Genomic DNA, 144,179 nt, shown 5'->3' with positions numbered 1-144,179 from the left:
GAAGACAAGCTACAACACAAGCTGGAAGACTGGGTGAAGTTAACACACGTTGATTTTATGTTCAAAGTAAACTGTCATTCATTAGCTACCATTCCGGCTCTATGTCTTAAGTATTTTCTATTGCACGTGACCGCTGAGTGGAGCCAAAATGGCGGACGTTTCTTCAACTGCGTGTGGAAATGGAAGAAACCATTTTGGGGAGGAAGAGGGGTGACGAAAGTAAAATACAAAATAAAGGCAACCGTGCACATACACGTTCTTACCTAACATTTAAGAACATATATGATTTAAAGAATTGAAATAAAGAACATATAAAAAATATATTTAAACAATATTAAAATACCCATGCAAACGCATGCAATAGTACATTTAATAGACCTACATTTAATAGTCCTGAAAAAGATAACACTAGATATACATAGAACATATAAAGCTTTAAGTGTGTGTATTTTTATAATAATATCATTTAAAGAATCTCAGAACTTAGGAGTTCGTGGGAAAATTATTTCCCAAGAAGTCGTTTTTTTCCAATTGTTGAAATAAATTTACGTATATTTCAGATTTTGTATTAACAGTAAAGAAAGAAAAACAGTATATTTATATGTTCATTTTAACAAACAAACTAAAAAAACTTTAGAGACTATGGGAGAAGTTTCGGGCCATTTCCGTGTTCTTCCTGACGTCACCATGACGACGCTTTACGTAATCCGGAAGTACATGCGCACCGTTACAAAACATTTCCAACTCCGGATTATTTGTGCGAGTTTCGCATTGTGTTTGAAGGACCAACACAAGAGAGAACAGCGGAAATAAAATGGCTTTAAACCAGAATCATTCGGAGGCAGGAGGAGTGATCATCAACAACAGTGAGAGGTAAATAATACGCAGTGTTGGGCATCTGGAAAGGGGGAAAATAAGCAACGCAAACGTTTGTTTAACGTAACTAGATATCTCGAACGGTTTCCATGGAAACTATCTTATCAAACGGACTAAATTGTGTTTTGTGTGTGTGTGTGTGTGTGTGTGTGTGTGTGTGTGTGTGTGTGTGTGTGTGTGTGTGTAACATTGATATAGTCGTGGAGGCCGTATAAGATGATCTCTTATTAAATCTAATAGTGCAACAAGCACACAGATGTTGGTCTGTAATAGGGCCAAGGTCCAAAAAACCCGTTAATTGAACAGATTAATGTGAATACACAGCTATTACAGGTGAATACTGGGTAAAGTTCAGGTCTTTTCTCACTTGGTCACGCGGTCCATAAAGCCTCGTCACCCCTTTAAGCACCATGGACAGCGTCAATATTTCACATGACTTCGTCACCTAATGGTAGAGCAGCATGGATCTATGGGTTATCTTCTTTATTAGAAGAAGATAATCTATCTTCCCTGCCTGCTACTTATGGAGCAGTGCATGGACCCCTGAACACCCCACCCTTCTACTCTTAAACCAGTGCATAGGCATTTAAACTCCTCACCTGCTACACATGGAGCAGTGCATGGACCCCTTGCCTGCACCAGCACTGAAGTCCATCTTCTTTTAACAAGCTCTGTCTCAGTGACCAACAATGAGTCTTGACCTATTTTAGTACTGTGTGTTTTTTTTATTATTATTTTTTATCAAACCTATTTGTAAAAATGGAAGTTTTTTAAGCAATCAGCACACTCAGTATGACTGTGTCTTTATCAGTGTTTTTTAGCTTATAAAACTCCAGTTAAAATCCTGATTTTCTAAATTTCTGGATGTATTTCAGATTCTTGGACTTTTCCATTCATTGGCTTTTGTTGTATCTATTGTGTAAGTTTGTGTGTGTGACAGTGTTGAGTAATGGCCTATTTATTCATAGAGTGCCCTAGTGGCCAGACACAATGAGGGCATATCCAGTAGGCTTGTTCAGTAATCTATCCCTGCTGGAACACTTTAATTTATCTAAATATGCCACAAGTTCCCAGTATTTGAAACTGTATCATGTTTATAGATGAGTCAGATTCACAAAACTGCTTCATGGCCCCAGCAGTGGATGTAAACCCTGTCTGAAAAGTCACCTTTAAATGAAACTGGACACTGAAACACACTAGTGTGCTAAAGAGAATTTAGAATTTAAAATCCACCAATATGTACAATGTCACTTAAGAATTTGAACAGATGCTGTTTATAGAAACGTGGTTTAAAAATGCGATAAATTTACACATCTAAATCTAAAAGCAGTATTAAATATCCAGTTATTCAGTAATATGTGGGAGAACATGCTTCAAGAACCAATCAACAGATAGAAAAAATAGAAATGCTAAACAGTAATAATTTATAAGTAGTATTGAATGTCAAGTGATGAGGAGTGTTTTTTCTACAGTATTGTTTTGGTATCAGGTATTACACTGATGCAGTGCTTGGTATCTAAACCAGAGTTCCATTAGGAAAACACTACCTTTAGGAGAGCACTCAAAAAAGCACATCTGTTCTAATTTCTTGTCTCTTTAGTGTTTTGATGTCCTATAAGAACGTCGAGCTGGCGTTCAGCGATGCAGACAGCTTGCCTGACCTGTTTAGGAGGAGCAGGAAAGGGAGTGTCTTTCTCACACCATACAGGGTACGTATGATAAATCCTTTAGAGCTGACTTTTCTGATCAACACTTAAGTTTTAGATGCAGTACATGAACATAAGCAAACTATTTTACCAGTAGGTGTAGGAGATCACTCACAAATCTAAAAAGTTGCACTTTTGTATTTGATGTGAAAAACAGGGCATGAAATTTCATGGTTTACATGGTGTTTTTCTCCATCTTGTTGTGAGTTTGTCTCAACCCTGTCAAAGGCTCATATAAACCCCATCCAGTCAACTACTTACATATTTAAAGAGTGTTGGCTATTCTTATTGGAAGCACAATTCAGAAGGGTGTAGATCAGAGTTTAAATCTTAATTCTGACTCTGCAACAATCCTAATTCTGGCACTGAAATTCGATTAGGGAGTTAGATTAAAGGTCCCTGACAAAATAGTTAATAACATAGACTTGTTATTACTCTGCATTCTTATTTTTTGTTTTAAATTGAAGCACAGAGGAACTTCTTATTATTGCCTGGAAAAAACAAAACAAACATGATGCAGCAGTTGTTTTCTACTTGTATTTATTGTCATTACAAGGATTTTTCTGTTTGTTTTGTATCTTTCTTTTTTTAATCAGGTGATCTTTGTAACAAAGGGGAAAGATGCTTTGCAGTCATTTATGATGCCATTCTACCTGATGAAGGGCTGTGACGTGAAACAACCTGTGCTCGGAGCTAACTACATCAAGGGCACCGTCAGTGCGGAACCGGAAGGTACCAACTTAAGTCTGTTTCTGAATGAGCAAAATCAGCATGTAGAATGTCATAAATGCCTGTCTTATAAGATTTATACACTAGAGGTGTTCGTTGTTGCAAGGTGTTTTAGAATTTCTCCAGGAAACCTTAAAATCCCTGTGTAAAGTTCTGAGGGTTTGGCAACCCTGCTACACACACACACACACACACACACACACACAAACACGTGAGTTTTCCCAGCCTCACTTACTGCTGTCTGTATATCAGGAAGCTGGTGATCCATTGACATATGGAGGTGGGTACAGAGAGCTGTGTCTATTTATTCAGGAGGGTTCCTGTATTGATGGGGTTAAATGTGGAGCTGAAGTCCATAAAGAGGATCCTTGCATCAGTCTCTGATTTATCCAGTTGTTGGAGGATGTAGTGCAGGATGTGAAGGATGTAAGATGTATTTAGTAAATAACTAAAGGAACCGTCAGATATAAATAAACAATAGTTCAAGAGCTAAGGTGGGGAACAATTGAGCAGTGTCATGTTCTATAATCGTTAACCAGGAGTCATCAGTAAGGAAATATAAAACCAACATTGAAAGTAATATTGAATACAAAATCGGTCAGTGTTTATTAAGCACCAGACTTGGCATGTAGTTCTGGAACCCTATTAAAATGTTTTGGATGTCTTTTGCTTTCTAGGTGGTTGGGAGGGTTCTGCAACCTTCAAGCTGATCTTTGCCGCTGGTGGAGCTATTTCGTTTGGACAGCACATGTTGCAGGTGGCTTCACAGGGTAAATATATCTACTGTTTCCAGTTTGTACAGGTCTGTTGTTTTCTTAGAATACACCTCAATCACAATAAGTCAAAAATAGTACCATGCAAGTTATTTAGATGCTATTGCAGTCCAAAAACTTATTTTTCCGTTTACAAAAAAAGCAAATAAAGGCTTAGGAGTGCCTTAATAAATAATACTTAAAAATTATACAAACTTATAATGCCACTACAGTATGAATGCTCCACCTCTATTACATTACTTGACAGTACTGCGATTTCTGATTACTTGTACTCCCTTTAGATTCGTGGTCGGCTTTTACATATTGTATTACATTATGCCTGCTGTGTGTTTAACCCTATATTTCTTAATCCTCATCATCTCTATTATTTGCTCTTTGACCAGAGTGTGTGCTCAATTGAAAGGAGACAATCATATTTTGTTTATTTTTTTCTTTTAACAATAAAACATAAAGCTAACAAAATTTGTACAACTTGTATTTCTGATTTCTCTGTCAAGCCTGCAGAGGGCAGCCCGTGAACCCTGATCTTGTGTGTCCATACATGTCTAATGGTGCGTATGCCTACCCACCTCCCCCTCCATCTAACAGCATCTACTCCACTGGGCCACCTCCTCCTGGCTATTCATACCCTGTACCTCCAGGTAACGTATGACCATTATAACGTATACCATTATGCAGGTCCCTCAAGTTTGGACATGCATGTTGATTCCAAAAAGCAGGCAAACAGAAATGCCAGCCAGAAGAGCCACTGTTTGAATAGATTATGTCTGATAGTAGTAGGTCTGTAAATCTGAAAAGATGAACTTTAAAATTTTGTTAATTCCTTATACGAGGAAATGGATGATTTGTGCTGTTTGTCTATTTTCCTGAATGCTTTATTTTGTTTCCAGGTGCATTTTATTCCAATTTTCAGGATTTTGATGGTGCTGCAGCCTCTGTTCCTCCTCCATCTTACTCCGAAACAATGGCACAAACCCCTCCAGATCCCGACCAACCACGTACACCTGCAGGTCCAGAGCACAGCCACAGCCCATCAGAAATGTCACGGCCAAAATAATAATCAATTTCCTGATAAACGTGAATTACATGGATAGGATGGAGATGACCCAAGATGAGCACTTACAGCCTGAGTGGAGAATAAAATATTAGCAACATCAAGATGTGGGGATGTGGTAACCTAGTGGTTTAGGTGTTGGGCTACCAATCGGAAGGTTGTGAGTTCGATTCCCACGTCCACCAAGCTGCCACAGTTGGGCCCCCGAGCAGGGCACTTAACCCTCAATTGCTCAGTTGAGATAAAATGAGATCAAATGTAAGTCTCTCTGGATTAAGGGCGTCTGCTAAATGCCGGAAATGTAAATTTAAAGATGTTCAGAGTATATCATATTTAAAGTGATATCCCATTTAAACTATAAAGAGGAAAAACAGTATAAAATGCTTGAGCAGGATTTGTCCTGGGTTCTTCTTGACTCCGATGAACCCAAAGTACTTCACGTGTTTTGCCACTGCTACAATGGTATAAACTACTTTATATTAAGATCTTCGTGCTCATCATTTTATTTTCTTATGATATCTAGCTTGCTCTCCTAGACTTAAATCAGACAGAAATCAGGATTTTTTTCCCCATCATCTAATCTAGTTTATTCATGTCACATTATTATTAGTGATTTCTCAATTAAGTAATTCTAAAACAACAACACTAATCAAATTAATAATCAGATTTTTTTTCTTGGCTGTTCGGCTGATGTGTAAACAAACAATGTGGTGTAAATAATTATTAGATGTAAACTGAATGAATTTAATCTCATCCTTTCTTTCAGCGGAGGCTAAAGCAGCCGAGGCAGCAGCCAGCGCAAACACCGCTCCTCTTGCTCGTACTCACGTATACCTGCCAGATGTAAGTTTACCTCTGATATCGACCCCATTCATACATGTACATCCATCATGTCACTATCTGACACACAATTACAGCTCAACATCCTGTGTAAGAGTGTTATGTAAAAGTATTCACCCCCTCCCTCGAGCCTTTTCCACATTTTGTAGTGTTTGTAGAAATTAGAATCGAAATGGAATTAATTAGAACATTTACCATTTTCTTTACAGACTATGCCTAATGTTTGAAGGAGTTGAATATATTTATTAAGGTTAATTAACAATAAAAGACAGAAATATCTTGCTGCATAAGTATTCACATCAGTTTTCTGTCTATTTTTCTCTGTTATTCCAGCAAACTTTAAGAATACTGCCAAAGAAACTCCGATCTCAGTCTATACAGAAACTGCATCATAACATAAAATGCTTGTCCTGTTCAAAGCTAAACCTCCACCCTCGTCTCAGGTCTCTTGCAGATTTCCTTTTAGGCTGTCAATACTGACCAGTTTCTCAGGCTCTGCTGCTGAAAAGCATTCCAATAGCATAGTACCACCACCAAGCGTTATTGTAAGGATTGTGTTCTCAGCGTGATGAGCAGTGTTGTGTTTCCACCAAACCTAGGCTAAGGCATTAACATCAGGCTTATAGCAAACTCCAAATGGGATGTCTTATGCCTTTGAAGCTTTTTCTACGCTCTATTCAATTATAATTTTTCGTATAAAGCAAAATGCAATCCCTCCATTTCCTACAAGATGACAGTATAGTGAACGTCTCTCCATACTACTTGTTTATTAGCCATATTTGTTTTGTTGTCTGTCTCTTTAACAGGACAAGCCGCCACCTTACTCACCACCTGAAGACAAGAAGAACCAGTGAATGCCACCAGCAATCCCAAAGCACTCCTCACTCAATGGTCTCTCTCTCTCTCTCTCTCTCTCTCTCTCTCTCTCTCTCTCTCTCTCTCTCTCTATCTATCTATCTCTGACACACAAATACACACTTTCTGAGCAGCATTTCATTTAATTAAGTCTAATACCAGGAGTCTATTCTAATGAGCAGTAAACTGTTGCGTGGTATTGCAGAAAAAGCTTAAAAGATGAATGTCACGAGTGAGAGAATAAAATGTGCAGTGCTTATCTAGAGTCACAACAGATAATTCCTAATATATTTTGCATATGTAAAGAGCTAAATGTATATTGGACTTTTTTTATTTTTTTGGACCTGGCTTAGTTTCATAGGATACAGGACCGACACGTTTGGATAGACTGTGAGGTGAAAAACACTAATCATTGCTGTGTATTAATTTAGGCATTAGTACTTTACATCTTTCCCTGTATGTTGAATGTGTTCAACCCAAAGGCACCATGGTGTAAATGTGGACCTGTGTATCTGTGTGCGTCTCTGCACTAATGCTGCACATTAAACCCCCCCCCCCCCCCATTGTCATGCAATCCAAATCACTCCGTTATGAAGAAAATCCCATCCACAGACACTTCTTGCTGTTCAACAATTCTGACAATTTATTTTGGATAATAAAATGTAACCATCCAAGCATGCGCTCCGCTATGATGTCTAACATAATGGTTGTATTTTATTAAAGTAATATGTACAAGTTTAAAGGTCTGGTTTTCAAGGTTGTCTTTTTTTTTTTTTTTTAACTGCAAACATTTTAAAATACACTTTTCAGGGTAAAGACAGATTCTGTTTCTCTTGGATGACACTTTGTCCATTTAATGTTTTTTCCTCCTCTGTTAGAAGTGATGTATCTTCTTGCTGAAGAAAAAAAAAACCCGAAATGTTTCTGGATTAGATTGAAAAACAGTGTTGAATTAGGATGAAAGTCTCAGATGGGTTTCACATCAGGACACATCACTTATAACTGGAGTGTATTGATCATTTGTCCCTGTTTCCTCGAAGCAGACGCTGTTTGCAGTTCAAAGCCCATCTGAATTGTAACAGTCACAATAAAAAGACTATTTAATATAGTAAATAATCGAGAAAAAAAAATTCCCTTCACAGAAGGACAGTAATGTAAATATGCTGGCATGAATTAAAACACTATTTCTTGATACTGCACAAACAGACGATCCAAACTAGGCAGCAATGTGACAAGCAAGGACAGACACAAAAACCATCACCGTATTAAATCTGGTTACTGGCTGAGTGTAGACCATATCTAGAAAATACAGACTGTGCTTAAGTTACTTAAAACAAAGAAAAAAAGACACGTAATACATTTTGTGTACTAATTTTGGGATACATAACCACAAATTATTTACAAACCTCACTCAATGCTATGAAGTTTGAACAATCTAATTAATAAATAAATGAAGTGTCTATGAAGCAATATTCATTTTTAAACTAATACTAGAAATATGTGCTTCAGTGTTATCCCCTTTTAAAATGGCTAAACAAAGTTAAAGGGCTACTGAAACGACAGACTTTGAAGTAAAGCAAGGTAAGATCAAGAGAACAAGAAAAGTGACAAAATGTAATTCATAGTACCTTAAACCTAAAAAGCTCAAAGCCGTTTACGTTTTATATATTGTACAGCTAATAATATTTTGGAGTGGTTCTACACACACACACACACACACACACACACACACACACACACACACAAATAAAATCCCAATTCATGTCTCACTGCAAATCACTACTCCTCCTTATTCACTGTGACCGACGTGTAGACATGTGTCGCATGACCACATTCACTCACCCGAAGAACAGAGAATCTACAGATGATGAAAAAAAGGTGATACTACATTGAAAGACAAAACTCCTGAATAGTGTTAGATGTACAGAATAATAAATTGCAAAAAAAAAAAAGATGTTTCCCGTGTAGCTTGCCTTGCTCTCAGCAGGAGAAAACAAATAATGACTAATTATTAAACCTTAAATTAATAAAGTCGTGAGCAGACACTGAGCTCATTGCTCATTAATAATTATTAAAAGTTTTATCTCTGTTCAGGAATTTGTAAATTACACTACTAATATGCTGTAAATCAGTAACTTACTGAATGCATACAATCAATCAGGCATGAGTCCTGTTTCCTCAGGAACTGGGAAGCTCTATTAAATAGAGCCTTAGACGTGTAACGATTGATATTAACCGCATGGTCCACTTTTCTGCCCCGTGTAAAGATAAATATGCCTTATTGTGAGGCCATGGCTTATTTTAGTAGTACCGAAAATGTTCACCATGCCAAAAAGTGCATGATGTGCAACACGATGTTTAACTTAAAAACAAATGGAACATCAGAAAATAAGTGATAGTAGTTAAGTAATAAGGATGTTCATATTATATTAAATACAAAACTTGTGCTCTAGCATCTTTCTATAATGTCTTTGAGCAAAGTGCCTCAGTTTGTTTTTCTAATAAAAGTCCAGTTTTCAGGAAGTGGCTTTTGCTAGAAGCTCGCGTTAGTGGTGACGATCTCCACAACAGTTGTTGGAGGCCTGGAACTACTTCCCTACACCAGTGAACATAAGTGACCTTATGGTGTGCTTGTTCATTTGCTGCAGAGGAAAAAGATGTTCACATTGGGCAGAGAGTGACGCTGACCCCCTCCCCGATCCAGCAGGCAGGATAGAGCTCATGGGAAAAGATGCAGTGGAAGGCGTGCAGCCTCACCTGGTTCTCACCATAATAAGCCAGAGTGCCTTCGTCGTAGTCCAGCAGCATTCCGATGCGCAGAGGCCGCTTGCTTAACTGCAGCTCACCTGATACAGGGTCTCCGTGGCTGCCATGCCAAGCAGTGAGCTGGCGTTCGTTCAGCTCCAGGCTCCATGAGAGATCATTCATTCCCAGCATGGATGTCCTGCCTTTCTCCTTGCGTGGGATGCCTGGGTATGTCACACCTACATATGCCCAAGGCTTAGACACCTCCAGCTCCCAGTAGTGGCGGCCATGTGTGAAATTCTCTGAGCACAAAACCTGCCAGGTGTAATCAAAGCGCGCCTCGTCGGTTGGCACTGTATGTGGTCCTGAGCTCAGGTGCTCTGCCCGTCGGTTGTTCTGAGAAAGCACGAGGTGAGCGTTGGCCGTACAAGGGTTAAAGGTCAATGAACAACGGTCTGTAACAAGAAAGTATTAACATACATTATTTTTATTTATTTAAATGACTACTTTAATGCTGGTGTTACAGTTAAAATGAACTCTTGTGAACTAAATGAAATTCCAGCACCTTTTACATACTTCTGTATTTTTTTCCTTAATTTTATTTAAAAATATTACCCACGAATCATTACCTAAGATCATAAAGGACGAAATAAACCCTATAACTAATATTGTATGTAAGTTGCTTCTAACTAGTTTAGTCTCAGGCCAAATACAATTAACGTAACAAGCCTGAGTACAGTTAAAAACATCATGAAGTGCTTAAAGTTTTAGACCCCTCGTGAAGGACAGGTGGGAGTCCCTTTGTTATATAAATGTAAATCTGTAAAAGTAATGATGTGTAAAAGGACATGAGAGGTTTGTTTTGTTGTTGTTTTTTTACATTGAATGAGGCCTTCCTTTCCTGCTGGGTAAGGTGGAGTGGCTGGACTTGGTACTACAGCAAGCATTGGTCTCTTGTCTTGAGGAGAGCCTGTGAAAAATTAAGATGTCAGTACATCTAAAAAAAAAAAAAAAATTTTATATACCTATATACATATACACAGTACAGACCAAATGTTTGGACACACCTTCTAATTCAAAGAGTTTTCTTTATTTTCATGACAATTAAAATTGTAGATTCACACTGAAGGCATCAAAACTATGAATTAACACATGTGGAATTATATACATAACAAAAAAGTGTGAAAAAAAATGACCCCAAACACACCTCCAGGCTGGGTAAGGGCTATTTGACCATGAAGGAGAGTGATGGGGTGCTGCACCAGATGACCTGGGCTCCACAGTCACCGGACCTGAACCCGATCGAGATAGTTTGGGGTGAGCTGGACCGCAGAGTGAAGGCAAAAGGGCCAACAAGTGCTAAGCATCTCTGGGAACTCCTTCAAGACTGTTGGAAGACCATTTCAGGTGACTACCTCTTGAAGCTCATCAAGAGAATGCCGAGAGTGTGCAAAGCAGTAATCAAAGCAAAAGGTGGCTATTTGAAGAACCTAGAATATGACATAATTTCAGTTGTTTCACACTTTTTTGTTATGAACTAAATGTTCTCTTTGAATGAGAAGGTGTGTCCAAACTTTGTCTGTACTGTATATACATGCACAATATAAGGCATGTTTGTTTATTGTACACATACAAGAAAAAAATGCTATTTGCACATTTCCTAACCTTCTTTGTTGTGGCTCACAGCTGCATACACAGCTTTATCCAGGTCCTCACACACCATCTTTGAGATGCGAGACAGAATGTCCGTGACCGGATTCAGCTTCTCCTGAAGGTTTACAGTGACATCTACAGGAACGGAACCCACCTGAGGAACCTCAACCAGCCTGGAGACCTGTTATATCACACACCACCACATCATAATCAAGCCAATACACCACCTAAAGAGGTTTAATGTCATCTGTGTCCTGCCTGATTGACTGCTGGTCCACTGCATTCACACAAGTCATCATGAAGTGCTTTAAGTGTCTAGTCATGAAACACTTCCCTCCTCACTGGACCCATCCTAGGACGCCTGACCCTCCTAACTGCTCAACAGACATCATACCTGCGGCAATTCACTTTCACAGGAAAATGATGTATGGATGCTGTTCATAGACTTCGGTTCAGGACAATCATCTTACAATAACTGATTGAAAAACTGAACACTTTTTGTTGCCATTATTGCTGCAATATTTATTGCACTAAACAACAGTATGTAGTCTGTTTTTGAATTAGTCTTTCCGTACAACACCGTCCTGCTTTTTTTTGGGGTAACAGCTTAGTGTTAATTTCATTTTTAGAGAGTTTCTATAAAACTACAATGTCATATCAAGGACAGCCATAAAAAGCATTTAACTACAGATTGTACTTTGTATAATATGTATGTGGCAAAATAAAATTAGAATTTTTATCTGTTGCCCTGTATGTTTATTGTCCTTTAAATTTATTCTCCTACACTCGTCTCACACTGTTATGTAGTCTTGTGTACTGTAAAACTATACAATCTATATAGAGAAGTGACAAAAAATCTAAACCTAATTATTGACTAATTAAATCAAAACGTCTAATGTACACGGCTTTCAAGGAACACTGCACTCTTTTATAAACCTAGACGCAAAGACACACCGATGAATTCATGAACCTTTGAAACTTTGTGCTATGCTACAGTATGTGAGTTGTTTCAACCTGAATAAACTGGCAGTCTGGGAGGGAACAGAGGCTGCTGATCTGCTCCTGTAGCCCTCTGAGCTGCTCGAGTTTCTCCTGCAGGTTGCTGAGCTGAGTCTCAGCCTGAGCCACAGTGCTGGCCTGCTGCTGCTCCAAGAAACTCTGCGTCACTTCCTGTTTCTCAGTCAGCACCTTTAGCAGCTGGGAGAACTTGGCGCTCACCCACTGAGACGTCTGCTGCAGGGACACCTGTAAGTTACATAAGCGCTGAGAAACAGGAACGCTTCAGCTTATCGTGTTACTCCTAAAAATTACCTTAAGGTTCTATTTTGCTCAAACAATCCAGTTAAAATACCTGGAATTCAATACAGTAATATTCGTGGTAGATGACAGATGTTATGCATGGTAGGTTGATGCAATCTGTGGTAGATTTCTTAAATATCTGTACAATTTTAAGACAATGATACTCAGATAAAGCTGACACAAAAATAACGTGTAAAATTATAACACCTGTGATCAGAACTATCATTAAGCATGTGGCACTTTTGTGAATCTATCTTTGAGTATTAAAAATTCCGTATAGAGTGAAAATTGATGATTATTCATTCTGCTAATCATGTGGATTCATGACTGATATATCAGAATAAATGTCTAATGATTTCACACCATTTTTATATCATACAATAGTAAGTTGCTGTCTAAGGAGCCTAAGTTGCACAAATCGCATGGAAATATTCCTCCTGTGATCTGTTCCAGTTACAGGACCAGTAAAATCTTTAATTAATCAGTTGATATACTGCATGATAGTACTGCTAAGAATAATTATCCTAACATAATTATATGACCAAACCTTTGTGTACACCTGATCATCACAACCATGTGTTTTCCCCCAACCTACTGCAACAAGGTCAGAAGTGCAGAATAGAATTTAGAAAATGTTTTTGGAGCTGTAGCACTGAAATTTCAGCACAGAACCATCACTGGTTCTAAGAGACCCAAAGCAACAAAACAATGCTCCTGTGCACAATGCAAGCTCCATGAAGACATGGTTTGAAAGTTTGGAGTGGAAGAACTCAGATGTCTGGAACTCAGCTTCAAACTAATTTCATTATCTGATCTCATTAATGCTTTTGTGGCTGAAAAAACACAATTCCCCACAGCCAAACTCCAACATCTAGTGGAAAGCATTTGAAGAAGAGTGGATTTAATTATGATCATGTACGGATGAGCAACAATCGAATACGGGTGACATCGGTCAGGTATAAACACTACTTTAAATTTTAGTAAATAGTATCTTTGTACAATACCGTAACATCTCATAGGGCTGAGTTCTTTCTTACTTTAGCTTCAGTGATATTTTCAGAAAGTGCCTGAATGTTGTTCTCTGTATCCTCCATGCATTTTCCAATCTCTATGGACTTCTTCTTCAGTCCCTCCTGTCAATAAACATAACATTGTGAGAAATTATTATATTGTATACTAAACAATAAAACATTCTGATGTAGCATAAAAATATATTAGTTACATATTACAGCTAGGGGGCTTTCTAATACGGCTCTTCTTTTGTTGCTCAGCAATGTTCAACTTCCAAAAACAGTATTAAATAAATAAATTAATTAAATAACACCGGCACATTTATGCATTACTACATAAAAAACAGTTGTTACTAGAAGAAAAATTTCTTACCTCTCTGTTACTCCTTTCTTCTTCCACCAACACCTTGTCATGGTCTTTGCATTCTTTCACAGAGCACACAGAGCACACACACATATGATCGCTCCTGCAGTAGAAGATAAGAGGCTTTTGATGGCAAGGACAGAGCTCTTCATAGCCATCTTCGACACGGTCTGTCCTGCACGCCACACCGGCAGCTCTCTCTGCTTTGCTGTTGGCTGCCACTTCGCTCAAAACGGACAGGGACACATTTCGGTTCAGAGTGGGTCTTTCAGTGAAAGTCTTTTTGCAAACTGGGCAGTTGAATGATGTGTTCTGATGTCCACCTCGCTCTATCTGATCCCAGTGTTTGGATATGCATACCTTGCAGAATGTGTGGCCACAAGGGATAGTCACTGGGTATTTGTAACGCTCCAAGCAGATAATGCAGGTCAGACTATGCTCCTCCATGACCAGACCTCTCTATCAGGATAAAATGAAATGAAAATATGAAAATGAGGTTGCAAGATTCGGTAAACGCACACGATTACTCTGATGTTTCGCAGAAAGGTGTGTGATAAGTTATATAATAAAGACAAGAGTTATGGTTATGACTTTTTTATGTTTATGTATATTAACCTGCAAAGAAAATCCCCTTTTTGAAGGTGGGGTGCACGATGTTTGAGAAATGCTTCGGAAAACCGAGTCAGGCCCACAAACAAAACAAACATGTTGCCAATGATCAGAAAGGGGCGTGTCTTGTCAATATGCGGAGGAGAGAGAGTGTTCAGTGTGCATGTCTGACATTAGCAGAAAGCGATTGTAACATTGTGGATACCTGCCGTTACCTCTGCCTCGGGATTCTAGGTGTTGAACCTTGTCTTCCGCGTGAAACCGAGCTAAACCTTTCACGTTACAACCCACAGCACTACAAATACACATTTGACCTGTATTACCATAGTATTACTCATTGTGTTCATTTGTCCATAAAAATGTCCCCTCGGCCACCTTCCCCAGCAGGTTCCGCCATAATAGTTACATATTATGGGTTATGTATGTGTGGGCGGAGCTATCAAAACAGGGGTGACACCCATTTGGGTTAGGAGCGTGTTTGTTTTGGTGATTTCAAATGTCAATTTTAGTTTTCAAACATTGTGCACCCCATCTTTAAGGATTTGATAGCAAGATATTTATTTATTTACAAACATTATAACATTTCCAGACCCCCTTCTCCAGAGTGTCTTACATTATCTAATGTTTTTTTTTAATACAACTGAGTACAACTGAGTTGATAATTGTCTTGCTCAGGGGCCCAACAGTGACAGCTTGGTGTACGTGGGATTCGAACCAATGATCTTCTCTGTTTGATTAGTAGCCCAACACTTAAACTACTGAGCTAAAACATCACCAGCTCTACATTATAGTATTATAGTGATTAAAAGTGATGTATATGACAAATCAATCACTTGTTACATCCATAAAACAAAATATCAGTGAAAACCATTTCCCAGTACGAATGTTAATGAAATGTTTCACTAAACGTATTATTTATTTATGTATTAATTACAAACCCAGGCATATCATTAGCACATCAGCGTTTCGACAGTTAACAAGAAAACAACCTAAATGTTAATATACTGATTTGTCATTTAAACTGAATGCTATATAACGCACAATGTCTCATCTAGTGATCTGTATTACTGTGTTTTTATTAAGCTAACAAAACAAACACATACATACCGGGTTTTGCTAACGGCGACGTGACGCTAGCAATACGATGGTTTGCTATGCAGAACCTTACAAATGATCTGTGACGTAGTACGCAGAAATATCCTGCTTGTTGCTGTACATGTCACCCTTTTCAGCGTATTCCAAGATGGCGCTGCAGAGGACGGTAGCACGGCTGCTGCGTTTCGGGACAGATTTAGGGGTCAAAAATAACGCGAGACATTTTAAAACAGCAGGTAAGTGATGATTTTTGTCTTTACTCTTAGCCATGTTTATTTTGTGATCTTTATGCACGTATGTATTGTCTAATCAGGGCCTCTTTAGCCTGATGCTAATGTCACACCTAGCTAATGATGAAGGGTTGACTCAGTGCACATAAGATGTATGTTAATATTGGTCTATGTTTGTTTTGTGATTATTATTTTTTATTTTTACTTCAATGCCAGAAGCCATAAATAAAGTTCATATTTACGCTTCGTACATTTTCCTGCATTATTTATATTCAGAGACAGTTTGAATCCAGACATGCTGCATGATATATTGTTTTGTACAGGGTTAATGCTCACAGCAATGAACCTATTACTGTCAAGGTCAAGTAGCCACAAGGTGCTGTGTAAAAAAGAAATATCTCTTTGGAAAACTTTCACTCTCTCAGGGCTCTGAGGTTTTGAAGACAGGCAAGAGTGACATATTTTAAATATGTCTAGCCCCCCCCCCCTAGAATAAAAAATAAAATTATGACAAAACATTCCAAAACTTGATATTTGACTAAAAAAACATATTACATTATACAATGTAGTGCTGGTGGTTAGTAGCCTTATTTTTCTGAGATTTAATTACACAGAATTTATGATAAATTCATTATTTTATAAAATGTCCCCAGTTTGAGAACCAATGGCCTAGACTTGTTCTGAGCAGGTGTTGTCAGTGAACCGGCTGTAAAACTGTTGGCTAAGTTACAGACACTCATGAAAAACTGATGCTGATGATCTGGGAAACATCTCTAACAGCAGTCAAAATGTCATTGTTTGTGTCAAAGGTAGATCATGACTTACTCTGTGCTCAAAGTGATGCTCACAGCTCCAGTGTTTTTTTTTCTGTGGATGAAAGAGGATGATGCTGAACAATTCCAGGATATGGGATTTTTCACGATTTAAATCTTACCGAGACACAATAGTGCTATTTTCTGATTGGCTATTGTGTAGCTTCTTTTTTTGATTGGCTGATAAGTGTCCGGCTCGACTAAGAGCTCCAGGGGAGACATGCTTGATTTCTGCCCGGTTCCATAGAGACAGCGGTGTCGACAGATACATTTTGGGTGCTTATTAAATATATGATAAATAGTAAAAAATATATATATATTCTGCGTGAGAAATAAAATGTATGTCGGGAGAGCGTGACAAAAGAATTGACCAAATGAGTGACTGTCACTCTCAATGCGTGATACTTTAGCGCCCTGCTCTCTATCTGGTATCTGTTCTGGAAATGCTGGGTATAAGAAAGGTCAATTGTCTGTATTAGTGCTGCACGATTAATCATATCGCAATCGCGATATCAAGCCTGTGCGATTATATGACGCAAAATGCTGCGATTTTATGAAATAAATAAATAATAAATACATGCGTGTGGACATGACAACCCATTCTCTCTGAAAGCTGTTTGCCTATTTCATATGCTACACCACTATTCGCTAATAAAAAAATAAAAAAAAGACCAGTGAGTTTCAGTTTAGGCAGTGGCACGTGTGGCGCGTATGGTCATGTCGTGACTTTTTCCGGTGTGTAGCGCGGAACGGGTGAAGATGGATGCCGAGCAGATGGACATTGAACTGGTGGCCAGAAAAAATGCTACCTCTGTTATATGTAGTGTTAATTTCGTCAGACGAGATGAAATATGTTCAACAACCTTTTTTTTCATGACTAAGACGAGACAATGACAAGACTGCACCACTGTCCAAAAACGCTGACTAAGACTAAATTTACATGCATTAATGTTGACGAAAAAAACGATAAAATCTCTCTTCATTTTCGTCTACAATTGTCTCTGCTTTTTCATCAGCTGTTACGCCTTTAAAATATTCAGAACGAGTTTGCGGCTTCGCGCTGTTGCTCGTTACAGGTCTCATACGCCTGTGGCTGCAACACGAAACTGCTGAACAATTGTATTGCTTCCACTAAAGAAAATAGTGAGCTCCGTCTCTACGGTTAGAATCCTGTGTGTCCATGGCAACGGTGTGTTATAGTTAGCAGCGGTCTGTTATCAAGAAATAAAATTGTGTGTGCGTAGAAGAAATTCGTCCACACACCGCTCAAAAAAAAAAAATAGTCCTGAGCGCAAGTCCACTGTCTAGATTGAAACCCTGCAGCAGTGCTACGCACAGATAACCTTCACTTCACTAGGTTATGTTCTTTCATACTTGTGTGTATTTATTTGTTTGTTTGTTTATACTATTTTAGCCATAATAAGGACTGACACTTGTGCAATGATAATAATGTATGTCTGTCTGTCTTTAGAGCATAAACCTTAGATATCAAATGATATTATGTCACAGTTGGACAAAGCAAACGTGAAGAATATTACAAGTGCATGATATTGTAAAGTCACATGAAGCTTTTACTGTAATTTCAACCATATATAGATGATGCACTACATAGTAAAATGAAATAATGTTCCTCCAGGACCATGGTGCTATATAAAACTATACAGAATTACATAAAAACAACACTGAGCTAATAAAAAGTACTTATAAATGTAAGTTGTTCTAGCTACCTAGTGTGCAAATGCTGTAAGACAAAAAGTGCAGACAGACATTGCAATGTGCTACAGGACAAACACATAAAATAGTTGTTTTATTGTGTTTTATATTGTGTTTTCTCTGTTTATTTATTATACTAAAATAAACTACGTGGTTTTGGACACCACTGTCAGTATAAAAGGCTGACCGATGTTTTATGTTGCATGTTTAACCATGTTACTGCTTGCTTCTCCTTTGCAGCTGTACTATGTCGCCGGACTGCACCACTTGGTCCGATGCCAAATGAAGACATAGACTGGAAGAACCTGGAGGCTCTCGAGAAATATTGCAGCTATACACGCTACCTTCAAGCTGCAGAGGAAGCCAGTAATAAAGAAGTCTGGTGGAAGACCTACAGGAAACATGTGGAACAGAAACAAGAGAGCGGTAAATTTTAAAATTTTGGAACTTTTTTGGTTGTTGTAAACTAAAACACATGGAAAAAAAAACAGGACTTTTCCCAGATACTATTTTGCAGTGCATTTTAATTATGAGAGCTTTGTCATCTGGACTTATGGAAAATAATTTGCTTGGATGAACTAAGTGGTTTTTGTGGTTAATGCCATGAAAATCTCACTCACTTTTTTTTTTTGCTTGGAGTGAAATTTAATTTATCTAATCAATAGAATTTAAGCCAGTGGACATCGGCTTGCCTCACTGCCGACCCTCCAGGTTAAAGGAACTTCGGGAAAGAAGAAAGGTGATGAAGGAAAACAAAATGAACCCAGAGCTGGAGAGAGCCACTCGTCTTCGCACGTGTATGTAATACCTATTTCTTATTAAAAAGTTACTTATGATAGAATTGAAGATTATTACTTGATTTTGAATAATGTCAGTTAATACTGATGGATTTTTATTAGTTTTTATTATTATTATTATTAATTACATGCTCAGAAAGATCTTGAGTTTTTCCTCCCCTTTTGAATTCTAGTTCGCATTCCTCTGGACGAAGTAAAGCAGGAATGGGAGAAAACTAATGGTCCCTACCATATACAGAGGCTGGCAGAGCATTATGGGATATACAGAGACCTTTTCCCCATGGCTTATTTTGTTCCAAGGGTAATGCTGCGCGTGGCATATGGTGATGACAGCAATGCCATGGTGCATTATGGCAATCATTTATCACCTAGTCAGGTGAGGCTACCTAAAAAAGGCTCTGTGTGTCAGAAATTGCATACTTATGCACTATTATGTACCATTTTGTAGCATAAATACTGTGAGTAGTCTATAAATTCAACAGCCGCAGCTTTGCTTGCGTAGAGGAAGAAAGGCAGGGCTAACAGGTGCTCATGGTACATGAGAAAAAAAATCTTACAAATGTATATTTAAAAATAAATTATTAGTGTTAATTGTTATGTTAGTGTTCTTTTGAGATTTTATTTCACAAGATGCCACGGTGCTTGTTGTTATAACTGTGTAATTGCCATTTGCGACACAGCTTCTGTTTCTCTCATGTAATAATCAAGTTTTTGCTGGTGCAGTTTTAAAATAGAATAAAAAAGCCATCGATTTGATGCTTTGTGTTCCAGGCTTCATCAGCACCTCACGTTAGCTTTGAGGCAGAGGAAAATTCTCTTTGGACGTTGCTGCTAACAAGCCCAGGTAAAATTAAACAAAACTTTGTAAACTATTACTTTGTAATATCCATACTAAAGCTTTGGACAGTTTCTTCTATACTGGTATGTTGTTAAGGGAGGAGAGGGAATTAGGTTGTCTGTGTTCAAGTGATTTTTTATTTTTTTTTCATTGAATCCAAACCACAAATCTGTACAGAATTGCAATAATTCATTATTTAAACTAATATGGTGTAAATAAATTTAAAATATGCTGTTCACATGTGCAATAACTCAGCTGTTTAATACATCAATTAAATAGTATTTTATTGGATCTTATTTATATTCTTTTATTTTTGTGTATATTTTATATATATTTTTTTTTACTTTTTACCATTTTATTCACCATAAGGGCCGACACTTAATTTCGTTGTCACCTGCGCATTGACAATAAAGAATGTCTGTCTGTCTGTCTGTCTGTCTGTGGACACTTGTTGTCATTTTCAAGTTGCACCACAAGATGGCGACATCAGTGGATTTACTTGGTTGGTAAAATGGTGATGTTTGAACAATCGCATTATTTGTCTCTGTATTTTCCTAGATGAACATTTGCAGGATGGTGAGAGAGAATATGTGCACTGGCTGGTGTAAGTATTTAAATTCCATTTCATCCTTTCCTTCCCACCACAAATGCTAGATAGCTCGTGACGCTCACAGTCAAACTACATTGATGCCTTTGAGAGCCATTGATGATGCCTGAAGAGAAAATGAGCTTTGTAATATAAAGTGAGTTTCTAAACTAAGGATTAATAACTATGATAAATATTTAATATTATGTTAAGTCCGTCTAGGGGTCATTCGTAACAAAGTGGGTAAATTAATGTCTTTACACAGAGATGTTATAATTCACAGTCTTTTATTCAAGATTTGACTTTACGCTTCAGGGGAGGACAAGGCCAAAATAATAAACAGAACAATCTTCAAGAAACACCTCTCTCTTACTAAACCGAAAACAAAAACAATATACTAAAAGGTTTCCAAAATAACTGGCGTCGCTCCCCTTACCATACCATGTCAACATGTCATGGGCAAAGGTGTATAATTAAATCGTCTGGCTAGCAAGTCAAAAACAGAGTCCGTAATCGTAGTCGTATATCAGGCATGGGTCAAGCACAAACAAATCCACCAGATGAAATAATAAACCAAAACAAAACTCACAGGCTCACACACTGAACACAAACTTTCCCTCCAAGATGGGACAATCAAACATTACAGAAATGGGTTAACATTCAGAGAATATAGCATACAAAAAGACAATGCAACACAAACAAAGCAACCACAATTGCACGAAAGGCAAAGAGCAAAAGCAAAAGCATCCATTGATCAGGGCTCCAGGCAGTCCTTTTATCTGGAACAGGTGGAGATGACCAATCGGAGCCTTTCTCCTATTAACTCCGGAACTGCCTTCCTGAAACACCAGAGGGCAGCACAGAAATAAAACAAAAATAAAACAGGTAAATAAAACAGGTAATAAATAAAACAGAAATAAAACAGCGTTAACAGCGTCAATAGCGTTAACCCGCTAAGAATGTTGCTTAATGATGCGCCATTAACATTGATATCGTGTTGCAACACGGTAGTTTGAGATGGAACATCTCCGAATAAAGAAGGAAAATCAGTAATAACCCCTACAATGTCTTGTCTCTGATCTTCAGGTAAATGAGAGAGATGTGTCGACAAACTTTTTTTAAAATCTCAGAATTGTCCAACTTGGCACACTGTTGAAAAGTATCACGTAAGATTATGTCATCTGCACCAACCTCATCCTCCAGATTTTATTGGACTTCACAAGTCAGAGCCACAGAAGATTCCATGGGCCCTATGGTCACCTCAGTAGAACTGTTCTGTGAATTATCTCTGGTGTGATAAGCCTTGAGCATATTGATATGACAGACACGCGACTTACACTTTCTATCAGGAGTTCGGTTCACATAATCAGTCTCGATGATTTCTCAACATGCTGATAAGGCAGAACCCTGAATCGGCAGCGACACTAATACTTCATCTCCAGGTTGAAAAGAACGATACACAGATTTGACTTCATAGCGTTTCTTCATTTTAGACTGAGCAGTGGCTAATGACTTCTGTGCAAAACTGCATGCATAATGCAATCGTTCACGAAAACAACTAACATAATCCAGAACATGCATTTCTGAATTCGAATCAACTTCCAGCATTTTCTCTTTGAGAACTTTTAATGGTCCTCTCACAGTGTGGTCAAACACTAATTGAGCTGGACTGAATCCCAAGGATTCTTGCACAGTTTCTCGGATTGCGAATAACACTAGAGGAGCACCCTCATCCCAATCATTTCCAGTTTCCAAGCAATATTTTCTCAACATAGATTTTAATGTCTGATAAAATCTTTCAATAGCTCCTTGGCTTTCAGGATGGTAAGCACTGGATACTTGGTGTTGTACAGATAGTGACTTTAAAACTTGTGCAAAAAGTTGTGATAGAAAATTTGTTCCCTGGTCAGTCTGTATAACCTTAGGGAGACCAAACATGGAATAGAATTTAAGCACCGTTCCCAGATGATTTAGACAGTAAATATTCATGTGCCAAAGATAGGACATTTTTCAGATAATCACTAGGAACGACAATTTGATAGACTGCATTCCAGTTTAGGTCTGTATCAACCACTGAACTCCATTTACGCGTTAACATTCCACTTTATAAAAATAAGCACTGTTTCTTTATAAGCACTGGGACTTTAAATATGCCCATCTCAATGCCCCGGACATAGACACTTGAGCCACAATATGAGTCGGGTGTTAATGATAAAACATCAGCTAAAACAAAAGATTGATTTGCTCTGGTATCTCTTAATATCTCTAGTTCTTTTTGATCACTTGCATCGTCAGATAAGGAAATTAACCCCTTCGTCACGAAAAGTTTATAACCAACATCAGGAGCATCCTCCATCCCTTCGGACCTAAAACGTTCTACATGACACATAGCATTCAGTGAGCCAATGCTTTTAGGCTGCTGTGTTTGTTGTTTGTGTTTTAAAGCATTTCTGTCTGCGATTAAATGGCCCTGTTTATGACAATAAAAACACTCCCGAACGTGTTTAGATGACGGGGCAACCTTTGCCCGAGAAGACTGATCGGTTACAGGAAGAAAAGGGCAAACTGCGCGCTTATCTGTGCGTGAAGAAAACACCGTCTTATGTGTAAGGACAAATTCATCTGCTAAAATGGCAGCATGTGACACCGATGATACCTTTTGCTCATTCAAATAAACCATGACACGTTCCGGTAGACAACTTTTTTAAAATCTTCAAGCAAAATTAGTTCTCTCAATGAAGCAAAGTCATCCACTTTACTGGCATTACACCATTTATCCAGCAAAGCACTTTTCTCACGAGCGAACTCTACAAAAGTAGAAATTTTTTATGGTTACAGAACCTCTGCCTATAGGCTTCGGGAACCAATTCATACGCACGGAGAATGGCTAACTTTACGGTGTCTTATTGTAAACTCTCCTCCAAAGGTAAAGTCGAGAAAACCCCACTAATTTGCACTGAAGTAAAATTGTCCATGCTTCTCATGCCAACAAAGTGAAGTCACGCTACGTTCAAAAGCATTAAAATAGGAGTCAACCTCGGTTTCCCTAAAATGAGGTACTAACATAATATTTTTACCAACATCAAACGTACCCGTTACTGAGTTTGCATCTGCAAACCATAGCGGAGAGACCATAGCGACTCGAGAGGGAACAGGTGCAGAAGGAGCTGGCATAACTTGAGGAGGAGGAACTGAGTGCATGGCTGCTGCACCACCAACAATTTTCATGGCATCTAACTCCAACTGTCGCATCTTAACTTGTTTTTCAGCCTCAATCTCAAATGTGTGTAACTTAAGACGCAAATCTAATTCAGCCTGTCGTATATCCACTTTTTCTTGAGCTTCCATTTGAAAAACAAGCTATCTGAACTTTTAATCTCAAATCCCCCTTGGAACAAGAGGAAACCGGTGAGAACGGATCAAATGGCGCTAGGCCGGTCCTAACCACATCGTCTGTCAGTTCCGGAGAACAGCTCACTTCGCCTTCCGCCCCAACTAACAGAGAGTCTGAATCCGACGCAACCAGAATTTTTAATTCTAGCAAACGATTCCGCACATTTTTAATCTCTTTCTTAAGCAATTGTCTCGCTACAGGAATTTGGAAATGACTCGCGATGGTCAATAAATCATTCTTTCTACATTTGTCAAATAACTCCACAGTAGGGTTATCAATAAAGGTTTTTAAATAAACGAAGTCATGAATATTTCTCCTATCCAACAAGCAACAACCCACAACTTAAACTTTTTTCTCCGACCTACCAACCCTTCCTAACCTGTACCACCACTTGATTTCCAGTACATGGAAATCAATACATTAAACGAAAAGAAAAGTCTTCAGCGTCCAAGATGCCCTGAATACACTACACTTACTAGAAACAAAAATACAAAGGGGGCATGTGTCACTAACCTAGTGTCCTATACAGCAATTAATGGCTCAGTGTTGCACATGTATATCACGTGATGTCTGACCTGGTCTTTGTCTCTTACCCTGTTTATTACTGTCATTTGATCAACCAGATAACAGATGGTAGGAAACGCCAGAGGGACAAGACCAAAATGAGCCACGAAACACTGACACACCAAAGAACACAGACTTAACTAACAAATACAAGGATGGTACAAGGCAAACAGACACGCAAGTCAACCAAACAACAATATAATGTGCATGCCAGAGAGCCTCCGCCTCATGCACAGGTGCGCCTTTTAATTACCAGTAGGGTGCCATCATTGGTGAATACGCGTGTTGTTGTCACCACGCGCCATGGTGATCGGCAGACACAAATTGACCTGTTAAAGCAAAAGTTAAGACAAAAAGAGAAGGGAAGAAAACAAAAACAAAACACCATTCCAAAAAAAAAACCACAATAATATGGGGACGTAACAATATACACACATTATATACAATAAATATAATGACCTCATGATTATTGCTTCCACAAAATTACAAAAACGAAGAAAAACATTAGTAACAAAATTATTTTTTTTTTAAAAAAGCGAATAACAAACTGAATCCCCAGGTTCTGCTGCAATGATTGTGCTTTGAGAGGAACCTCGTTTCTGATGAGAAACTAGTGTTAGGATCGTGGCAGCATCGTGTTTACAGTGGACTGAAGAGTCTGAGACCTCCATTGAAAATGCTTGTTCGTTCTTTTCTAATATAATGCAATCTTTGTAATTATTAAGTATATAATTAATGACAGTGTTCCTGTGTTTCACTGCTTTACAATGTTAAATTGTCCTTCAGCATGTATTTGGTGTGCAGAATATTTGCAGACCACTGGGCATTTTAGTAAGTGGGACAAATTAGGGGCAACTTTCAGATTTCCACTGTTGTCCCTGTAGTTTTCCAATTTTTTTTTTGTGCAGATACATTTACAAATGGTAACTTTTTTTTATTATCTTTAATTACTTAATTAATTTTATCCCAGACATTTGCACCACATTATAGTTTTCCATTGTTGTTGTTGTTTTGTGCAGTTACATTTACAAATTTTTTATAATTTTTTTTTTTTTTAATAACCAGGGATGTTTATACAGTGATGACTGATGATGTTAACCTCTTTGATTTATGCAGTGGGAATATTCGTGGAAGTGCTGTATTGTCTGGGGAAGAGATCTCTCATTATGTGCCTCCATTTCCTGCCAAGGGAACAGGATACCACAGATACGTTCTTATAATCTTCAAGCAGGCAGATGTTGTTGACTTTAGCAGTGACATCAGACCAAAGCCCTGGTAAGCTTGGAAACTTTGGGATAAAGAATTCACAGCCTTTATTTCTCAATATCTCTGTGTGTGGTGTGTGTGGGTGTCTGGAGAAAAATGTTTTCCCCCAAATAAGGTGCCTCAGCATGCAATTCAAGTCTTATCTTACAGTCCTATGATTTTAGCATTTTTATTTTCAGAATTTATGTGATCTGAGATAGGACCAAAGGGGGAGTGCTAAAAAAATCCTAGAAAATCTTCAGTCACAATCTTCACAGATACATCATGATTATTATATACACTGAACGTGTACTGGAAAAATAATAATTAGAAATAGGAGTCAACAGAAATAATTAGAATTTAAATTATAATTAATTTTTAATAATAATTAGAAATAGGAGTCAATATTACTGACCAAAATTTTCTTCATTAGTGTAATGACTGTTGTTCATGACAAAAGCCATTTGTTTCCCAGTGACGTCTATTATATAAGTTTTTTTTATTGTTATTATTTCCTCACTCAGTGGACCCTCCCTTCCTTCCTTCTTTCCTTAATTATCTTGTGTTTATATATCCATAAATTAACTAGAACAGCTCTTGTAAGACTTCCCGTTACCTTTAAATAGAGTTCAATCAAAGGGACAGTGTGACGGAACTGAATGTCTGAACCACTCTGCTGTCATCTACAGTCGTATGCAAAAGTTTAGGACCCCCTGACAATTTCCATGATTTTTATTTATAAATATTTGGGTGTTTGGATCAGCAATTTCATTTTGATCTATCAAGTAGCTGAAGGACACAGTAATATTTCAGGAGTGAAATGAGGTTTATTGGATTAACAGGTGCATAAATTTGGGCATGACATGTGCATAAATTTGGGCACCCTTGCCATTTGGTTGATTTGAATACCTGTAACTACTTAGCACTGATTAACTGGAACACACAATTGGTTTGGTGGCTCATTAAGCCTTGAACTTCATAGACAGGTGCATCCAATCATGAGAAAAGGTATTAAAGTATTTAATTGCAAGTTGTTGTTCTCTTTGAACAGAGATTGTTCAACATTATGGTTTAGGGGAAGGCTACAAAAGGTTAGTGCAGATATGTAAGCTGTCAGTGTCCACTATGAGGAACATAGTGAGGAAATGGAAGACCACAGGCACAGTTCTTGTTAAGGCCAGAAGTGGCAGGCCACGTACAATATTGGAGAGGCAATGGCGAAGGATGGTGAGAGCGGTCAAAAACAGCCCACAGACCACCTCCAAAGACCTACAACATCAACTTGCTGCAGATGGTGTCACTGTGCATCATTCAACAATTCAGCACACTTTGCACAAGCTGTACAGGAGATTGATGCGAAAGAAGCCTTTTCTGCACACAGGCCACAAATGGAGTCGCTTGAGGTATGCAAAGGCACATTTGGACAAGCCAGCTTTGTTTTGGAATAAGGTGCTGTGGAGGGATGAAACTAAGATTAAGTTATTTGGTTATAATAAGGAGTGTTATGCATGGTGGCAAAAGAACACAGCATTCCAAGAAAAACACTTGCTACCCACAGTAAAATTTGGTGGAGGTTCCATCATGCTGTGTGGCCAGAGTCGGTACTGGGAATCTGGTTAACATGGATTCCACTCACATGGGTCACATGGATTCCACTCATAATCAGCAGATTCTTGAGCATAATGTTGAGGAATCCGTCACAAAGTTGCAGTTATGCCGGGGCTGGATATTTCAAACAAGACAACGACCCAAAACACTGCTCAAAATCTACTCGGGCATTTATGCAGAGGAACAAGTACAATGTTCTAGAATGGACCCCCCTCCACATCTGTGGGGTGATTTGAAGCGAGCTGTCCATGCTCGGCAACCATCATACCTAACTGAACTGGAGATGTTTTGTAGGGAGGAATGGTCCAAAATACATTCATCCAGAATCCAGACACTCATTACAAGCTATAGGAAGTGTCTAGAGGCTGTCATTACTGCTAATGGAGGCTCTACTTAATATTGATGTGATTTTTTTTTGTTGGGGTGCCCAAATTTATGCACATCTAATTTCGTTTTGAGCCATATTGAGCATTTTCTGTTAATCCAGTAAACCTCATTTGAACCTCATACTGCAATATTACTGTGTCCTTCAGTTATTTGATAGGTCAAAATGAAATTGCTGATCCAAACACCCAAATATTTATACATAAATCTTTTGCATACAACTATGTCTCATTCATAAATCTATCTATCTATCTATCTATCTATCTATCTATCTATCTATCTATCTATCTATCTATCTATCTATCTATCTATCTATCTATCTATCTATCTAAATTTTCTTTAATTTAGTGTGGTAAATTTTTACAAACTCACTGTGTCTCACACTGAATAAGATCAAAGGAATTCTTTGTGGTTGCATTATAAGCTGGGGCAGTTCTAGACCCCTGATTATAAAGCGTCCCTGATTATATGTATGAAATTTAATGACACGTTGTTACCACAGAGCACATGTTCCACAGTTCCAGAGAATAAACTCCAGTGAAAGGAAAATGTTCCTATTACACCATATAAAGGATCTTTCATGTAAATGATTACATCACATACCTTTGTGTTATTCCCCCATACTACAAACATCCTTTAATACACATTAGGTATATCTAATAATGTGGGCACAAATTAAGATTCCTATAAGTCACCTAATACCGGTATTTTATTTCTGAATAATACATCATAGGGGAACAAGAGCTTGCGTCACTAGGACACTAGACTCTATTGAACATTTTAGTCAATAGCGGCTTTGGTCTGAATCTTTTAAAAGAATCTGTTATCTGTGAATCATCTACTATTGCAAATTTAAATTCATCAGAATCCTGTACATGCTCTGTCATGAAGTTGGATAATTTGTGTGTGTGTGTGTGTGTGTTGTTGTTGTTGTTAGTTACAGTCTACAGCAGCTGAGTTTTAGGACATTGGACTTCTACAGGAAATATGAAGACCAAATTACTCCTGCTGGACTGGCTTTCTTTCAGAGTCAGTGGGACAAATCTGTCACCACTACCTTCCACTCGTTGTTCAGTAAGTGTTGGTTTTTGTTCTGCTTTTATATTTTTTTAAATAAATGGACTTCTTATGAATTAGGTTTGTAATTTCTTCTTGTTGCCCAGAAGGTCATGTCTGGAAACAGTCGAAGATCACAATTGAGACCAATCAGTTATCCATTAAAGAGGTGTAACCATGTGTGGGTAATTTGTATGAGTTACAGGATGGTGAAGTACAGTTGAATTACACAATGAAGTCATATTTTAGGTCAATTCCTATGCGCTCACCTGTAACTCAATACACAGTAACTGAATAAAATAATAACTCTCAAGTTTTAAAACCATACCAGTCCTCCCAAGACATTGTTCTGGCCATACAATACTCTACATCTTTGCTTGCTAACATAACCGACAAAGATTAAAGCTTAGCAGACTTTATTGCATTTACTGCAAATATTTTCCCATGATAATCAGTCACATGCACATTCTCATGGCTTATTGCTGTATTATACAAAATGTTATAATATATACAGAGAGACAGACAAGTTGAAAATTGCAGGATTTAATGAAACTATGTGCCTGATGCGAATGCCTGTGTGGTTTCTAAGTCAGTGTGAGCACATTCCTCAGCACATTTTTGTTTGGTCTTGTTCTGAATGTTGTTGCTAATTATTAACCTCCGTACAGATATGCGAGAGCCAGTGTTCGAGTATGACAGACCACCAGTGTATCACCCACCCCAGAAGAAATATCCTCACGGACAGCCGCTGCGATACATGGACCGTTACAGAGGGAAAAAAGAACACACTTATGGCATTTACTAAAAAGACATGCTGTGATTTTGTTACTGTAGAAGTTTCTAATAAACCTATGTACAGCCAAGAAAATTGTTTATATCCACAACGCAGATATGTTTGCCAGCCATGAAATATAATGAAATAAGCCACAATTAATGAATAAATAAGTATACTGAAATAACAGAAGCCTTTGAACTTGATGCATTTTAAGAAGAGTTTCACTTTCGCTTAAAAAACAATGAAACTTGTCCATTCATCAAAATGAACAATTGTATTCTTTATTAAGCAACAGCACAATAGTTAGTCTGAATAAGACCAGTCATCTAACAACTATTAATATTAGCCCATTAATATTAACCTGCCATATGAGCCTGACCCATTTACGGCATTTAGCAGACACCCTTATCCAAAGTGACTTACAACTGAGCAACTGAAGGGCCTTGCTCAGGGGCCCAGCAGTGGCAGCTTGGTGGACCTGGGGTTCGAACCCATGACCTTCCGATCAGTAGCCCAACACCTTAACCACTGAGCTACCACTTCCCGTATAACCCCCAGTCTAAGCTAATTTACTAAGCTAATTTTATAATTAATCAAAGCAATTAGATGTATAACATCATAGAATAATATATAAGATGTAGCTGGATCACATGACTACTGCACATGCTTGGCCTATTTAGAAATTAAACATTGTTATAATTAATTCCTTTAAGAATTTATGATTCAGAACCTGGAATTGAACAGAGTCATTGTTCTCATGTCTGTCTAAATATGTATATTTAAAAAAAAAAAGGCATGGTTTGGACCGCTTTTTTTTTGTTTTTTGTTTGTTTATTTATTTTTTTAAATAAACCTGCCACTTCTAGGAAAACCCAAACTCTTGCATGCCAGGTCAGGGCATGTTGCATTGCAGGAAGAACTAGATTAGTCAAGTTTGTTGTGATGTTGTTTTGTCAGAGCAAGTATTCCCAAAGGCCGGTATGCTAGGGTGCCTATACTTTTGGAGGAGAGTGGACATGAGCGTGTGACTGCACCTCAAGTCAAGAAGCTTTTGTCATTTCAACCATATATAGCTGTTGCAGTACACAGTGAAATGAGACGATGTTTCTCCAGGACCACCGTGCTACATAAAACAAAGACAGAGGTAAGGACTTGGTAAGTCAGTGCAGGACAAAAGACAGAAACAGCACCAACCAGTGTAAATACTGTATGTTCAAACAATATCATGTGTCCGGAAATACTGGATTGAACAGAGTATTATAGCAGCAGTTACATAAGCTATTGTAAAGTATTGTGCAACTAAAATACATGTGACAATTTCCCAAATTGTGCAGAGTATTTTGATACATCGCATGTCCATTTTGTGGTCGGGCTGCACGTTATGTCATGTGATCCAAATATGTCGTCCAAATATCCACTGTTCTGAGTGTTTTGATATGTCACATGTCAATGTCAATGTGGGAAGCATTTTGATGTTGCATAATGGGGTGAGGCTGCGGGAAAACCGGAAGGCCAGTCTGTACCTTTGTCCAGAGTATCACCCTAAAGAAGCTGGCCATGTTTGTTGTAGATAGCTCAAAAGCTTGCCTCTAAAATTTATAATGGGTGTCTAAGGCAAAAAAGGCCATTTTGAGACCCAGTACTGTGAGTACCAGATCTCAGATCGCTTAGAAAAGTAATAACAACAAATTTCAGACCAGATTTTTGTGAATGTGGCTCGTACAGACCCACACAAAACACACACACTGACACATCAAACTGTTTACGTGCTGCTTACAATCCATCAAACTGTTTACATGATGTTTTGCACACTTTTTTGCTCTTTTGCACAAACTGTCCAACGTTTCAGCCGTTTTTGCTCATATTGTACAATATCTCAGTCGTTTTGCACCTACTATACAATATTTCACTCATTTGCACAATTCTATATATTATCCCAAGGACCTGCTGCTAAGAAACTGTGTTCATTCTAGTATTAGTGCACGAAATTTTGTTTGAACATTTAGTATTCACATATGGTATTTACACTGGTCGGTCGGTGCTGTCTCTGTTTACTGTTTATTGTCTTTTGTGTATTGTATTTTTTGTATTGTCTTGTAACTTTTTGTCTGCACTGTCTTTTATCCTGCACTGTCTTGTCTGTCTTGTCCTGTACTGTTTGCATCGGGTTGCACAGTTGCACTTTATGTGGCTAGGACTACTTACTAAGTCCTCAGCTCTGTCTTTGTTTTATGTAGCATCATGATCCTGGAGAAACATTGTCTCATATCGCTATGTATTGCAACAGCTATATATGGTTGAAATGACAATAAAAGTGACTTGACTTGACTTAAAAGCTCTAGGAGGAATAGCAATTAATAAATTTTTTTGTACAAGAAGAATAAGCAAAACAGAATGATGGCCTTTACAATCAGCATAATTCTAAGGATTTCAAACATTAAGTAACATTTAAGAAATATTTATTTACATTTTCAACATTTGACAGAGCCAACTTACATTTATTTCTTTTTCTTTTATACAACAGAGCATTTAAGGTTTTACTGACAACCTTCTAATCAGTTGTCCAACACTTTTTTTACCACGTTTAGGTTCAAGAATATAAAGTTCAAAATGTCCAATTTCTCCCCCCAAGGATTTGTGAAATCCCTCTATAACCTGATCCCAGGACAGATCATGAATGCAATTACATCATCTTCGGACAATTTAAATAGCAAAAACACAGCAGACTTCCTGGAAATCACATCCCTCAGTAAAATGAAATGAGTGGAAAAACCCCAGTGTGAAATAATACCTAATTTTAGAGTGTAGGAACAGTGAAGAACAGAGTGGGGATTTAGAGTGTAGTCTATAAAAATGATGTATTTCAGCAGTGAGTTTAACAGAATTAAATGTGATCCTTCAATGTGCTAATTCTGTTGTTTAAAAGGAAACAACTGAAAATCAGTTCAGTTTTGTTATTGCTTATTTAGGTCTACTGGTGTATGTAAGTTGTTTAAGGCTTCAACTTGAGGATTAATTGCAGAAATCCTCTGAGGTTTCACAGTTAATTCAGCACAAAGTGAAAGTGTAAGATCATAAGTATATAATTTATTACATGTTTTCATTAAAATCCTATACCTATTGTGCCAATTCACAGTACAAAGGCAATACATTTCACCAGGGGCGGTTCTAGGCCTTTTTTAAGGTGGCTTCAGCCCCCCTGTGTGTGATCTCAGCCACATAAAAACTATAAGTATAATTTTTACTTTCATAAATAAACAATAAAAATTACAGGACATGTCGTCGATGGGAAAGAAAATTATTTATCAGTTTGATCCAAGAGCGATTTTTTTTACTTTGCTTTTAGGCACGTGCATTGTAGTCTTTCAAAAGTGCGTCTTCAGCTGTCTGCTTTATTTGAACGGAAAAACACAGGTACGCGCAGCGTGCATGCACAGACAGAGCTGGAGGCGTTTATCTATCACGTTAATCGGCGGAAATACGCAAGGACGGCAACCAAAAGCAGTGAAATTTCACTATTCTTATTACCAGATAAATCCTACAACCGCCCCTGCATTTCACAGTGAAACCAGAGCAGGAAGCTGAATGCTTGGACATGTTTAGGTGAACAAAACGATTTGTAAGAGAAAGTATATTTGGTTTGTCATCAACAAGCTGTTGCCTTGTTTGTTTGGTTTTTTGTTTTGTTTTTTTGTACTGCTTTTTCAGGCTTGTAGCTCAGCTTTCAGTTTTCTTTCTTCTAACAGTTTGCTCTTAAGAAATTTTCCACAGTCTTGTGGTTTTTGTGTGCTTTGGGGTCAATGTCTTGTTGCATGAAGAAGTTCCTAGAAGTAGACTAGATATAATTCTCTCTGAAAATACTTTTTTGAGTTGATCATCATCACCAATAAAGTTTATTAAGTATGTTCCAGAAGTAATCTAGCCATGGGGGTCACAGTCCAGTGACTTCTGTGCCGGTCCCAAGCCCGGATAAATAGAGAGGGTTGCGTCTGGAAGGGCATCCGGCGTAAAACATTAATGGCAAAGTTAACCGTGCAAATCGTCAAAACGAATTTCATACCGGATCGGTGAAGGCCTGGGTTAACAACGACCGCCATTGGCACCGTTGACCTACAGGGCGCCGGTGAAAATTGGGCTACTGTTGGTCGAAGAAGTAGAGGAGGGAGGAGAGTGCACAGACAGAGAGAGAAGAGGAAAGGTAAGAGTGTAGGACTGAGAATAGGAACTTTGAATGTTGGTACTATGACAGGGACGGAGCTGCCAGGCAGGAGGCAAAGAGGAAGGCCAAAGAGGAGGTATATGGATGTAATTAATGAAGATTTGAAGCTAGTGGGTGCAAGCGTTGGGAATGCAGAAGATAGGGATAGGTGGAGAGAGATGATTCGCTGTGGTGACCCCTGAAGGGAAAAGCCGAAAGAAGAAGAAGAAGAAGTATGTTCCAGAAGCAGCCATGCAAACATGACACCATGTCCAACCTGCTTGACTGATGAACTTTTCTTTCTCAAAACTTTGGCCTTTCCCTCACTTTGATTGAAGTTAATCTTGGTTCCAGAACCTTCGGACACATCAACCATAGATTTTATGTTAATTACATTTAACTAAAGGTAAGATAAACAGAAGCACTAACATAATCCATGATGTTAAATGACAGGTCACGGTCCCAGTCCTAGTGTTCAGTGGCTCTTTAATCAAGGTTCAGAGGACAATCGAACATGTTTTTGCCCAGTGGGAGGCCTGTAAAATCTCTAAATATTTTCTATATGATGTTATTGTTTACACAGTGTTTGATTAACTGCGTCAGTGACTTTTCAGCCTGATAAGGAGTTAAAAGAATAACTCAGCAGTTCTGCATCCTGACACTGAGCAAATAAATTGCCTCACAGCTGAACATGTACCCAGGGAGGGGACTTTTCAAACTTCTCAGAGTGTGACGAGGTGGGATCTGATTCAGTGCATTTTTTTCAGACTGGATCAGGACAAAGCTATTCCTAACATCTGTTTTACGTCCAGTACTTTCTCTCTGGGTTTTCCCAGAACTTCCCCTCTCCGAATCTCCTCAGAGTTGATCTTCTCCCACTCAGAAAATGACACTGGTCTTACACCTGAAAATAATTAGACACATCAAGACAATGAACATAAGGGACATGACTGTGCAAAAACTAGCATGAATACCCACAAGTTAATGGATCATTTAATGAATGAAAGTGTCATACTTTATCTACACTACAAAATTCATGGGGGCCAAATGATAGGTATTGGATTTGCCTTGATCTCCACGGTGTGTTTACTGAGTGTTGTCTCAGTTACTTTACAGAAATTATTTGAGTTAGTTAATTTTTTTTATTTTATTGTTTAAAATATTTTTAGCTCATTTCTATTCAACATTGTTATTATTTTCACTTTGTCTTATTCCATTGTCATATTATTCCATTTTGCTTATTTCAAGCCTTTATGTTCATTTAATGAAATGATCTGTTAAGCTTGAAGTTAGTAAATATGTCTAGAAATAAGATTTATGGTCAAATGTCTTACATGTTAATGAGATTATAATTAATTTAAGTTACTTACTAAAATACATGGTTAATGCATGCTTCATGTGAAAAAAATCTTGCAATGATAAATTTTATATGGAAAAAATGCTAATAATTTGATTAGATTCCCTGAAATTATACTGTGAACTGGTTGATAATATCATTTAGTGCAACTGCTCACATGTTCAGTTCAATTCAGTTCAGATTTATTTGTATAGTGCTTTTGTTCCTGTGGTACAAAAAACTCCCTTAGATGGAAGAGGAAGAACCCTTGAGAGGAACCAGACATTTTCAAATATTATAAATGGTCCCATTTATGAGTCAGACTTGCTCTTGACCACTGAGAATCATCTAGGTTTTTTGTATTAACTTATCAGGAAGACTGGAGGCAATACCAGCACTTAACAGATATTTAAGAGTTTGTTTGGAGGAAGACTTTAATTAAAAGCAGAATGTTGACTTCTGGCACCTTTCCAGTCAGGCAGGGTTATCTGAATCAGGAGACAGGAGATCGGTCAATCTGACTGACTATTCATTATTGGGTCATAATCAATTATGGCCATATTGAGTATATTAAAAGTGAATAGACTCAATTCAGATCTACGAGGTCTCATACAGTGCCATCTGTGTGTCCTCTCAACCACCACTTTCTTACAAGTTGAGACCAGAAAATCAAGTTCAAGCTGTATTGTGTGGGAATTTCCATTGCCCTTAGAAAGCATTATGCAATAAGCAATTGTAGTGATGACATACACACACCTACAATCATTTCAATTTTCCTAAACAACATGTCATCATGACAACCATGACAGTTACACATTGATAATTTTTAGGTTATTTAATGACAAAAGAAAAGAACCTGTTCTGTTCTATACACATAAATACCTGCCACAGAACTGCTGACACAGGTTATGTTTATTTAGAAACATCATAAACTATTTATTTTGTTAGATTGTGTATCTTGTAGACACAGATAAGAAAATATGTTTATACAATAGGTATAAATGATATTTTTGTTTGGATTTTTATTACCTCGAGTCTGCAGTAAGCTTGTAATCTCCTGAGCACCAGCTTTATTAACGGATAGATCCAGCTTTCCCGTTTCCACATCTTTCAGGAGAATTTGTGCAGTTTCAAAGCTGTCATTCATAGTTGTTGCAATCACACCAGTTGGCCCACGCTTCACCCATCCACTGCAGTACAGCCCTGGAGGCACAAGCCCACACACACACACACAAATACACAAACACACACTTTGTAAGCTATGTTAACTCCAGAAAGATGCAATCATAAACCATGATCTTTTTAACTTCGCTACTTCGCTAACATCTTTAAAGTATAAAAGATTTTTTAAACTCCAAAAATATACGTCATTTTAGAAACCTTAAATTTCCTTATAGAATATAGTTCAGCAATATGCAAATTCAATAAAATACAATGGTGTGAATCCAGGTCACAAGTTCACATGACGTATCATGTTTGTACTTAAACATATTTTAATCATTCCAAATATAATGTTATATAAAATGGCATGTGAATTCACACAAGACCAAACAACGTCCTCATAAAGTAGCATCTGTCACTCCTCAAACTATCCAAATACTCGGAGGGAGAATCTACCTGGAGTGAGAAGTGCTTATGGTCATAAACCATGTGGTTTATAAGTTGGATAACATCTTGGACAACAAAGTATGGACGTTAACGGCCACAGTGATGTCACAACATACACGTCATTTTAGAACCCATAAATTTCCTTCTAGAAAGATAGTTCAGCTACATTCAATCTATGTACAGTGTTGCTTGAATGTTAGTGAACCCTATATTTCTGCATAAATATGACCCAAATCATCATCAGACTTTTACACAAGTCCCAAAAGCAGACAAAGTGAACCCAATCAAACTGATCAGACAAATATATTATACTTAGTAATTTGTTCATAAAAATGTTATATCGCTGTGAGAAACAAAAGTATGTGAACCTCTAGGTTTAGTACTCGATTTTAAAGGTCAAATTAGAGTCCATCTGATTTCAGTCAATGAGATGATGATCAGGTCTCCATGAGTGTCCTATTTTCAAGGATCAGAGATGCTTCAAAGTCTGATGTTCAGGACGTGCGTTTGTGGAAGGGGACCTTTGCAAAAACAGGGGGGAGATTTCTGAGGACTTCAGAAAAGAGTTAATGTTGCTCATCAGTTTGAAAAAGTCACAAAATCCTTTCTTATCAGTTTGGACTCATAGTTATATAGATTCTGTACAAATGGAGGAAAGGTTAAGACCATTAGTACGTTCCCAGAATCGGGACATTTTCCCAGAAGAAAAAAATGCGTCATACTTCTAGACTTTCACCAAGGAATGACGAAAGAGGAACAAATTTACAGTAATGTTTTAAAATGGCCATGTTGACAAACTAATTTTAACCCCAAAGCAAGCAAGCACTTTGTGTGAGGACCCACTAACATCCGAGTGTTGAAATTGTTCTTTGCTGAGAAATAGAATAAACTTCTTCTAAGCTGTTATGCAGGATTGATCAAACGGAAACGGAAACTTTACTTGCAGTTATTGCTGTGCAAGGTCTGAAAGCAATGATTCACATACTTCTGCAAGTCACATATGTAGTGCTGGAACTTTTTTCTCAATAATTAAATGAAGTAGTATAATATTGTTGGGTCATTTGTTTGATTGTGTTCACTTTGTTTACTTTTAGGACTTGTTTGAAAATCTGATGTTTTGGGTCATATTTATGCAGAAATATAGGAATTTTTAAAGGGTTCACAAACTTTCAAGTGACACTGTATATATATACAGTAGTGGATTGAATCTAGGGGATAATGGAAGGTGTCAGGAAAGGCATGCAGTGTTAAACCTGTGCCAGCACATTACAATATTTTAGTGTAACTACTATGTGGACATTTGGACAATGCACAGCTCTAAATGAACATTTCTACAGATTATGAAAAGTAAGCAAATAATCAATAAGTCCTTGAGTCAAAACTGAAATTAAAAAAACTGCAAATATATGCACTTTTTTCATATGGGAAAATTAAACAGAATGTCATGCAACAAGCAGCAGGATACCAGGTACAGAGAGACACACTAAAGGTCACCCTATTAAACACTGAACACCCACACTGACCTTCCGCTTACCTGCTGTATGAGACACTCTGCCCATGTTGTTCGGCACTGTGGAAGTGTGAGGGTCAAAGGGCACTGAGGAGTCAATAGGTAGGCTCTTATATCCAATACTGCTGATGAGCAGACCACACTCAAGATCTTGGGTTTGTCCTGTGGGCCGAGCTCGTGCCTTCTCCCCTGAACCCTGAGTAAAGATACAGGACAAACAACTTAAACCTTTACTACCACATGTAGAAGTCATACAAACCTAACCATCAACTTAAAGCCTACTGAATGGCTCGATCAGTCTTTGTGATCTCCAAAAAAACCACATAGGAGCAGCAGGAATACTTCTATACAGACTAGATTGTGTAATGAAGCTAATGAACAGTACGGTTGATGAACAATTCGTGTGTACTAAAATGTGCAGAAACCCTCACCTCAAGTTTGTTCACAGCCAAACGAATCCCTGCTACTTTTTTCCCATCAGCACTTGGGAGCACTTTCACGGGACTGAGTAGAAAACGGAAACCCCATTGTTTATTTGCTTCCTGACTTCTTTCATCCACTTTCAAGGACTTCAGCATTAGCTCAGTCAGTCTCTTCCTAGGTCTGGGAAGATCTACACAAACAAAAAACCTACTCATGGAGTGAGTGAGTGAGAGTGTGTGTGTGTGTGTGTGCGCGTGTGTGTGTGTGTGCACACATATTTATCTGGTGGTGGTCTAAATAAAATACTTATATTCTGCATTCATTTCTATATAATACAACAAAACGGCATTCATAGCTCAAGTGGTCAAGGGTCTGGGTTGTTGATAAAAAGGTTGGAGTTCAAGCTCTGGCACTAACAAAGTGCCACTGTTTGGGAGGTGGGGGAATCGAGCAAAGCCATCTTTGAAAACCGCTATTCAACTGAGATTTTTTATTTTTAAATTCAATTCTTTTTATTGCTTATTTTCATATTCAGTATTTCATATTCAGTATTTATATTATTTTCATATTCAGTATTATTACTTGTTCTCCTGTCATGATTATGCCATGGAGACATATTCAATGTCACACAGAGACAATTCACTTTCTTTTAAATAATGTGCCTAGAGCTATACAGTAAAAGTGGAGTAAGATTCATTTTTATTAGCCACGAACCTATGGATCACAGGATATGAGTAACAATGTATTTCCTGGTTTGTAGCTCAGGGTGAAAACTGGACTTTGAGCCATGTTTCTTAGATAAGGGGAAATTATTGAACAAGCATCAAGATTGCCTCCTGTCTCAACTATAACTGGTTATAAACAAAACACGTATACTGCTATCATGCATTAATCAGATTGTTGGTTTATTTCAAGGTAATCTAGGTCCATAATCATTGTCCCCATGTATGTAGAATTTATTACATAATAAAGAATTGCTAGACTCTTGGACACTGACACTAACACTCATTACTCTAGTGCTGCTATTATGCGATTGATAAACTCCAACATTACATACAACTCTGTGTTGTTCTGCATTTGTGGTTGTTTCTGTCTATTGTTTTCCTTTTTAAACCAGTGTAACCGGATATGTTTTCTTTCCAGAATGTGATGCAATCTTGTATTTTGTACTTTACTAATGCTCTATATTCTGCTGCAGGTTTATGCATGACTAGAATGAAATGTGACATTTCAGCATTTGTAATTCGATGGGTTTTAGTTCAAGTTTACATTCTATTCCTGAGCTGCGGCACATCGGGACTTTCGGAAAATGTTACCACATGTTTTTCCATGATACAAACAATACTGGCCTTTTAAATCAACAAGCAGTAAACAACATTCTATTCAATAAATACTCCTTATGAAAGCCTATAAGCTCTAAGGGTGGGAAAGATTTATGTGCTAGATGCCTTTTTCTTTACTTCAGTTAGTCACCGTTCAAGTCGGCATAAAGTATTAATGTGTACATTTTCAAAACTTTCACAAACTTCATATCTAAAGTATCTGGTCTGTGTATACAGTACACACACAAACATATGTTTACAGCTGAGGAAATATACGTTCTTGTTTTCTATTTGAAACACGTCAGATATAAAACATGCACATCAGTTAATAAGTGTGTATGGGCTTGACTGAGGTGTGTGACTGTATTTAATCCTTGATAAAATGCTTTTGAAAAGCATGCAAACCTGGAGTAAAATTACAGCTGCCCAAATGATAAATCAGTGATAAATCCAATTCTCCAAACTGTAGACATTCTTAATAAAGCCTGAAAACTATAGATTACATTTTTTTTTTCGTTTCCATTCAATGTTATTTGTAGAGCGCTTTTGGCAACAGACTACTTATAATGTAACTAGTCCAAAAAAGTTTATGAGCTAATGAGCAAGCCAGAGTCAGTTCTGGCAAGAAAGAGCAGATGCCAACTCCATGTGGTCTTTGAGGACAGCAATTTATTAATTGTTATTACATTTATTCAGACTGTATATTTATAATCACACCCTCCAGTGTCACCCAAATGAGGATGAGGTTCCCCTTTGAGTCTGGTTCCTCTCAAGGTTTCTTCCTTTACCGTTCAAGGGAGTTTTTCCTCACCACAGTCACCTCAGATTTGCTCAATGGGGACAAATACAAACACATTTAAATATATCTAATATCAATCTTGAATTTTGTATTATATTATTGTTTATAATAACCTTTTGTTCTATGTTCTGTAAGATGATGTCAATTGTATAAAAATACATTTGAATTGAATTGAAGGAACAACTCCCTGAGACAATATGAAGAAGAAACCTCAAGAGGAACCAGACTAAAAGGAAACTTTTCAACCTATCAACTCCAAGATGATTGTAGAAAGGACATTATTTATTATCAAACTCTTCAATGTTTATAATAATTTTGATTCACACTCTCAGGTGTCACCTAAATGAGGATGAGGTTCACTTTTGAGTCTAGCTCCTCCAGCTTTCTTCCTCATACCATCTAAGGGAGTTTTTCCTCACCAGTGTCACCTCAGGCTTGCTCATTAGGGATGAAAATGGGATAATGCAAATAAGTCTACATAAAGTTTCCATGTTCTGTGAAGCTGCTTTGAGAAAAAATCCATTGTTAAAAGCGCTATTCAAATAAAATTTAATTGTAAATGCACACTATGTAGTCAAGTGCAGTTGTGTCACTTCTGAATTCATTACAGTTTTAAGATAAATTCCTTTCTTCTGAAACTTCCCAAGCACAAAACTGAGCAGTTTGTCCAAAACCACCTTCATGGTCTCCATGTCACAATATGCAAAGCAATATGTTAAACAGAGTACACCAGTGTTCATTTTAGATCAATTTAAATCACCAGCAAGCTTCCTAGGAGCATTGTTAAATCTATTATAACAAAGTAGAAAAAATATAGTACAACTTTTGTAATACTACTAAGTTTCTGTTTTTGGACAGACTTAAGTCCCATAGAAAATCTGTGGAATGACCATAACATTGTGGTCCATCAAATTTCTTCATCAAATTTTGGCAGAGCTGAAGAAAATTGAGAGTATGTAATGAAAGAAAAAACAAAATCTAAATGTGTAAAGCTCAGAAAAAATCTGTAATTGCTTCAACAGGAGAAATAATGCTGATCAAATTTTTTTTTTTTAAATTAAAGAAAAATGAGATATCTATTAAAATAATTTACATTTTGATTAAACATTTACGTACTTTGTTGTACTTGCTTACTTTTTTTTGTACAGACTTTAAAAAGGAGAAGTTAAAGGATCTCATTCTGAAAATGCTTACATTTGATATTACAATAAAGCAAAAAGAGGAAAATAAAAAGGAAATCTGGGGTTGAAGTGACTATACAAAGATATGTGAAAAGCTTTCCAAATTCTAAAATGATTCCACAAAATGTATATTTTTAAACTTATGTTTACTTCAGTAACAACTCTATGATTCCTGTCTAGACTTTGTAGACTTTCTTGTCTGCTTCAGTACAGAACTTGGGTCCAGATGAAAAAACGGGTCCAGACGCTCATTACGCAACGTAGATGAATCACGTCTGTCTTAAAGCATTTGATCGATAAACAGTGTTAGATTTCAGCAATGCATCCAAAGAGATGTCAGATTCTACATCTGCTTTTACCACCCCTAAACTCCCCGCAAGGCTTTCCATTACAAAGTGTGGGAATCAAACTCCGGTATGTAGGTCTGCTGATCTCAGCATGCACAGGTTTTTTTCCCAGACATCAATCAAGATTTAGTGTAACTTTTTAGTGTTGTGAGAATCATTTAATGTAGCATGTGATGCTTTTGTCAAGTAAATGACATTAGAACATGTAAATGTACAAAAAAAACCTTACTCGATAAAATGTTACCTTTTCAAATCTGTTTCTGATTCAATCGACGACATTAATAATGAGGATTGATTATAAACACCACCCACTGAGACACGTGTAGTGTTTATCGTGGCTGTGTTTAATGGCCAAACCTTTCAGAGCTTCAGCTATGCCCTCAAAGTCAGCAGGGAGCATGTCTGCTCTAGTCTCAGGCAGGTTCATCATTTCTCTCACCTCCTGAACAGAAAAAAATAACCGATGTAAAATTTTAAAGAGCATGGGATAATATCCGAGTGAGCTAAATGGAAAACCTTCACTGTGATTCTGTGCCCATTTACTGAACTCTGTGCCTTGCAGCCAAATTCAACAGTGCTTGTTTGTCTAGTTTTTTATGCCTCAAAACATTCAGAGATTTCTATCATGGCACATGTCTGGTTTCGACAAGTACATGTTCCTTGCAGAAGCTCGTGACAACATAAGATCAATTGAAATGCCGTTAAATACAGCGTATGAGAAAATGACAAACCAAAAAAATATGTTCAGCAACTAAAATCCGGAAGCTTTACCAGAAGCCAAAAAAATGGCAATCATTTTCCTAACAGTTAATGAAAAAGATGAGTTAATGCTGAGGTATGAATATAGCATTCGGTCAAATATAAAAGCACATACTATAATAAAGGAGAACAAGATGTACTAGATGTGACAATATGGGGAACTACAAATGCATGAACTGAAACAGCAACAAAAAAAAAAGAAAAAACAACAAGTGAAAGAACAAGAGAGAAGGAATGAACACTGATATGAACAAGCAGAAATTTTTTTTATACCTTAATGGTGCAGGCAATTTGCAGAGGCCCCCGTCTTCCCACAATCAGAACCCTACGCACTTGACTGGCCCTAAGAGACTCCAAGGCCTGTTGGGTAATGTCTGTTGTCTGCATTAAAAAAAAAAGACATTTATTCACATTTGGCAACACACAAGGCTATAACTTGCTCAGTTTCTTGCCAGAAGAAATCTGGCAGCAAAAGCTGTGAAAATCATGCAGCTGTATCTAAGGTAAAAGTTACACAGTTACACAGTACATGAATTAGGACAGAGTAAGAAACCTATTTAATACATTACAGTTTTTGTTTTATAATATGTAGTGCAGAAAAACCTTTAAAAGGTCTGGGGGAGACAAGAGGATTCTGGCTACATCCAGTGCCACGTTGCCTTGTCCCATAACCACAGCAGTGTCGCAACTTAGATCAGGACAGAGCTGAAAGAGAAAACAGAAAGGCTAAACTGAAACACATGTATTCCTCTTACAGTACATAAGTAGTCCCATTCACGCACAAAGCGCACAGGCACACACAAAGCGCACAGGCACACAGGCACGCACACACAGGCGCGCACACGCACACACAGGCGCGCACACGCACACACAGGCGCGCACACGCACACACAGGCGCGCACACGCACACACAGGCGCGCACACGCACACACAGGGGCGCACACGCACACACAGGGGCGCACACAGGGGCGCACACAGGGGCGCACACAGGGGCGCACACAGGGGCGCACACAGGGGCGCACACACGGGCGCGCACACACGGGCGCACACACGGGCGCACACACGGGCGCACACACGGGCGCACACACGGGCGCACACACGGGCGCACACACGGGCGCACACACAGGCGCACACACAGGCGCACACACAGGCGCGCACACAGGCGCGCACACACAGGCGCACACACAGGCGCACACACAGGCGCACACATATAGATAAAAACGCACACGCACACACACACACACACAGGCGCACACGCACACGCACACACACACAGGCGCACACACACACATACAGATAAAAATGTAAGGCACTGGATAAGGGCTTCTGCCAAATGCCATAAATGTAAACAGCAGTTGAAATGATAATTAAATATTACCTCTTTGTTGCTAGGGAGCCCATTATACCATCCCACAAAGTCTCTGGCTGAGAACACACCAGCTAGGTTTTCCCCAGGCACTCCCATTAAGCGTTTTCCTTCTGCTCCATAACTCTGACCAACAAACAATACGATAAAGTGAGCAGGTTTGAATACAGAAATGAACGCGGCAAAGCCTAAGAACGCATGATGAATAAAACAGTGAAAGAAACCTCACAAGCACAACAGCGTGATAGGCTTTCTTCAGCTCCTCCACACTGACATCCGTACCTATGCTGACATTGCCAAAGAACGAGCAGCGTTCATGCTGAGCCGTCTGCGTGAACGTGTTTATAACGTTCTATTGGGATTAAAGAAAAGATAAAAGGAATTAGTAACAGTATGTGTGATATTATTCATAACTCCTTACCTTGTTATCAATAGATAGATAGATGGATAGATAACTGCAAAGGAAGTCCTCATGGAAAATTATATTTTTTATATATTTTTTTTATTTTTAGATTTTATAAATATTATTCTATTTATAATTTTTTCAAAATCCAGCTGCTCCCATTAACTCCCATAAACTTGCATAATTGGTTCTAAAGAAAAGAAAAGGTATCAATCTACTAAATGAAATGCTCTAAAAAGAAAGTTGGATTAATTTATTTTTAGGGTTGAAATAAATCATAATTCTATTCTTTATATTTACATATATTTTGTCAAGACAGCCTGTTGGTGATACACAACCATTGCGATACTATTAGATAAGAACTCTAACTGAAAATCTGAAAACAATAACCTAGACAGAATTATAAAAAATATGTATCAGTTGTCAAGCTTCATCTACCTGAGGCTTTAATAGTAATTAATCTGCAGTAAGTCATACAACACCCAGATGTGTGTTCAGATAATACTCAGCCATATCAGTTGTTTTTTTTTGTTTTTTTTTTATCAGGATTACACCCACACAGTAATACTTCCAGTGAAGGTGCTGTAGACCTGTACAACTCAACCAAAATCTGAAACCTGTAGTTGCATCTAATGTAATAATGCAAAAATGTAGCATTATTGCGCTGCTTCATGTGCTTCTTTTCTACCAAAATCAAGAATAAGAACTCACCTTAACCTCGGGGTGATCCGGAGCCACCCCAAACCGTACCAGGCCAAAGGGGACAGGCAGACGCTCATAGATGTCCACAACCATGTCACTCCTCCCCTGAAACAGAGCACATACACGTATATAAATACTTCCCAAAGTGACTGTTTATTGTGTATTAAAGAGGAATAGATTTGGTCCTTTGCTTTGGTTTGATCCAGGTTCAGTGATGAAAGGGATTGAAATTTCAGTGCCAATGACAACTTCAATGTCATTTGTAAAGCATTTAACAATGGACAAAGTCTCAAAGCAGTTTTACAGGAATTTAACAATTCGGAATAAAAATAATAAAGTTTAAATTTAAAATTTATATTCATATCGAAATGACTTGAGTTCTGCAAAGGTAAGAGTTGTTGAACTTTTTTTGTGGTGGCGTGCAATATGATAATCAGCAAATCATACTGGACCTTCAAGTTCTAATGCAAGGGGCAGGTAAACCTTTCTAGTCATATTCTGAGGGCAGCTTTTTGCCATTTCTTTGCCCTCATATCATCAGTCATTTAAACTAAACTATTCTCTTCTATAATATTATGTAACATTTTTGACCACACAGGCTGCTCAGGTACTTGTTCAGTCATTTCTAGACTGGATTGCTGCAACGCACTGCTGGCAGGTCTACCTATGAACGCAATCCGTCCTTTGCAAATGATCCAAAATGCAGCTGCCCAGTTTGTTTTCAACCTGCCTAAGTTCTCGCATACCACCCCGCTGCTGCGATCACTCCACTGGCTTCTGGTAGCTGCACGCATCCGATTCAAAACACTGATGCTGGCCTACAAAGGCAAAAACTGACCAGCTCCCTCTTACCTCAAAGCCCTCATCACTCCTCGCACTGCACCCTGCACCATCCGATCTACCAGCACTGCTCGACTGGTTCCACCATCTCTCAGGGTAAGAGGCAAGTATACTACAAGACTCTTCTCTGTTCTGGCACCAAGGTGGTGGAATGAACTTCCCCTCGAGGTCCGGACAGCTGACTGGCTCACTGGCTATTTTCAAGCGGCGGTTGAAGACCTACTTATTCAGGAAACACTTCAACTAGCACTTCTTTCCTTATCTTTTGCATTAAAAAAAAAAAAAAAAAAAAAAAACCTTTTTCATAGTAACTTTGAACAAATGTTTTAAACTCATGGTATCTGAAGTATGTAACTTAGTGAGCCAGTATTAATGTATCCAATGTTAGAGATTTAAGCACTTATGTACGTTGCTCTGGATAAGGGCGTCTGCCAAATGCTGTAAATGTAAATGTAAATGATGTGTATGAAGCTTCTTCTTCTGTGGCCTGTCCACTGTAATCTCCCTAGTACATCATTAACAGCAGGTTATATCTTCCGTCTTCCGTGATGATATCTTGAACATGTAGTCATTTTAAACTGGGGAAGCTCCAGAATGAGTAAAAGGAAACAAATGGCCAAAGTACATCATGGAAATCAAGGGATTAATAAGAAATGGGTGCAACACTAATGATTCGGAGAAGCAAACATTCAGGCCTGCAAAAATTAGACATGTAAGTAAAGAATCTGGTTTCATTTGAAAGTTTTACTTCCCAGTCTAGTTTTTTTACCCCCTCAATCTTTAAAATTATGGCCACAACAACCTCCACTCAGAGATGCGGAGAGACACACGGACACAGAGACACACACACAAGGCAGACACACAACATGGGTTTAACTTAATATGGGTTCATTTTAAAGCCTAAATCATGATGAAGTGAAAGTAAGCCAATTACATGACACAACAGGAAACACGCGTTTATTGCACATCAGTGCTCCTGTACAATGATTGAAGTTACCCAACTAACCAAAAACAAACACTGACTCTAAACACTGTTAAAGTATAAATCAAAGGGACGGAACATCATATAATTTATATGTAGCTTATTCGTGCAAGAAGGGATCCTGCATCCTCAAACGAAATCCACCGCTCTGTACTAAAGCTCTTTTTTTTGTCCCTTTTTTCAAACAGGAACCGAAATAAAGTTCTTTTGTTTTTCCCTTTTCAAAAAGGAACTGATTCAACAGTATCATTATTGTTCATGGAAAGAAGTCAGAATCTTAATATTCTGACATAATTCAGACAGATTTTATTAATAATCTTCGTCAAAAAACAAACAAACATAAAAACAACAACAACAGTTAGTCTTATGAAGTCCGGAACGATTAGTGCGTCTGTAATATGTATAAATTTAGATAAAATTTATATAAAAGAACTGAAAAAAGAACCTATACTAGGAAAAAGTGTCATGTTGTTGCTTGCATTGTTGAGTTGTTTAGTGTATTATGTACAGTAATGGACGCACATACTACAATTACACCAAGGTATATGCAGTCAGATGAGGGAGGTTCTACTGCCTGTTTTTACTGCTTCATGATCTCCATTTCAACCAAATCTTTCTAGACCGCATGGTACTAAAATGAAGCTGCTAAAGCTTGAATGAAACTTTATTTTCACCCAACATTTTATTTATCTATCTATAAAAACAACCTGAATACAAAACCTACTTTGATCTTGTTACTTTGTGCACCTGGATTTATTTTGCTCATTAGTTTCTTAATAGGATCATTCTTGTTTTGCTGTAATCTTTCCATCAAATCTTTCGAATCTAGTCCTCCATTTTCTGAAAACATTCGTATCCGTTTAAACCGATTCATTTTAAACTATTCCTGTCAATCCAGGTCCATTCGTACGGGCTTCAAGTCGTGAATCTACAGAATGTGTAGATGTTTAAGTCGTGAATCTCCCACAACCGCTCTGAGGTGCAGAAGGCAATATAATTTACAAATACAAAAAAAATTAAAACTTTCAATTGCGTGAGCAGTCAAACATGCAACATAACCGGTTAGCTTCAGTAATCAAATGACTAATTTACAAATGAAAAAAACCTAACAAACTTGCAATTGGGTGAGCAGTCAAACATGCAACGTAACCGGTTAGCTTCAGTATTCAAATGACTATTTGAACACAATACAACTGGTTGCAAATAAAGATCCTGGAAGAACTCAGGTGTGTTGGTGCACACACCTAAACAAAAAAGCATCATAAAAACCAATAATTAACAGGTTCAGAAAACCAGATGTGGGTAAATCATATCCCATTATTCTGGTACTTTGGAGGGATTTGTGTGTATGTAGGTCATAAGTAATTCTACAACCCACCCACTGAATAGTACCAGATTGAATGTTGTGAGTAAATGAAAGCATGTGTGGATGTGCACATGTGCACAGTGTAGGATGTAAACCAGAGCTTATTGGTGCTCGGTAATGTAATGAAATAAACCTGCTTTACACCCAATCTGTTTTTCCTCTAATTTCATCCTGATAAGTTTTCTTATCTTTACAAGACAATTAAACGTCTACAAAAGATGTGGCATTTCCTGGATTCTTCTGGATTTGTATGTAGGGGCTCCACATGTGGTATAGCTTTGGGCCAAATTTGGGACTGCAAAGAAACGTACTGCATGAGAAAAAAAGAATTCAGTAGTTTACAGTGTAGTAAAGGTTTCTGGGCATATTATGCATAAAACTGATCTGAATAAATGGAACTTTTGGCCATAATGGATCCTCTGAATGCTTAAGCCTTTCTTTGTGCAGGCATAAATCAGCCTTTTCTGACACATTCCAGTCTATTCACAGAAGGCTTCTGAACTTCAGCATAGTACTTCATAGTCTTCATGAGACCAAGGGTAGGACAGAACACTTCACACATGCAAAAATCTTAACAGTCCACTTCAAATACTATAGCCAGCTTCGCTTTCTGTTTATGATACTTTCCGTCTACTCTCTAGGGCACTTTCCTTTCCGTGCTGCATAGCTCGATGTAATACTTTAATTATTTCCTTTTTCTTTACAACCGTCAATGAGCAACATTGTTAACATTGTTGTTCCTGTAAATAGGTCAGCGAAACTATTCTGCTCTAAAATGTTCGTGGCTCTTCACAGTATGCTCTAGTGTCAATTTCTTAGACTGCATCAACTTTTTCCACAATCACTTGAATCAAAGTCTGTGATTTGTTTGTCTAAATATTCTGACATTTAGGTGAATTTTATTACCCAGCATCAAAAAGCATCATTAATTTTCAAGTCCAGAAGAACTCTGTCTAATTCTTAACGAAAATGTACGTTGGTTTTATAAATGTAAGAGTTATTTTCCTTCATACTTTCATGGGGATTAATTGATATATCTAGCTATAAAATATAAAAAAAAACAACAAACAACAAACCAGGAGAAATCCACACTGATACAGTCGTACACACCAGACGTTCACCATTTAAGACTTTATAAATGGTTAAAAGCAGAACTTAAAAAGGACGTGCTAAAGCTTGCATAATCCTGGATTATAACCTGTAAAGTGACTATTCATCTACATTCAGAGGTCTATAAAAATCAAGCTGAATCCAAAAGCGTTTTATATTTATAGTTCATGACCCTTAACTTACTGAGGATCCGATTCAATTCTAATGTATTTGTATGGCACTTTAAACAATGAACCTTGTCTCAAAGCAGCTTACAGAACATAAACACAACACAAAAAAAATAATATCATACAAAGATTAATATAATAATAAACAAGCCTGAGGTGACTGAGGTGACTGTGGGAGAAAAAACTCCCTTAGATGGAAGAGAAAGAAACCTTGAGAGGAACCAGACTTAAAAGCGAACCTCATCCTCATTTGGGTGACATTTTACCATTCTGTAACCTCCAGAAAGCCTTTCCATCACGATTACTTTTGGTTTTCCAAAACAAAGTCTTTTCACAATACAAATCTGCTCTGTTTTTGAATCTGTCCAAATTGTGAAGAATGTATCAGCAATGCTAAAATCAAAGCCATAATTGTTTTTTTTACATGATATCTCTGTAAGCATTAGTTGTGTCTTTTTATCATGTTTTTAAATAAAATTCCCTAAAAAATATAGATAGAGCTTGATCTAGATTAGGGTTCACTCTACCCGTATCATCCGTTCTGAAGGCTTTGACGTTTCTGAAAATGCTACTAAAAATAAAGTAAAAAAAAAAAAAAAACCATCCAGTACATATCTGCTTATCTTTTAATGGGTAAATGATATTCTAAAATGCATTCTCTCTCTCTCTCACGCACACAAACAAGAACAAAGATTGGTTGAGGAATCTTAAAGGTACTGTTAACCGTTTATTTAAGCTTAGAGTCAATCAATCATCTTACTATGGAATGCAACACGTCTAAAAACTCGATCCTCACATTAATCCGCTCCTGTTAACACACACATCATGGTCATTAACACAAGGATGAAAGGCAATTACTGTATTCCATGGTAATGGCAGGATCTTTATATTGGGACTGGGGTTTGCAAGCTATCCAACAATGGACTCTTTTCTTTGTTGTGCTCCTTGAAAACAAACACAGAGAGAATGAGGAGAAGCTTCTTCCCTCAGGTATTTCAGAGTTTACACCAGGAAACTCACAGAATCTATTACTGGACCGCTCTATCCATCTTTACTGTTTTTCTGCACATCTTTTTGCACTATGACACTTTACCTCTGGACTGTCACTTTAACTCTGGACTTGCACAGCACAGTGCCACTTTATACACACCATACTACACAAGGACACTTTAAGGACAATCATTAAAACCATACGCATTTATGTATATACATTATTTTTCACATATATTTACATATTTTATATAGTATTTATATAGATTATACTTTTTATTTATCTATCCTTTTGGTTTTATTTTTTATCCCTTTTTATCCCATTCCTTTTATGCTTAAATACTGGACAGATGCAAAAAAAAGCATTTCGCTGCATGTTGTACTCTGTGTGTATGTGACGAATAAAATTTGATTTTGATTTTTGTTTTATTTTGAATCTAACCTTGAGGAGATGTTGTGCCGTGTAAAAGCCTGCAGGACCTCCTCCCACGATGCACACCTTTGGATTCAAAGCTCTTGCAGAGAATAACCTGTTTGCTGAAAGCATGTAAGAAAGTACGTAAGAAAAAAGGGAACAGGCCACATAAAGGAAGACATCATACTTAAAGCTAAGACTAAAAGAAAAGAAAAAAAGGAAAAAAAAAAGATATGGGGTTTTTGGTTGTTTATTCGTTCCTTTTTTAAAATGCATGAAAAATATAGCTTGATGAACACTGAAAGGTAACATGATCCCGATCTTTGACTTATTAAAGCAAAAATTAAAACTCAGAACGGAACCTCATCCTCATTTGGGTGACACTGGACAGGAAATAATGTCAATGTAAATAATGTCCTTTCTACAACAATTTGTAGTTTAGATTTTATCTTGTCTTACAAGTTCACAAGATAACTAACAAGCTACCAATCTAAGCTAATAAGCCTGTGTTTGATTATTTGACCTTAATTTACATGCTAATGGTAATATATCAGTTTTTCATTCTGTCCATATTCATATGTACCTAGTTGACATGCACGAGTGGAAAATACGTCATTATTCAAGAGTTCGAATCTTGGTAGGATGTATTCATACTTTACTTGAGTATTAGTTTGTTTAATACCTTCAAATCTCCAAGGTCTCTTCTGCTGTCATTACTTACATTACACCGTACCTCATGTCTGTTTAGCATCTATTCATTTCAGTTTAGCATCCTGCTGCATAGCTCTTTTAATGTTTATGTAGAATATGAAGAACAGCAGCAGACTCTGGACTCTGCTACATTAATACACTTATCTGTAGCAAAGTCTCCTGAATTGTAAAATGTTATACAATAATTAGGAGCCAAGCACTAAAGGTACAAGGCATGTATTGTAATTGCTAGAATCTTTCACTATTATTATTAGACTTTATAGCTTAGATTTTTGGAGGTTTATCATAGAATTTGGCACATTGATAGAGGACAGCACAAAGTATCAAGCTATGAAATTTGGGGTCAATCGAACTATTTTTTTTTCCTGAATCCTTGGCTCACGTTGATTCAAATGTGCTCATTGGCTTTTCCCCAATGAAATCTTCTAAAAAACCTCCTTTCGCGAATTAGTCCTAGACCGTTGATCCTAAAATTTAGTATGTGTCGGGTGACAGTGGCCACATTGTTGTAGATAATACAAAGGGTTCTGTCAAAAGTTATTCCAGTAATTTTGCTGGGGCAAACAATGTGGCCTCTGTTGTCCAATGAATCCCACAAAGATGATGACAAAAGAGAGGATTAGCCATATGTCAGCAAAGCTTTGTTGGAATTATGCAAAACTTGGTGTACTTTATTACTAAAAGAATTATTGGGTACCCACCAAGGTTAATGAAATTTGGCCACACAGGGTTATTATACCAGAAAACCTCAAAAATCAAATGCTATAACTGTTATAAGCAATCATGGGTATGCACTAAATTTCATGAGATTTTTAATTTAATTTTTTTTTTTTTTTTTTGGGGGGGGGGGGTGCTTCATGTCTCTGTTACTCTGGCACAAAAGCAGATATTTTAAATACATTATTTATGCTTCAAAAAGTTAAAAAAAATAAGGTTAAAAAAATATCAAAGTTAATGATCCTCTCTGTGAACTTATGAAATCATGTCAGACATTTTCTGTTTCATTCATTATTTATTTTGCTAAAATCTCCTGCTAGTTATGGCAAAATCAGGTGTTGAGAATTACCTCATGAGAACACAGTCTTCAGGACTTATTAAAGACATTAACTTACTAAAGGACTTATTAAAGAACAGTGTGGCCACATTGTAACCACAAGTTCATCCTTGAAGGGACAATAGGCTGCTTTTCTTCACTGGCATAAAGGTAAATGCACATGATAAATATGAGGCCAGGGTATTACACACCGTGTTTAGTGAAATTTGAATGCTGAAAACATAAACATAAACCCCCCTTTGTTTATGTACTTGGTTGTCTAGCACTAAGGTGCTCGGACCCTTCGTTGCTGTATGTTACTTTCATGCATCTTCTTTTAAATGTATGCAATGTGTTAAACATTGTAACAACTTTTAAGGTTTGGCATTCAGTTTGTGTGTGAAAGATTAGTATCTGTACTTTGAACTCTTGTATGCTCATGCCATAAACCAAATGAACTGCATCAATGAAATGTGCACAAGCTTCAACAAAACAAAAAACAAGCAAAAAAAGAAACAAAGAAACAAAACAAAAAACAAACAAAACATTAAAGCATAAATAAACACGTGATAACGCATACAGGATATTTAATATTGTTCTACACAAAAGAAAACTTTCAAATCAACTCCTAATAATGAGATTTTGATGATTGAATTGCAAAGCTGTCAAGTGGCATTAAATTATTGTGAAAACTTACCCGAAGATGAAGGAGCACAGTGACATCTGGCCTGCAGCAGACTGTACATGGAGAGAAAGGATCTCTTAATGTTTCTCATGTTTACAGTCAGAAAGTCAACATGAATGAATGAATGAATGAGCTGCTTTGCTGAATAAAGACTCGCAGAGAAGAAGAATAAGCTGATTATAGACCCTTTTAAAAAGAAAAAGCCGCTTATATCCGCTCGGGATAATCAGAATTGTGCATGTAACCGGTTCTCTTGCTATATTTCATTCACTTTGGCATGTTGCTCAAAAATGGACTTTGTTCGACTAGTCAGGGTAAAAGATTAAAATAAACGCATGGCAGCGTATTTCGCCATTTCGAGGCTACAGATGCTTATGCAAATTGCCCAAACTGTCATGCTATAATAACCAAAATAACGAAACGAACATGCAAATAAATTATAAATAGAAGTTTTCATTACAACAAACACAAGAAACAAACACGTCCGTCGCTCAAAACGATCCCTGTTCAACAACGTCCCAGATTTAAAGGTTCCTAGTGTTAAGGTTTCACTGTGGTCTGGCCTTGAATTAATGCTCAAGGTTGAAAACATGTGAAAACAAGGACAATAAATGACCTCGTTTTCTTATCTCAGACCACAGTTGGATGTGCATGTACATGTACACTTTATCTGTATGATCACATTACATCTTGTGTAGAAGACATTCAGTTGTTGTCCTAAGTGATAGTGAAAGCATCTTCAGCATTTATCAGCAGTTTTTAAGGTCATACTTCATGTGATTTTTCATCCACAACACTACTACAATACAATGTGAAAATGAAATATATATATTTTCTGGTTAGGTTATTTTGTTTACAAATTTGACCTATATACACCTTAGGACATTTGTATTACTATTAGTATTCTGGTTCAAATTCCAAATGAAAATTGTGAATATTCTGGGACTCCAAGCCTTTCTTTTAAAAAAAAATAATCTAGATTTAGAATGAGAGTGTGTGTGCCCTGCAATGGGTTGGCACTCCGTCCAGGGTGTATCCTGCCTTGATGCCCGATGATGCCTGAGATAGGCACAGGCTCCCTGTGACCCGAGGTAGTTCGGATAAGTGTTAGAAAATGAATGAATGAATGAATGAATGAAAAATGTAGATTTATAATTTAGGACTTTTATCATTTAGGATCATATTCAACAAAAGTTTCACTATATTTTTTGATGAACTGAGGTATTTGTCTTTTGGATCTTGTATTACACCCTAATGGCAATGTATTATTTGATTCAATTTTGAGTCTAAATTTGATCAGTTTATCATCAAGGCATATACTAGTCACACATTATGCCTTGAAACGAGTCCATGCCTTAATAAAGTTTAGATTAGCTTTAATTGGCTGTTTTACTGATTTAAATAAAGTTTTATCAAGTTCATAATACACCAATAATAGCATCATAATAATAATAATAATAATAATAATAATAATAATAATAATAATAATAATAATAATAATCTTCTTAATAATAATAATAATAATAATAATAATAATAATAAGAAGAAGAAGAAGAAGAAGAAGAAGAAGAAGAAGAAGAATGAAAAAATCATATCCACTTCAGAAACATTGGGTACAGCCAAAATCCCAGAGAGAGAGAGAGAGAGAGAGAGAGAGAGAGAGAGAGAGAGAGAGAGAGAGAGAGAGAGAGAGAGAGACCAGACTAGACTAGACTGGAATTTGTAAACAAATATAAAGATAAGGCAGAACTGTATCAGAACCTAGATTAAACTTCTACCAAACCGATGAGAAGTAAGGATTAAAAATGTGGATGAAAGTATAGGCTCATTATCTAAACCAAACAAACTCCCAAACACTGTGGGGTTGTTTCATGGTGTGCATTTGAATGCCCACCTGCTAAGGGAACAGACACACTTATCCTTGTTGTTGATGTAGATCATGATAATAGCAGAGATACACAGATGAATGTAACCGATCTAACCAAGAGGAACTTCATCACAAAGCAAGAATCCAATCCCAACACAAGAAATAACTTAATCAGAGGGAAAAGTGGAAAGGTTTTAAACTGGCCGAGTCAATCACCAAACCTGAGCTCACTTAAGCAGCATGTCACCTCCTGAGGAGGAGACTGAAGAAGAAAACTGCCAGAAACAAACAACTGAAAGAAGCTGCAGTACAAGCCTGGAAATAAACAAAAGAAGAATGCAACCGTTTGCTGATGTTTGTGTGTCTTTGGTTTGATGCCAAACCAAAAAATTAGTGTTATTTGCTTTAAGACTATATTTTTTAATATTCCCCCTCACCAAAAGTGCCATGTTCTAAGTTGTTTAACACATTTCAGTGTAAATATCTGGGAATGAAAGCTGCAATTCTGATCTATTTTTTTGTATACATCATCATGCAGCTGCTCCTCAGATGTTTTACCCACAGTCTGGTAATAATTCCTCTTCCCAATCTTTGTTCTCTTTTACTTATCTGTTTGATCATTTTTGCTTAGTTTCTTATTTTCTATGATCTCTCACTATTACTGTAATAATTGTTTAAAAAGATAATGTTTACATCAACTTGTGTAATACTTACACATTTAAAGCATATGCAGTGTCTTTTCTTTACACTTTTCTTTTCTTTGCATTTTAATTCGTGTAATTAAAAACCATAATGTATTTTATTTTATTCACATTTTATTTCATCGGTCCCAATGAGTTCATTTATATGAGTTACAGATGTTTGTCAGTGCAAATAAATTATTCAAAAATTTATTTACATGAACTGAAAGACTTGCATAATCAGAAATGAACCTGGAACACAGATGGAAAGCTGAAGCCTCAACAAACCACATATACTGTAAACAGTTTCACTCAGACAATATCCAAAGCCATTTCTCTTTACAAACTAGAACAAACTAATGCATCACATCGGCTTAATAGTTTACAAAGCAGTTAATGTTTAAACAGAAAAAGTAAAACTTACACTCAAAGTAAATATTAAGAAATGCTATAAAAATGGGGGGAAACCTGTGGAATTTGAATTAACTAATTTTAATTTGATTTGCTTTAGTGTCATGACAAACAGTTTTACTGAAGCTCTGTTGATGATACCTGATTACAAAATCAGGTTTAAAATAACAAATAACATGAAAAATCTAAAAAAAAAAAAAAAAAAAAAAATTCCCATACTGTAAATGATTTCCAGTAAATCACTTTTTTGGAAAAATCAAAGAATGCAAAATGATACAAATGGCTTTGTCCTGGGGATTCTACTTTAGGCAGCAGTTATCTTTGAGTCCTTTGTTAAAGCCTGGACATGTGGCAAATGTTGGCATCTGATCCCCATGCAGACTTGCTTTCTCTCCCTATCAATTCAGAACGTATTCTAGAATGACCCTATTGGTATTTAACAAATGAAAAATCATATTGTAGCCTGAAGATAATATGCATATTATTTATATGCTGTGAGGGAAATTCTTTCCTCACAAAAAGTTGTTTGTGAGGGTCTGACCCTTTGTGCGTGTGACTGGAAGTGGCTCGGTAACTACAAAGGATCAGAATGAGCTAGGGGTGAGATAGTGACTCAGGCTCAGAAACCACTTGATCTTAGTAAAGTTATCCTGATTCAGATTTATCCTAATCAAGCATTGTAATGTAGCCAGTGATTGATGATGTGTTCCTTTCTCTTCTGTGAATCTTTGAATCATGCTTATAAAATCTCAATGTAATAAATAATCGACCCTCCCATCCTCTCTCATGTTACACAAGGAGAGTTGGGTCCTGTTGTGCAGCAGCACAAATTAATTGCGAACGTTTTTACTCGTGCCTACCAGTATGCTATTTTCTTAATAACTTCTACAACAATGCTCAATAATGAATGAAGTTTCTCAAAAACACAGTAGCCTCCATATTTCTTAAAGGTAAGAAGCTCGGGACATCCAGGACTCCTCCAAGAGACATCTCCTCCCAAACTAAGCAATCAGGGGAGAAGAGCCTTGGTACAGTATGAGAGATGACCAAGAGGTGTCTGCTCATTTGTGCTCCTTCTTACAGAAGAACAATATCTTTGAAGAGTTTCAGTCAGATTTCAGGTCCCATCATAGCACAGAAACTGCATTTGTTCTTAGCTTCGGACCAAGACTGTTCTACATGACTTTACTGCTACATTCAACACTATAGATCACATCATTCCCTTAGATCACTTAAAACATTACACAGGTATTCAGGGACAGGCTTTAAGTTGGTTTAGATCCTACCTGTCTGATCGATACCATTTTGCAGAATTAAATGGTGAATCCTCCAGTTTATTGCCAGTTAATTATGAGGTCCCTCAAGGATCAGTTCTAGGACCTTTTATCATTATACATGCTTCCCTTAGGGAACATTATTAGGAGGCATCGGATTAGTTTCCACTGTTGTGCTGGTTATACCCAGTTATATATCTCATCAAAACCAGATGAAATAGCTAAATTTACTGTGTTAAAGAGATTAAAGATTTGATGACCTGTAATTTTCTGTCGTTAAACTCCGATAAGACAGACATACTTATCATAACCTTATTCCCAGTTTAAATGTAGATTAAAAACATATCTCTTTAGTCAGGCATACACATAATACATCCCATAATATTGTGCTCTAATACATCTGACACATTATCATCTAGTGCTTGCTAATATTATGAACAGCAGCTACGTTCATTCCTCTCCACTGCTTCTCTGTTTCTACCCATCCCGAGGCATCCAGAGATTGTACCAGCTCCAGTTGTCTTCCGTGTCATGAAGATTCTGGACCTTCACTGAGATGAGGCCGACTCTGTGAGAATTCTGAGGCATCTAGAGATTTACCAGCTCCAGTTGGACTCTGCTATACTACAGAGGAGATGCCAACTCCATGTGGTCTTTGAGGACAACAACCTCCTCATCAATACAGCATTTGTTGGACTGTATATTGTGTATTTATAATCACACCCTTTGAGTCTGGTTATAGTGTCACCCTTTGAGTCTGGTTCCTTTCAAGGTTTCTTCCTTTACCGTTCAAGGGAGTTTTTCTATGCCACTGCTGCCAGAGTCACCTCAGACTTGATCATTGGGGATAAATACATACACATTTAAATATATCTAATATTAATCTTGAATTGTTGTATTATATTAATCTTTATATTATTCTTTATATTAACCTTTTGTTTTCTGTTTAAGTTCTGTAAAGCTGCTTTGAGACAATGTCAATTGTTAGAAGCACTATACAAATACATTTGAATTGAATGACCAAGAACCTGATGGTCACTCTAGTTAAGCTCCAGACATAATGTGTCTGAAGATGGAAATAACTTGCCAAATCATTTGGCTTTATGGCAGATTGGCCTCTTGTGTATGTACTTATAAAAACCTACTGATGCTCCACTGATCTGGGCTTTATGGCAGAGCTGTGAGATGGAGGTCTATAAGTCAGTTTTTGTTTTTGCAAATTCAAATTCATATCATTTGTCAAGAACAGCTGAGAGGTTTCCTGTTCATTTGTAGGATTAGTAGGTATTAATAAGTACACACAAAAGGTAAATATTAATTGTTTGGTTATGTGTCATGGACTTTCTTGCATACAGGACTTTTGTTGATGATTATAAATAGAAAGCGAGTCAGACATACCTGCAAGAAAGAAAGAAAAATCAGTTTTACTCTCTCCTAAGCCTTAGAGATCAGTGTCCCCATTCCCATTAGTAACTACCAGGGTTTGAGATGGTCAAAACATTCTTGTCCCAGTCCTCCACATTATATATTGCCTGGATGCAGACCAGTAATTAGAGGTTCAGTGTCAAAGAACGAAATCAGCAACTTGTGATCGCTGTTAGCCAGAAAGTGTGCAAAACTTTCACACTACAGCAGATCAGCTCATTCTGCTGAGCTTTTAAGCTACTCATTAACTCGGACTATTGTAATGCATTACTAGGTGTTTGTCCTGCATCTTTAATAACAGGCTACAGGTAGTCCAAAATGCAGATGCCAGAGTTCTTACCAGCACAAGAAAATATGATTGTATAACACCAATTTTATCATGTCTACACTGGTTACCTGTTAAGTTTAGAATTGATTACAAATTGCTGCCACTCGCGTACAAGGCTCTTACTGGTTTAGCTAGTTTAAATATTTAACTAGTCTTCTAACACGTTACAATCCTTCACGCTCTCTGAGATCACAAAACTCAGGACTTCTGGTAGTTCCCAGAATATCTAAGTCTACTAAAGGCGGTAGAGTGTTTTCATATTTAGCTCCCAAACTTTGGAATAGTCTTCCTGATAGTGTTCGGTGCTCAGACACACTTTCCAAGTTTAAATGTAGATTAAAAATGTATCTCTTTAGTCAGGCATATACACAATACTTCCCATAATATTGTGCTCTAATACATCTGACCAAATGCACATTATCGTCTAGTGCTTGCTAATATTATGAACAGCAGCTATGTCCATTCCTCTTCACTACTTCTCTCTTTCTGCCCAAAGCATACAGAAATTGTACCAGCTCCAATTGTCTTTGTGCGATTGATTTTGGACCTCCACTGAGATGAGGCAGACTCTGTGAGAATCCTGAGGCATCTAAAGATCTACCAGCTCCAGTTAGAATCTACGATACTAAAGAGGAGATTCCAACTCCATTTGGTCTTTTTTGCAGTCAGGCTGTATATTTATAATCACACCCTCCAGTGTCACCCATATGAGGATTAGGTTCCCCTTTGAGTCTGGTTCCTCTCAAGGTTTCTTCCTTTACCATTCAAGGGAGTTTTTCCTCCCCAAAGTCACCTGAGTCACCTCAGACTTGCTCAGTGGGGATAAATACAAACACATTTAAATAGATCTAATATTAATCATGAATTTTGCATTCTATTAATCTTTATATCATTCTTTATAATAACCTTTTGTTCTATGTTTATGTTCTGTCAGGCTGCTTTGAGAAAATGTCAGTTGTAAAAAAAAAAACGCTATACTAATAAACTTGAATTGAATTGAATTGAAATAAACTCTCAGAGATCATCAATATTCCAGAGAACCCAATGTAATTTTAAAAAGGTCGATTATAAGTGGAGTGAACAAAATCTTGGTAATATATGCCAAATTTTGTGACTTCAAGAGGCAACAAATTTCAGATGCCATGACATTAATATCAGCATCATAAACTTTAGATGTTCAGTTATTTACCACTGGTTAGCACTAACTCTGAAACAGAACAATAATTGCATTCAGGTAATCACCTCATGACAAGGGCGGTTCTAGACCTTTTTAGGGTGGCTTCAGCCCCTCTGACTGTGATCTCAGCCACCCTAAAACTATAAGAATAATTTTTACTTTCAAAAATAAAAAAAACACAATTTACGTTAAAATGCCGGACATGTCGTCGATGGGAAAGAAGATTATTTATCAGTTTGATCCAAGAGCGATTTTTTTTACTTTGCTTTTACGCGCGTGCCTTTCACGTGCGATTTTTTTTTGTACTTTGCTTTTACGCGCTTGCTTGTAGTCTTTCAAAAGTGCGTCATCAGCTGTCTGCTTTAGACGAACGGACAAGCACAGAGTCAGTCAGAGCTGGATGCGTTTATCTATAACGTTAATCTGCGGAAAGCCGCAATGCCGCTTATAGAAGGTTATAGAAGGTATTTTATATAGCTGTCAACGGTGATTCAGTGCATTACGTCGCCTCCATCACCTGGCTGTGATGTCAGTTGATTCAAGATTCAAGATTTTTTTATTTGTCACATTCACAATTATATAGGGCATATATAACCAGCAGTGAAATGTGAGTCAGGTCCGCTCCATGGACATTGCACTTATTAGAAAAGCACAAAAATGAAAGAATGAGATAAAAGTAAACAATGAAAATATAAGAATAAAATATATAAATATATAAAAATATATATAAACAAAATATGTATACCGTAGAATGGAAATAATGTGCATGAAAGTAAACTGTAGTTATAAATATAAGAACCAGATGAAATAGCCACAGTGTCCAAATTAACTCAGTGCCTTAGAGAGATAAAAGACTGGATGAGCTGCAACTTTCTATTGTTAAACTCCGATAAGACAGAAATACTACTCATAGGTCCAAAAACCAATGCACAGAAACTCTCACAACTTAACTCCCATTTAGAGGGATGTACTGTTACTAGTAGCTCGACAGTGAAAGACCTGGGTGTTATATTAGACAGTAACTTGTCTTTTAAAAATCATATCGCTCATACTACCAAAACAGCCTTCTTCCACCTTAGAAACATTGCCAAGCTGAGAAACATCCTGTCTGTATCTGATGCTGAGAAGCTAGTTCATGCCTTCATGACCTCTAGACTGGACTATTGGTTGTCCTGCATCTTTAATAAATAGGTTACATTTAGTCCAAAATGAAGCTGCCAGAGTTCTCACTAGGACAAGAAAGTATGACCATATAACCCCAATTTTATCATCTCTACACTGGCTACCTGTTAAGTTTAGAATTGACTACAAACTGCTGCTACTTACGTAGAAGGCTCTTAATGGTTTAGCTCCCATGTATCTAGCTAGTCTTCTAACACATTACAATCCTTCACGCTCTCTGAGATCACAAAACTCAGGACTTCTGGTAGTTCCCAGAATATCTAAGTCTACTAAAGGTGGTAGAGCGTTTTCTTATTTAGCTCCCAAACTTTGGAATAGTCTTCCTGATAGTGTTCGGGGCTCAGACACACTTTCCCAGTTTAAACGTAGATTAAAAACTCATCTCTTTAGTCAGGCGTACACATAATACATCCCATAATATCATGCACCAGTACATCAGACCAGCACATTTTTATGAACAGCAGATATGTTAATCCCTTTCCACTGCTTCTCTCTTTGTACCTATCCCGTGGCATCCAGACACTGTACCAGCTCCCAGCGTCCTCTGTGGGACGAAGCCTTTGGACGTCCACTGAGCCGAGGCCGACTCTAAGAATCCTGAGACATCTCCAGTTAGACTCTGTGGTACTCAGGAGATCAGAAGTCCTTGAACCTTACACCAATACAACATTTAACTGACTGTATATTACAATCACACCCCCAGTGTCACCCATATGAGGATGGGTTCCCCCTTGAGTCCGGTTCCTCTCAAGGTTTCTTCCTTTACCAATTTAAGGGAGTTTTTCCTTGCCACTGCTGCCTGAGTCACCTCAGACTTGCTCATAGGGGAATAAATACAAACACACTGTGAACTATATACAACTAATAATAATCTAGAATTTTTATTCTGTTAATTCTTATTTCTTTTATTATTCGTTAATTCCTTTATCATTATGTTTACCTTCTGCTCTGTGTTTATGTTCTGTAAAGCTGCTTTAAAACAATGTCTATTGTAAAAAGCGCTATACAAATAAACTTGAATTGAATTGAACTTGAATACACAGGGATGTACAAGAGGCAAATGTGCATTTGTGCAAAATACTGTAGTGTTAAATATTAAGATACAGAGGAATGTGCAAGAGGCAAATGTGCAAACAGGTTGACACTTTCAGTATGTCAGTGTGAGGTAGTGAATGATGAATATCTTACTGATAAAGTGAATATTAATGTCTTTAATTCCACAGATCAGGACAAACTTATTGACCATTTTTCCTCCATGAAATATAGGAAATACAGCTTAATAATACCATCTAAAAATTAACTGCAAAGTAATTCACAAAGTAATTCTCTGTAATTCCAGGCAATTTGGCACTCATGAGGTTGTACAATGTTATGCTATTTGTGTTCCAATTGTTTGCAAGGTTGTGTTTTGTGTCTGTTACTCCCACAAAAGCATGTTTTTCAAATGAAAACATATTTCTATAAGCCCAACCTAGTAGTATTCGTTATTTAATTGGAGATGTTTCTTTTAAAATATATGTATTGTAAGGATGTATTTTATGTGATCCCACAAGTAAAAGTTTGTTGGAGGTACAGTTCTAAAAGGTTTCTGCTATAGTAGTGATATAAACATGTTTCTGCTATAGTAGTGAACTTAATGTACAGAGATTTGTTCATGGCTATAGTATATATACAGTACTGTTTTGACATTTAAAAGAAATCAGTTATACCAGTGAAATTTCACTATTCTTATTACCAGAATTGGTACTGAGGGCTAAGCCCCCCTAAAGACAAAATCCTAGCACCGCCCCTGCCTCATGAATATGTATATTTTAATTAGATTTACATCTACAATCAAAAAGAAAAAGGAAAAAAACTAAAGAACATGTTCTACCAGTTGCAGCTTATGGTTCCAGCTAACAGCCATGAATACGTTTGTTAACTTGCATTGATTTTATGGTTTGTTGTTTATGCTAATAGCATAAATGTTCATGTGATTCCCTGTGCAAATTCTCTGCACAATAGAATTATAAACACCCAAGAATGTAGTGTGAATTCTGTACATTTATTAAGATGGTAATAATTCATATTTACAATAAAAAGAATACAAAAATATACAAAAGCACACAAAATAAAATGTGAAAGTTATTAAGCGTCCTGCACCACTTTGAATTATTATTGTTATTACTATTATTATTATAAGAAAATCACATTTTATCATCAATCTGTAGGAAAAAGTTAGTATTGTACATGTAAGGCTCTTGAGGATTATATGCCCTTGTTTATATCACTTTACAATTGTGTTAATGTAAGTAATGCTCATTAGGGTATAATACCACCAGTGATAAGATTGATAACTTTCTTTTTCTGAGAAGGTAAATTATGTTAATATATATGTAAAAATCAATACAAATGTTTTAAAAATAAATGCAACAACACCTCAAAATCAGAAAATTAATCATTTCACATCATTGTAGTTTACACACATTTACACCATTTAGCAGACACCTTAATCCAGAGCAACTTACATTTTTATTACATTTTATACAACTGAACAATAAGGGCCTTGCTCAGGGACCCAGCAGTGGCAGCTTTGTGGACCTGAGATTCAAACTCACAACCTTCTAATCAGTGTTCCAGCACCTTAAAAACTTAGCTATCACATCACAGACCACAGAAATGTAGCATCACACAGTGATAAGTAAAACAAATATTTCACTGAAACCAGAAAGGAGGATATACAAAAAGAAAGAAAGAAAAGAAAATATTCTGCTACATATCTGGGATTGTATTCCTCCCCGTTAACTAGATATTTTCATCCTTTTTTGCTTTTTAATTTTCTGTCCTTCTGCTGAGACAGAGACTGGCATAAAAATGAAAGCTTATCTTTCTGAGCAACAACTATGTATCATGATTATATTTGGTTGATTTGTTATATTTGTTGACAAGTGCATTGTTCAGTAAATGACTTCCTTTCCCTGTTCTTCCTTTTTTGACAGAGAACCAGCATGATGATTATGGCAAGGACAAACACGATCACTAAAAGAGCAGCAATTGTATTTGAACGATATTCCTTGTTTTTGTTTTGTTTGTCTTCACTTTTCGCTGTGAAAAGACAAAGGACACCATTTAATTAAAAGCTCAAATCACATCTTTTGCAACAAATAAAATATGTCAACAACACAGTGAAAGTAAAGGGCATGGCATACCTGTAATTCCATTGTCTGTAGGATCAGTAGTAGGGGGATCAACTGCACAAGGCATTGAGAAAAGAATAAAATTATATAAAATATATGCACTGCAATCATTCATATGTAAATAAGTTAAAGAGCAACAAAGGATAATTACCTATAGACAAATTGAACATTGTTTTCTGAGATCCAGTATTCATTTGTACCCAAAATGTATAATTTCCTCTGTGATTCTTTGATGCATTGTCAATTGTCCAATTAAATGTATGTGTAAGTCTAGCTCTCATATTCTTAGCATCCATATTCTCTTTACTGCAGTTGAATTTCTCATTGTTATTTAGTGTCCATGAGCATTTAATTGTTTCGCTAGGGACAGTACATGTAACATTGCAGGATAGATTTAATGGTTCTCCCACAGTCCCAGTTTGATTTCGACAGTTTATTTTAATTTCTGTGGAAAAAAAAGGAAATAAAGTGTAATATTTTCACAAACACACAGACTGTACCATGTCACTCATTATCCACATTTGGTGTTTAAGCATGTGACTCAATAGTGAAACTTTAATCAGTATATTATTATAGAATTGTTATAATTATAGAATTAGTATCATTTCTACTGACCTCCATAGACTTTGATAAGCAGGACTTGAATCAGCACACAGCGAAAAAGACGTGTTATTGCCATGACCTCTATCCTAGAACAACATAATAGTGCCCAATCAGATAAAAACCCAGTTCGTGACAGCATCCTTAAGCAAATTATATTTTGCATGACTGTATTTACTCTTGCACTGTCCTTTGCTTGGGTAAGCTTTTCTTATTTGGACCTTGATTAGTTTAATTTTAACTCTGCGCTTTAACATCAGGATATGATACTAAGCCAAGTTCCTGAACATAAAATCTTTACATGTTTACAATCAGCAATTTTACCTGTGATCAAAATTTGAGTTTTAAGATTTATAAATGTTAATCTCTTTGATTAGCAGTACTAAAAATAAATGCAGATAATTGCAATTATTATAATTATTATTGTTAACATAATTATTATTGAAAGAAAACTTTATAGCCAGCACAATATATAATAGTATGATAAGATGATTTCTGATATGAACATAAAAAGCTAATCGCAGAATTTTTGCACATCATATACTTTTACATTTTTCACTTCTCTGCCTCCAAACATGCCAAAAAACATTTTTAGGTAAAACATTGCACAATAATGCTACTAATAAACTACTGAAAAATAAATTTATCTTAATAAATTTAAATTGAGTGTAATATTGGTGCAAGCTTATTTCTGTATATATCAGTTTGATCCGTTTTCCTTTAATCAAACACCTTTTCGCCCTGAGCATCATGTGAAAAATAAAGAAATAAAATAAAATAAATGGAAACAAAACAGAGCTGCAGCCCACAAAGCATGCAGATACTTACCGTTTTTGAGTGTTGCTGCTACATAGAGGAAGAACTCAGCAATGAACTAATTACTTCAGGGCACCAACAAATCTTCTGTGTGGCCACTCCCTCTATCGTATACTTTCACTTTCTAAATGAGTATCAGATAACAAGCTTGTGTAATCAGTTATCGAAAGTGAGTAAACACAGTACTGTATATGTTGTGTCTGTTTTATGAATTAAACAGTCTGTTGACACACAGTCTCCTTGATCCAAATCATATCCTGTGGCAAGGGCGGTTCTAGATCTTTTTTCGGGTGGCTTCAGTCCCACTGTCTGTGATCTCAGCCACCCTAAAACTATAAGTATAATTTTTACTTTCAAAAATAAAAAATACGTTAAAATGTAAGACATGACGTCGATGGGAAAGAAAATCATTTATCAGTTTGATCCAAGAGCGATTTTTTTTACTTTGCTTTTACGCGAGTGCGTTGTTATCAGCTGTCAGCGTGCACGCGCAGTCCGAGCTGGAGGCATTTATCTATAACGTTAATCGTCGGGAAACCGCAAAGACGGTTTTAGAAGGTCACTCTCACTCTCACTCATTTTCTACCACTTATCCGAGTTATAGAAGGTATTTTATGATAAATTAACTGCAAAGAATTTTCACAAAACCAGGCAATTTGGCACTCATGAGGTTGTACAATGTTATGCTATTTGAGTTCAAATTGTTTGCAAGGTTTTGTGTCTGTTTCTCCCACAAAAGAATGTTTTTCAAATGAAAACATATTACTACAAGCCCACTATAGTAGTTTTCATTATTTAATTGGAGACATTTCTTTTAAAATATATGTATTGTGAGGATGTATTTTATGTCATCCCACAAGTAAAAGGTTGTTGGAGGTACAGTTATAAAAAGTTGTACTACTACTGCATGTTTCTGCTATAGTAGTGAACTTAATGTACAGAAATTTGTGTGTGGCTATAGTATATATACAGTACTGTGTTCACATTAAAAAAAGATCAGTTATACCAGTGAAATTTCACTATTCTTATTACCAGAGTCGATAGCACAAACAAAAAATTAATGCAAACAATCCATTCAATACTAAATAAAAAATAACCTTTATTGATTTGGTCTTTGTCTTGTGATTATTTATTTATTTTTTTATTAATGACTGCATTCATTGGACACACTGTTTGTATAGAATGCACACATACATGAACTGATTTGATTCAAGACTGGCATCATTACATCATGCATAAAATTTTGGTGTCCACTTTTGCCATTTAATGTAGTCATAATATATAATATAAAACTCTTCTTCTTTTAAATTCTCACTGAGGGCTAAACCCCCTAAAGATGAAATCCTAGAACCGCCCTTGACCTGTAGGTAACTAAGTTACAGTACAAGTGCTGGGCCACTGATTAGAAGGATGTGAGTTTGAATCCCAATGTCAGGAGACAGATGCAGCAACAACCCCTAACTATGAGCATAGATAGGCTCAGATTATGGAAAAGGCAAATAAGAGAAAGGGAACCAGGAAGAAAGTAAAAAAAACAGCATCATCAAAATCTTTTTGTTATAAAGCAATATGATGAAATTTGTTCCAGTAACTAAAGTGTCACAAAATACCAACGCAGCAAAATGCTGGAATGTGAAGTCCTTCAGAGTGCCATCTAAAAGAGCTATCATATATGGAGGAAGATTACATACCATCATACACACCTCATATTCATTTAAACATCCTCACGGTCCACAAGAGGGAAGTAGTGCGCTGTACCATTAAATAACTCATATCATTATTAATTTTAAAGCATGATACGTAGTAAAACTATATCCAGTAAGTACATTAAACAAAAAGTGTGTTTGTGTGTAGAAGTGATAGACTGCTTTGATGTTAAAGACATTAACGTTTGAAAGGTCAGAAATATGGTTGAAATATCATGAAATATATGAAAGGTTTTACTTCTGTCACACACAAAAAAACCCCAAATATTTTTAAAAGTACAATATCTCAGGCTCTGTACACAGCACAAAATTGCCACTTATTCTGCACAAGATTAGACTTTCTGCTTAATATTTATAGAGCATTGAGCTTGAAAAAACAATAGGGTTTCACTGTAATAACCTTCACGTAATTCAATTGATTTGCTTGATTTTGATAAACTAGATTACAGATTTTGGTGGAAGTTCTACAGAGTGTGAACATTAAGTGAACACATATTTCACATTATGTACCTGAAAGAAATAAAGAAATAGAAATATAGACAGATCTGTTCAATCATAGTTTATCTGGGGAAAACATATCTAGGCAAGGCAAGTTTATTTGTATAGCACATTTCATACACAGAGGCCATTCAAAGTGCTTTACATCTATTTAGCTTATGTACTGTATCAAATGTTCCAACGAGCCAACAACAGTAAAATCATTTATTTTTAGTCACAGTCTAAGATATTTGCCCATCACTCAGTGATCAGAAACTTATCTGATATAGAAATGAATAGATTTCAGATTTGTGCACAAATCACACATGAACCACTTAGATCTATAATTTATAATAACCTAAATGAAATAGATTTGGATTAAACTGTTAACTAATTTAATTTAAATGTTTTTTAATAAGAAATCTTCTTTTCTATAAGGGGCTATGGTCACAGTGACAGACATTGAGAATGAGTGAAGTAATGAATGAAGTTTCCCAAAAACACAGTAGCCTCCACATTTATTACAGGTAAGAAGCTCAGGACATCCAGGTCTGCTCCAAGAGCTGGCTGTCCAGCCAAACTGAGCAATCCTGGGAGAAGCACCTTGGTATAAGAGATGAGCAAGAACCTGATAGTCACTCTATTTAAGCTCCAGACAGCATGTGTGGAGATGGAAGAAGCTTGCCAAATCATTTGGCTTTATGGCAAATTGACCTCTTGTGTATGTACTTAAAAATACCTACTGATGCTCCACTGATCTGCTCTTTATGGCAGAGCGAGCTGTGAGATGGAGGTCTATAAGTCAGTTTTTGTTTTTGCAAATTCAAATACCTATCATGTGTCAAAAACAGATGAGAGGTTTCCAATTCAAGGAAAGAAAAATATCAGTTTTACTCTCTCCTAAGCCTCAGAGATCAGTGTCCCCATTCCCATTCGTAACTACCAGGGTTTGAGATGGTCAAAAACATTCTTGTCCCAGTCCTCCACATTATATATTGCCTGGATGCAGACCAGTAATTAGAGGTTCAGTGTCAAGGTATGAAAACAGCAACTTGTCACCGCTGTTACTGTAACCAGAAAGCGTGCAAAACTTTCACACTATAGCAGATCAAGCTCATTCTACTGATCTTTTAAGCTACTCATTTACTGGAAACTCTTGGAGATCATCAATATTCCAGAGAACCCAATACGATATATTTTAAAATGGTTGATTATAAATGGAGTGAACAAAAGCTTGGTAATATATGCCGACTTTTGTGACTTCAAGAAGCAACAAATTTCAGATGCCATGACATTAATATAAGCATCATAAACTTTAGATGTTTAGTTATTTACCACTTGTTAGCACTAACTCTGAAACAGAACAATAATTGCATTCAGGTAATCATTCACTCCTGAAAATGTATATTTTAATTAGATTTAAATATAATGTTTGAAAACTGTTATAGCTGTGTTTTGTACAAGATGTTAACTGCTTCCTCTGTAAAAGTCTACAATTAATAAGAAAAAAAAATTGCTATTTTTGTAAATAGGAAGGAAAACACTAAAAACATTTTCTACCATCTTGTATGCGCAGGAGATGTTGCAGCTTATGGTTCCAGGTAATGGTCATGAATATGTTTGTTAACTTGCATTGATTTTATGTTTTGTTGTCTATGCTAACAGCAGAAATGTTCACATGATTCCCTGTGCAAATTCTCTGCACAATAGAATGATAAACACCTGAGTTTAGAATTTAGTGTGAATTCTGTACATTTATTAAAATAGTAATAATTAATATTTACAATAAAAATAATACAAAAATATACAAAAGCACACAAAATAAAATGTGAAAGTTATTCAGTGACCTGCACCACTTTGAATTATTATTATTACTATTATTATAAGAAAATAACATTTTATCATCAATCTGTAGGAAAAAGTTAGTATTGTACATGTAAGGCCCTTGAGGATTATATGCCCTTATTTATATCACTTTACAATTGTGTTAATATAAGTAATGCTCATTAGGGTATAATACCACCAGTGATAAGATTGATAACTTTCTTTTTCTGAGAAGGTAAATGATAAATAATATAGGTTAATATAAATATATACAGTACAGACCAAAGGTTTGGACACACCTTCAAAAGTTTGGACACACCACCTTTTCAACAGGACAATGACCCCAAACACACCTCCAGGCTGTGTAAGGGCTATTTAACCATGAAGTAGAGTGATGGGGTGCTGCGCCAGAGGACCTGGCCTCCACAGTCACCGGACCTGAACCGAGATGGTTTGGGGTGAGCTGGAAGGCAGAGTGAAGGCAAAAGGGCCAACAAGTGCTAAGCACCTCTGGGAACTCCTTCAAGACTGTTGGAAGACCATTTCAGGTGACGACCTCTTGAAGCAGAGCAGTAATCAAAGCAAAAGGTGGCTACTTTGAAGAACCTAGAATATGACATATTTTCAGTTGTTTCACACTTTTTTGTTATGTACGTATATAATTCCACATGTGCTAATTCATAGTTTTGATGCCTTCAGTGTGAATCTACAATTTTCATAGTCATGAAAATAAAGAAACCTCTTTGAATGAGAAGGTGTGTGCAAACCTTTGGTCTGTACTGTATATAGAAATGTAAAAATCAATACAAATGTTTTAAAAATAAATGAAACAACACCTCAAAATCAGAATATTAATAATTTCACATCAGTGCAGTTTACACACCATTTAGCAGACACCTTTATCCAGAGCAACTTACATTTATTACATTTTATACAACTGAACAATTAGGGGTTAAGGGCCTTGCTCAGGGGCCCAGCAGTGGCAGCTTGGGGTACCTGAGAGTCAAACTCACAATCTTGTAATCAGTGGTCCAGCATGTTAAAAACTTAGCTACCACATCACAGACCACAGAGATTTAGCACCACACAGTGATAAGTAAAACAAAAATTTCACTGAAACCAGAAATGAGGATACATAAAGAAAGAAAGAAAAGAAAATCTTCTGCTACATATCTGGGATTGTATTCCTCCCAGTCAACTAGATATTTTCATCTTTTTTTGTTTGCTCTTAATCTTTTGTCCTTCTGCTGAGACAGAGACTGGCACAAAAATGAAAGCTTACAAGTCAAGTCAAGTCAAGTCAAGTCAAGAACAACCACGGTCACTAAAACAAAACCAACTATATATGAATGATTTTTCTTGTTTTCGTTCTCTGTGAAAAGACAAAGGACACCTGTTAATTAAAAGTTCAAATCACATCTTTTGCAACAAATAACATGTCTACAACACAGTGAAAGTAAAGGGCATGGCATACTTGTATTTCCATTGGGTGTAGGATCAGTAGTAGGGGGATCAACTGCACAAGGCATTGAGAAAAGAATAAAATTATATAAAATATATGCACTGCAATCATTCATATGTATACAAGTTAAGGAGCAACAAATGATAACTACCTATATTCACATTGAATATTGTGCAATTAGTTCCAGTATTCATTTGTACCCAAAATTTACATTCTCCGCTGTGATCCTTTGATGCATTCTGAATTGTCCAATTAAATGTACGAAGTGCACCTTTAGCATCCATATTCTCCTTACTGCAGTCGAATTCATTGTTATTTAATTTCCATGAACAGTTATCTGTTAAGCTAGCCTCAGTACATGTAACATTGCAGGTTAGATTTAATGGTTTTCCAACAGTCCCAGTTATATTTAGACATTTGATTTTAATTTCTGTGGAAAAAAGAAAATAAAGTGTAATATTTTCACAAACACACAGACTGTACCATGTCACTCATTATCCACATTTGTGTTTAAGCATGAGACTCACTAGTGAAACTTTAATCTGCATATTATTACTGTATTTCTGTATTTCTGTATTTACCATTACTGACTTATCATAATTATAGAATTAGTATAATTTCTACTGACCTCCACAGACTTTGATAAGCAGGACTTGAACCAGCACACAGCGAAGAAGACGTGTTATTGCCATGAGCTCAATCCCGAACAATATAATACGCGTCCTTATGAAAATTATATTTTACATGACTGTATTTAGTCATGCACTGTCATTTTCTTGGGTAAGCTTTTCTTAATAAAAATAATTAAAACAAATATCAATTTTTAATTTATAAATGTTAATCTTCTAAAAAGTAAATGCAGATGATTGCAATTATTATAATTATTATTGTTAACATAATTATTATTAAAAGAAAACTTTATAGCCAGCACAATATCAGTATATAATAGTATGATAAGATGATTTCTGAAATGAACATAAAAAGCTAATCGCAGAACTTCTGCACATCATATACTTTTACATTTTTCTCTTCTCTGCCTCCAAACATGCCAAAAAATCTTTTAGGTAAAACAATGCACAATAATGCTACTAATAAACTACTGAAGAATAAATTTATCTTAATAAATTTAAATTGAGTGTAATATTGGAGCAATCTTATTTCTGTATATTTCAGTTTGATCCGTTTTCCTTTAATCATGCACCTTTCACCCTGAGCATCATGTGGGGAAGGAAAAAAGAAAGAAAAAAAAAACAGAGCTGCAGCCCACAAATCATGCAGATACTTACTGATGGTGAGTGTTGCTGCTACATAGAGAGAGAAGTCATCAATGACTAAGCCTATTTCAGGGCACCAAGTCCTCTGTGTGGCCACTCCTGCGCTTTCACTTTCTATGGTTTATGTTTGATGAATGAAAAAAAATCTGTTGATGCCAGTCTCCTCTGATCCAAATCAGTGGCTCATTTTACATCAACTTTATTAGAATATCAGGAGACATTTAGATGCATTAACACCCCTAACCATGAGCATAGATCAGCTCAGATTATGGGAAAGGCAATAAAAGAAAGGGAACCAGGGAGAAAGAAAAAACAGCATCATGAAAACTTGAAATTTGTTCCACTAATAACAGGTCAAAAAATACTAACCACAGCACGAGACTCCCAGTTTATCACTTCTACACACAAGCACACTTTTTGTTTAATGTAGTTACTGTACATTTTAAACTAAATATCTTGCTTTAAAGTCAATAATGATATAATCTATTTATTCATAAGTAATGGTACAGCGCACTACCTCCCCCTTCTGGACGAGTGTGGATTAGTAATTGAATGGACTAATTCTACAGAGTATGAGCATTAAGTGAACACATATCACATTATGTACCTGAAAGAAATAAAGAAATAGAAATACAGACAGATCCGTTCAATCATAGTTTATTTGGGGGAAACATATCTATTTAGCTTATGTACTGTATCAAATGTTCCAATGAGCCAACAACAGTAAAATCATTTCATATTAGTCACAGTCTATAAGATATTTGCCCATCACTCAGTGATCAGAAACTTATCTGATATAGAAATGAATAGATTACAAATTTGTGCACAATAAAAATCCTCAGATCTATAATTTATAATAACCTAAATGAAATAGATGTGGATTAAACTGTTCACTAATTTAATTGAATGTTTTTTTTATATGAAATCATATTAATTCATCACTAAGTTTTTTAATATGAATCTTATTTTATAAAAATCAGGCTTGAAACCTTATTTTATAGGATACACAATTTATTTGTTCTGGCACTTGAAGCCTTCCTGATTTGAACTAGAAACATTCTTGTCCTTCCTGAACAGTGATAAGAATGTTTCTCTGAGGTGTTTCATGACTGTTTATGTGTTTCTGTCCCTCCTCATTCCAGATATATTTCCGTAAGATATACAGCCATTGTGATGAACACTGCTATCCTAAAGTAGGTCAACTATTATGCAACAAATGAATGATATTTTAACTAACTGTGTTCAGGGAAACAGTCACTCTAAATAATTTGTAAAGAGGCATATATTGTCCTAAGGCATTAAAGCAATCCAGAACAGTGTCTTCCTTATTTCTCCCCACTTACCTACACCTACTTCCTTTACTTACAAATAAGTGGTCCTAAAAACCACTTATTTGTAAGTAGAGAAAGTAGGTGTAAGTCATTTACATGGTGCATTTTTCGAAATATACAGTAGATTGTCTCAAATTTATACAGATGTTGAGGACAAACGTGACAGATGACACTCGAGTCACGTTTTTTTGTCCGTCCATGACTATGAAATTATTGTTTGGGTTATTTCAGTACAATGCCCACTATTCTGGAAGTACATTTACAACCCTGCACATTGATCGCTAGTTTTGGACTTCCAGTTGAAGCATCTCAGTTAAACTTCATGCAAAATAAAGTTATTAGCTTTACATCATTGTTGGCCAGATATTGCCGGCTTCTTCACAGGAAATCCTCTGTCTCACCATCTCACTCACGATGGATAAAGGATACAGCATTTTTTTATTAAGCTTGAGAGAATTAAATATACAATAAGAGGTAATACCTCCAGGTTATTCATAAATGGCAACCATTTATTTCATAGGCCTTCAGGTTTTGCCAGATTAGGTTTTCTTTTCTTTTGTAAAAATAAAATGCCTTCTATTTATCAATTGGAAAGGGCCAGGACCCATGTTGGTTGTTGTGTGTTTTTTCTTTTTACTTCCTTATTATTGCTATTATAATTATTGTTGTAATTCTTTTACTTTACTCCTTTTTCATGTAAAACCAAAATGGTATTCTGTATCATTATGTGACTTATGTTTGTTTCCAATAAAAAGATTTTGCAAAAAAACAAAAAACAAACAGTGAATAGAGAGCAAACACACACACACACACACACACACACACACACACACACACACACACACACACACACACACACACACACACACACACACACACACACACACACACACACGATTGGCTAGTGTAGCTGTGATTGACATGGCAAAGAGAATACTGTATGCCACTCCTCCACCCCAGAGAGCGATTTTTAGCTACTTTATCAGAATCATATTCAGAATTTTTACATATTGTTTCAGGGCACAGGTTTTTAACACAGTAACATATAATTGATCAAATAGAAAACCTTACCACATGTAAAATGTATGTAATTTTCCCCCCAAAAGGAGTATGTAACCAATTATAATGATGTTATAGTATTATCATTGATGAAACTGAAGGTTTTTTCATAATGAAAGATTTGGTGCAGGTGAAAGTATACATAGCTAAAGGAACATACTGTACCTGCTCAAGCAACAGGAGCATGGGACACTGTCAAAAGAGGGAAATTAGATAAAATTAAAATGTGCACTTCAGACAGACGTATTGCATAAAACATAAATAGATAAATTTATTCATTCATTTTCTACCACTTATCCGAACTTCTCGGGTCATGGGGAGCCTGTGCCTCAGGTGTCATCGGGCATCGATGCAGGATACACCCTGGACGGAGTGCCAACCCATCGCTGGACTTACACACACACTCATTCACACACACACACTCAGGACAATTTTTTTCCAGAGATGCCAATCAACCTACCATGCATGTCTTTGGACCCTGGAGGAAACCCCTGAGGCATGGGGACTCCATGCAAACTCCACACACACAAGGTGGAGGTGGGAATCGAACCCCCAACCCTGGAGGTTTGAGGCAAACGTGCTAACCACTAAGCCACCGTGCCCCCCCAAAATAGATAAATATTAAAGGAAATTTACTTTTCATGAAGAATTTGCTTTCATCAGTTCCAGTTGTCATTTGAACCCAAAATGTATCCTGTCCACTGTGATTTATAGATGTATTCCTAATGGTACAAACAAATGTGCGATTGTCCTTACTTATCTTAAACATCTCTGTATTATTTAACTTGTCTTTGTTTTGCCTCCAAGTGTATTTTGACCAGAAACATTTTTTCACAATAAACAGTGCAGTTAAAAGCTAATTTAGCCCCCAATTATCCCTGTTTGGTTTGGACAGAAAACTTCTGAAAACAAGAAAACAGAAACATGTGAATGAATCCAGAGGTTGTCATATTAAAGATAATGTAAAAAAAATAAAAATAATAATAATAAAAATTATTATTTTTTAAAATCTATTCAAGAAAAAAAAATCTTTATTTCATTTATTTCCACATATGTGGCTCAACTTATCACATACAGTAATTTTAAATGTGAAATATTTATATTTATTAACTTTCCTGTACTCTCATAAATTGCAAATAGCAGGATTACAAATAGTGTAACGTGCAGACAAAGTTTTTGCCATCGCCTTTTTTCTTTGGAGCAATTCACAACCCTGTTTCAGTTCGCAAACAGGATGGCGTGAAATGAGATTTCTATCTTTCTCTCACCTCTACATGTTTTTGATTGTAACCGCATACTTACCACCTTACGGTTTAAAGAACAGTGCCCTACAGCACTCCCACTTCCACAGGTTGTTCCAAATCAAATAATAAGAAGATTACAGAGACAGTCATTATAAAGGAATCAGGACTAGGAAGCAATCAGTATATGGCCCATTTAATCTATAAATAACAAGGAGTTGAATTTCCTAATTTTTTATGGATAAATATGTTACACTATATTATAGAACTAAATACGTGTTGAATTCATGTCTAGATTTTTTTACACTCCATTGTTACAAAGTAATTTTACCTGCTTTCCTCTTCTCAAATCTTCATATTCCAAGACCGGGAAAAATCAGACATGCTTGTTTTTACGCCACATTTACTTGCTGAAACCATTATACCAAACAGAATAATAAATATAATATATGATGAGAACAAGTGAATCTCTAAATGTGATTGCAGAATCTCATCACCATGACTCACTGAGTTAATAATATTCTAATAGACAATGCCTCGGTAATTAATATACATACATTATACAGACATTACAGATTCATCTGTGTATTAATATCTCTTGTACAGGTCAAAGCGTGCCAAATAATCTAACATGGGAATGTTCTGACCGAGCATACAAATATACTGTAGGCCAATGCTGGACAAGCTGCAGTTGATGAACTGATAATCCAGGATCCGTCCATGTACCGAACATTCAACATACATTTGAATTTTTTTTCTCCAAGCACACTTTCATAAAAACATACAGAACATAACACAATAATGGACCGATTCGTAACCACTGCCCAAGTGAAAAAAATCAGACACACTGACACCATTTACACCCAATCATATCAAGAGTCTTGTACAGTATGTCAAGTCCACTTGAAGAGATGCATTTAAATTTTTGGCCAAATATCTGTGGTTGTCCAGATCTGTCTCAGATCGCCGTATCGCTCATAATAAGCTTTCTATGCTGACCTCTGACCTAGTTGTCCTATGTAAACGTCAGTCGCTTTACTTAAAACAAGTAAATTTAAATCACATTTTGTGTTCAGGTTTACTTTTATGGTGCCAGCTTTCTTATGATGAAATGCATTGGTGTTTGGTCATGAATGGCAGGGATCAAAGAAATGAACAAGTTTTGTAATAAGATTATTAGAACTGGTTTTAAACACAATACATTTGGAACTGATCCAGATATCGGAGACACGTGAAAGGACCAGGTGTGTAACGAGTCATTCAGAAAGTTAGTTAGGAAACATGAGAAGCCTAAAAGACAGCCAAAAGACATGGTATATTTCTCATTTTCTCACCAATAGATTCACTGCTTTTCTGGAGAAGAGAGGAGATTACAAGAAGCCATCACTATTCAGCCATGCTGGCCACGTTGGACAAAAAACACTCAGCCAAGAAAACCAAGAAAAAGAACAAAGACAAGTAAGAAGTTATAATATTCAAAGGTAAATAAACTCCAGAGACATCATAATAAAGGTAAGAATATTGAAGTTTGAGTGCAAGAGACATTCTGGGGCATACAAATTTTTGCATTCAAAAAGAAAAGCCACTTATTTGATCTCTTTACCGAGACCATCTGCTCAGTCCACAAGTTGCAGTGCCATGAGAAGTTATTTTTAGTGCCATAGGGACTGGTAGGGACTATTAGTGCTCACTCATATTGTTACTCCATGGTTGATTCATGGAAGTGTTTTATGGATAAAATAAAGGGCTAGACAGAATCCATTCAAAATGGCTTTCGGTGTGACTACAGTATATTGCTATACACAGGGCAGAGTTTTTCACACACCTGGTGCTGCACTAAAATCATACAGGGAGCTGTTTGGGATTCAGTCCATTTCCACATAGAAGTGGATCAGCTCTGTGCTGTTATAGGAGTGTGTATAAAAATTGTGGGCACAAATAGGAAGGAACCTTGTGGAATGAGATGCCCTTTGTTCCTATGAGCATAAAACAAATATGTAAGTGGTATTTCAGTATGTTTTGTAATAAGACAGATCTCCACCATCACCGGTTTTATTTGGACCGAATGACCCTTACACAACTGCTATTATGATGCAGTGCTTACAGTCATTTTAAAGGTACAGAGCTTTTGGTCCTAAGATTGATTCAATCTGAGATTTGAAAGTGTGCAAATCCGAAGTACACGTGGAAACTGAAGATGCAAAAAAAAAAAAAAAGTGTGATGAGCAGATAAATTCCTTCCATCTCTTAATTCAGCCCTTGACAAACACCATGGAGTGTCTCACATGTTCCTGTCCCTCCACGTCCTTTCTCAGCACCTGCACACTCTGAGTCAAACTCAGTCAGGATCTGTGCCCTTTGCTTCAAGGCACAGAGAGCAGGAAAAGCGAATGACCTCACTTCCTTTCTAATACAAAGAGCTATCGTTGAGGTTCCTGAGTCACTTCCTGACAGCCTGACGATAGCTGTGTCTCTGGCCTTGATTAGTGCCGGTGCCTGTGCCATTGCCTGTGGTGGACGGAGCCTTCTCTCTGGTACTGCATATGCCACTGATTTCCTGGAGACTGGGGCTGGATTGAGCCCTCTGTAGTGAGCCCTCTGCCAGCAGCATGGCCTCAAACACTGAAAGATCGTCACTCTCACAGCGTTGCTTTGCTCTCAGCAGCATGCTGTACGTCTCATATCTTGTTTTCTGAAGGGAAAAGACAGATTTATTTTTATTTTATTTAAAGAAAGTTTATTGTGCATGATTATGAAGATTGTGTGTGGTACAGTAGCCTGAATTTATAAAAGACATCCGTAACAGTTAAATTAATTACATTTTTGTAGCCAAGTCTATATTTTGATACAAACACCAATGAACCATTTTTTTGTTTAAATGCACAAAAAAACAAACAGACAAAAAACCCCCCCAAAAAAACCACCATTAATATTTGGTGATGCTTTCTCTGTGAAGACTAATACAGGAGATGGCTAGTGCATTTCCATAATGTCTGTCAAGTCTGCAGAAAAATGATTCTAAATTGTAATTATGTATTGTAACATGTTTTTTTCATGCATCATCCCACACATATAAACGATACCAATAATTCTGCGGTTGACCATAATAAACTTGGCACTCCAATGCTAACGAAATGCTTCTAACATAAAATCTATGAAATATTTATAGCCAATTAAGTTAAAGAGTTACGTAGCAAATCACGGAGCTTAATAATTCATAATATGGCTGTCTCTCACCTCAAACTCCAAATACTCTTCCCTAAGACGGTATTCTTCAAGCTCACGACCTTTGACTTTCCGGTCAGGTGGGTATGAGCGAAGCTCTGCCAACTCTGTGGAGGTGGCATGAAACCGAGCCTCGTGAGACTCTACCTGCTCCTCCTACACACACATACATATATGTATATACACACACACACACACACAGGTTATCGACCCAACATCGGCATGCATGGGGTCAGGTATTATCCCGACTTATGCAGTGTTACATCTATGAGTGTAATCATGAGACCTGTGAGAGTTTGGAAGTTGAGCCTGGTAGCAGTGGACGACTGAATTTCTTCTGGGAGCCAATGGCAGCTGGGAGAGGAGGGGCAGAAAACATGGCCGCCACTGTATTGATGCGAGTAATCCAAGACTGCATTTGTTCTGCATTCCTACACACACACACACACACACACACACACACACACACACACACACACACACACACACACACAGAGTATATCAGACTTGAATTTGTTTTGTGTTTGTGTTTGACTGCTCCATAGAAGGAAGATTACCGAAGACACACATGCACAGGCTCACACAGCCACACGTTTCTCAATAAGAGCTGCAAATGGGGCAAACAGCAAATGGAGCAGAACAAAATCTCCTGAGGGACTGGAACTTGAGGGATACACAAGCCCAGTAGAAAACGTATTGAATCCAAAACACACTGGATCAGCAACATCAAACATAAATAAAAGCTGCTTTTTGAAAGAAAGACTCTTGTGATCCTTTAATGGACTATAATATATGGCTGTTTGTTTATAAGATTGATATATTCTGAATATATGTCATGCTCTGCCCTGAGCTGACTGTGTTAGCATTTGTTTATGACCTCATTTAAGAGATCGCCTTTGATTTGGCCTGGACATTCTTTCTGCTCTGTTCTGATGAACATGTGCCGAGCCCAGACACTTCTCTAATAAAAACTAGTCAGGCCAGCACATCTGTTAATACAGATATATGAATACTACACCTTTCTTCTGTATAAATCCTCCTAGTAAACCTTGAAGAGTTTTTACTCTTGTTTTTTTTTAGGGCACTCTCTTCCCTGATATCAGCTCAGCGGTAGCGGCAGCAGTGCCACTCGGGCTTCTTCTCTCAGTGAACCCGAAAAGAAGATATAACCTCTTTAATTGATTTAAAGGCTAGCATATATTATTCAAATTAAAGTTATCGGCAAAAAAAAAAAAGTAGACATCTTGACTTCTAAACTCTTGACTACGTTTATCTATTTTCCATCATATATTTGCAGGATCACACCAAAGGAAGACACCAGATACCTATCTAAATAATGTTTTCATTTGGTCTGTTTTGAACAATACTTCTTGTGAGGTAAAGTGTACTGTATGTCACGTATTTCAGGAGATTTACACTTCAATTACACAAAGAGGAAACGCTTTTTGTACAAACGAAACAAGAAAAGAATGCATCATGTAATGCATGTTAATAATTAACTGTAGTATGTCATGATACAGACACAAAAAATGTTAATGGGATTAGAATCTGGTGGGTTAGAAACAAACAGCAATGTAGCGGGATTACATTTAAAAAGAACTTTTCAGGATTTTCCGTTCAAATGTATTGTGTCTAGAGCTGAAGCAAAATGTTTACAACATGGAGACCCAGGTTCTAATTAGGGTTACCTTTTTTCTAGCACATCACAAACAAGCTACCTACCAGGGAGAAGAGACATTCTGTGTTGTAGGATGTTAGTTACAAGTGGACACACTACACTGTGAGCGTAGGAGAGGAAACAGAGCACTTCCTGCGTGTGGTACAGTACTTACGGAGCTTGGAACAAGTAGACCCTCCAATCGGCCGTGCGCAGGTAGAACACGTTGGGTCGCTTGTGATAATCAGTAGCTCTGATCGCCAGTGAGTGGTGGATGGACACGGCATTCTTCAGATCTTCATCAGAAAGCTGCTTATCAGGCCGATACTCACCCTGAAACAGAAAAAACAATCTATTTTGAAAGTGCTAAGGGACAGAAAGCACAGAAGGGTATATACACTTCTTCCTTATTCTAGGTATCATCCCTCACACATTTCCACTCAATAAGGCATTAGTATATTAAAGCCTAATTAGGCTTTTACAGTTTATGACGCTAGCATGATTAACTGCAATCTAAAGCATGGCCAGCTGCCATCGCACAGACGTTATATTTGAGAAGGTCGATTGAATATAATACTTATGATGATGTAACTTTTAGACCTATATCAGATCTAGATTAATAATCTTACATGAATAAAACGATAAAATGTTACAATAAAGAAATAAAATTCCTTCTTGGAAGCTGGCTGAGAGACACAGCTCTGTGTCATGAAGCCTCTTAAAGGAGCTGGGTAAGAAGCATCATTACAACTACCCCAGCGCAGGAATATAGACTTACACATGCAAAACATAAAAGTCGGACACTAACAAAGCTTGACTCTTAATCGACCTGCAGCTTTGTGGTGTAACGCAGAAGATACTATAAATCTCATGCAGCATGAAGGTACACAAGGACAAAACCCCAGGTCCACCAAGATGCCACTGCTGGGCCCCTGAGCAAGTCCCTTAACCCTCAGTTGCTCAGTAAGTAAGTCACTCTGGATAAGGGTGTCTGCTAAATGCCATAAATGTAAATGTAAAATGTATACTTTATCAAATTCAACATGGCAGTAACAAAAAAAGTCATGTCATTTTTAGATCAAAAATCTTTGCTTTTAGAGTATTAAACATTACATGAATACATCATGAACAACTTCAAGAATCTACTGATCCACTTTCTTGTTTTTTGGCAAATCCTATCGGTTGACTCAATCCATGTTTTCATTTGCCATCTGGAAGCTTTGCAAAAAAAAACAAAAAAAAAACATACACAGTGTCTTAAATAAAAAGCCGGAATTCTTCTCCTGTAAAGTAAGAAGCAGCTATAAACAACGTCTGCTGGTGTTGCTACATGCCGTCCCCATGTGGAGAATGAATTTAAAAGTGAGAGACTCTAAGAAAGAAAGAACACTGAGCTGTTCACACTGAAATTACGGAGAGAGATAGAAAGCCTTCTCACCTTCTGAAGGTAAAGGATAAGACCCTTCAGGACAGCATAGAAGGTCTTCCAGCCTCTTTTCCCTCGTGGGGCTGAAATTCACAAAATAATAGAAGCTGGAAAATGTACTTCCTTCACACAGAACATAATGTTATATTAGTAGAAAAGTCTCGAGATGTCAGTTTCAGCTGTTCTTCTCTTCTGTTTATCACTATAACAAAATCATCAGAAACAGAAAACAGACTATAGGGACATATTATGTGTGTATGAATATATTAAACTGGGAACTTTTACCACTTTAATTTTTTATTGCAAGATAAATAGCAATAAATAGCTTTAAACGGACTAGCACTTGATCCATAAATGAGCAAGCCAGAGGCAGACAGTGACAAGAAAATCCTGACTGGTAAGTTTACAGTAAATACTTCCAGTAGAAAATAGAAAGAGTTCATGAGAGGTTATAGCTGTTGTTTAGTCATTTCTGATAAGATTTCTGATAAGAAAGCATAAAGTGCCAAGTGTTTATTTGTCCACTGGCTCATTACACTAAATGTCTTGGCACTTGGTATTAACTAGTGACACATTGACCTTTAGATGTATTTAGTCCTAAAAAACAACAGTTGCTTCAAGCTGCAACGATTCAACCTACTCAAATTTCCTTTCACAACAAAACTTATTTCTTAAATACCTGTGAATTCAAACACTTTACTCTCTGTATGATCTTTGATTTATAAATTATCCCAGTTATACTGGGTAAAATAGGAAGCAAACAGGAAAAAAGTCCAGATTACAAACAAAAAAAACAAAACAGATTTTTATCCAAAATCACACATTCACTAACAATGAGAGGTTAGCACCCTCTAGTGTTTATCTGTGCATATAGCACCAATAACGAAGATACGTTTTTATTTAATAAGAACCACCTTGTTTGTGTTTTCTCTCATTGATTCCCTGCAGCTCCATATTCCACACTGTCCGGCCACAGTCTTTACTCTACAAACAGCTGCCTGCACTTGAATTAATAAACGCAGTGAATAATGAAACATACTCCTTTTGCCGTCACAGTCAGCGTGGACTTTGCGCACCAGGAAGCCCGTCTTGTAGAGAAGTGCACCGGACGTTGGCACAATCCCAGCTCCTGTGCCTCTTGTAGTTGTGTCTTCACGGTGCTCTCCCAACTCTGAGAACGACTTACGCAGCTCCTCTTCATCACTAAAGAACGTAAATAAAAATCCCATTAGCTTAGACACACAAACCCAATTCTTAAAAATAAAGCCCTCAGGATGATCAATTAGGATATGGTAGAACATATAATTACTCACGAATTAAATACAAAGCTCTGCTGCCCTATTCCCTGTCCCTATTTTATAGAGCATACACAGCTGCATACATGGCACCGTGCCGGCTAACGAGCTCTCTGACTCTCTGTTTGTAAAGTTGCACTTCTCTGCACCATTGTTTTTTTTCCTTCATGGTCTGATCTCTGAAACACTCCTGATTGGTGTGTGTCACATATAATATTCATCTATAGTGTGAGAAAATTGCATTACTTTGCAATATAAAATGTGACCATGGTGTTAGATGATACTCACACACTCTACAATAGTAACTTTCTTTCAGAACCAATCATCAAGCCTTGTTTCATTTTAAGTCCAACATTATCGATTGCTTAACATATAGGAGATTTCATTGTCCAATCATTTACACTCGCATAGAAAAAACAATAGAAAGGCTTCAACACTCTCATGAGAACCCTTCAAGGTTATATGTAAAGCCAAACAACATTTTCAACATATTAAGTCTCTAATGACTCTAACCAACTTGTAACAATTTCCAAGAAGGATGAAGAAATAAAGTGGAGGGCAAAATATTGCAAAATATTGTGGAGGCCACAACACATTGTTTAGTCTGCCAAAGTATGAAATCCTGTAAGAAAAGCTTGTGCCAATATGTTCCTAGAACAAAGGAGATGATTTTTCATCAAGAATTGTCTGATAAAACATAGAAACTCATGTCATTAAAAAGAAAAATATGTATGAGAAAAATAACTAATAATTGTTCACGTTACAGAAGTAAGTACATCTAAGTACATCTACGTGTTCAAAATGTTCTCTGAAACACTTAGTGTTTTTTGATTCAATTAAATTTTATTTGTACAGCGCTTTTAACAATGGACATTGTCTCAAAGCATCTTTACATTAGATAAATATTAGTACAAAAAAGTTCAAGATTATTATTAGACTTATATTAAATGTATTTGTATTTATCCCTAATGAACAAGCCTGAGGTGACTGTGGCGAGGAAACACTCCCAAGGAACCAGACTCAAAAGGGAACCTGTGCCTTGACTGATACTGGGGACTAAGAGTCAAGTCTTCTGTCAGCACTATGAAGTATTTGGGTTTGGTTATACAGTACTGCTTCACATGTCCAGCAAGAAAGACCAGAGTTAAGCTATCCAGATATTCGAACATAAAAAAAAAAAAAATTTTTTTAGTACTTTATGTAGACCGTAATTTCAGAACTAGGTATATTATTTTCCTGGTATGGATATGAACTTCTGAAATTGCTGGAGCTTTACTTGAAAAAGAAAAAAGGCAGTGAGCCAGCAACACATTAGAATAGTCCAAGCATGAGGTTAGAAAAGCATGTATTAGTTTCTCAGCATCATGCAGAGTCAACATATGGTTTCTGGAAATGCATCACCACTAGTAAACAGTTTTATAATGGGACTTTATTCATGAGCAAATTCGTACCACACAAAGGTTAAACACTGAATTTTTCGTTCAACAAAATACTCCCCAAGCTCAGGGGTAAAATCTTACAACGACGTTACATTGATAAAACAGCTGCACAGGCTCACAAATCAGTCACAGATACATACAAAAGGTTGTAAGGTGTAAAAAACACGGAGGTTTTATGATTGTACTAAACCATTTTGGTGTTATATAAGCCACTGTGAACATGTCAAAATCAATAAGATATATTCTGCTGAAATGCTGTGCCATTTTACACCTCAAAGCGTGGGCCAAAAAAGCTAAAATGGATCTTAACCAGAGGCTGAACCCTGAGTGGTTTCATCGCTGACAGGCAGAGGAAAAAGTGCAGCGGTCAACCATGCACACAAACACGAATGACGGAGCATGTGCGGAAAACTTCAAGCCTGTTGCCTGGTAACTGCCAGCATTATCTCACACAAAGGAATAACAAAAAAAAAAAAAAGGGCAGAAACGAGAGGAAGACTGGCACGTGCATGAGGAATACCGAGACAAAAAAAAGAAGAGAGAAATCTAAAGATGTTATTATAATATTTAATATAATCTACAGGTATATCAATTGTTCCACACAAGTTGTTTTGTAGATACACAAAACATTACTCTTGTATGTGCAGTGTGTAATGTGTCAATAGTAAAGATTTCAGTTTAGTGCACATGGTTTTTCATTGGGTTCATTAAAATTCCAATGCAAGCACAAAGCTTCTGCAGCTTGTAGAGGTGAAACGAGCTGATATTTCAATGTTAAGAATATTTATTATAGGAGAAGGCATGGGCTGCTTACAGTGACAATCCCAGACCAGACCATTTTGTAGAATGAATTGCCAGATTTTAGGCTGATCTTAAGGAAAAAGAGTATAATAAAACAGCAGGTTTCTGTATAAATTAGATATTAGACATGTACCAATCATGTACAGTACCAATCACTGCTGAGGATCATGGGTAACTTATGTATAGAGAAATATAAACCCAGGGAAGAGTGTGTGTAAAATGGAACAGCACTGTAAAGGAACAAACAGTGTCATGCAAGGAGTAGTGCGGCAGCTAACAAGGACACACAAAACATACACAGATACAAACACACACCCACACACCCGCATGAAGAACCTCACCTGAACATATGCACTCGTATGAAAAAGAGTAGGTCTTACGACAAGCCAACCAAATTTACTGCCATTCTGATGTATAACACAAAGCACTGTCACACAACACATTCACACACCTCTAACAAGCTTTTCACACACACACACACACACCCCTTTCATTTCAATCACACATTTCCGTCAACTAGATAAACTCATATTTAAACAGGCTGACACATAAGCCATGGAATTCCAAATCACTATAATTTCTCTCTCCCTCAGTTTCTAAATCCGAACTTCTCGGGTCACGGGGAACCTGCGCCTATCTCGGGCGTCATCGGGCATCAAGGCAGGATACACCCTGAACGGAGTGCCAACCCATCACAGGGCACACACACACTCATTCACTCACACAAACACACACTAGGAACAATTTTCCAGAGAAGCCAATCAACCTACCATGCATGTCTTTGGACCGGGGAAGGAAACCGAAGTACCCGGAGGAAACCCCCGAGGCACCAGGGAGAGCATGCGATCTCCGCACACAAAAGGCGGAGGCGGGAATCGAACCCCCAACCCTGGAAGTGTGAGGTAATCGTGCTAACCACTAAGCCACCGTGCCCCCCCTCACTATAATTTCTATTTAGCAAAAATTAATTAAATGTTAACATGAATGTGAATACATGTGAGAACGCTTACCCTAAATTATTGCTTCGTTTATACCATATGGCTTACGATCTTCAAAAATTCAGATGGAATCTTGGAGACCTTAACTTCAACTACTGTAGTTTGGATATACTGTGTGTCTCTGTACACAGACACCTTCAAATCTCAGCATGAACCATTTATAAGCAGCACACTAGCACCAACAGCCTTGTCATTTTCACAGCAATCATGCACTGATGCATCACTTCAAATGCTATTAACGCTTCTAAGACAAGATATAGAACCATGACATTTAGCCAAGCTGTGAAATATGGAGGCCAACAATTATAAGCTGACATAAAATCTCAAAGGAATAATATACACACGAGAGATGAGAGGAGTCACAGAAATACCACCGGCAGCAGGCACCGAGCAGAACTTCATCTGTTACACATTCACTTGGGATGAGGTGGAGAAATTAATGAAATTCTGGCAAATTCTCTACAACACGAAGCTCTTCCGGCCAAAGATCTGTGTATAACTGGCAGTGAATCAGAGAACAAACTGTCCCACTGAAATATCAATAAATCTAAGAGGAAAACGAACAATATATACTTTTTATTTTTATGTCTTATACTACAATGTCTCAGAACAATCTCAAATCTGGGCCTAATTTCTGCAAAATTCTGGGTGAATTTTGTTTTAATTCCTGACAGATTGAGATGGAGAACCCTATAGATACAACAATCTATTGTAAATATGTATGTATTTAAAACTCATTCACCATTCGCGTACACATTTTAATTTCAGGGTTGTGGTGGACTGAGACGTTATCCCAGGAACACTGGGTGCTAGGTGAACAAGGATGAAATGGTATTACCCAGAAATACCAATGCATAAACGAGGACACCACGTACAAATCTACACATACAGTACATCCTCGGACCCTACAGCTATTTGGTGGCAATACTACATGCTGCACCTCCCCCCATATGCAATCATAATTCTGAAATACTTTCTTGCCCAAGACATAATTATAACTTGTACTTGTAACTTGTGTATTTATTGTTATAATGTCATTACCATAATTAATAAATTCACTGCATATAAAAAATGTTCACCTTATTAAGGAAGAATTACGTCTATAGCAATACTTTGATATGCTGTGCCTTTCAGACATACAGAACACACAAGGCCCTCATGTGAGCTAGAGCTATCGGCCTGCTGTGTTTACACCAAACAGGAAGAGTCCATGGACATCATATAATCAGTATGATGCAAAAGATACCAGGATTCAGGCAACTTTTTACCACTCAACACTTCTGCATACTAGAAAAACACTCTAATTAAATACTCTTTATATGCAATGGCACTTTAAAAGCCATTTGAGAAAACGTCCAATAAGTTCTGCACACTGAGTTGCAGCTTGTTTGTTAAGTTGCCCGATGTGTCTCCCCATTCTGCACTGGCCCCATGAAGAATCATTTATTGTCTGGAGCTTGTTGAAGGTCCCAGAACCAACTTCATCTTCCAACAATCAAATTAAGATTTAGAACCATTACAAATGCTGTGGCACTTCAAGGAGTTTGTGTGTGGATCTCACACAAATGTTGGGTCCTTAACATTTACACAAATGGTACATACCAACAACATACAGAAGAGCGAGAGCACAAAGCCACAAAGTGCAGAACAGACTGGCTGGCAGAAGAAGGGACAATAGGATATTGACAGATAGATGTAGATACACACACACATATCGATAGGTCAAGAGAGCGAGAGAGACAGAGAGAAATTCAAATTTTTAAAGGATGACGTTTTGACCTTCTGTGTACGTGACTGTATGTGCTAGCTGATAGAGGGTCAGAATGTGCTAGAGATGAGGTGGGGACACTCAAGGACTGTTGCCAGAATCAAGGATGCCCCTTGCTTGGTCAGGCTTTGCATTGTAGCCTATAATTGACAATGTTACATTACAAGGAGTTTCCTAAATCGATGTGTTTATAGTGAAATACAAGCTCAGTGTAATGAATGATCAAGGCCCTTCTTCTTTCAGATTTCTTGAAGAGTTTTGGGTCCAGCTGTAATAAATTGGAAACTTTTTACACTTGCCTGTGCCTACCAGTGTGCTATTCTCTCTCTCTCTCTCTCTCTTTTCTATTAAACTTACAACTAAACAAATAGCAATTGAGGAATGATAGCTGAGATGTCATGTGCACATTAAGGCACCGGTCAATGTTACAAAATCATGTGAGATGACTGACGTTAAGACACACAGCATCCTTTCATCCCTGTAATTTTGCATTTCTATGTATAGCCTCCTCATCCAAATCACTCATGTGGTCTGTCTTTCTCAGTATCCCCAGTCCACTTCTCTCCAGTAAAATCTGGAGACTTCCAGCACACTGCACAGCCTCCCAACAGCCCACAACTCTTCATATATAATGTATAACATGGAAAGTGTAACACACACCCATGTGGAGCAGCGAGCATGTTTGCATAACACTACTATGAAAAGCATCAAATAATTTCACTGTGATGAGCAGCAGAATCTGGACTAGCATTTCTTGGGATACATGTTCTGCTGCAGTACAATGTGAGTGTGTGTGTATATGCATATGTGCACGAATGAATGAGTGAGTGAGACAAAGAGAACGAAAGAGAGACTATTTTAAGGTAGGTAGTAGGAGGACTGCAAGCACACCTTTACTTTGGAAATAAGATGGCAGCCATTCAAAGAGCTACTGCTGTATGCTGCTATGTGTTTTTGCTTGTTGTGTGTGTGAGAGTGTGTGTGTGTGTGAGCATGTGCGTGTGTGTGTGAGAATGAATTCAGATCAGCAAAAGGAGAAGAAAAGCTGCTGCTATGGAGCGGTAGCCATGGAAGCGTAACCATGGCAACAGCACTAGGAAAGCCAGGGATGTTAATTGGTGACTGCGATGGCAAAAGCAAGAATAGAAATCTTTGACACAGTAATGCTCCTACCCAACGCCCCTTACAGCATCATCTCAGCAGACGTCATCACTGTACACACTCGTACTTGCATGTCTCGTTTTATCAATGGTAACAACCATAAAAATGATCTAACCTGAAAATGTCTTTTTGCATTTAAATGGTAATCACATACTGTAATATAGAAACAGCCATTTATAGGCAGACAAAATGAAACAGGATCCATTTTCTAGCGTAAACCACAAGCAGGTACAGTAGAAGAAAGAACATACTCACATTGTCCATTGAAGCTTCTCATTCTTAATGGAGTTGTAGAGAGCCTGCAGAGACACACAACAGAGAATTAGATGCAAACATTATGCTGAATGTGTTATACAGTATCTTCCTGTGTTCACATGGTGGTACAGAAACACTAATATCTTTTTATAGATATGTTCAGGTAGACAAGACAATTCAGATGATCAAAGACAGTAGGAATCATTACCGAAGTGGTTTAACAATGCAACAACCTCTCATTTGTGAGTAATCGCAGTCTCCCACAGCTTTAATTAGAAATTCAGAATGATATGCGCTGAACCCGACAAATATGACTGCTGTCATTTTGGATAATTATGCTCATGGAATTGATTATACCACGTCTGCTCTTCCAGATGAAAGGAAATAAAGCCCAGATATTAATTCAAGCACGGCATATTAATTCAAGGAGTAACGTTAATGGTCAAGTTAAAATGGATTTTGAGGTTATATCCATTTCATAATATGGTGCACTGAAATATTGATAATATCAATAAGCTAACATTACAGCTGAGTGATGCATCATGATGGTTGACATTTTAAAGACTGGAAATATGAATGATGATCTGACGCTCACTGAAACATGAACAGACCATGAGCCAAAACACCAAGCATTCACTAAAGATGTATTATTGTAAATATTTTATGTCACATGATTTGTGCAAAATGGATCAGTAGAGATAAGATAGGAAAACAAATAAAATAGCAGCATGATACTGAAGCAGTATTCAACAAATACTGACAAGCACCAAAATACCAATAATGAATGTTTTCCTAAATTGAATTTCATAATTTTAATAATGTTTTCATTTAATGCAGAGGTTATTGTTTACAAATCGTCAATTGTAAGACTAACCATGTAACTTTTAACAAGTACTGATGATAAAACCCACTTCTAGCAAGATTAATCCTTTTTTTTTCCCACCACATACGATACTAACCAACAGACCAATGTCGATTAATAGCTTCTCTAAGTGCCCAGTGACATAAGTAATATTCTTTTCAGTAACTGATCCTCAGCCTGACAAACAGATCCTCAGTGTTTGCAGTTCAAAGTAGACACCGACTGTGAAAAAGCATGTTCAATTCGATCTGACCCATTAATCCAATGTGACACTGCCTTTAACATCGATACACCGACATCACAGATGGCCGTTAGCAGACAGAATGAAATTGAATTGGATTGACGGATGTAAAGAGGATGTCTTTGCCTGCATTCCGAGCTGCACAATGCTAACATATTATATGTTTCTTGAGAGTGATTATACCACGGTGCTGATGAGTGCTCGAATCTCTAGATTTATAGAGTTGATTAATTTTATACAACATGACACTGACAACAATTAAGGCTGTAGCCTAAATGATAGGTTTCTATTAATGCACTTGTCTTGATATGTCATCGTTTCCATAGTAACACCTCATTCGTTGCAAGATAACCTCAAGATAATGGATGTCTAATAATAAGTAGTTTTAAAAAAAAAAGTTATTGAACAAAGAAAAATGCATAACTGACGTGGTGGAACTTTCTGTAAAGAGATGTTTATTTATCATTTATAGATGGAGTCTTAAATGATGGTGCTCTGTAACAATCAGTAGGGTTTTCACTATGGGACAGTATTAAAACGTTATTTATAACTTTAGTGCTTATATGACAAGCTGGGCTTTTTTTTTGTCTTACTAAATTCAAGGGAAAGAACAAAATGGAGCCAATAAAGAAAGAGCTGCTACAAGACTAGAGATAAGACCACTGTTAATAATAATAAGGTTAAATAACAAAGATAAATGTTTTGAAAGTGCTGCAGGCTTTTATTAATAAATTAAAATTGTATTTGTTGACAAACTGCTGAGGTATAAGAGAAACAAAACACTTTGGGGTATTCTGTTACGGGAAATTAATCTTCCAATAAGAGCACAAACAAGGGAATAATGCAGACAGATTTATATAAGCATCGGAATATATATGGTTTAGGTGATTGCTTTAAAACATGGTGCAATAATAATATATACAGTAGCCAAGTCTACACACACACACGCGCACACACGCCCACACGCCCACACGCACACGCACTTTTAATTAAGAAAAGTATGATCATGATGTATGCATCACCGAAGTCTCCATATGTTCTCCTGAGGTTTAGCTCAGAACTGATCAAATCAAATTACCTAAATAAATAAATATCAGATATTTAAAATAGCTAAACTGTATTTAAAAAGCATGAAAGCAGGATTTGGAGAAATGGAAATGCAAAGCCAGTGCAAAAAATCACAACTTATAGCTAAACTGAAAATGTGTTTTAATATGTATTGCTAAATAGATGTTTCACAAGCCTGGAACAAGAGTGAGACAGGTGAACAAATAAGTAAATGAAGGGATAGATGATTAAATAAGAGACAAAGAACTATAAATACACACAGGTACGAAAGGCATGCAAAGGTAACTTAGGCTGACAAACAGCATACCCTCTTCCTTTTGCGGAACTGTGGATGTTTCTGGCCGTCCTGAGCTTTACCCAGCAGGTCAGGAAACACAAGTGGCTTGAGAGAACGTGATCTTGGTGTACGAGGGTAACGGAATGGATCCATCATACGGAAGTCTCGCCCGTAACGTACAGAACAGAGAGAACGAGAGCGCAGACGTCCTGCTGAGTGCAGACTGTTCACCCCGATCATAATGACAGAAACGGGTTAAAGGGAGCTAAACAGGCCAATCCACAGTGAAGCCAAGGTCTCGTCTGGTAGTCTTGGTTCAATATGACAATGGCTTTTTAAGGCTGGAAAATGAAAGTTATCAATCTTTACTCCAAGCTGAAGCTCAGAGAAGCAGGAAAATTCCAGAGAAGTGGAGCTTCAGAGAAGAATATTTTTGGGAAAACAAAACAAGAACAAAAAAACAACAACACCACAGCAATCCCTTAAAATCTGGTAATAAGTGACACATCGGTTTTCCTTTTAAAAAACAAAACAAAAAAAAAAACCCAGAGGCCTTGTTGTGGTCAGGTTATAATCCAGCTTCTTGTAGTACCATTCTAGATGTTATCTCAACAGTTTGTCACAAACTCGATAAAGTGAATTCCAAAGACACATGAAAACAAAAGATGAATAGTGCAATGGAGCCATAACTATTCCACACAAAAACTAGAAATGTTGCAACTGAAATGATGATTTTTCAACCCACTTGAAAAATAAGATGCCCTTAAAGAAGACAGAAATTGGAACGGAGATGTCAGAAGATCTGATTTCTCTGGTAAAGCTGAACCAAACAGCCTGAACCTGATGGAGTAAATTAAACATCAAAAAACACAATCTACAGCCTATATCCCAACACCAAAACAACTCTGGAACCCGAACAATCCGATTCTCACATCAAAAGCAAGGGACTGGTGATATAACAGGAGGCAAAAAGCCATGCATACACACACACAGATGGCAAAGGATACTTGCAGAAGTGTGAAAGCGCAGCCAGAATCCAACAGATGGATGCAAGGGGTGGAAACACAAGTAAGCACACACCCACGCGTACACAAAAACACACTGTACAGAGGTGGATATGACTTATATATGTCTTCCTTCAAACATGCAGGGTGTCAAAATTAACCCTAAAACTTAAGCACATAAAACAAAACAACTAAAAGCAGTCACGTAATCAGGATATCACAATTAAAATAACCCAGCCACAATAAAAGATGAAAATCAGGGTTTCAGGTTCTTCGCCTCCACTCCCTCACTCCACTCGTCTTGCGCGTAAGGAGAACTGAACAGACCTCAGGCTTTAGAAGATGTGTCTCTTGTTTGTTTGCTTTCTCCATAAACATTTATCGCTTCAAGCCTTTTTTCTCTTTTGTTTTTCCATTGAGGTACACTGCTGCCATCCAGATGCAGAAAAATGATTATTCATAATCCCTTTTGTGCACCGTGCTAATCGCGATGAGGTGTTCAAGCGCAAATCTGAAAACGAGCATCTCGATTCCTGTCCATTCACCGTAGCTGATGGCAAGTGGCCGGTTCTTGGGGAGACTTGATAGAGGCTGCGAGTTCCTCTCTACCCTCCCCTTACCTCTCTGTCTCTCTCTCTCTGAATGCATATCTCCCTCCCTCGGCACTTGGCTACTGCACAGCCAATCGTATCCATCCGACATGTCTCTACACCCAGACACGCACACATGCATGCACACACACACAAAAACACACACAGCCCCACGCTCTGAATACTGATTAACATTCTGCACTAGTTTGCTCTCAAAGCGATGTGTGAAAGAGACAGAGAGAAAAATGATTAACACTGATCCGACACAGAAAAATCAGCACATGTGGGAATGTGTGAAAAACAGGATGCATTTTACAGTAGAAAGCTGTTAAATTCAAATGCAGAAAGAATGCAGGCTAACTCTAGAGTACAATGGCGTCACAATGGAATACTCATTTCAAATATATTTACCTAAACATGACTCACAGGCTACAGCAGCAAATACAATGAAAACAATTAAGAAACTGACATGATTGACAACTGACAAAAAAATGGATTTATTTAGATAAGAAAAATATTTGTCCTCAGTAAATTCACACAGTCTTAAAGGCAGCTGTGCACCAGTAGGATTTAACAAATGCATGCCATTAAACCTCATCTATATGAAGCAAAAGAGCTGAAACAGTCCCCCCCCCCGTCCCCCCCATTTACGTTTACCTGCTCAGAGAAGCCTAACAAAAGCTTTCACAGCTACTCATGTGTTAGGACTGTTTCTTATCAGAATCACACAAAAGATTCAATGCGCTCATTAATAAAACACATACAGACAGTTTAGCATATTATTAGCAACTGGCAGTCAGGCAAAAAGAGAAATATTTCATAAACAGCCTCGCGTGTCACATTCACTGCAACATTGCCGATAACATCGATACATTTAAACAAAAAATGCTTTAAAAGTAGACCATCTAGAAATATTTGGGTCGGCTGAATATACGTCATACACTCAAATCGGTCAATCATGTAGATGTAGCACAGTGCATTAAATACTAAAGACAAAGGTCAAGAGCTTCAGTTAATATGACTGATCTAAATGATCTCAGTGACTGGGGCATGATTGTTGGTGCTGAAGGGGCTGGTTTGAATAATTCAATAGCTGTTGATGATATGAGATTTTCATACACAACAGTCTCTAGAAATTACACAGAATACTGTACAAAACAAAAAACGTCCACTGAGTGGGACGATACTGAGCAGACTGATTCAAAGTAACTTAAATCACCACTATACATCCCTGATGATCAGAAGAGCATCTTATCTGCACAAAACAACACACTAAACCTTAAGGCAGATGAGCTATAACAGTTCATTGACACTGAGCACTTCAAGGTGAGAATAAGACCAATTAATGTTTTTTTTTCCTAATCTTAAACTTAAAATTATGGCCATAGAAGTTATTAAAAAAAAATGGATGTGGAGGAGGAGCTACTACCTGCAGTACATTGGAGACTCTCAATCAGGACACTTAAAACACGGACAATTCCCACAGACCAGTCTGTATGTATGCATGTATGTATGTGTATATTTTATATATATATATTTTTTTATATTACACACACACATATATACTGTATATATACTCATATATTGCACTATAATTGCATACAATATAATTAAACTGTTCTACCACCGAGCTGCATTCATATATACATTTTTATATTTTTCCATATACTTTCTTAAATTAATTTCATTGCATGTTATGTTCATTTTATTCAAGTTTAATTCATTTCATGTTATATTGTAAATGGTTGTATACATGACAATTTTTTTGAGGTTTTAAGTGGCAAATTTGTGTTGGTGAAAAAAAAAAAATTGTGTTGGTGTTTGTAAATGCAAGACACAATGATGATTCATTAGTTTCACAAATAAGGTGGTCTGACATATCTGCATTGTGTTTCTGTACACATGCTTCCCAACATGATGCTATCCTACAGGACACAATTACCATTTACACAATTACTGATGCTGTAGAAACAGAAATCACTCTCCCAAAAGACTGCATAACCTCAGTGTGAATTCTTACATCAAAGAGGGAAACAAATTCTTCAAATGCTCTGATGCTGTGGCATTTTTGTTTTAACGATGACTTGTTTCAGAAGCAAAAATGTCTGTGAGTAAGTGCAAGCGAGAGAGACAGTAGGAGTAGGAGGAAAAGTAAGAACTGCTGCTGTAAATGAGAGTAGAGAGAAAGGAGATAGAGATGGGTAGAGTAGGAGGAAATAAAGTGGGAACTGCTGCTGTGGGTTAGAAAGTGATAGCTGGAGGGGGAAAAGAGACATGAAGAGAGAGAATGAGAGAGAGAGGGCTATCATTTTTAAAATCAGGCTATGTGATAACAGAGATGAGGGGCATGATGAGATTTTTTTTGTATCTTATTCAGAATGTTCCAGTCTGCCCATTGAACACCAGCAGTTTGCATACAACTGTTAAATCCTCACAATATTCCATCCAAATTTCCTATCCACTTTTACAGTGCCCAAATGTAATGTGACTTCAGCACCATGGACAGCACTCAAAAAATATTTGAAAGGAAATTGTACAGGAAGGGAAAAAATATCCGGAAAAATATTTGAGGTCCTGATACAGTGTTGATATTGTCTTTTAAGCCATGGAGATTGCATATTTAAGTAAATCTTCATCTCAGATAACATTTCATATGCACATTAAAATAATGTTTAAAAAGATAAACATACTTTTCAATTGTAATCACAGGAAGTGAGAATTTCTCCAGCAAAGGAAACGGAGTCTGCGCAATATTACAATGTGATACTGATAAATTATGCAATAATGCACCTTTCTTAGATAATGCAAGGATCATGAGTACTTTTAAAACACTGACTGACCCTTTTATTTACAGTCACTCTAAAAACAGCACTGAATACATCACTATGGCCAAGTGCAAAATATCTAAGCATACTGCACAGCTATAGTAGTATACGGCCAAAAGTATGCAGACGCCTGACCATCAGACTCATATGTGCTTGGTGAACATTTCATTCTAGATTTAGTCCTCTCGCTGCTGTTGTGATAACTTCTGCTCTTCTGGGAAGGATTTCCACTAGAAGATGGTGCACAGCTGTGGGGATCTGAATCCCTTTAACCACAAGCACATTAATGAAATCAGGAACAGGGGATAGACAAGTGTCCAAATACTTTTGCCAGTACAGTGTAAATATCTAATTTGATTTTATGGCAAGTTATCAAAGTGTCGTACTGTTTCCATCCAAGTGTTAAAATTATACTTGGCTCACTGAGGAGGAAATGGAAGAGTTGAAGAACTGCAAGTGTAAATGAGTCAGTAATGGTTAGCAGTTTATTTTATTAAATCCTTTTATCAGTATAAATTGGCCATTCCAAGATGACCTAATGTAAAAATCATGTCATACATGAATGGAATTATAAAATTAATAAAGAATTAAAATAAAAACTACAGCACTACAGAATATATGTATCCAACACTAAAACAGATCATTTTCATGTGTCGTTCACAGTTAATATCATTGGACCTTCACAAACAATCTTGTGCTGAACGGTTTTTAACTCAGCTTATAAGAACTGGCAGTGAAGAAGGTTTTCTAAAATCCTGGCCTAATTTTAAGGGTTGCTAGAATTTTCATTGTAGTATTTTGTATTCTATAATGTCATGACTACAACTGCTCGTGTTCATTATTATACTGTATGCATGTTATCAATGAAAAGGGTTGTTCAGTAACTAAGGAAACAACCTTTCCATTAATAAACGATGTGAAAGATTATAGTTACAGTAATCGCACTCCGTGATCACTTTAGATTAAAATATCCAATTTGCTGAAAATCTAATCTATAATCCCAGGCATCGGCAGGCTTAATGATGAAAACCTTGTTACCATTCATTAGTAATAGCAGAGACTCTGCTGATTGACTTTGTGCTGTGTCTGTGGGCTTAATGAAAGGAACCACCAGTTTTCCTATCCATGACACAAAGGCAATAATCGAATGATGAAATTTAATGAAAAACAGCCTAACGACCAGAAAAATCCCACAAGACAAACCATTTCTCTTATATCACACAGACAATAGCTGTGTATATAAGTAAGTATACACATGTGACTTCCTTACGAGGCTAATGCATTGCATGGAATCATGGTATACAGCTGTTCAGGGAGATCAGCATTTGCGTAATAGTGTTAGTAATCTACCTTGAGGAGTTCTTTAGGGAAATCTTGGCCATTGTTGAGTCCCTCCAGATTTCCAATGAACTGAGTGCAGGACATTCGCTTGCCAATATTCTGTAACCAGATTTATGAATGCATATTAGTTTTATTTTCTAATATCTTGCTCGTTTTTGTTAATAGCCGACTACATACACACGAGCGACAAATTAAAAGAAAAACACTGAGTTTTAGCATTGTAATGGCCCCCTAAATCTATCCAATACAGTTAATCGTACTTTGAAACTGATTAGAGATATCTCTGGAACTGTATTAAAGAGAACACAGTTCTTCCTAAACATTCTTCACTAGTTAAGATGATGGGGTAGAGAGTTCTGTGTAACTCACTGCTCCAAGATTACCTATAGGTGTTTAAATGAATCATATCGATTTGCAGTAACGCTTTTTGCTTTTTTTTGGTAAGTAAAGGAGTATAATGTGGACAAAGTTCATGTTATATATCTGATTCTAAGTTGGGAAAGGCTACAGCTATTTTGGACTGGAGTCTTTTCGATCCACAGACAGAAGGGAGCCATTTTAACAAATCAATTTTGGCATTTCACAGCAAAGGAGCCCAGCAGGAGATGTTAAGCTTGGACTCTGTTTTTGTGTTAGATGGAGACATAGCAGAAAACCCCAAGAATAAATGGGAAATGTCAAAAGTTTTAAATACGTCTTGATTTTAGCTGACTAACATGCAAGATAAATATAAACATTGGGGTACAGGTTTATGAGAATCAGATACCTCATAAATAACTCTTTGGTATTAATGTGATCAAATGTTTTTGGACACCTGACCACCAGTCCAGATTTAGTCCTCTTTGCTAGTCTAATGACTTCCACTCTTCTGAGAAGAATTTACACAAGTTTTTGGAACATGTCTGATTAGTAAAATCATGATGTCAGGTGATGAGATCTGGGGTGCAGTCAGTGTTCTAGTTCATGTCATAGGTGTTTGTAAGGTCAGTAAAAGTCAGATCTAGTGACGGATGTCTAAGAAAATTCTTAAATTCAAAGAAAAGATAGTAATAATGATGTAAGTTATTCATAAAGCATCTTAATCCTTAAAAGGGCTCATATGGTCAAAATGTGAGGAAGGCTTTTAAGAGGCTAAGGCTTTCTTTAGCAGATTGTAATGAATACAATATTTAATAATGATAGTAAGTTAATAAAATGCTACAGATTGGATCATGTAGGGATTATTTATGTGACCAGTCATGTTAGAGATAACATATCCGATACATATATAATGTTCTGCCGCTATGGCATTTGGAGATACAATAACATCTCTAAAACAGAGCCGAAATGCCATATCGGAAGAAATTATAATCTGGCACTATGACATTCCTGCGCTGTGTTGAAGATGTTTACATTTCATTTATTGTTAAATTGTTATATTAAAGCATGCAAAGACATTGTATAGGCACTACATGTGTGTGTGGTAGTCAGGTATCCACAAATACAAATAAAATAATTACAAATAAAGCTGTGCAAGTGATTCCATTTAGAAAATAAATTATTAAAATAATATTAATAACATCTCTTTCTCCCTGCACCTCTACACACCTGGCCATACAGGTCTGTGTTGAGCAGCATCAGGGAGCAGGTCAGCGTGTGGACGCTGTCTGTAAACACAATGTAGTTATACAGATATCAGGACAAGCACAATACTGCGGCTAATTGCTAAATTATTCTGACTAGGTTTTACATGATGCTTGTATAAATACATCTACAGTATATATAGGTTGTATGGAGTGCATCATTATGTTTTTTGTGAAATCTTAACATATATCCAATTATATAGAATACAACAAAAATTACTGACAGTGTAAACTAGGCGTCAACAAAACTACAGAATTTTTAGAGCCTTAAAATCTTCCTCTGAAATCCTTAAGATCGGGCCCTAACACAAACTGCATCAGAGTGAGAGGATAAAGCAGTCAAGTACTAATTAATTTTATATACTCCGGTATATCAAAACGTGGCCAATTTATTTTCGATAACTGAAACTACAACATACAATCGTTGCACACACATTTATACCTTCAGAGAGTTTGAGGATAGAGTTACACTGCAGGTATCGGTGTGAAAAGTGAGCCAGGACTCTCTCTCGCTCCTGTGTTTCTCCATTTAGCACAAATTCTTGAAGGAAGGTCCTAAAGTTACACAAAAATTAAATCAAAAACAATCACACAGCCTCAAATAAAATGCACATGGCATCCAAAAATATCTTAAACTCTTAAATATCTTTTGAAAATTACCAACCTTGATATAACTTTAATATATATATCTAAATATTAAATATTTAAATGTGACCAGCATATCAGTGCATAATAACAGAATGAACAAACAAAGTGCCATTTTGCTATTTAATAGTTTATCCAGATATCTATACACTAGATATTCCTTTTAAAAGCATCTTAAAAGGTTATCAGTATAAAAACTAACCTCAGTGCCTGATCCAAGGTCTGCCCTGTAAAATTAAACGAACGCAGGTATTCCTCTGCTACCATCTTGCTGAAGTCATTACTAAACAAACCAAAAAAGAAAAGAGAGAACAGTGTGTGTGAGGTATAATCAAATAAAAGACTAATGTCAGATTAAACTCTTCCAGAAAAGTTTTTCAGGATAGCATGGTGAGGGGCTTTGCTGTTCCCATGGTGCATCTGTCAGATATGAGAAAGCTCTTAAACAGACAAAGACAGAGCAGCACTGGCTGTCCAAAAAACTGATCCAACAGCACAAATAAGCCTGTCAGTAGGGATAAAGAGATACAGAATGGGACAGATATAGAAGCAAAAGTCTGGAGACTAACATAAGCCTGCTGTCATATCAAACTGCTCAGTATGAGTGCAGTGCTCAGCTTAGGTCCTTTTTAAGTCCAATTATGCATCGTAATTTAACTGGTGCATATGGAATCTTTTATTTTCAGGACTCCCGTAGTCTACAGATTATGCAGCAGTTAATTTTTTTTTTTTTTTTTTTACCTTTAATTCATACATTTGTTTTATTTTATTGCAGGAGTACATCTTCTCATACAAACAGTAACTCATGGGTTATCTTTTTGCCAATTATTTTTTTATTTCATGACTATATTTTATGACTACAATTTAACATTTTAAGTATTAAACCCAGTAGCCAAATAAGTACTGTCAAAAGTATTTATTGTTCCTATTAAAATCTTTATTATTCAAACCTACACCCAGAGAACCAATTACATGATGTAACAATATTCTGTAAATTTGAAACCTTTTCTATGAAATTATCAGCAGTTACTAAACTTTTATTGAGAGAAAAATATAAAAAATAGATTAATCACATCTAGAATATTTTTGAGACATAGATCTCAATATATGCCCTGCTCAGATATTTTAATGCCTGAAAGTATTTGTATTGCCTGAAATTCACTCACTTCTTGCTTAAGTGGCGAGCGACATCACACTTCCTGAACCCATCGAGGTTGTAAAGCCGTTTTGCCAGTCGCTTAGCAGCCTCCAGGTCAGCGCGGTTACTGCTGATTAACGTGTCATTGCTTCCCAGTCCCAAACGCTCGTTCAGCTCCTGTTCCAACACTGCATCTGTTGCCAGCCGTTTTTCCCTACATACACAAATGCATAGACACACCCAAACCTGTCTTAGTATACTTAAAGAATTGTGAGTATACATGTATTACTATATCTAAACATATCCCTAACTGTTTGGGATAACAAAAATACAATAAAATTGTATAAAAACCTAAAAATATTTAAGTGCCTAAAATTGTATTTTAATAATAAAAGTTTAAAACTTTTTAAATCTAAACAAACAAACAAACAAACAAACAAATAAATAAATGTAAAGAGATTATTACACATTAATTCATTCATTAATTTTTTACCGCTTTATCCGAACTTATCGGGTCACGGGGAGCCTGTGCCCATCTCAGGAGTGCCAACCCATCGCAGGGCACACACACTCTTCATTCACTCACACACTACGGACAATTTTCCAGAGATGCCAATCAACCTACCATGCATGTCTTTGGACCGGGGAGGAAACCTTAGTACACGGAGGAACCCCCCAAGGCACGGGGAGAACATGCAAACTCCACACACACAAAGCGGAGGCGGGAATCAAACCCCCAACCCTGGAGGTGTGAGGCAAACGTGCTAACCACTAAGCCACCGTGGCCCCCCTGGTTATTACACATTACTTTACAAATTCAAATGCATCTGTCAGTCATCACATTATCAGTATATATTACACACACTACTGCTGCTATATACTGTACAAAAGCATAATATTGCACAATACTGTTATTTGCACTACCATGCACTCTCACACTTTGTACATAACTGGTCATATATTCTGTATTCATATTTAATACTTATACTGTGCATATTGTATCACATCATCTGTATTGTCTTGTATAGTATAGTGTTATTTATGTCTGTACTTTTGAGAGTCACAAACAGCTGGAAACAAATTCCTTGTGTGTTTTTCCCCAATTAGGATTTCCAAACGTAGAGAATGAAAAGTGCACATGCATCAGACAAGCTGATACATTTTTTCATAAAAAGACCAGCACTGACTTCTCTAAAGCATTGTAAGATTCTGAACATTTTTTAAACCTCAGACATGGAGAGTTATGTGCCAATGCTCTCGGGAAACTTACTCCAGAGCTTCAAAAGCTGTGCTTTTTAAATGTAGCTGCTTTTATCAGTGACTCACACCTTAAATCCACAGAGCAAAACAAACAGCAGCTCAAGATCTTTACTTAACCCCCCAAAAAACAGTTGGTCAGGAACAGAAAGCAACAGAAAAGCAAACCACAACTCAAAACAAGGGTTTAGAAGAAGAAAAACCGAAGAACAGTTATGATATTTACTACATTTCTCAAAAAACAACAGAAAATAATAAAGAGAATGATCCTATATCAGCAATGTCCAATAAACAAGGTCACAAAAATGCAAGTGAGAGAAAAAGAGAATATAATAAAAAAGTAATTGCTGCAATAAAAAAAGAAACTCAAAAATATCATGGATCATGGTCCAGACCTTGCTTAATTGCTTCAAGATAAAATTTCTTAAAATTTCATTATCCATATTTGAGATACAGGTCAAAGTTTATAGTTGGAATTTCTTTACTTATTACTTATTTTTTTATTAGTTCTTGTATTGTTAAATATTACTATTCTATTTGTAATTTTATTAAACTCACATTTTGAACTTACATTTGAATTCAAGCCTTTAACTAGTGGCCATGTTTATTTCTTTCTGTTCTCTATGAAGTGCCATTCAAAGACAAACAATGCTGAATGAAGGTCTTTGTTTAACTACCTACGCTCGAGATCTTACCTGGAGCTTGAATGCCGCCGTGTAGGGATGTACTGATCCTCTGAAACACCACCATGCCAGCAGAAAACTGCATGGGTATTTTTCCTCTGGCTCTTTCTGCTCTTTTGGCTAACAGACACAGCTCGAACGACTCGTCCACCATGAGACCCTGCAACACTTTTACTCCTGCTCACACTCATTGCAGCAATCCGTGGTCTGGGAACTGCCTTTGAAATGCTAACTAGAATCTGTAGAGCATTTCACCTGAAGTGAACAGGCCTCACATCTCTCCTGCACAGCTCAAGCACAAATACTTTGAAAATTAAAAAATTGAAAAATTTTATTTTGAATCTTTCGTCTTGCTCTGTATGCTTCTCCATGTTTCCATCACTCTTCAGTTACAGACTGTTTGTTATGGAATTTGGCAGCTCTGACTCTTTCCCCTCCCCTCCCTTACCCTCCCTCTTGGTAAACTTTTGCAGTTCTCCCATATGACCTCCAAAATCAGGAATGAACATGGCAGTAGAAAGAGTGTCCTTAAACCTAGTCTCTCTCTATGTGTCTGCCTGTGTGCCTGTCTGCCTGTGTGTCTGTCTGCCTGTGTGTCTGTCTGCCTGTGTGTCTGTCTGCCTGTGTGTCTGTCTGCCTGTGTCTGACAGGATCTACTCAAAATTTGATTTAATTTCTTTGTTTGTTGACTAACTAAACTAAAGCAGTTAACCACACATAATACTACAGGATGTGAGGTTGGTAGCAGGAAACAATAGCACACTGTACGAGTGTATAACCCCTTACATAAAATCCGGTCTTGTGAGAGACTCACAGGAGGGGCGATGAGACAAGTACGACAGAGGACATAAATTCCCACTGTAAGAACTTGTAAGAGCTTGACCTGCTTTAGGTCATTAGTGCCACTGTATTAGACTGTGGCAACCTGACCATGTACTGCAGGTCACTGGTACTATGCTGAAATTGAACCTTTTGGTTATAAACAGCATTAGCGTCTCATGCAAATACTGTGCTTTTAATATTAAATCCTACACTATACAGTCTTTATTTTATTTTATTTAAAAGAGAACAATGTACATTAATTAAACATTACAATTATGTAAATGTACTCGAGTTAGCTCAAAAGTGCTAATTTTCATTGGCAGTACTTATATAAGTATTCATAACAATAAAAGGTACATTTTATGGTCTTGTGGTTTGCACAGTTATTGCATATAAAGTAAATTCAACTTTTTTTTACATTTTTGCAAAATAAATGCACCCCAACTGGACCCTAAATAGATATTAAGAAATTTCTGCCTTTATAAGTAATGGCCACCCTACATGTTTTAATTTAGATTTATACATTATTTGAAAATCCATATTCAATACATGTATTTTTATGGCAGACCTTTTCTTTGTTTTCTTACCTTCTGTTATTCCACACAAGTTAGAATTCCTTGATATTGCCAGAATTAGCAGAAGCAGATGGACAGATACATTTATATTAATTTTAAACTTCTGTGCTAGCACGTCAGGTTTAATGTGGCTATAATGAATGAACAATTCTTAGATGCATTTCAAAATAATAACACCCAAAGTGGATCTTCATAGTCATATAATCATAATATTAATTTGCAAAATATGTGAACAAAGTAAAAGAGGACATGACATGTTTCTCTTATGATACCATTTGTAAACCATGCATGGATTACAAAGCCCTGCTCCAAGTTTCTCAAATATTGTTAAATGTGACAGTAAAGACTTCATACAGTTATTCTCTCCAGAAAGGGTTTTACTAAATACTAACCATCAAGCAGCTGATAACTCAAGAGGAAATAAGGAGCCAGTTCAACAAACCTTGTGACAGAAAATCAGAAACAAAATAATTGGCTTCTTTTATTTTTAACTTTAATTATTTCATTCAATAAAGGCACAGAAGGACCCGCAGAATATTGCACTGATAATAATGTTAACCTGACACCCTCACATGCAGGATTGCACTCTAAATCTAATTTATGCAAATACATGTCTAGTCACGTCTCAGTGGGAAAATTTATGAAAAATCACCCATTTTGTAAATGTTTCTGAACCAAGAAGAATTACCTTTTCATTGACAATCATTCAGTATAAGCACTATCTTTACTATGTGTGTCATAACATATCAGGCTAAGTATAGTAGGCCGAGTGTCTTCTTACTGGTACGTTCTCAACGTGATTTCCCCTCTCTCTTTCTCTTCTAACTCGCACAATTGCTCCAAATACTGCGTCTGGTTAAAAAAATTCAATAAATGCATTTTGCTGCCTCCTTCTGGTTGCTCTAAGCATGTAACTCTGTGACTATGTTCTACCTCATATCACAGCCTCTTTTACATATTAAAAATTTATATATATATATATCAAACGGCTCCTATGCAGTTATCATTACATTCAAAGTTAGTAACATCAGCATCCCTACAAACCCTGACCTCATGAACAACACCTACAACCAAGTGGAGAGCATCATCAATGGAATTGTGAGTGAAATTTCGCAAGTTTTTAATAGATAAAGTTCATGACCGTCTCAAGTGGCTAGGTTAGCTCCCTGCCCAGGAATCAAACCTAGGCCACAGCAAGGAGAGCATGGGATCCTGCTGATGGACCACGAGGAGGCCTTCAAGAAATTATTATTATTATTATTATTATTATTATTATTATTCATTGAATATGGTATGTTATTATTAATAATAATAATAATAATAATAATAATAATAATAATAATAATAATAATAATAATAATAATAAATAAATAAATAAATAAATAAATAAATAAATAAATAAATAAATAAATAAATACACCTATCATTATTATCATTAAAGCACCAATCCCCAAAATGCTCTAAAAGGAACTGAGCTGCTTTGCAATTTAGTCTAGGACACTAAGTATTCATTTTGCAGGTTTTAAAGGATATTTATTTTATTATCAATTAAATATCACATCATGCAAAGAGCAGGGTCTCCAATTTCACAAGTGTTTCTAATTACAGCAAATTAGATCGCATTTATATGCGGTTGCTCTATCAAAGATATAGGAACTGTAGGCAAGCTGTTCATTCAGAGCATCAGCAATGCGCATTAACCTTCATCTCACATTCATACACACCTTGGCACAAATACACATGCACGAGTACAAACACACAGCCTAAAAAGGAAGCCTGTTTCAGTGACCTGGCCTCATTTTCACATGGCTCAATGTGAGTTAAAGCTGAATGCTTCAACCTTATGCTCAGAGTTTGCACTGATTGGCTAGAACTTGACCTGCACCACTTTGCTGTAAAAGTTACCTCAGAAACCACAGAAGTACAAATTTCCCAAGAGGAAAAGAACATCATTATAACCATCACAGACCCAAAACAAGAAAGAGTCAACCTGAAATCAGAAGCAGCATCACAGTTATGACTTCAGGAACACAATTTTTGTTTCTGATAAAGATTTTTTCATGTATCTTTAGTATCCGATCAAGATCAGTAGCAGAGGTACCAGTAATCAGTTAGCATAATGCCATCAACAAATGGCAAAAAAAATATGTTTTATATCCTAACCAGCATACATAATCAATTTGTCAAAAAATCATAATGGGTGCATAATGTTAGCTTTAATTAATTTTGTTTTTAGCTTTAGCTTAAAAAACAGCATGTGGATTATTTTGTAGAAGTCTATAGCTTTAGTGTTGTGCAGGACTGCTTTGTGATTCATTTGATATTTATGCAAGCCTTTTAAGTATTTATGTATGCATAGAATTTTATGTTAAATTGTGTGTGTGTGTGTGTGTGTGTGTGTGTGTGTGTGTGTATGTGTGTATGTGTGTGCGAGCTGCTCTCACCTGGGCAGCATGAACGCATTGTCACTGGTCCAACTGTGTCCAGCTGACCTGTCATCTGAGCCGCTACTGAGCCGCTCGCTAGACGGTGCCCTTGTGGCATCTGTGTCCCCCGTAACGGTCAGAGCTGACTCAGACACACTGGGCATCTCAGCATGTGCAAGGGGGGCAAAGCTCAGCTCTACGATCTGCCGTGCGCTATGATACATCTGAGCCTTAACCTGTGGGGTCAGGGTTGGGAGGTCAAACGTCAGCATGGTCTGAGAGCTGGAGGTTAGGTGCTCCAGGCTGTCCAGGCTGTTGTAGGAGGTGCCTTTAGCTCGCTGCGACTCCAGGATGCTTTCAAAATGGTGACTAAATTTGTCCATGTTGTCACTTGAAGTTTGGGGTGGACCTCGTACTAGAACAGGTGATTTCAGGGCTGGGCGATTGTTATTTAAATAGGGCCTAGAATGGAAAAATAGGAAAATGACAAGGGAAAATAATGATATTAAATTATTGTGACCATGATATTGTGTACTTGATGTCAGGTTTTCTGTATGTTCATGCATGCTTTTATAGTAGAGTAAACTTTAATGACACCTCTTGAACAGCAGGCTAAGTATCTCCTCATCCTGTTCTTTACTGGCCTGCAGCCTCCTCATATCACACTGTGTGCGAACACTCGCCCAGCTGGCCACATCTTCCTCTTCATCTTCCTCCTCCTCCTCTTCTCCATCTGTTCTCTTGTATGCAGTTTCTCCCACTGGGCTGCTTCCTGTACCAGAGGTCCCCATCACGCTACGGTTGCTCCCAAAAGCTGAGTCAGAGTCGTCCTTGTCTGCGAGCAGCACCTCGTCAATGTCAGTCTCCCAGTAACAGCGCAACGGAACCGCGTCTAGATCGGTCTCAGAGTACTTCAAAGTCCGACGAATAATGCCCATTTTTGGGGAGGTGCCTGGAGCCGCAGGGGGAGGTGTCACAAGCTCCACCTCAACACGTTGCACGTCATGATTTGCCCGGAGAGAAACTTCCTCCAGTGGTAGGTAATTTGGTGGAGTTGGGGTGGAGTGGCAGCTAGGAGGTGCAGTGCACAGGTCTAGGAGAAACAGGCACAAGAATACAGCTGGAGAATTACACCACCCTAATGAGTGATTCATTAGTGATTCATTTTCTGACACCGTTGACTCAAAACACGTGATCTACACTGATCTACATGGCAATGATGACATCACAGTCAACACAAGACAAGTCAGCTGGGATCAATAATTGCAAAGGTGACCTTAGATCATTTATCAAGCTGAATTTGAAGAATGTGTAAAGCACTGGAAATTCTTCAAATTACATATGTAGAGGTGTAGTATAATATTTACCTTTACACTGGAATTACACAGTCTGTCCAACAAACTAGGAAGTAACTCTCAACTGCTTACTTTGTACTCATCTGTAGCATAACTTGAATAACGATGGATGAAGTGACCAATAAAAAAAAAATAGAGATGGACATCTAACTTACTTTTCTCTTGTTGCGCAGTATATGTTGTGGTGCCAAAGAGGAACTCCCACTTGGCTCGAGCAATCTTCTGGGAGTGCAGCGATGGCCCCAGTACAGCTGAGCCACCATCAGACATACACTGCGACATACAGAAGTCATGTTTACATCAACTTACCATTATTTATACAAAGGTCATCATCATACCTTTGTTTACTTGCCAATTCGTAATCAGACATTTGTAAATATGACCCATCAGTAACACATAACTGAATGTAAAAAAATTTTTTTTTTACACAAAAAAACAATTTTTGCTTTAATCAAAGTATTTTAGATCAGTTATGTGTCTAAGAATTCTAAGGTAAACTACAGGTTTAATAAACAAATACAAAACATAAATAAACCCAGAACTGAAGCTGGACAAATAATCGTTAAAAATATGTAAATGTAAAAACTAATAAATTTAATGTGAAATGATAATTGCATTCAAAACATAAATTTAATAGGTGGCAGTTCCAGGAGTCTCTGAGGCAGCTGGAATGTTAAATGTATGCAAATGTTATGGAAATTCAAACAAACTGCACAAGTTTTTTTGATCATAGTTTCTATGTAGAACCCGACAACAGAGGTTTTCCCTCATGACCTTTAGAAATTTAGAACCTATTTCCATTTAAATAACTCTCAAAGAAAACCCAATCACCACCACACCACACCACATCCAATGTTAGCTGATAAACAGTATAAACATCACAGCCTTTTTCTCACCTGTAAACCTGAGCTGGCATGTTCTGTCTGGTTACTGTTGCTGCTGGATTCAGGTGAGAAACATTCATGGTCTCCCAAACTCCCTGTGACCCCACTGGAGCTTGGAGATGAAGTTGGAACACCATTCTGCTCCACCTCTGCCCTCTCATCACTCTCATCATCCAGTACAACAGGCCCAAGTAGCAAAGCTTGCCTGCGTTTCCATTCAGCCTGCTTCTGTTCCTGCGTCAAAGTGATTGTCTCCTGCCCTATCAGCCGGTCTGTGTCCACTAGTACACCCTGGTCCTCCACTGCTCCTGTCTTTCTCTCTTCTGATCTCTGAACTAGGTTAAGCATCTCCAATTCATTCCCACTGTGCTCCCGCCACCTCTGCATGAAAGTCCAGCTGATGGGTGCTTCCTCTATATGTTGCCCAATAAGAAGCCTCCTGGAGATCTCCACACTGTCAGATGCAGGTTCATCTGTGGTCTTACTGTGCACATGTGAGTACAGATCCCAGGTATCCAGATGGTTCCAGACTTCACCTGTATACTGTGGAAGTCTCCTTCTGTGCAGGGTGGGACTGTCTGTGCTTGACAAGTCACCCCAAATTGCACGAGGGTCTCTTACAGGCGAGTTCTTGTCTCCTTTTGACAGCCATGGACACATTGCATTAGAAGGAAGAGCTGGAGAGTCATAGACCTGTCCTAAGGTGTTTGAGCTGCAGAAGTAGTTGGTTTGCTCACCCCTTTCAGGACTATAAATGGCTAAAGTCTCTGCTGCTTGTGAGCAAATGGTAGATTCATTTGTTACAGAAAGATCCGAATGCATCCCATGTAAAGGGATGTTCATTTTCATAGGCGGGCTCCGATGTTGTGAGAGGCAGTTTGGAGATTGCTTGGGACTGCCTAGCTCACTCTGGACTCCAAAAGATTTGTGGGCAGGTGACTTTCGAAGATCATCAAATATAACCGAGATTTTGGCGGCTTCCACTGCAAGCCGACGTGCTACCTCTGGACTGTTCAGTGCTGATGATGTATTGCTTCCACTGAGCTGGTTTAAACCTTCAGAATGTGCATTAGTGATCAACAAATTGCCCTTCTGACCTGAGAAAGGACTACCATCCACCTCACTGGATGTGCCTTCATTGGATAGCTGGTGTAGGTTAGGGTCTTGTTGGACCCTGGGGCTGGAGTTTTGCTCTAGGTGTAGGTTGGAGTTTCCTGTGTGGGATGACAAACAATGTGAGGCTGGGATACTTGATGGGCCATTTGGCCTTTCTGTATCATAGTTGTGTGAGTAAGTGTCATGACCAGGAGATCCTGCCCATGACTGACTTTGCACTTGCTGGTTGGGTTTCTGCCCTGGACTCCAGTCTGACCCATGTGCAAATTTAGACCCAAAGTCCTCTAGGGGTCTTTGGGTGGCTGCTTGACCCCCTGTGACTGAACATCCCACAGTGACTTGGTTGAGAGCGGGTGAGCCCGCTTGCTGGTGAAAAGGACTATTATTGCTGCAGGGGCCTGAGGGGAGAGAGAAGGCCAGTTCATTCTTATGTGGCTGAGTGGCCTTTCTCTGATTCCTCAAAAAATTCTGTGGACTCTCCAGTTGCTGAACATTTGCCTTCTCAATGTAGCCAAAGGTAACTACAGATGTTTGACCAAGCTCTAATGGCTGAGTGGAACCATGAGGTTGCTGGGAGCCTCGAGAAGGTGCCCCTGGGCCAGAGACTTGCACCACAGCTGAGGAATAGGATGAACTGTGCCGTTTCACATTTTTGCTAGCCATGCTATGACTCGGAGCAGTGCTTATGCACTGGTTCAGTTGCTCTGAAGGGAGAATGTGGGTGGGTGTAGATTGTGGGGAAGGCTTATCTGTAGGCTGTGAATGGAAGGCTTTGGGTGGAGGAGTGGATGTGAAGCACTTCTGCATGGCTCAGGTCACAGAGCTGAGATCTTATACTGCCTCCTGTGACTATCTGGTGAAAGTCTCAGTTGGACAATCTTGATCCCTTTGGGTGCCATCATGATGTGAGGCAGATTACATTTACTTCAAGGCATGGTGTTTAACAAAGACAGCATCTGATACTTTCTTCCCCCTTCTTTTAAGCCATTTGCATATACTTCTGCGTGTGCTGTATTAATGAAATCCATATTTACAGATACTGAATCCATCTATATTCTGAAACAGAGAATGAACAAGAGAGATAATATTTCAGTTACACAGAGATGAAGCAAAAACAACACGAAAACACAATGCCTTCATTTATATTCAAGTATTTTGATTTAAAAAATGAAATCAGGGTAAATCAGTTATGTGATTTAATTAAATATGCTTCCAAAAACACTGGGAAAAATCCCATAGGTAAAACTATCCGCACTGTCAGCATGGTCTGTGAATTTTAGCTATTACAGGTCCTTAACCTCACCCATATTACTAAAGTTTATAGTTTGCCTTAACTTAAAATGTGTATGGTTTTGTTGTGGTATTTTTATTCAGCTTTCTTGAACATTTTTAGTTTTTTTTTTTAACTAGTTTTTTTTTTCTATTCTTACCTTCCAGTAATATTTTCCAACAGGTTTCATGCAGTAATTAAGGAAAAGTTAATATCTGCATCCATATCAATAGCTGTCTCTTTTTAGAATAGTGTGACTGAACTGCAAAGGTTCAGTCTGCAAAAAAAAAAATTCTGATGGAAATGTGGATGAGAATTTTTTTTTTTTTTTTTACAGATTTTACATAAAAAGATTCTCATCCACATTCTGATGCACTCAAGCTAGTAACATTGTCTGAGCTGCCTTGGCGACATCTAGTATATTGGTGCTTTATGCAACTCTCAGCACTTTGGCCTTTACAGCACTTCTACTCAATGGAACTGCAGACATGGTGATTGTGGGGGACTAATATGTGTAAAACCAAAGGACAGACTTTTTTATTGCTTATACCCTCATTCCAACCATCCAACATAAAGGCAAGCATCCAAATAACAAGTGGCATTGTACAGGCATTGTACAGAAGAATAAAAAATAGTTATGTCAGTCTTTGTAACATCACAGCGAGATGACAAAAGTTTAAAAAATAAAAATAAAAAAATCTAATACTGACAATAGGTTGTGTGTCTGTTTCTACACACATTAGAGCTTTAAATGTTTGACAATTGCTATGTATCTAGATAAGAACACCAGTTATTATAACGCACAATTACTTTAAAAACTGCTTTGTTTTAAACTCACAGTAGCATATTATAATACACTGACACACACACACACACCCCTGAATTAAAGGTCACAGAGGTTCGAGTTAGATACCCAGTTTGTGTTTCTGCAACATTACATATCAGCATCTTCCAGCTGTCTGTGTTTACTGGGGAGTGTCTTATGAAGTTAGCATCAAATTTGTTTCTAAAATTAGCACCTTGGCCAACAAATGGAGCCAGAAAAGATGTCTAATATTAGTTTGCTGCTCTGGCATTTGCAATGAATGCCAGAGCAGCATAGAGGCAAAAATATATTAAGTATAGGGGCTAAATTTCAGCAGAAATTTTAGGATATCTTTTAACTGTTAAAGAGAATATATTCGGTAGATTTATACAAGTGACCTTCTTTCAAGATATGCCATTAGGATAGGTTGCCCTGAAGTCTCTCTAAATCAATGGCAAAGAAAGCAGAGCAATGAACAAATAGGGCACCGAGAAGAGAAAACGATCAATCACACACATCCATCATGAGATAACACGATAATCAGTGCTGACTGAAATGTATTACTTTCTAAAGAGGTGGTGAAGTCTCAAAGAATTTTATTCTGCTCATAAAAATCCATTACTGGGCTGCATAATCATAACCACTTAGAGCTTTGGTCATATCTAGTAGTGCATGAAGGTGTTCTCTTGATATAGAATATATCCAACAATATGTAAAACAGTGACATCTAATAAGATATGTTTTACTGTAAGTAGCAGTAAAGACATCTGAGTAATAATTTTACTATTACTTTGATTTTCTAGGACAATGCTATTAAAAAAAATTGTATACATAGATCCAAGCTGGCAGGCGGATTTCGATGCGTCAAAAAATTAACTGTAAATAAACCTGTCACAACCTGGGAAGGAAGGAGACGGACCCGTACACAGGATAGCTTCAAAGGAATGGGGGTTAATAAATGATAAAGACAAATACAGGACAATGACGAGGACTGAAACAATTCAAATGACGACACTTAACAATGACTGAACATAAGGAAGGGTAAACGTAACTAAAGAATCCGCGCTGCCATCGGCAACGCGGCTCACATTTATACACAAGACAATGATGATACAATGAGGAGCAGGTGTGGAGACAGGGAGGAGCAGACGAAGGCGGGGCAGACACGTGACGAGGAACAATAATGAACACACATGGCCGAAAGTCTGTGCTGATCCCTGACATAACTAAAAGCAAATATTTATATGTAAATTTATATTTGTGGAATTGCAATTCTATTTGTCAAATAACTGCAATTAAATGTAATTACTGTGACAAAAGGCAATAAGATGATCTCAAGAGTATGAGTGATTTTATTTATTTATTTATTTATTTATTTATTTATTTATTTATTTTACATCTCAAATGGCTGTAGTCTCATCCGGAGATGCATGCATTAGTTCAACAGGGCCACGTAATTTGAGGCAAGAATTGGACGTCGTATCTGTAAAGCACTGTACTGTATATTATGAGACTTCGGTTCCTTGGAGGCTGGTGACAGGGAGCTAAGAAGTGTTGTCATAGAGACAGGCCTTACGTGGCAAAGCTGTTCTTTGAATGCAACAGTCATGGACTGTCGAGCTGGCATACACCACACTCACACACCTCCTGCTAACTCTCTGCCTGACTCACTGACCAAAACATCACAGACCTGCAATGTTTAAGGGGAAAATCTACCAAACAAGCAAACATACTGCTTTGACAGCAAACGTTTAAGTGTGTGCAGTCAACAGACCAACTGACACAAGCACCTGTGTGAGAACAGGCCCTAACTTGTAGACTACTGTACACAAGTTACATGTTAAAAAAGAACTTATACGACCTGCAACCACTCTGCTGATGTTTAGTGGTTCAGTGGGAAAAGTGCAGTATATGGAATTTGATGCAGGGATTATCATTCTTGTAATTTTCCCGACAGCAAGGTAATCTCAGACAAGAGTAGAATCAAACTATACAGTTTAATATTTCAATTGATCATGTGCTAACTCTTAGAATAGCATACAATGATGCAACACTTAGTTCTTTATACACTCATTTAGAGTAATATACATTTTAGTAAGTCTGAGAATTGTTAAAATCTAATAATGTCTGTAATGTGTTCTGAGATTTATTTAAATTCTAAGCATTCAAATGAAATGATGCTAAAAATACTCAATGAAGAAGCACTAAAGTGAAGAAAGGTACTGTGATTGGTAAACATATTGGGCTTTCAAACTCTTTCCATTCTATAGCTGCTACAATATAGGTGATAACAGGAATCTGTTTATCTAGTGATCCACATCATTAAATGCAATTTCTAGTGCCCTATTCTTTAAAAATCAAAATATGTAATCATTGGCAGATCCCAAGGATATTTAAACAGAAAAAACACTTCTTAAATATCTATAAAATAAAAACAATCAACTCTGCAACACCAAGTTGCGACCCTCATGTTATTTCATAATTGGCAGGTGTCTGTTCAATGCTTTTTGAAAACTCAACCAAGAACCTTAGCTTTTTTTTCATATTTTCATGTACTGTAATTTCCTCACAATCCAGCCATTGTAAATGAAATATATGATGTAGAGCGTAGTTCTCCACGTTCTATAAATGTAATCAAAATAAATATCAGCAATAATGTGGACCACCAACCAACCAATTACAGTTTAATTTATTAATTTGAAAACAGCTAGCTTTTATTAACTTTTATTAAATTTCTGACTGATCGAAAAAGAGTGAAAGCGTTGAACTGAGCAGAAAGCACTTCAGCACAAACAACCAAAGACATAGAGGGGTCAAAAGGAAACTGGTTCCTGCATCAGTCTTAAGTATACATGTAGTGACTTGCCTCTCATTCTCGTTGATGACAAGAGGTGTTTTAAACAACTTGCAAAATGCAGTCGGCTTTGTTTTTCACAGTGTGTGAAAATAATTAAATGAAAAGAAGGTCAAGTGCAAACTTGTGAACAAAAGCCAAAAATAAATAAATAGATTACCAAGCTGTATTACAGCAATACAACACAGAAATACAAAACAGATCCAGTTTATAAAGGACTCTGACATTTTGAACTTAAAAAGTCAATTCTTACTGCCACAATGCCGACAGACCCATACAGCTTAGAGTAACAATCAGGACCAGCAGCACTTACATGACTATTATAACATACAAAATTTCTGATGTTCTGAGAAATAAAGCGAAATATAATATTGTATTATGCTACATGTATCTCATATTCATGTTTCTAGGTAAAAGGTATGTACCAATGAGACAAAGATAAAATACAGTTTGGTACATTTATTAGAAGAGCTCAGCTTCAGTTTAGGGGCTATAACGATAGTACGATAAATTAATGCAATGTTTAACCCAGAACTGCGATCAAACCACAATATAGCTTTTATGGTATGAGGCTGAACATTCTTTCTTCTCAGATATTCCTTTGTAAGTACCTCGATTTATCCACTTTATTTCCACTACAATACTGCTAATTTCTGTCATTACTTCTACTTAAGTTTCAATGTAAGATATACGAGTATCAACTAAACACCAATTTTTTTTCTACTGGTCCAATAATTAAGATACATTTTCCAGATATGTAGATCCTAGTTCTAGTTCTAATTGTGCAAAATCTCTGAGAAAAGTCCAACATATTCAGATAACTAGGAAAATCTATCTGTTAAGCTAGAACATCTACTGTAGTTAGGGAAGAGTAAATAAATTTAAATGGAGAAATCTGGACCTAAGAATTATCTTAATTCTGAGTGATTCTTAGTCACAGCGTTTCAGGGTAATACAGTGGACTGAAAGGCTGTGTATTTGATCAAACTGTCCTTCTAACACCTGTATCATTTAAGGCTGACACAGATCTGATATTTGCAATGATATAAAAATAGAAAAATTGATAGATGCATCCTTAATTTTCATTATTTTTTGTAGCACTAAAAATGATTCTATTATTTGCCTGCTCAAGTACAATTTTGTTTTAATTTATGGCCAAATCTTTCTTTCAAGCCAAGAATAAAAAATTTGAAGTAATACAAAACAAATAGTGTTGTGTAAAAATACTCAACAATGGGGTGTTGTGATTCTGCCTTATGTGAAGCAAGTCACTTCTATTTATTTTCCCATTACATCATGCCCTGATTTGATTTTATTCTGTATCTTATACTATTTGCCAACAAAATGTTAAACATTATATTCGCTGATAGTTCTGTTTTAAGTACTGTAACCTCCAGAGAATAAACTATTTCCTCTTATCACTTACGTTATAACTAAACACCATCACCTCTTTTTTCAGCTTCTTTTACGTTTAATTAAAAAAAGAAAATATTTTTAGAATGCTCTGGGAGAAATTTCTGCTTAGCACAGCTTAATGACCGTCATGCTGAACGACTCAACACTGCTAAATCTAATTTCACTGAAAGTGTTGTCCAAAGTGCTGTGCTACAAAGCGATAACCACAACACACTGCTGGAGGGCAGTCAGAAAGCCTTCAGTCACGGCCTACTGCCAAAGGAAGCAGTAGATACATCAGCCTCAAACAGCATCAGAATGAATAAACCATCTAGGCCAACAGGTTTGGATGGGTTAATCTTCTATCAGTTCTAATTAGACATTGATGTTTGATCTTCAATTAGACAGATGAGGCAGACGGACAAGCGCTCCTGCTGATCACTGCAGTAGGAACGGCAGTTTAGGAGACATTTGAGGGCAGAAAGTGCAAAGGCAAGCAGTAGAACAAAGAGAGAGGGGGGGAGTGAGAGAGAGAGAGAGAGAGAGAGAGAGAGAGAGAGAGAGAGAGAGAATAAGGATAAATGTTTGCTAGAGATAATAATCTGTAACCTCAGTGCCTATCAGCAAGAAGCTGGCTGACTAAAATCCTCAGGGCCATTTAAGTAATAGAGACAAAATACTCTCCCTATCCTGCAGGCATGAACCATGGACACTTGTCCCATCCTCTCTCTTTTGTCACTGAACTAACCCCATGTCTTTCAGACATTCACCTTCTGTCAGCTTTTCCTCTCTTCCTTTCTGTATATGTATGCTTCTGTTCATTCTGAAACAAATATCATCCTGCAGTGTACGTTTCCAATGGCATTGTACCATGTAGCCTGTCCACGCCACCAGCCAAAGCAATTTATCACCCGCATAGGGAATAACAACCTGGAAACAGAGGCCGTAAGAAAATAAACAAGCAGACTCAACACAGAAGGTTCACTATGGTACAAAAGAGAACACGCATTTCTTCCACCTTCTTGTTAAACAATGGCTTTTAACACAGTTGCTAGTAGAGACAGGAAAATTACCTGAAAAATGATTAAAGACACTTTGACAAAGTATAAAAAAGAGCAATTAAAAAAAAGTGGGAAATTAAAACACACTGTAACTTGCAGTTCATATAATTAAAAGATTTAGGAAAAAGGGATAAAAAATGCGTTCATTAATTTAAGTAATTTAAGCCATAGTTGCTATGAATCCACAGACAAACACAATCCAAGTAACAGTTAAACATTTTTCTAATCAGCAATCTGTTAAATATGCATAATCCTAAAACTTTGGATTGGTATATAAACTGATTTCCATGAGATATAAGCCCCACTGGTGTATTTATGGTTGTGGTGTTCAGATATGACCGCTCATACTGTACATGTTAACACAAGACACAAACAGAACACTGTCAACTTGTATGTAAAATTTTAAATAATTTGATAACAGAAGTTCACAGACAGCACACTTGCTACTAGCTAAAAGGATGTCAGTGTGTCTCTGAGGATCTCTGAGCAGTAGCACAACTAGGATTTCAGGGTCTGCAGAAAGAAAACTGTACCGGTTCATAAACCCTCTTAAATCTGGAATAAGATTTCATATACACGAACTACATTCAGACAGAATAAAACTCCCAGCTACAGGCTTTTTATAACACATTTTGCCCCACTAGCAACAGCCCAATTGGATCCCATTCCTTTACTGTAAATTTTAATTGTTACCTTCGGAAAAAGTTAAACTGTCAGTGTACCAATGATACAAACAATATTCTCAGAAAAGCCAACCTGAAATTGTGACATCAACATACAGTAGCCTAGCTCTCTTGGGCACTGCAGCAGTTTCTATACGTCTTCTGTGGTTGCGCTGGAGACTTCCAAATGTGTTCAATGTTCATGACAATCCAACATGACTAGAAAAGTAATTTGAGATAAAATGAAACCTGTTTTTCAGCAATGCTTGGACTCACTTAAGTTTTTATAGCAGCAATTCAAAGAATGCAAATCGTATGGGTTTGTCAGCATCACTGCGTGCAAATTTGTGGTTGAACAACGCACAGGTCATACAGTTACATTTTGCACCTACAGTAGTTTAGCAAAGTCATTTTGCAGTGTCTCTTTATACGTAGGCTAAAGTCTACCTTGAGACATGCAGTCAACATTACACTGTACTCTTTAATCCTGAAACCACCAGTCTGATCTTCCATTTCTATTTAGAATAATGGAGTCAAACTCTATCTAATGAGCTGAACTAATGGATCTAGGCATTTGTTACCCAACAGGTTAGCAAACAGACAAAGCTTTAGCCGTTCTGGGTAACTGAAGCTATCATTATTAACTTGTAGGCTGCACAAGTAAAGATGCCAAATTCTATGTAATGGGTGCTTATTTACAGAGACCGTGGATCTGACGAATGCAGCAGCCATGACCTCCATGTCTCATTCAACTGGTGGGACAATATAAATGGACTCCATAAAACTTGTCAGGCAAATTTTTGCCATCATAATTAGATTGATGATCAGAAGAGCCCTTTAAGCATGCATAGTCAGATGTTTCATATCATGACCTTTACAAACAGGAAAACAAGAGCAGGTTAAAGCATCATCTGCATACACAAACTCGACTAGAAGTAAACCCGAAGCATTGATGTAGATCAGAACATGATGTGGTGTGATGAGATTTCATTGACAAATAGCATGTCTTTTTAATCCACGCAGCTTTTGAGACGCACATGACAACACACAGCGTAGTTCAGCACCGTATGGTGTTTAAATAGAGTTTCTTACCGGCGGATGGAGTTACAATGTGTTTTTAAAGCTCGCGTCCTTGTCATGAGTGCGTGTGCGGAATGCTGGAATGCGTAAAACCGGGAAACGCCACTGCAGTCCGCATCGGTCAGGCAGGTTTCTGCTTCTCTCTCTTCCTCTCTCTCTCTGTCTCTGTGTGTGTGTGTGTGTGTGTGTGTGTGTGTGTGTGTGTGTGTGTGTGTGTGTGTGTGTGTGTGTGTGTGTGTGTGTGTGTACTCGCAGGCAGGTGGCTGACTCTCTCCTCCGTTATATCTGCATTTTAAACCCCGGTGTCGGCAAAGCTGACGGTGCTGATTCGGCGCAGCCGCATGTATTATTTTTGACTTCTACCACGGTAGAAGGAACGAAGGAGGTCTCCTGTGTAACTCAGCCACTCTAGACAACTAGACACACCACGCCGCAAGCACACTCTCGCCCTACCCGGCCTGTGGCGGCTGGAGCATGCGCAATGCTCTCTCCAGGATTAGCTAAAAACGTCTGCAGGTGGGACAAGTTCTGCAAGTAGAGCGTCAGAAAGTTCCTGTAGGGCATCCTGCCCATCCCTGTGCTTAAGCTCCACCATCTCATAATGTTTACCTCAAACATACTGTACATGTCTCTAATGCACCATTCATATAGTGAGCAATAACACTTAAGCCCTTGATATGTTACTTAAAGCATTCCTGTTTCGGGGTAAAGCAGGAACTGCTTTGTCCTACTCAGGGCTATGGTGCATCCAGAGCCTATTCACACCCTGAATGGGACACCAGTCTATTACAGGGCACAATGGACACACTCATACGCCCAATTTAGTGTAGTAGCCAATACACCCTCTGGATCCAGTATAGTATTGATATGTATTAAGTCTGTGCTTTAATTTTCTTTGAATGCAATATCACAATTTGTTTACAAGCACTCAATTAGTTGGTGTGAAAAAGCATGAAAAAAAATGACAAATATGTAAAAAAGACATTGCACACACACACACACACACACACACACACACACACACACACACACACACACACACATATATATATATATATATATATATATATATATATATATATATATGACATATAGTCTCCCTATACTCTGACTCGATTACTCAGCAATAATTATAAATATCAAGTCAAAGCTGACATGACTGATCCAATTGATAAAGTTCTTCTAAAAAGCTTGAATAGTTGGATGAAGTGTGCGATATACCAGTTGCTATAAACTTGTCTAATCCTGCTCTTAGTGATTTAGCAGAGCTGGTTATATATATATAGTTTGCCGTTGCCATTTAATACAAGCTAAACCAAAGCTAAAAATTCCTAGCATTGATGCACTCATAACTGACATAAAAGCTCAAGAATTATGAAATGTCACAAATGTCAAAGTCAGAAATTATTTTGAGACAGGATATTAGCATATACCCCATTTTACTTTCAGTTCTGGATGGTGCAGAATATGCTGCCCAGGGAATTAGGCTGCTGTGGCAACATGCATAAAATGCACAATTTGCTCATGACAGTGGTAACTGCAGTGAAGCAGTGTAAGCAGACCAACATAGTCTGAGAGAGAGAGAGAGAGAGAGAGAGAGAGAGAGAGAGAGAGAGAGAGAGAGAGAGCCATTGAATTCCAAATGGCTCCCTTTCGAGCCTAATATAATGCTGAAATGCTGATCAGCAAAACAAGCGACAAAAATAGCTCTGATGCCATAAGTTCAGTAAGCAGTTCCTACATTCTCTACTGACCTCTTGTGGTTTTACTGAGTTCTTTTGTTACTCATATTCTCCTTAAATTTTACATAATGTTTTTTTATAGTTACATCCTCTCAAGAAGCTTAACTTGAATATTTAGACTGGTCTGATTCTTTTCCCAAACAAACATGTAGCTGCTTTATCCTGGTCTGGAGCCAGTACATAAGAAGGCACAACATACAGACACACTCATTCACACCTACAGTAGGGAGGTTGGGATGGGACATGTGGCAATCACACAGAAAGAAACACTAACTCAGAATTTACATTTATACATTTATATTTACAGCATTTAGCAAACACTCTAATCTAGAGTGATTTACTTTTTTTTTCTATTTCAGTTTATACATCAGCAATTGAGGGCCTTGCTCAGGAGTGTGTTCAGTTTGGGGCCATTTCCAATTTCTCTATTCAGAAATCTAAATTTTTTGAAAGGTTAAGCCATGCTATTTGTATTATACATTTATTTTTAGAAAATAATGTAGAAAATAATCTTCTTAAAACCTATTTCTACTGAATGATTTCAGTGCAGACAAAATGCTGATTCTGTGCAAGGATACTGTATGCATCAGGGTCAGAAAATCTGTAAACAAGTCAAAATGTGAAATTTATAAAATGCTATTAGACATTAAATAAATCTTTCCAAAACCTCACCAATATTGCATATTATTGTATTATTGCACAATATTGTACTATTGTATAACCATTTATAACATTTCTATAACACATAATCAGAACAAATAAACTTTAAACAGAACAAAATATAAAAAATGCAAAGCTTGTACCATACTGAACATGTACAAAACTGCTGTTGAATAAATTCTATTACAATAATTGTAGATTTAACAGAAAAAAAAAAACAATAATAATAAAACCCATATTCATGGAGTCATCAATAATAATTGTGGAGCCCAGAACACTTTGATCTACAGTATTAATGACAAGTGATGTATAACCAAGCTGCATAATCCACTCCTTTATAGCACCAATCCAACCTTGGTGCAAATTCTTTAGTTCAATTACATTTTACAACATAAATCTAAAGTACTAGAATGAAATCTTACTGTCATCCCTACATGTGATAATAAACACATTCAGTCTGGTTTAAAGCTAATCTGGTATGTTGAGGTTGTTTGGTGGCAGTTTCAAGTTATTCCCGTAGAAATAATAATTGCTTTGGGTTTTTACATGAAATAGCATTTTCATGTGTATCCACAAACACTCTTAACATGAAATACAACTCACAATCTGCTCTGTAAATTAAAACCAAAATCAACAGATACTTTGATGCAGCATGTTTCCGTCAATCTTTCAGTAAGTGCAAAATTATACAAAGCTGATGTTTACCATGGAAAAATAAATAAATTAAATATTAAACAGTACATTTCCAACAATTACTTATGTAAGTATGTTCAATCCCAATTCATATATTCCTAATGGAAATGAGTGCTCAGAGCAAAACAAAACAAAACAAAAAACAACACCACAATGTATCTGAATATCTAAAAGACATTGCATTCACGCATGCAAATCTCAAGTATGACGGCTCCAATGACATTTTTATTAGAGGTAAACACAACTGTCTCTAATCAGTCATGCATGTTGCAGCAGCTGGAAGAGTTACGATGCCTTTGTATTACTGCACCTCATGTAATTTTTCATGTCTGGAAACAGGGCTGGTGGAACCCCTGGTAGAACAAAATACTGTACATATATACTCAATGTATAGGCATAACTGAAACAGATATTTCATAAAAGTACACTGTCAATGTTATTGCACTGCACCAGCACAGGGAGTCACTCCAAATAGATCAAGGATGAAGGAAGTCCTGAAAGATAAACAGTATATATTTTTTATATATATAATCAGTTAACAATGTAGAATGATAGATTAATGTATTTCTATCAGTATTTCTAACAGTCCCTGCAATACAGTATAAATGATTCTTTACCTTTAAATAATGTATAAATTGTAAGGACCTGTTTACTCCCTAAACAACCCTCTCTAACAGGAATACATTCTGTTTTTTTTATTTGCTCCCACAATTTTGTCCAATCATCACCCGCCAGCTACTGCCTCCCTATCACATGACAGCTACCAGTTTGGGAGAGTGAAAGCTAATATGTGGTTCCTCAGAGACACATTAAACAGCCTAGGGCATCTTTTCATTTCACTGCTCATGCTGCATCATAACACACTCAGGGTGAAAGCGCTACCTGTTCTTTTCTGCATACACAAGCTCAGAGATACCCAAGACTGGCTAATATCAATATGACTAACAACCAGGCAGATGCCCAATCATGCCCACCCAGAGCGCATGGCTGTGGCATCAACGATATTTAAGCTAGTAATCTCCCAGTGATGGATGATGAGTGTTTTTTGGGTTACACAACTCGTTAGCCCAAACGACCCTTCTTCTAAAGGGAATTAAATTAAAGATAGTTTGAGTTTTAAATCTTTCGTGTTCCAGCAAGAAATACTGGATTTTCACTGGTGAGTAATAATATACAAATTTCTTCAGTGTGTTTCTCTAGGGAAAAAAGTTCTAGGTTAAAGCCTATAAATATTTCTCTTATCAGAGTGCTTTATGCAGAAACTCTTCATGAAGCAAAGAAATGTTAAATAAACAAACAAACAAACAAACAAACAAACAAATAAATGTTTCTAGGGATTTATGAATTTGAACGGTCCAAGACCAGGAACAAGAACTACCAAAGTAAAATGTGATGTTTTTTCCTTTTAAACAGTTTGCAGAATAAAGAAGATGGCGTACTCATCACTCACCTGATTTCATCTTGGGGTCGCATGTACCACACCTCTCATAAAATCACACCTGACTGATGAGCGTAAAGTTCACTGAGTAACAGCAGCACTCTTCAGAGAGGTATGATACACACCCACCCCCATGTACTGTTATATCTGTAGGTTGATGAAGGGAGCGAAGCCAACAACATTCTGTAGCAGCACCAGCGCCCTCTGCAGGGGAGGCTCCACGTCAATCTGTACATTCCGCCTTCGTAACACACCCAGACTGGACTCACTAACGTTGTGACAGTGATTCACCTTCAGAGACTGCAGTTTAGGGCAGTATTCAGCCACAGTCCTACACACACATACACACACACAAATGATAGTGGTTAATGAAAGCGTGTATATAATTTGTTCTCATCAAAATAAACAAATAAATACATAATAATAATAATAATAATTATATATAATAATAATATATATATATAAATGGAAATGTCTTCAAATAAGCTTGAATCCAAGTTTAATTGTATTTAAGTAGATTATAACACATTGTTAATATAATAGCTTATTAATGTTAATAATAGGATGTACATTTTTTAGTATATTTTATACTTAGTAATGCATGCTAATATTGGAATAATTCAAATGATACTAAATACTTAAAACAATAAATGAATCTCTTATTACTTTTGTTTACTTCAGTTTATTGTGGACAATACAGCTTTCATGTCCGAACTGGATTTTCTTGAAATAAACACTCAAAAACACACCATTTTACAAGTCATCATCCCATTCAATTAGCTTTTATAAATCTTAGTCACATAGACACATGCAAACACACACACAGGTTCACACACACACACACACACAGGTTCACACACACACACACGCAGGCTCACACACACACGCAGGCTCACACACACACGCAGGCTCACACACACACGCAGGCTCACACACACACGCAGGCTCACACACACACGCAGGCTCACACACACACGCAGGCTCACACACACACGCAGGCTCACACACACACGCAGGCTCACACACACACGCAGGCTCACACACACACGCAGGCTCACACACACACGCAGGCTCACACACACACGCAGGCTCACACACACACGCAGGCTCACACACACACGCAGGCTCACACACACACCCAGGCTCACACACACACCCAGGCTCACACACACACCCAGGCTCACACACACACCCAGGCTCACACACACACACGCAGGCTCACACACACACACGCAGGCTCACACACACACGCAGGCTCACACACACACGCAGGCTCACACACACACGCAGGCTCACACACACACCCAGGCTCACACACACACCCAGGCTCACACACACACCCAGGCTCACACACACACCCAGGCTCACACACACACCCAGGCTCACACACACACCCAGGCTCACACACACACCCAGGCTCACACACACACCCAGGCTCACACACACACACGCAGGCTCACACACACACGCAGGCTCACACACACGCGGGCTCACTTGATGGCCTCATTGTGAATCCTCAGACATCCGGTCAGGTCGAGATGCTCGAGCTCTCTGCAGTGCTTGGCCACTTCCTCCACAGTCGTGTCTGTGATGTTGGCATTGATGGCCACAGAGATGGAGCGCAGCATGGGCCAATGCTCCGCCCCATAACACACGGCCTCGTCTCTCAGCTGCCTGCAGGCGGTGAGGTCCAGCGTTCGTAGCTCGTTGCAGTGATCTGCTAGACTTCTCAGTGCCAGATTATCTACCCACTCACAGTGAGCCAGGCCCAGGTGCTGCAAACGGGGGCAACCAAGAGCCACAGCCACCAGAGCGTGCCGAGTGAGGTGGACACAGCCGTGAAGGTCCACACGCTGCAGCTGCTGGTTCTGACCGATCACAGGAAGCAGCTCCTCATCAGTGATCCAGTCACAACAGCCATGTACAGAGAGACTCTGGAGGACTTTATTATCGCAGAGCATGGAACAAAAAGCTTCCTTAGGAACATGAGGCCCTGTCTAAAACGAGACAGAGACAGAGTAGAAATCTTTAACTGATAAATACTGGGTTACTGGCACCCTTCAAGAAAAAGGTATGAAATGAATGTGAAAAGCTTTTAGAGCAGAAATAAGTGCAGAGAGACTTTGAATAGTTTTATTTTAGCAGTGCATTTTGTAGTGTCTGTAAAACACTCTATTCAAATTGTTGCCATGTCTAATATTTTCTAAAAAAGGACATGATTAAATATACCTTCTCACCTCTACCTTCAGCATATGTATCAAGACTGAGCAGACACAGACACACAGACACACACACAGACACAGACACACACACACAGACACACACACACACACACACACACAGACACAGACACACACACACAGACACACACACACAGACACACACACACACAGACACACACACACACAGACACACACACACAGAACGTATGAATCCATTAGGACATTAGGGATCTTTAGAAGACAGAATGAACCCAGCTCACCTGTGTGGGGTCGAATGAGTGGCAGTTGGCCAGATAAACCTGAATTAGTGAGCGGAAGCTCTTGCTCACACGCTGAAGGCTGACTAGGTGTCGTAAAGGCAAGTAGCACAGCACATGTGTGACGAGGACATCCTCCCAGGGCAGATCCAACAGCTGGTACCTGCAAAAAAATGATAGATGTTCCAAGCAAAAAAAGACTAGACAACTGCTCTAGTAGTTACAGACCAGTAGGTGATGGAGGGAAAATACTGTAAGAGCACGAGAAGTGAAATGTATTTACATAAACCTCAAACTATTCATACACGTACATGTAAATCAGCACAGGTCCTGAAAGCTGAAAACAAATATATTTTTGAAATTTAAAGCTAATTCTGTACCAACAGACTATCACATGTTTAACTGATTCTTTTGGTTCAGTTTTCTTGTATTTTGTTGTGTGTTTCATTTAATCCTATTTTATTAATGTCTTAGTATATTTGTTAAATTATATCTGTGTACAAATAGGGCTGAACATTATAAAGAGGTCTCAAAAACATTTCTAATAAATTGATTAAAAAAGAAAAATAATACATTGCGTTGATATGATGATGATTTAACAGATTATGTAATGAACTGTGGTTTTATTTTTACCATTTTGTTGGCAGTTTTAATATAATAATATTGTTACTATTTTCCTGGCATTTTGTTCGCAAAATTAAATTAATTAATTTCTCATTTATATGATGCTGAGTATACAAGTTGATTGCAACTGTTCTAGCAGAAATATGTGATGTTCCCATGCAATGTTAAAGAAGCAGATACTTGCTTACTTCTCACAGTAATAACAGAAATACAGCATCAGAATCATTCATTCATTCATTACTTTTCTACCGCTTATCTGAACTTCTCGGGTCACAGGGAGCCTGTGCCTATCTCAGGCGTCATCGGGCATCAAGGCAGGATACACCCTGGACAGAGTGCCAACCCATCTCAGGGCACACACACTCTCATTCACTCACACACACTACGGACAATTTTCCAGAGATGCCAATCAACCTACCATGCATGTCTTTGGACCGGGGGAGGAAACCGGAGTACCCGGAGGAAACCCCCGAGGCACGGGGAGAACATGCAAACTCCACACACACAAGGCGGAGGCAGGAATCGAACCCCCAACCCTGGAGGTGTGAGGCGAACATGATAACCACTAAGCCACCGTGCCCCTCCGCATCTGAATCACTGCACCAATAATATTGCACAACAAAAATATCTAATGTGTTTTATGGTGAGGAGTTGTTGTTTTTTTTATGTCACTGCCATTTGGAAAATATGATGATTGTGGACATCTGATCATCACACTCATATGTTTAAGCACACGTTTGTGTAAGAGGTACAGAAAGAGACCCAAATGTTTAAAAAAACAAAAAAAAAACGCATATAAGTGTGATGATCAGGTATCCAGAAACTTTTGGGTCATACACTATAATGCATTACTGCTACATCACAATCTCTACTCAATCATCCTACAGCTAATTTCTTTAATGTTCAATATGATACTGAATAAATAAATATTAAGTAAATAATAAAACAAAACTAAAATAAAATAAAGAATAACAATAAAAAATAAAATAAGACAAAATAAAATAAAATAAAACATGCAGGAAATTCGCTTGGACTTTGTACTTATGGCATTAAAGTAGAGCAAAAATAAATAAATAAATCAGGAGATAGCAACATGACAGCTAGACACAGAAAGTCTGCGTGCACAAACTAAAGCAATATTTGCATATTGAGAATAATAAATAACAATAATAAACGTTTCTGTACTTGGACCACCCGTGTCGTTCCTCAGACTTTCCCTCTACTGAAGTGTGAATCCCAAGGAAGCGGTAATTATTGTCGCTCATGTTTACTGCTGCTGACCAGGTGATACGTTAACAAACGTCCTCCTACACAGTTTACACTCTCAGGACCCCTTTGGTAGCTTTCGTATCCGCCTGATTTAAAATCAATACACATTAACGAACTTATTATTTTCTACAATTTCTTTGAACAATTTCAGTTCTTAAATATTTCAATTAATATTTTTCTTGCTTTACTTGTTTCCCATAAAGTACATGGAAAAGTGTTTAAAATTGGGCCTTTTTTGTTGATAATGTTTATGGCCACTTAGGTTACATTCAGCGCCGTTTAAAATAAGATCTTTTAATCACCCAAATTGTTAACTGTACTTCCAGGTTTTATTTTTAGTATACGTTTATTACATCTGAATCAGGCACACATATATATCCTGATAAATATTTTGATCACGGTCGAGTCGATTCATCGAGTCGAGTTATCGAGTCGAGTTATCGAGTCGAGTTATCGAGTCGAGTTATCGAGTCGAGTTATCGAGTCGAGTTATCGTGTCGAGTTATCGTGTCGATTCACATAGTCGATTCAGTCGACAGGAAACAAGGGTACACATTTTACCAAACATCACACATTAAGGCAGCGCACCGCTTTTGTGTTCTTGGGTCACCTGCAGTTCTATATCGCCATCTAGTGTGCATCAATGGTAGTAACTCCACAATAAAAAATTGCAGGTGACTTAAAAAATCTTTATATTGAAACATTGAAACAGTAAATTAATTCTGTTTTATTTTTATTATATCTGCGTACGATTATATAATTTAATCTAAATGATATGTCGTGACATTGCTTGTGTGTGTCAACACACTTAGCCAATAAACCTGATTCTGATTCTAATTCTAATCCTGATAGATAGATAGATAGATAGATAGATAGATAGATAGATAGATAGATAGATAGATAGATAGATAGATAGATAGATAGATAGATCGATCGATCGATCGATCGATCGATCCTGACCCTGATAGAGGCTGACCCTGTGCTCTGAAGCCCAACATCCTAGGCTGGGATATGTGAAGAAAGAATTTCACTGTTTTTTTCCACAAGACTTCTTCTAGAAAAACAACATGAATGTAATCACATACATACACACAAATGAAATTCATGAAAAAGCATCAATGATTAATAAATGCCTTTTTATTTTCCAGTTTCCTTGTGTGTGCTAGTGTGTCAGGCTATAGTGATGGTGCTGGGTGGAGATGTTTCTCTGAGTGAATGCACCAAAGCTCAAAGTTTCTCTCCAGCCCTATCAGACCAAGCTCAGCTGCCTGAGTGCTTTTACTGAGGGATCATCACACTGCCCCATCACTACACCCCCACCACACACACACACACACACACACACACACACACACACACACACACACACACACACACACACACACACACACACACACACACACACACACACACACACACACACACACACACACACACAATTAAAAAAGCTGTGTCACTGCTATAAACCATCCCATAATCTACCCTGTACCAATCCTTGTTAGATCCCTATCCCTAAATCACTTTCCTTTGTTTTTTTATCATTATTTTGTAGAAATTTCACTAAAATATCTTCTTGGTTGTCCCTCAATCCCTGTTCCAGTAAATATTACAGGCTTCTTATTTTGTTTTATTTAATTTTATTTTATTTTTGTAATCTAGACAATTTATTTTTAAGTCTTTACCATGTTTAAATACTTTTATTCTGATTTCATTTTTATGAGTCTTCTTTCTTGGGGAAAAATGTAGAAAGCTGAAGCATTTTATGGTTTTCCCTCAATCGAAAATCTTAAAAGTTTAAAGAAACTCTACAAACTTGAGTTTTCCTGCCATGCTCATTAATTCCAAGCAGAATCCTCTTAAGAAGTTAAGGACCCGAAAAGGTCACCATACATATGGGGAATAAAAAACTAAAAAAAAAAAGAGACGACTCTGTGTGTGTTTACAAATGAATGCCAATCATGTAGATGTGATGAAAAAGGTTTGCTAAAAAGTGTTAATTTCCCAAATGTATGGAGACATTTAGGACAAAGTGTATAATTTAAAATTATACACTTTACAAATTTAAAAACCATTTTTTTTTCCAGAATTTCAAGAGTGAGTGTCATAAATCTTTGTGCTATTTTAATACTTTGATTCACATCAAATTTGTAATGGAAATTTTTTTGGTCAGTGTGAGTGAATTAGTTCCTTCGAATCTAATTTCTGAGGGTTGTATTCACCATCTTCCTGTTTCCACAGTGTAGAAGGTGTCTAATGTACTTGCATATCAGGGTTTATAACTATATGGACCTGTTCTGTTCTGTGGTCAGTGAGATTTTTACAGTATATTATACAAGTCATAATGAAACCCTGCACTGAGCTGATCCGAGATCAGCTGAGAAGTAGACAGAACAGCTCGATGAGTTAAAGGAGTGCAGCTACGTCTCTCTCCACCTCTTCAAAAGGGAGACTGGGGTCATAGCTGTCCAAGAAAAAATAAATAAACAGTCAGAATAGAAATGTTTATTAAAAAGTGATTATTAAGATTGTTTTTACATTGTAGAACTGTTTTTAAAAAAAACGAGGTTGGGTTTGGTTATTGTAGCTCGCTAAAATCAAGTGATAGAATAAATGTAATTTAGTTACATGCACTATTTATGTAAGAAAAAAGACCTGCAAATGTATTTACAAACTGTTCCTCTAATTATCTTATATATTCATATAAAATGATGAATTTTCTATCATTATGTGATTACAGTCTAACAAATGTAAAGATATTAATAATTTAAAGCCATTTCTAATTTCAAACATGAACAGCAGTTGTTTTTTGGCAGATTATTAATCTAATATTTGTGTGTAAGTATCATGTAATGAGAAGCAAGAAATAATACGTGATATTTGCTCTTGATGTCAAGATTTTGCAGTGATGTTTGTTTGACTCCAAAAATCAGAGAGATTTTAGTTTCTACTGAGGATCACATAGTAAACTCTACTGACATACAGTACTAGCACTTTAATAACTAGATGTTTCATACCGTCTTAATGGCAACCCATCAGCAGTGATAAGAAACTTCTCAAAGTTCCAGCGAATGTCGTTGACTTTAATCGGAGACCAGTAGAGTTTCTTGATGTCTCCAAAAACAGGGTTCACAGAAGGAAGAGACTCCTGCAAAACGTTCAGACATGATGTTGGCTACATACAGTACGTCTGTGCTTAGTTTACTGTTATGCCTGTTATTCACCTCCCAAAAAACATGTATGTATGTATGAATGAATGAATGATTTAACTCCTTTTATCAGAGCCTGAAAAAACCTGAATTTTCATGCGATACTCCACTGTGGTGCTTAATGTCTCATATGACAGTAGAAGTAGGAGTTTGTAGGTTTTTTCTTTATATTTCTGTTTTTCCCTAGCCTACTAGGGGCGATATATTGGATAATATCCAAAAACAAAACAAAAAAGAAAACACACATATGTTCTTGGGGGTTTCCTCCGGGTACTCCGGTTTCCTCCTCCAGTCCAAAGACATGCATGGTAGGTTGATTGGCATCTCTGGATAAATTGTCTGTGTGTGATTGCGTGAGTGAATGAGAGTGTGTGTGCCCTGTGATGGGTTGGCACTCCGTCCAGGGTGTATCCTGCCTTGATGCCCGATGATGCCTGAGATAGGCACAGGCTCCCCGTGACCCGAGAATAGTTTGGATAAGCGGTAGAAAATGAATGAATGAATGAATGAAATTGTCTGATAAGTAGAAAGGTCTGCCAGTAAAATTAAGAAGTGAACTCTATAGCAAGCTAACCACCCAGGAGCAAACTTTTAGCATTATTTAATTAAACCTCAGTTTCCCAGCATTATCTGTTCTGAGGTAAAACACACAAACGTCTCTCATTTGCAGAATATTACTAACTTGCCTTCAGGTAGGAGTAGAGTGGCTCCTCATTCAGTCCATTAACCTCGATTTTACTGAACATGGGGAAGTTTGGGGTGAAACCGCCGCCAGGTCTGACACAGCGCAGGACATCCAGGGTTTCGTGATTCTTCTCTGATAAAGATGAAGTATGAATGTAACACAACTACTGAGCTTTTAACCACAGGGAGATTCATTTTATGACAATTCGATTGTCTAACAAAGAGACCTTTTGTTTTTTTGTATTAGCATTAACACAATTAATTAAACCTCTACAATGAATTTGTTATCATGACATAATGTTTATTTTTAATGGCTTATTAAAAGCAGATATGTTTAGACACACAGATTAAACAGCAATTAAACCCTGTTAGTTTGAAAAATGCTCTGAAGATCTGAACAAGGTTTGAGACGTGGGTTTCACCTTAAAAAGGATAAACCAACATGAAGGCCAGAGAGCCATCTATTGAAGAAAAGCAAGCTATTTAGAAGCTAAGAAAAGAGTAAAAATGAAAGAAATTGCTGTTTTTCAAACAACAAGACACGGAAGAGTTCAGCCAAGGAAAACAGCAGTTTTTAGACTGGCTAATTTAATCACCAGACAGTAAAACCAGCTTCTGAAGAGGAGACTGTTGGGAGAAAGTCCTTGAAACAAACAACAACTGAAAAAAGCTGAGCTATAAACCTGGAAAAGCAACACAAAAGAACAATACAGCAGTTTGATGACATCAGTAGGTCACCAGGTTGGTGCCTTAATACACCCAAATTTGAAATATCATATACTTTTGCTCAACTAAAAATAGGTGCTAAGTTATTTAACAGTTTAAAAAGCTGAAAGTCTGATCTATTGTTCTGTACTCATTTCTAACCCAAATATCTTGAGTCAAGAGCAAAAACAGAAGAATTGCAAAGTACTGATGCTCCAATACTTTTGAACAGGAGCGTGTAAGACAATGCTGTAATGTAATGTATATATTCAAGAGAAGCCACATGAGCTCCAGCCACATACACAAATCTGGTCCAATCTGCAGATCAACAAGACAAAGATGTTTCGACAGTTTGTCTTGTAAAATTAAATAAATAATACAAAAAGATCTTGCTCCATATTACAATGAAGACCACATAGACACAATACGGTCTTGTTTAAATTCCATGGTTCTTAATAAATCACAGTAAAGGTTGTTATTTCTTACCTGGTGCCTGTAGTCCAAACTGATTGCATGAGAATCCCAGAATGGTGAAGTTCTCAGCACTGAACCTGTCCATGAGTGCATTCAGCTTGTGGTACTGAAATCACAGGAACACACACTGACGTTTGCTCTGATGAATAGCTAAATAAATAAATAAATAAAGCATGCTCTGTTGTTGAGGCAGTGTTGAGAAAATACTCTCATTGAAGAGCTATGATAAACTCTGTGATTGGTTGTTTGCAATGATGTTCAAATAGACTTTACTGCATCTGTAAAAATAGGGCTTACCATTAATCACTACTGTAGACTGTACTCTTTATTTTTATTTATTTTATGGCTTCTTAGAAATATTGTATCCTGATAAACCATTGTACACTAAATAAATAATCCTTTTTTCCCCTAGACTGGTGGAGGTTACCTGAATATTTTTAGACTGTATCAGGTAATATATTGAAGATTAAAGATATTTAGAATATTCCTGAGATTGAAGTACCTCTTTGACAGTGGAGCCTCAGAAGGTGGCCACGTTGACGATGAGGAGAACTTTCCCTCTGTAAACCCCAAGAGAAACAGGTTTCCCTTCCAGTGACTCCATGGTGAAGTTATAAACTGAAGGGCCTGCCATAACTTCCACGTGTGGATCCATTATCCTGCTTAGCTTTAAATAACCTACTGCCAGGCCACCAGTCTAGGTTCATTCCCAATCCAACAAACTCATGGCTCAGCAGTTGTTCTGCTCGGGTGCCTGCATTGTAACTTAAACCTGTAGACTAACTGGATCTTTGTTTTGTTTTGTTTTGTGTTGTTTTGTTTTGTTTTGTTTTGTTTTGTTTTGTTTTGTTTTGTTTTGTGTGTGTGTGTGTGTGTGTGTGTGTGTGTGTGTGTGTGTGTGTGTGTGTGTGTGTGTGTGTGTGTGTGTGTGTGTGTGTGTGTGCGCGCGCGTACAGTATGTGTGTGCGCACAAACTAAGAGGCAGGTTTTAGTAGGAAATTAGAAACATTAAGAACATTTCCTTTAATACTGAACACATTGTATACATCTGTAAAACTATTGAGGTATTACTGTATATCTGACATTGTTTTATTATTATGTGTCTAAGAGTTAAATAAATTCTTTAGTAAACCATGACAATGAAACAGAAGCTTCCATAAAGTTTATTAGTGTATCAGTATATCCTGGCTAGATAGATATGTTATAGTCACACTAAAGCATCATACTGTACACTCTCAGAGAAAAATGTATTCAGCTGTATCAAGCCTTCATGTCTATCATCGCTGGGGTGGAACCCTGTTGTGTTATCTAGTGTTTATCTTTTACCTAGAAAGATGCATGTAGTGTAGTTTTACAGCCTGATTACACACCTCAAATATTACCAGGTGAAAGATATTATAATATAATATTTGTAGAAAATATAACACCATAGATTTATAGCAGGATCAGGGATAACTATGAAATGACAAGGTTTTTTTACACTGATCTCAGAAAATATCACTCTGGATAAACATTTAAAAAGTAATTATTATTCATTTAGCTTTACACCAAATAAGATGGGTTTTCAAACAAATGACTGGTGATTTATACAGAAGAGTATAACTGGGACCCTCTACAGCCATATGGCATCTCATATGTTAAACATCAACTATTTTGTTTCTGATGCTTTCATTTTTTAGCAGTGAAGAATCTCATAAAGTCCTCACTACTGAACTGTGATGGAATAGTGTGTTTGGATTTCTAATTTTTGTTAATCTAGCCGCTGTATTAAATAAAAAACTGGTCTTGTTCTGGTTATTTCCTATGAGTTTGCCTCAGTGCTCAGCCCTAGCAGCTTTTAGAGCCTGTCTATAGCTGGACATACTGTCCTTATACGCAGTTCTATAAACCTCTAATTATTTTTTCTTCACTTTTGCTCAAGATTACAGGTTTTATTGTTTTATTGTTTTATTAGGATCCCCATTAGTGGCCCATTTAATGGCAGCTAATCTTCCTGGGGTCCTCTTTTAAAATTATTCACAACATAAAATCACACAAAACAATAAGCAACACAAATTACAATCAAAAAAAAAAATTCAAACATTGCACTTACATTCAGAGAACATAACATTTAAAAGAACATGACAATTTACAGCTGGCACTAGATCATTTGCAGCAATTACTGGGTTACCGTCCTCTTAAATTTGTATTTGTTCTGAATTCTGCGTGATGAGATAGAAAGTCTATTCCAAATAGATATTGCTCTGTAAAGTGATGTGCGTTTCAAAAAATTTGTCCTGGGAAGCGGAAGTTTTATATCACCACCTAGTGCCTGCCTGGTGGCGTATAGGTGTTCACTTCCTACAAAAACAAACTGCTCAGAGAGAAACTGTGGCTGTTTCATAAATACTGCATTCCACAACATTAAAATTAATTGTAATTTAATTTTGTCGTCAACTGTGAGCCAAGAAAGACGTTTATGCATCAGGGCCACGTTAGTCTTTAAAGAGCACTGGAGGACAGTCCTTGCCGACCTATTTTGTGCCACTTGAAGCTTACGAAGATGTTTTAGTGATGTGGACGACCATATAATTGGACAGTTTTCTAAATGGCACAAAACAAGAGACTGGACCACCTGTCTAGCAATGGACATAGGAATATATGACATACATTTTCTGGACATTGCAATACCCTTCCCCATTTTAGCTATCATTCCATCAATATGAGCTGAAAAAGACAAGTAAGAATCCAAGGTGATGCCCAGTAACCTGGCTTGCGTCAGTTGTCTTAGCTGCAGCCCATTGACTGACAAGTTCAGCGACGGCTGGGTAGTTAATTTTAATCTTTTCCAGAAAAGCATAGATGTTGATTTGTCTACATTTAAAACTAATTTGTTTTCTTTTACCCACTTGCTTATATTCTGCAAGTCATGATTTAATAAATTTGAAACATCATGAGGATTTTTTGCAGAACAGTACAGTGTGGAATCATCCGCATACATAACAACAGTTGAATGTTTCACAATAAAAGGTAAATCATTTGTAAAGATCAAGTATAGCAAAGGCCCAAGGCAGCTACCCTGGGGCACACCGCAATGTATTGTCTTAGTAGATGAATATTGACCATTAAAGAACACCCGCTGCTTCCTATTGAATAGGTAACTCGCCATCCATGACAGAGACGAAGGTGTAAAACCATAACATTCTAATTTTTGAAGCAGTATTTTGTGATCTATCAGGTCAAACACTGCACTAAAGTCCAACATCACTGCTCCTACTAATCTGTTTGCATCAATTTCTTCTAACCAGTTGACGGTCATATTAGTTAAAGCAGTACATGTGGAGTGACCCTGCCGATATGCATGCTGGTACTTAGTGATCAAACTATTAGAAAAAAAATATTTATAAACTTGTTCAAAAGCAATCTTTTCCATGACTTTGCTGAGTAAAGGTAATAGATAATAGGTTGCACTCTTGAGGGTGTGAGTATGACTATTATAGCATGGTGCAAGTGTTTTGTCTCTAACTTTCTTTAATCGGATGGGGGCAACAGTGTTTAATGTGCTAGTGAAGCACCTATGCTGTTAGTCATTACATCTAGATCGTTTGCGTTTAAGGGTACAGTAAGAAGTTGAGACCGATCAGGCAGGTTATTTGTGAATCTGTCTTTAACGGTCGGAATAATAGTTCTACCGAGCCGATAACGTGATGAGACACAGTTAGTCTGTTCTATAGGTAGTGTGTACATTATGAGGTAATGATCTGTGATGTCATCACTTTGAGGTATGAGATCTATATCAGTGACATCTATTCTGTGTGATATTATTACATCTAGCGTATTATTAAGACGGTGAGGTGCTCTAGTGATGTTTTGTTTAAGCCCAAATAAGTTTATTAAGTCCATAAATATGAGTCCTAAAGCATCGTCTGTGTTGTCAACGTGAATGTTAAAATCGTTTACAATTAATGCTTTATCAAAATTAACCAATAGGTTTTAAAGGGTTAGGGTTAGAGTTAGGGTTATTCTCTAAGAAAATCACTGTAGGGCCCTGGGGGTCTGTACACGGTTGCTAGAGCAAGAGACATCAGGGATTTTTTCGTGTGCATGTGCGAGAGTGCAACATTAATTAAGAACAAGAACTTCAAAGGAATTAAATCTATACTGTGTTCTGTAAAATTTCTAAAGATTGTGGCAACACCACCTCCACGACCAGTCTGATGAGGCTCATATACTGACAGGGTAGACTTTTTTAGACTAATGTAATCATTTGGTTTAATCCAAGTTTCAGTAAGGCAGAGTGCAGTAAGGCAATTTTCTGAGATGATTTCTTTTACAATAAGTACTTAGGGTGCAAGTGACCTAATGTTTAGAAGCCCAAACTTAAGGAACTGTTTAGGAACTGGCATTTTTCTGGTCTAATTACTCTCACTCACTCACTCTTTTCTACCGCTTATCCGAACTACCTCGGGTCACGGGGAGCCTGTCCCTATCTCAGGCATCATCGGGCATCAAGGCAGGATACACCCTGGACAGAGTGCCAACCCATCGCAGGGCACACACACACTCTCATTCACTCACACACTACGGACAATTTTCCAGAGATGCCAATCAACCTACCATGCATGTCTTTGGACCGTGGGAGGAAACCGGAGTACCCGGAGGAAACCCCCGAGGCACGGGGAGAACATGCAAACTCCACACACACAAGGCAGAGGCGGGAATCGAACCCTGCTGGTCTAATTATGGTAAAATTATTTAGAGAACTTCTCATGCATTGATTTTTTGATCTCACTACTCGGGGAACAGACACAGTTTCTATAGGATGAGCTATGTGTGTATTTGTATCAATGTGATGATAAGGTGAAGGATGGCTATTGAAATATAGAATTAAATACCAGTCAGAAAGTGTGTGAGCTGTATTAACAAAGAGCTGTCAGTAGGTGTCAGTATTTTATAATGAATTGTAATCTTGTTACATTAATTCAACCCACACGTAGTTCTTTCTTTCTTTCTTTCTTTCTTTCTTTCTTTCTTTCTTTCTTTCTTTCTTTCTTTCTTTCTTTCTTTCTTTCTTTCTTTCTTTATAAGAGAGTTTGATAAACTGTCTTTATATACTTAAGATATCTGATTGCCTGCAACTACAGTGCAAAACACAGTGTAGAAGCTATAAATTTATATCCCATTATGTGCATTTTATAAGTAAAGCAATAGACTTTGCTTGTGAGACTATACATCAGCCACCCAGTTGTCAGGCTCAGATATGAGGAACTTTATATACCTAGAGAGGCAACAACATGCCTTTTTTTATGTGTGAAATAGAGAGAGACAATGTCTCATGGTACACAGAGTACACAGAGAACACACAGTATTTTTAGAGTGTTACTTAATGTAGGAAATATGTAGGATTAGACCAAATGGATCCTATGTTTTTCATCCTAGCAAAGAAATTATAAAGTAAATCTGTGAATGTTTACTCAGAATGAGCTCTGGTTCTCAAGCACTAAACTGTGTTATCCTGACAATAGTCATTCATTCATTAACTCATTACAGCAACTGCTTTGTCCAGCTTACAGTTGAGGATTATACAGAGGCTATACTGGGAACATTGGGCTTGAGGTGCAAATACACCAGAAGATTGCAAGGAACCATGTCCACACACTAACTCCTAGACAATTTAGGTGCCTAGCATATTGACCAGCAGGTATTTGGGAAATGGGAGGAAACCAGAGAACCCAGTGGAAACCCATGCAGTAACACTACTCTCTATACCACTCTCTCTATTTCATTTACTTCATTGTTATTTTAGCCCAGTGCAATATTATAACAGTATAAGTTTATAATGAGCAGAACTGTGCATTTCATATGATATTAAATATGCTGAATATTATATTATATTAAATATTAAGGACTGTTGGAGTAGTGGTGAGAAATAGTTATGGCCATATCTGACAGACACAAAGATAAATAATTTATCATCCTGCAGTGTGACATGTGATTTATGTGTTTGCTGGAAGGCTTCAATAGTCTTTCATAGACTGTAGGCTAAAATTCCTCAGCTGTTGCAGTCTGAAGCTGTTTTTTTTTTTACCTAGTAAATTATTTTCCATCCTTTATTTTACACTGATTCATTCATTCATTCATTCATTCATTCATGTAAACAGCTTTCTTTTCCTAACAGTAAATCTTTTGTCTACAATTCAATATATATAACACATCCAGTTACGTTCAAGGGTTAAATGCGTAAAATAATAATAAGTGATTTTGACCTTATTACTGTAGTTGACATATTCCTGTATTATATACAGATTTAGTACTACAGAGCTGCACCATATTAAAGTGGCCACTAAGTGTATGTATAGATCCATTTATGAACATGGCTTATGAGAGAGACAAATGAATAAATGAATCATTTATTATTTATGACACAGGCGTGCTGCCAGTTCGTTTGCATCGTTTTCGTGTGTATAGTCTAATTAAAAACTGTACTCATTTTCATAGGTCATTAGCTCGCAGTTCGTTTACTGTCAAACGAGGAAGCTTTTTCTGAGTAATTTTTGGTTACTCCAAAATAAACCATTGTGTGAAATCCATATGTTGGATGCAATTTATTTGTCTGCACACTGTGTTCTTATGGTTTAAAATGCTCACACATTCATTTTTTACAATAAAATAGAATTTATTTTATTGTAAAAGGCTAGACAGATTGACTGCTGGTTTTATAAAATTCAAGAAACCACAGATATTTACAGCTGGATATGAATAGCTTGATAAATCAGTATAAGCTTATTCTAGATAATTAAATGTTTGTTATAAATGTTAATAAAATGAATCAACAACAAAACAGCATAACTACCTGACACAACAACAGCAAACATATAAACACCTACAATTTTATATTTAGTATTTTTTTATTCAGTCAGAATTTATGTGACAAATATTTACTTATCATATTAAAACTGGATGATTTTATGCAGATATTCCGTTAATTGTTTATCACTTAGAGAATATTTAGTGCTGTTGCACACCTCTGTCCAGCAGCTGAAGCTTCTCTGTGCTGGTTTGGCACTTATGGGGGTTAAATGTACACAGCCTGACTCATCCATCATCTCCAGCAACCTTTTGCATTACCATTGATCTACATGGACACTAAGAATAACATGCTTTTATTGTTCTATCCCCACAAGTCGGTTTGCTCCGGTGATTGAGTACACAGCCACATCTCTTTAGACACTCTCACTGTGGCCTATTCTGTCTTCCTGTCGATAACATGGCACTTGTCCAGGTTATGGATCGATACCTGCTGATCCTTTTACGCTGTGCCATTATGAATTTGGTTCTCTGCCACCAGCCTTGTCACTGAAGTTGTTTTCCCTGCAGGTGGCTTTATTCTTTCTTTTTTTTCTGTCACTGTACATTTAATTCCTCTTCCAGAACTCACTGAATTAGACCTCTGAAAACTACAGGATAGATCATATTTAATGGTTTAATTTCCTGATGTTTAATTTTCTTTGGGCTTTCGTGTGTTGCTTGTGTGTGCAACCGTGGCAGAGAAGAGCAGCAAAGCAGGTCCCGTCGGGGGAAAAACGCAACATCTGCTGCTCTTCTGGCTCCATCAGCTCTCAGCCAAGAGGGATTGTTCAGAACTCCTTGTACGGAGATCTGTCTGTAACTGTCGTTATTTCCAGTTTACCTGTTAGGAGGAGATAATAAAGTAATCCTCATGAGGAAATGCAAAAAATGCAGATTTGATTGATTGTGTTTTACTTTTTCAGTCAATTTCTTAATTTTGTATGAGCACGATTGAGTTGTTGATGTTACTACTGTACATGTAGGGATGTTTCCAACATGCACATGTTAATTTTGTATGTGACTGTTAGTGGGTTTAATAACAACTTGATCTGAGGGGAGATGTTATTGACAATCCCCTGGAACATGACTGGAGAAATGACAAATATCAATTTCATTTGTAAAGAACACTTAACAATAGACTTTGTCACAATGAGCATGTGAAGTCACATGTCCCAATGAGGAATATACCCTAATGAGCAAAACAGAGATGTCCTGGGATGACACGATAACATATAAGTAAACATGGGAGGAGCCTGATTTATTGGACATGTCTTCTAAAGGACACATTACTTAGACTTCAATCACTAGCTGCTACCTTAAAAAAAAATGTGCCTGACAAGTTAAGACTGATTTAAGATTTCATCTTCCTCTAAAGTGGTTTAAAGCCATTACTGTTTACACACATGAAATCCAATGTGTTATGTAAAATATGAGTTTCAGATAATCAATATAATAATATAAACATTTTGTTTTATATCTAATCAACCTTAGACATTAGACATTATTCGGTGCAACAACAACAACAACAACAACAACAACAACAACAACAACAAATACATATGCATTAAGTAAAATTATATGACTTGAGAAATTGAACTTACAATTTGATGCAAAATGACTAGCTCCATACAGACTTAAAAGGGATTCCAATCAAAACCACAGTGTTGACCAAACGTCCACTGCATGACTAGCATTTCTTTTTAATAAGTCATTCAAATCAGCACCGATTTTCAGAGATCAAATCCCACATCAGCACTCCAGATGAATATCGGCTCAGGGTGGTGCTTCTTAAAGCTGCAGGGCCTCTCTGTCTCTCCTGGGTCCAGCTCATGCACTATTTATCTTCTGTCTGCTCGAATTGGCTAGCAATTTTTCATCTACACAAAACATTAGTCTCCCGTCTCAACCAGAGAGGCCATGCGTCAGCTCCACTTCAGGCCAGCTATAAATAATGTTACGTCTCTGCCTGTAAATAAACGCCCAAAACAAATGCTGCAGTTCAGTCTGATCACTCTCGGATGGCTCTATTATAGCACTGGTCTCCCAGTTTAGTCACTATGAAATGGACTGGAGTCATTTTGCCATGAGTTATTTTCGTAGCAAACATTGTGATCACCACTGTGGCATTGTTTGACCTGTAGTTGTAACTTAGAGACTTCATTATTGTAAGCAACTTCATTGCAGTTTTGAGTCTGAAGATGTGATCATATACATTACATTTCCAGCATTTGACAGAAACCCATTTTATACAACTGAGCAATTGAGGGTTTAGGGCCTTGCATAGGGGCTCAGCAGTGGTAGCTTTTGGTAGGTAACTCACA

The 144,179-nt window shown here is 37.2% G+C and overlaps 8 protein-coding genes across 13 annotated transcripts in view; 2 read left to right on the top strand and 6 right to left on the bottom strand.

The window, feature by feature from the left end:
- The window catches only part of LOC113634045 (BRCA2 and CDKN1A interacting protein), a 2,843-nt gene extending 2,660 nt beyond the window's left edge, over positions 1 to 183 (bottom strand). Inside the window, exon 1 of the mRNA XM_027132725.2 lies at positions 1 to 183. This exon is cut by the window's left edge and continues 133 nt beyond it. The gene's annotated coding sequence lies outside the window, so the exon portion shown is untranslated.
- A 502-nt stretch (positions 184 to 685) lies between these two features.
- Positions 686 to 7,575, top strand: wbp2 (WW domain binding protein 2). 2 transcript variants are annotated; one of them, XR_003438426.2, is made up of 8 exons: positions 686 to 873; positions 2,477 to 2,585; positions 3,179 to 3,314; positions 3,989 to 4,081; positions 4,582 to 4,725; positions 4,975 to 5,396; positions 5,905 to 5,981; positions 6,785 to 7,575. XR_003438426.2 is itself a non-coding variant. In XM_027132727.2 (8 exons), exons 1-8 carry the CDS (start codon positions 815 to 817, stop codon positions 6,830 to 6,832), a joined length of 786 nt encoding a protein of 261 aa, XP_026988528.1. In that variant the 5' UTR covers positions 689 to 814; the 3' UTR covers positions 6,833 to 7,575. The 2 variants fall into 2 exon arrangements, 1 of the variants encoding a protein (XP_026988528.1); XM_027132727.2 differs by having other exon boundaries at positions 689 to 873; positions 4,975 to 5,094.
- Positions 7,528 to 15,743, bottom strand: trim65 (tripartite motif containing 65). The gene is made up of 7 exons (XM_027132723.2): positions 15,621 to 15,743; positions 13,914 to 14,363; positions 13,568 to 13,663; positions 12,246 to 12,476; positions 11,244 to 11,412; positions 10,459 to 10,548; positions 7,528 to 10,033 (listed from the first exon to the last, which is right to left on the bottom strand). The coding sequence occupies exons 2-7, from the start codon at positions 14,349 to 14,351 to the stop codon at positions 9,495 to 9,497; spliced, it is 1,563 nt and encodes a 520-aa protein (XP_026988524.2). The 5' UTR covers positions 14,352 to 14,363; positions 15,621 to 15,743; the 3' UTR covers positions 7,528 to 9,494.
- Positions 15,687 to 29,794, top strand: mrpl38 (mitochondrial ribosomal protein L38). The gene is made up of 9 exons (XM_027132724.2): positions 15,687 to 15,844; positions 18,604 to 18,789; positions 19,029 to 19,160; positions 19,334 to 19,536; positions 19,932 to 20,004; positions 20,557 to 20,602; positions 25,659 to 25,817; positions 28,717 to 28,853; positions 29,504 to 29,794. The coding sequence occupies exons 1-9, from the start codon at positions 15,730 to 15,732 to the stop codon at positions 29,638 to 29,640; spliced, it is 1,188 nt and encodes a 395-aa protein (XP_026988525.2). The 5' UTR covers positions 15,687 to 15,729; the 3' UTR covers positions 29,641 to 29,794.
- A 2,883-nt stretch (positions 29,795 to 32,677) lies between these two features.
- fdxr (ferredoxin reductase) lies at positions 32,678 to 59,626 on the bottom strand. 4 transcript variants are annotated; one of them, XM_027132785.2, is made up of 13 exons: positions 59,494 to 59,626; positions 53,876 to 53,916; positions 51,462 to 51,556; positions 45,574 to 45,669; positions 44,689 to 44,811; positions 44,472 to 44,585; positions 43,697 to 43,798; positions 43,367 to 43,474; positions 42,692 to 42,776; positions 38,694 to 38,875; positions 38,287 to 38,458; positions 36,174 to 36,347; positions 32,678 to 34,712 (listed from the first exon to the last, which is right to left on the bottom strand). In XM_027132785.2, the coding sequence occupies exons 4-13, from the start codon at positions 45,655 to 45,657 to the stop codon at positions 34,582 to 34,584; spliced, it is 1,275 nt and encodes a 424-aa protein (XP_026988586.1). In that variant the 5' UTR covers positions 45,658 to 45,669; positions 51,462 to 51,556; positions 53,876 to 53,916; positions 59,494 to 59,626; the 3' UTR covers positions 32,678 to 34,581. The 4 variants fall into 4 exon arrangements, with proteins under 4 accessions (XP_026988586.1, XP_026988585.1, XP_047673504.1 ...); XM_027132784.2 differs by lacking the exon at positions 59,494 to 59,626 and having other exon boundaries at positions 53,876 to 54,411; XM_047817548.1 differs by lacking the exons at positions 51,462 to 51,556; positions 53,876 to 53,916 and having other exon boundaries at positions 59,494 to 59,518.
- Positions 59,627 to 77,353: 17,727 nt separating this feature from the next.
- Positions 77,354 to 121,540, bottom strand: LOC113634079 (PH and SEC7 domain-containing protein 1). 2 transcript variants are annotated; one of them, XM_027132797.2, is made up of 17 exons: positions 121,069 to 121,536; positions 110,826 to 112,985; positions 110,085 to 110,202; positions 109,172 to 109,667; positions 108,593 to 109,036; positions 102,840 to 103,025; positions 101,876 to 101,956; positions 101,471 to 101,583; positions 100,994 to 101,052; positions 99,416 to 99,505; positions 91,199 to 91,242; positions 84,521 to 84,684; positions 83,494 to 83,564; positions 82,231 to 82,388; positions 80,685 to 80,829; positions 80,411 to 80,554; positions 77,354 to 79,865 (listed from the first exon to the last, which is right to left on the bottom strand). In XM_027132797.2, exons 2-17 carry the CDS (start codon positions 112,734 to 112,736, stop codon positions 79,614 to 79,616), a joined length of 4,476 nt encoding a protein of 1,491 aa, XP_026988598.2. In that variant the 5' UTR covers positions 112,737 to 112,985; positions 121,069 to 121,536; the 3' UTR covers positions 77,354 to 79,613. The 2 variants fall into 2 exon arrangements, with proteins under 2 accessions (XP_026988598.2, XP_047673696.1); XM_047817740.1 differs by lacking the exons at positions 77,354 to 79,865; positions 80,411 to 80,554; positions 80,685 to 80,829 and having other exon boundaries at positions 82,252 to 82,388; positions 84,396 to 84,684; positions 121,069 to 121,540.
- A 1,864-nt stretch (positions 121,541 to 123,404) lies between these two features.
- Positions 123,405 to 130,031, bottom strand: fbxl15 (F-box and leucine-rich repeat protein 15). Its single transcript, XM_027132807.2, has 5 exons — positions 129,878 to 130,031; positions 128,072 to 128,231; positions 127,084 to 127,586; positions 125,602 to 125,920; positions 123,405 to 124,645 (listed from the first exon to the last, which is right to left on the bottom strand). The coding sequence occupies exons 1-4, from the start codon at positions 129,955 to 129,957 to the stop codon at positions 125,731 to 125,733; spliced, it is 933 nt and encodes a 310-aa protein (XP_026988608.1). The 5' UTR covers positions 129,958 to 130,031; the 3' UTR covers positions 123,405 to 124,645; positions 125,602 to 125,730.
- A 2,110-nt stretch (positions 130,032 to 132,141) lies between these two features.
- Positions 132,142 to 135,121, bottom strand: gpx9 (glutathione peroxidase 9). Its single transcript, XM_027132802.2, has 4 exons — positions 135,043 to 135,121; positions 133,854 to 133,984; positions 132,976 to 133,106; positions 132,142 to 132,422 (listed from the first exon to the last, which is right to left on the bottom strand). The coding sequence occupies exons 1-4, from the start codon at positions 135,113 to 135,115 to the stop codon at positions 132,365 to 132,367; spliced, it is 393 nt and encodes a 130-aa protein (XP_026988603.1). The 5' UTR covers positions 135,116 to 135,121; the 3' UTR covers positions 132,142 to 132,364.
- Positions 135,122 to 144,179: the final 9,058 nt, after the last annotated feature.

The sequence above is a fragment of the Tachysurus fulvidraco genome, chromosome 8 (assembly GCF_022655615.1).
Source record: "Tachysurus fulvidraco isolate hzauxx_2018 chromosome 8, HZAU_PFXX_2.0, whole genome shotgun sequence".
NCBI classification, from domain to species: domain Eukaryota; kingdom Metazoa; phylum Chordata; class Actinopteri; order Siluriformes; family Bagridae; genus Tachysurus; species Tachysurus fulvidraco.
Note: the sequence above shows the minus strand (reverse complement) of the source record. Positions and strands in the feature narration are given on the sequence as shown.

Bases quoted from the DNA above. Each gene is read 5' to 3' on its own strand.
- wbp2 (XM_027132727.2), top strand. From the start codon at position 815: ATGGCTTTAAACCAGAATCATTCGGAGGCAGGAGGAGTGATCATCAAC. The intron at 4,082-4,581 runs GTAAATATATCT...TTCTCTGTCAAG, and splicing joins GTTGCAGGTGGCTTCACAGG to CCTGCAGAGGGCAGCCCGTG. The intron at 5,982-6,784 runs GTAAGTTTACCT...TCTCTTTAACAG, and splicing joins CTCACGTATACCTGCCAGAT to GACAAGCCGCCACCTTACTC.
- trim65 (XM_027132723.2), bottom strand. From the start codon at position 14,351: ATGGAGGAGCATAGTCTGACCTGCATTATCTGCTTGGAGCGTTACAAA. The intron at 13,664-13,913 runs GTAAGAAATTTT...GTTTATTGACAG, and splicing joins AAGAAAGGAGTAACAGAGAG to GAGGGACTGAAGAAGAAGTC. The intron at 12,477-13,567 runs GTAAGAAAGAAC...TGTAACTTACAG, and splicing joins AAAATATCACTGAAGCTAAA to GTGTCCCTGCAGCAGACGTC.
- mrpl38 (XM_027132724.2), top strand. From the start codon at position 15,730: ATGTCACCCTTTTCAGCGTATTCCAAGATGGCGCTGCAGAGGACGGTA. The intron at 20,603-25,658 runs GTAAGTATTTAA...TGATTTATGCAG, and splicing joins GAATATGTGCACTGGCTGGT to TGGGAATATTCGTGGAAGTG. The intron at 25,818-28,716 runs GTAAGCTTGGAA...TGTTGTTGTTAG, and splicing joins GACATCAGACCAAAGCCCTG to TTACAGTCTACAGCAGCTGA.
- fdxr (XM_027132784.2), bottom strand. From the start codon at position 53,954: ATGAGAAACATTAAGAGATCCTTTCTCTCCATGTACAGTCTGCTGCAG. The intron at 45,670-51,461 runs GTTAGATTCAAA...GCTCTGTTTCAG, and splicing joins CGGCACAACATCTCCTCAAG to GGGAGGAGTGACATGGTTGT. The intron at 43,799-44,471 runs GTAATATTTAAT...TTTCTCTTTCAG, and splicing joins GGCTCCCTAGCAACAAAGAG to CTCTGTCCTGATCTAAGTTG.
- LOC113634079 (XM_027132797.2), bottom strand. From the start codon at position 112,736: ATGCAGAAGTGCTTCACATCCACTCCTCCACCCAAAGCCTTCCATTCA. The intron at 99,506-100,993 runs GTGTGTAGAGGT...ATCTGGTTACAG, and splicing joins ACACAGACCTGTATGGCCAG to AATATTGGCAAGCGAATGTC. The intron at 84,685-91,198 runs GTGAGTATGTTC...TACGTTCTTTAG, and splicing joins GAGAAGCTTCAATGGACAAT to TGATGAAGAGGAGCTGCGTA.
- fbxl15 (XM_027132807.2), bottom strand. From the start codon at position 129,957: ATGAGCGACAATAATTACCGCTTCCTTGGGATTCACACTTCAGTAGAG. The intron at 127,587-128,071 runs GTGAGCTGGGTT...GTCTCGTTTTAG, and splicing joins ACTCATTCGACCCCACACAG to ACAGGGCCTCATGTTCCTAA. The intron at 125,921-127,083 runs GTGAGCCCGCGT...ATGTGTGTGTAG, and splicing joins ATTCACAATGAGGCCATCAA to GACTGTGGCTGAATACTGCC.
- gpx9 (XM_027132802.2), bottom strand. From the start codon at position 135,115: ATGGACAGGTTCAGTGCTGAGAACTTCACCATTCTGGGATTCTCATGC. The intron at 133,985-135,042 runs GTAAGAAATAAC...CATCTTTATCAG, and splicing joins GTTTGGACTACAGGCACCAG to AGAAGAATCACGAAACCCTG. The intron at 133,107-133,853 runs GCAAGTTAGTAA...AACGTTTTGCAG, and splicing joins CACTCTACTCCTACCTGAAG to GAGTCTCTTCCTTCTGTGAA.